Source organism: Pseudophryne corroboree, chromosome 6 (genome assembly GCF_028390025.1).
Source record: "Pseudophryne corroboree isolate aPseCor3 chromosome 6, aPseCor3.hap2, whole genome shotgun sequence".
Classification (NCBI taxonomy): Eukaryota; Metazoa; Chordata; class Amphibia; order Anura; family Myobatrachidae; genus Pseudophryne; species Pseudophryne corroboree.
The window spans coordinates 544,561,464-544,705,642 of NC_086449.1; positions in this window are offsets into that span (position 1 = coordinate 544,561,464).

Sequence of the window (144,179 nt, forward strand, 5' to 3'; positions counted from 1 at the left end):
ACTTGCACAGATAATTTATTACAAGCACACATAATCCACATAGTAATTTATTTAGTATTTTACTTTATGATTGTGTGTAACGTCCTAATGCACAGGTTCTCAAACTCGGCCCTCAGGACCCCACACAGTACATGTTTTGCAGGTAACCCAGTAGAAGCACAGGTGTATGAATTACTCACAGACACATTTTAAAAGGTTCACAGGTGGAGCTAATTATGTCACTTGTGATTTTGTGAGGAGACCTGAAAAACATGCACTGTGTGGGGTCCTGAAGACCGAGTTTGACAACCTGTGTCCTAATTAAACACTCCTCCACATATAATATGTTAGCCTTGAGGAATACATGTGTCCCTATGTGTGATGCTCCATCGTATTTAAGGGACACAAACTTAGTATCATCCAAAATAATTTATTTCGTAATGTTTGCTGCAGTAAACTTGCTGATTTGTAAGTCAATATACAGTTTGCCACATATATCCATTATTATACACATTATTTGTGCTTATTAAAAAAAAAATACAATTTCTTTGTTTCTGCATCATGTGTAAGAAACTGATTACTCATTTTTTAACACACACAAACATGGCCCAACAATAATGACATTCATTTTGGCACTGAATTATCTAAATTCTATCACAACATATTAGGACCTTTTTAGCCAACTCAATTGTGTTATTCTTGTAATGTTGTATAGAGAAGAAAGGTAAAAGAGTTAACAATCACATTGTAATTTGTATTGGTCATGGATGAATCTGAATGGCTGCCAATTAGTCTGCCTGCAGGATATAAGAATGATTGGAATCTAGAAAGAGTAATGATTAGAAAAAAATCAAGTGGTCTTGTTACTGCATGCTAACATCAATGTGCAGATCAAATAACTTTGTCCTCCTCCTAAAAAGTTAAAAGATGTGAAAGAATAAATGTGTTGGCCAAAATCCTGTTGTTGTTTGTAACACTTATAATTAATGATGTTAAAAAAATTGACAAGGTGGTAAGTGTAATAGATATTGTGACAAACTTACACTTACTAAATGTGTTTATTTACTTCTCTATACAGAGATCGGTGTATCTATTTTTAATTTTTTTGTGGTTGGCTGCTTGGACTGGCCTTTGCCTTTACCACTGTCGTGTTGGCGTGCTCTGGTGGAGCGCCTTGGTGGTGAGGACACTGGCAAGAGAATCAGAGTAGTCATACCAGAACTGCTGCTTGGTTGCTGATGGTGCTGGGATCTGAGTGTTTCATTGAGGTTAGTGAGGGTGGCATTAAGTTCACGTGTTGCAGCATTTTGATTCTCTAAAATTCTGGTGATAGATTCATTGATCATTTGATTGTTTTCTAAGATGTTGATGTAGCTTTGCTGTTGTCTGTGCTGTTCTTCCATTATGCATTGTAAGTTGCCCATGACATGTGTAATGTCTGCACGCATGATTTCCATGGTATTGGCAATTCTGGTGGTTGTTTCATTTTGGCGACTGATATTTCTGCTGATTCTTCTGAGGTGAGCTGGTAGGTTTGCAAAAATTTGGGTCTGCCTACGCAGGCAATCTTGATTAGTGGCCTGCTGTGTAGCCCAACTGTCCCAAAACACTTGATCAGGGCCTTGTGCTACTGGTGTTGTTGGGCTGTGTTGTGGTGGTGGAGTGCTTTGCTGTGGTGGTGTACTCACAGGTGCTGGGTGGCTGATTCCTTGGATTAATGGCTGCATTTGTAACATGATTGTCTCATCCATGTCACTGTGTTGCTGCTGTTGCATCTGGATGCTGGTACAAGTACTAGAATCTGGAATTAGAACCATTTTTGCGTAAGTTTGACATATGTTTGTAAAATTTAAGCAAACCAATAAACATGGAACACATGTATTTAAATGGTGCATTCAGATATCCAGCATAGCAACATCATCACTCAGAACTACAAAACAGACATATTCCTGTTTGTGGCAAATGTGTCTGGTTACTTCATTATTAAAACAAGCACATGAGTTGTATGGTAGATCAGACATACTCCACCATAAAAACACACTTAAAATCTTAATTTTTGGCCTTATAGTGTTTAAAACTTAAACTTAGTAATGTTTTGGCATGTTGGTGCCAATGTTACGACAAACACATAAGTTAAATTGCGGAAAAAAATATTACTATTTTGCAAGCTTACACATGTGTTTATTTTGCAGCATCTTCAACTCAATCTGCTGCTGTATGGCTGAAGTGGACATACATATATTTACTGGATGTAGACAAGGCCATTTTGGTCAGAATCCATTTGATGTTTTTTTCCCCCCGGTAACTATAGCAGATTTTGTGGAATTTAGAGTTAATTAGTCTCATTAAATGGATTATTATGAGATGATTAATTTATTTCATCATTACAGTTTCTTACTTACAATCAAGATGAGGGGAGTGTGGTTGGCGTCTTGGAGGTGGGACCAAAATTTGGAGAGGTGGTACCGAAGAAACTGTAGACAATCTTCGTGGCGGAGTAGACTGCTGTGGTTGTGATTGGACATCAGACCTTGCTTTCTTTGTTGCCACATGTACTTTTGTTTGGTGTGCTACAGGAGTCCTCCTTCTGCTGGTCAAAACTTCTTGGGATGGACCTGGGATTTAAAGTGTACTTTTGTTATGGCCATTCCTTTACAAACATAACCTATACTACAATGGACACTTTACCTGCTTCCGCAGCGTCATCATCATCAGATGTAATGGGAGTGACTGTAGGCCGACCAGTACTGCTTTTTTCCAACACTGTAAATAATGAAACAAATAAAAGAACTCATTTATTCATGCTATTGTTGATACATCCACCCATTATGTTTACAAACATTAAATCTTTCTCAAATGGATGCTTATTTATGTGTGCATAATTTCTGTACAAAACCATAAATGTTTTAAATAAATACACACATTGGCCAATAGCCATATGCACTATGGAAAGTGCAACACAGGAAATAATGTACAGGACACAGACATAGGACACAGGGGCAGATTTAATAATCCTGGTGAAATGATAAAGTTGTTGTTAATAAAGCACCAGCCAATCAGCTCCTAAGTGACATTTTGCAAACCCAGCCTGTAACATGGAAGTAATGAGCTGATTGTTTGCACATTTTTCAACTTCAACTTTATCACTTCACCAGGCTTAATAAATCTGCCCCACAATTACTAATACATACACTAACTACCCAAAACACAGACATCTTCATTGAAAAATGTTATGTCATTAATGAAAGATGCAATATAGAAAATGCTCTGTGATGTGGCACTACAAACACACATTAGCACAATATGAGCCAAAAACCAAAACACATTTTAAAAAAACCATCATAATAGTACGGTAACTAAGTCTGCAGTGTTGTGTCAGGGTACAAACAAATACAGACTCTAAATGTACCAAAAAATAGTGGTTTTGTCTTAAACAAGATTACATACAGTCCTAATGAAATAACACATGTAACTGGCTTCAAAGCCACTTTACACTACTCCAGCCTCTAACATGTCAACCACTGATTTTCAAACATTGCACATGGATAACTGAAAACAAAAACATAGACCAACTTGCAAACTGGCAAATGTGCCAAAGGAAAACATTATTGCTTTCCAATTCACTGACACACCAAGTCCAAATTACACACGAAAATGTACAGTAAAAAAAACACATGACATACTATAAAGTACTAATTTATATTGGCTTTGGTAAAAAAACAAACCAAAAACAATGTATTGGCTGACGCACACATGAAGATGGGAGTAATATGCAACATCACATGACACACATTAACAAAAAACATAAAGACAGAAGTAATGTAATGGAATGATAAGACAAATACACATGCTCACCATCCTTCCTGGGCAGATCGGAATCACGGACATGGGTTGCAGACACTACTTTAGGAGGTATTAAACTCCGCATGGGCTCCTCATAGTCCAGATATCTGGCAATATAGGGCTGTCCACCACCGGTTTTGCGAGACGACTTCGCTAGAGATGAGCGGGTTCGGTTTCTCTGAATCCGAACCCGCCCGAACTTCATGGTTTTTTTCACGGGTCCGAGCAGACTCGGATCCTCCCGCCTTGCTCGGTTAACCCGAGCGCGCCCGAACGTCATCATGACGCTGTCGGATTCTCGCGAGACTCGGATTCTATATAAGGAGCCGCGCGTCGCCGCCATTTTCACACGTGCATTGAGATTGATAGGGAGAGGACGTGGCTGGCGTCCTCTCCATTTAGATTAGAAGAGAGAGAGAGAGAGAGAGATTGACCTGATTTACTGGAGCTTAGGAGTACAGTAGAAGTGTAGAGAGTGCAGAGTTTACTAGTGACTGACCACAGTGACCACCAGACAGTGCAGTTTTATTTAATATATCCGTTCTCTGCCTGAAAAAAACGATACACACAGTGACTCAGTCACATACCATATCTGTGTGCACTGCTCAGCCCAGTGTGCTGCATCATCTATGTATATATATCTGACTGTGCTCAGCTCACACAGCTTATAATTGTGGGGGAGACTGGGGAGCACTGCAGTGCCAGTTATAGGTTATAGCAGGAGCCAGGAGTACATATTATATTAAAATTAAACAGTGCACACTTTTGCTGCAGGAGTGCCACTGCCAGTGTGACTGACCAGTGACCTGACCACACTGACCACCAGTATAGTTAGTAGTATACTATATTGTGATTGCCTGAAAAAGTTAAACACTCGTCGTGTGACTTCACTTGTGTGGTGATTTTTTTTTTATTCTATAAAAAACTCATTCTGCTGACAGACAGTGTCCAGCAGGTCCGTCATTATATAATATATACCTGTCCGGCTGCAGTAGTGATATATATATATTTTTTATATCATTATTTATCATCCAGTCGCAGCAGACACAGTACGGTAGTTCACGGCTGTAGCTACCTCTGTGTCGGCACTCGGCAGTCCATCCATAATTGTATACCACCTACCCGTGGTTTTTTTTCTTTCTTCTTTATACATACATACTACTACATCTCTTTATCAACCAGTCTATATTAGCAGCAGACACAGTACAGTACGGTAGTCCACGGCTGTAGCTACCTCTGTGTCGGCACTCGGCAGTCCGTCCATAATTGTATACCACCTACCCGTGGTTTTTTTTTCTTTCTTCTTTATACATACATACTACTACATTTCTTTATCAACCAGTCTATATTAGCAGCAGACACAGTACAGTACGGTAGTTCACGGCTGTAGCTACCTCTGTGTCGGCACTCGGCAGTCCGTCCATAATTGTATACCACCTACCCGTGGTTTTTTTTTCTTTCTTCTTTATACATACATACTACTACATCTCTTTATCAACCAGTCTATATTAGCAGCAGACACAGTACAGTACGGTAGTCCACGGCTGTAGCTACCTCTGTGTCGGCACTCGGCAGTCCGTCCATAATTGTATACCACCTACCCGTGGTTTTTTTTTCTTTCTTCTTTATACATACATACTACTACATCTCTTTATCAACCAGTCTATATTAGCCGCAGACACAGTACAGTACGGTAGTTCACGGCTGTAGCTACCTCTGTGTCGGCACTCGGCAGTCCGTCCATAATTGTATACCACCTACCCGAGGTTTTTTTTTCTTTCTTCTTTATACATACATACTACTACATCTCTTTATCAACCAGTCTATATTAGCAGCAGACACAGTACAGTACGGTAGTCCACGGCTGTAGCTACCTCTGTGTCGGCACTCGGCAGTCCGTCCATAATTGTATACCACCTACCCGTGGTTTTTTTGTCTTTCTTCTTTATACATACATACTACTACATCTCTTTATCAACCAGTCTATATTAGCAGCAGACACAGTACAGTACGGTAGTTCACGGCTGTAGCTACCTCTGTGTCGGCACTCGGCAGTCCGTCCATAATTGTATACCACCTACCCGTGGTTTTTTTTTCTTTCTTCTTTATACATACATACTACTACATCTCTTTATCAACCAGTCTATATTAGCAGCAGACACAGTACAGTACGGTAGTTCACGGCTGTAGCTACCTCTGTGTCTGCACTCGGCAGTCCATCCATAATTGTATACCACCTACCCGTGGTTTTTTTTTCTTTCTTCTTTATACATACATACTACTACATCTCTTTATCAACCAGTCTATATTAGCAGCAGACACAGTACAGTACGGTAGTCCACGGCTGTAGCTACCTCTGTGTCGGCACTCGGCAGTCCGTCCATAATTGTATACCACCTACCCGTGGTTTTTTTTTCTTTCTTCTTTATACATACATACTACTACATCTCTTTATCAACCAGTCTATATTAGCAGCAGACACAGTACAGTACGGTAGTTCACGGCTGTAGCTACCTCTGTGTCGGCACTCGGCAGTCCGTCCATAATTGTATACCACCTACCCGAGGTTTTTTTTTCTTTCTTCTTTATACATACATACTACTACATCTCTTTATCAACCAGTCTATATTAGCAGCAGACACAGTACAGTACGGTAGTCCACGGCTGTAGCTACCTCTGTGTCGGCACTCGGCAGTCCGTCCATAATTGTATACCACCTACCCTAGGTTTTTTTTTCTTTCTTCTTTATACATACATACTACTACATCTCTTTATCAACCAGTCTATATTAGCAGCAGACACAGTACAGTACGGTAGTTCACGGCTGTAGCTACCTCTGTGTTGGCACTCGGCAGTCCGTCCATAATTGTATACCACCTACCCGTGGTTTTTTTTTCTTTCTTCTTTATACATACATACTACTACATCTCTTTATCAACCAGTCTATATTAGCAGCAGACACAGTACAGTACGGTAGTCCACGGCTGTAGCTACCTCTGTGTCGGCACTCGGCAGTCCGTCCATAATTGTATACTAGTATCCATCCATCTCCATTGTTTACCTGAGGTGCCTTTTAGTTGTGCCTATTAAAATATGGAGAACAAAAATGTTGAGGTTCCAAAATTAGGGAAAGATCAAGATCCACTTCCACCTCGTGCTGAAGCTGCTGCCACTAGTCATGGCCGAGACGATGAAATGCCAGCAACGTCGTCTGCCAAGGCCGATGCCCAATGTCATAGTACAGAGCATGTCAAATCCAAAACACCAAATATCAGTAAAAAAAGGACTCCAAAACCTAAAATAAAATTGTCGGAGGAGAAGCGTAAACTTGCCAATATGCCATTTACCACACGGAGTGGCAAGGAACGGCTGAGGCCCTGGCCTATGTTCATGGCTAGTGGTTCAGCTTCACATGAGGATGGAGGCACTCAGCCTCTCGCTAGAAAAATGAAAAGACTCAAGCTGGCAAAAGCAGTAGCACCGCAAAGAACTGTGCGTTCTTCGAAATCCCAAATCCACAAGGAGAGTCCAATTGTGTCGGTTGCGATGCCTGACCTTCCCAACACTGGACGTGAAGAGCATGCGCCTTCCACCATTTGCACGCCCCCTGCAAGTGCTGGAAGGAGCACCCGCAGTCCAGTTTCTGATAGTCAGATTGAAGATGTCAGTGTTGAAGTACACCAGGATGAGGAGGATATGGGTGTTGCTGGCGCTGGGGAGGAAATTGACCAGGAGGATTCTGATGGTGAGGTGGTTTGTTTAAGTCAGGCACCCGGGGAGACACCTGTTGTCCGTGGGAGTAATATGGCCGTTGACATGCCTGGTGAAAATACCAAAAAAATCAGCTCTTCGGTGTGGAGGTATTTCAACAGAAATGCGGACAACAGGTGTCAAGCTGTGTGTTCCCTTTGTCAAGCTGTAATAAGTAGGGGTAAGGACGTTAACCACCTCGGAACATCCTCCCTTATACGTCACCTGCAGCGCATTCATAATAAGTCAGTGACAAGTTCAAAAACTTTGGGTGACAGCGGAAGCAGTCCACTGACCAGTAAATCCCTTCCTCTTGTAACCAAGCTCACGCAAACCACCCCACCAACTCCCTCAGTGTCAATTTCCTCCTTCCCCAGGAATGCCAATAGTCCTGCAGGCCATGTCACTAGCAATTCTGATGATTCCTCTCCTGCCTGGAATTCCTCCGATGCATCCTTGCGTGTAACGCCTACTGCTGCTGGCACTGCTGTTGTTGCTGCTGGGAGTCGATGGTCATCCCAGAGGGGAAGTCGTAAGACCACTTTTACTACTTCCACCAAGCAATTGACTGTCCAACAGTCCTTTGCGAGGAAGATGAAATATCACAGCAGTCATCCTACTGCAAAGCGGATAACTGAGGCCTTGGCATCCTGGGTGGTGAGAAACGTGGTTCCGGTATCCATCATTACTGCAGAGCCAACTAGAGACTTGTTGGAGGTACTGTGTCCCCGGTACCAAATACCATCTAGGTTCCATTTCTCTAGGCAGGCGATACCGAAAATGTACACAGACCTCAGAAAAAGAGTCACCAGTGTCCTAAAAAATGCAGCTGTACCCAATGTCCACTTAACCACGGACATGTGGACAAGTGGAGCAGGGCAGGGTCAGGACTATATGACTGTGACAGCCCACTGGGTAGATGTATGGACTCCCGCCGCAAGAACAGCAGCGGCGGCACCAGTAGCAGCATCTCGCAAACGCCAACTCTTTCCTAGGCAGGCTACGCTTTGTATCACCGCTTTCCAGAATACGCACACAGCTGAAAACCTCTTACGGCAACTGAGGAAGATCATCGCGGAATGGCTTACCCCAATTGGACTCTCCTGTGGATTTGTGGCATCGGACAACGCCAGCAATATTGTGTGTGCATTAAATATGGGCAAATTCCAGCACGTCCCATGTTTTGCACATACCTTGAATTTGGTGGTGCAGAATTATTTAAAAAACGACAGGGGCGTGCAAGAGATGCTGTCGGTGGCAAGAAGAATTGCGGGACACTTTCGGCGTACAGGCACCACGTACAGAAGACTGGAGCACCACCAAAAACTACTGAACCTGCCCTGCCATCATCTGAAGCAAGAAGTGGTAACGAGGTGGAATTCAACCCTCTATATGCTTCAGAGGTTGGAGGAGCAGCAAAAGGCCATTCAAGCCTATACAATTGAGCACGATATAGGAGGTGGAATGCACCTGTCTCAAGCGCAGTGGAGAATGATTTCAACGTTGTGCAAGGTTCTGCTGCCCTTTGAACTTGCCACACGTGAAGTCAGTTCAGACACTGCCAGCCTGAGTCAGGTCATTCCCCTCATCAGGCTTTTGCAGAAGAAGCTGGAGACATTGAAGGAGGAGCTAACACGGAGCGATTCCGCTAGGCATGTGGGACTTGTGGATGGAGCCCTTAATTCGCTTAACAAGGATTCACGGGTGGTCAATCTGTTGAAATCAGAGCACTACATTTTGGCCACCATGCTCGATCCTAGATTTGAAGCCTACCTTGGATCTCTCTTTCCGGCAGACACAAGTCTGCTGGGGTTGAAAGACCTGCTGGTGAGAAAATTGTCAAGTCAAGCGGAACGCGACCTGTCAACATCTCCTCCTTCACATTCTCCCGCAACTGGGGGTGCGAGGAAAAGGCTCAGAATTCCGAGCCCACCCGCTGGCGGTGATGCAGGGCAGTCTGGAGCGACTGCTGATGCTGACATCTGGTCCGGACTGAAGGACCTGACAACGATTACGGACATGTCGTCTACTGTCACTGCATATGATTCTCTCCCCATTGAAAGAATGGTGGAGGATTATATGAGTGACCGCATCCAAGTAGGCACGTCACACAGTCCATACTTATACTGGCAGGAAAAAGAGGCAATTTGGAGGCCCTTGCACAAACTGGCTTTATTCTACCTAAGTTGCCCTCCCACAAGTGTGTACTCCGAAAGAGTGTTTAGTGCCGCCGCTCACCTTGTCAGCAATCGGCGTACGAGGTTACATCCAGAAAATGTGGAGAAGATGATGTTCATTAAAATGAATTATAATCAATTCCTCCGCGGAGACATTGACCAGCAGCAATTGCCTCCACAAAGTACACAGGGAGCTGAGATGGTGGATTCCAGTGGGGACGAATTGATAATCTGTGAGGAGGGGGATGTACACGGTGATATATCGGAGGACGATGATGAGGTGGACATCTTGCCTCTGTAGAGCCAGTTTGTGCAAGGAGAGATTAATTGCTTCTTTTTTCGGGGGGGTCCAAACCAACCCGTCATATCAGTCACAGTCGTGTGGCAGACCCTGTCACTGAAATGATGGGTTGGTTAAAGTGTGCATGTCCTGTTTTGTTTATACAACATAAGGGTGGGTGGGAGGGCCCAAGGACAATTCCATCTTGCACCTCTTTTTTCTTTTATTTTTCTTTGCGTCATGTGCTGTTTGGGGAGGGTTTTTTGGAAGGGACATCCTGCGTGACACTGCAGTGCCACTCCTAAATGGGCCCGGTGTTTGTGTCGGCCACTAGGGTCGCTTATCTTACTCACACAGTCAGCTACCTCATTGCGCCTCTTTTTTTCTTTGCGTCATGTGCTGTTTGGGGAGGGTTTTTTGGAAGGGACATCCTGCGTGACACTGCAGTGCCACTCCTAGATGGGCCCGGTGTTTGTGTCGGCCACTAGGGTCGCTTATCTTACTCACACAGTCAGCTACCTCATTGCGCCTCTTTTTTTCTTTGCGTCATGTGCTGTTTGGGGAGGGTTTTTTGGAAGGGCCACTCCTAGATGGGCCCGGTGTTTGTGTCGGCCACTACGGTCGCTAATATTACTCACACAGCTACCTCATTGCGCCTCTTTTTTTCTTTGCTTCATGTGCTGTTTGGGGAGGGTTTTTTGGAAGGGACATCCTGCGTGACACTGCAGTGCCACTCCTAGATGGGCCCGGTGTTTGTGTCGGCCACTAGGGTCGCTTATCTTACTCACACAGTCAGCTACCTCATTGCGCCTCTTTTTTTCTTTGCGTCATGTGCTGTTTGGGGAGGGTTTTTTGGAAGGGCCATCCTGCGTGACACTGCAGTGCCACTCCTAGATGGGCCCGGTGTTTGTGTCGGCCACTACGGTCGCTAATCTTACTCACACAGCTACCTCATTGCGCCTCTTTTTTTCTTTGCGTCATGTGCTGTTTGGGGAGGGTTTTTTGGAAGGGACATCCTGCGTGACACTGCAGTGCCACTCCTAGATGGGCCCGGTGTTTGTGTCGGCCACTAGGGTCGCTAATCTTACTCACACAGCTACCTCATTGCGCCTCTTTTTTTCTTTGCGTCATGTGCTGTTTGGGGAGGGTTTTTTGGAAGGGACATCCTGCGTGACACTGCAGTGCCACTCCTAAATGGGCCCGGTGTTTGTGTCGGCCACTAGGGTCGCTAATCTTACTCACACAGCTACCTCATTGCGCCTCTTTTTTTATTTGCGTCATGTGCTGTTTGGGGAGGGTTTTTTGGAAGGGACATCCTGCGTGACACTGCAGTGCCACTCCTAGATGGGCCAGGTGTTTGTGTCGGCCACTAGGGTCGCTTAGCTTAGTCATCCAGCGACCTCGGTGCAAATTTTAGGACTAAAAATAATATTGTGAGGTGTGAGGTATTCAGAATAGACTGAAAATTAGTGGAAATTATGGTTTTTGAGGTTAATAATAATATGGGATCAAAATGACCCCCAAATTCTATGATTTAAGCTGTTTTTTAGGGTTTTTTGAAAAAAACACCCGAATCCAAAACACACCCGAATCCGACAAAAAAAATTCGGTGAGGTTTTGCCAAAACGCGGTCGAACCCAAAACACGGCCGCGGAACCGAACCCAAAACCAAAACACAAAACCCGAAAAATTTCAGGCGCTCATCACTAGACTTCGCCTCCTTGGCCATTTTGGACACGTCACTTTATGTCATAGTACCGTTTGCGGCACGTGTCCTCCGTCCGCTTGACCACCCCCTCACTATTTACAGCAGCAACAACTTTCGCACACAACACCGTCTTCTTCCGTGTTGGCACCTTGGCGGACTCAGGCCCAAATATCTGCCACTGATACTTCATCAGCTCCCGCACCAATGCCACATTTTCTGCATAACTAAACTTTACATTCCGCCCAGTCTTAGTTGTGGTGCGTGGCTGCGGAGCTGTCTGACTGTCACTATCACTGTCACTTGAGGCTGCTGCAGCAACCTCACCCACCTCCTCCACCTCACTAACCTCACTCTCACTCACCTCCTCCACCTGACCAACCTCCTCCCCCTCACTCACACCCACCACCTCACTCACCTCTGAGTCAGACATAATTGTCTGGTTAAACAATTAACACAGAAAAAATAAAAACAAACAACACACTCCTCCACTACCACTGCACAATTCACACACACACACACACACACACACACACACACACACACACACACACACACACACACACACACACACACACACACACACACGACAAGGGACTCTAAATCAAAAAAACTTGGACAAAAAATGAGACAAAACCAAAAAAACAAGACTACAAGAATGACAAGACTACTTTCAAACACAATACTACACTCAGAAATCGCCCAAAAAACTCCTAACCAAACCAACTACTCACCAACCACACCTCCCTCCTCACCACTAACTAAACCCACGAGGTGCGGACGGTTTGGGGCGTATTTATATGGTTGCGCACAGACACTCCTACATCTGAAACACAACCAATCACGAACGGGGATGAAAAACGAAACTAAAAGTGAAAATGCAGCCGTGGTTGAAAAAAAACCCTGTCGCTTTTAACATAGAAAATAAACCTGTAAAAACAACAAAAACACGTACGCAAACGACAATGACGGCCGTAAATGTGCCAAAAAAAAATGACTGGCATCGACATCGGAAAACACGAAAACCATAAACTCGACTGCTTAGTAACTTGGCGTATATTGGCCCTCATTCCGAGTTGATCGCTCGCAAGGCGAATTTAGCAGAGTTGCTCACGCTAAGCCTACGCCTACTGGGAGTGTATCTTAGCTTCTTAAAATTGCGACCGATGTATTCGCAATAGCTTCAGACTTACTCGGCATCTGCGTTCAGTTCAGTGCTTGTCGTTCCTGGTTTGACGTCATAAACACACCCAGCGTTCGCCCAGACACTCCCCCGTTTCTCCGGCCACTCCTGCGTTTTTTCCGGAAACGGTAGCGTTTTTATCCACACGCCCAAAAAACGGCATGTTTCCGCCCAGTAACACCCATTTCCTGTCAATCACACTACGTTCGCCAGAGCGAAGAAAAAGCCGTGAGTAAAAATACTATCTTCATTGTAAAATTACTTGGCGCAGTCGCAGTGCGAATATTGCGCATGCGTACTAAGCGGAATTTCACTGTGATGCGAAGAAAATTACAGAGCGAACGACTCGGAATGAGGGCCATTGGCCCTCATTCCGAGTTGATCGGTCGCAAGGCGAATTTAGCAGAGTTACACACGCTTAGTCTACGCCTACTGGGAGTGTATCTTAGCATCTTAAAAGTGCGAACGAAGTTTACGCAATATTGCGAACAAAAAAAACTTAGCAGTTTTAGAGTAGCTCCAGACTTACTCTGCCTGTGCGATCAGTTCAGTGCTTGTCGTTCCTGGTTTGACGTCACAAACACTCCCAGCGTTCGCCCAGACACTCCCCCGTTTCTCCGGCCACTCCTGCGTTTTTTCCGGAAACGGTAGCGTTTTCAGCCACACGCCCATAAAACGCCGTGTTTCCGCCCAGTAACACCCATTTCCTGTCAATCACACTACGTTCGCCGGTGCGAACAAAAAGCCGTGAGTAAAAATACTTTCTTCATAGCAGAATTACTTAGCGCAGTCGCAGTGCGAACATTGCGCATGCGCTCTAAGCTGATTTTCACTGCGATGCGAAAAAAAAGAACGAGCGAACGACTCGGAATGAGGGCCCTAGTTTCAAAAAGTTGCATGAAAATTAGTGATGAGCGGGTTCGGTTTCTCGGAAACCGAACCCCCCCGAACTTCACCCTTTTTACACGGGTCCGAGCCATACTCGGATTCTCCCGTATGGCTCGGGTAACCCGAGCGCGCCCGAACGTCATCATCCCGCTGTCTCGCGAGATTCGGATTCTATATAAGCAGCCGCGCGTCGCCGCCATTTTCACTCGTGCAATGGAAATGTTAGGGGGAGGACGTGGCTGGCGTCCTCTCCGTTATTGTTGAACTTGATTGTGCTGTGCAGTGCACTATTGCTTAATTGTGGGGAGGGCTGGGGAGCAGCTGTATATAGGAGGAGTACAGTGCAGAGTTTTGCTGATCAGTGACCACCAGTTATCCGTTCTCTGCCTGAAAAAAACGCTCCATATCTGTGCTCACAGTGTGCTGCATATATCTGTGCTCACACTGCTTAATTGTGGGGACTGGGGAGCAGCTGTATTATATAGCAGGAGTACAGTGTAGAGTTTTGCTGACAGTGACCACCAGTATACGTTGTCTGCCTGAAAAACACTCCATACAGTATCTGTGCTCAGTGTGCTGCTTTATTGTGGGGATTGGGGACCACCAGTATAATATTATATAGGAGGAGTACAGTGCAGAGTTTTGCTGACCAGTGACCACCAGTATATAATATATAGCATTACGGTACAGTAGGCCACTGCTGTACCTACCCCTGTGTCGTCATTAAGTATACTATCCATCTACATTCTATACCTGTGGTGCATTTTAGTTTTGCAGTTTGCTGACACAGTGACCACCAGTATACTATATATATCAGTACGGAAGGCCACTGCTGTACCTACCTCTGTGTCGTCATTCATTAAGTATACTATCCATCTACATTCTATACCTGTGGTGCATTTTAGTTTTGCAGTTTGCTGACACAGTGACCACCAGTATACTATATATAGCAGTAGGGAAGGCCACTGCTGTACCTACCCCTGTGTCGTCATTCATTAAGTATACTATCCATCTACATTCTATACCTGTGGTGCATTTTAGTTTTGCAGTTTGCTGACACAGTGACCACCAGTATACTATATATAGCAGTACGGAAGGCCACTGCTGTACCTACCTCTGTGTCGTCATTCATTAAGTATACTATCCATCTACATTCTATACCTGTGGTGCATTTTAGTTTTGCAGTTTGCTGATACAGTGACCACCAGTATACTATATATAGCAGTACGGAAGGCCACTGCTGTACCTACCTTTGTGTCGTCATTCATTAAGTATACTATCTATCTACATTCTATACCTGTGGTGCATTTTAGTTTTGCAGTTTGCTGACACAGTGACCACCAGTATACTATATATAGCAGTACGGTACGGAAGGCCACTGCTGTACCTACCTCTGTGTCGTCATTCATTAAGTATACTATCCATCTACATTCTATACCTGTGGTGCATTTTAGTTTTGCAGTTTGCTGATACAGTGACCACCAGTATACTATATATAGCAGTACGGAAGGCCACTGCTGTACCTACCTCTGTGTCTTCATTCATTAAGTATACTATCCATCTACATTCTATACCTGTGGTGCATTTTAGTTTTGCAGTTTGCTGATACAGTGACCACCAGTATACTATATATAGCAGTACGGTACGGAAGGCCACTGCTGTACCTACCTCTCTGTCGTCATTCATTAAGTATACTATCTATCTACATTCTATACCTGTGGTGCATTTTAGTTTTGCAGTTTGCTGACACAGTGACCACCAGTATACTATATATAGCAGTACAGAAGGCCACTGCTGTACCTACCTCTGTGTCGTCATTCATTAAGTATACTATCCATCTACATTCTATACCTGTGGTGCATTTTAGTTTTGCAGTTTGCTGACACAGTGACCACCAGTATACTATATATAGCAGTACGGAAGGCCACTGCTGTACCTACCCCTGTGTCGTCATTCATTAAGTATACTATCCATCTACATTCTATACCTGTGGTGCATTTTAGGTTTGCAGTTTGCTGGCACAGTGACCACCAGTATACTATATATAACAGTACGGAAGGCCACTGCTGTACCTACCTCTGTGTCGTCATTCATTAAGTATACTATCCATCTACATTCTATACCTGTGGTGCATTTTAGTTTTGCAGTTTGCTGACACAGTGACCACCAGTATACTATATATAGCAGTAGGGAAGGCCACTGCTGTACCTACCCCTGTGTCGTCATTCATTAAGTATACTATCCATCTACATTCTATGCCTGTGGTGCATTTTAGTTTTGCAGTTTGCTGACACAGTGACCACCAGTATACTATATATAGCAGTACGGAAGGCCACTGCTGTACCTACCTCTGTGTCTTCATTCATTAAGTATACTATCCATCTACATTCTATACCTGTGGTGCATTTTAGTTTTGCAGTTTGCTGACACAGTGACTACCAGTATACTATATATAGCAGTACGGTACGGAAGGCCACTGCTGTACCTACCTCTCTGTCGTCATTCATTAAGTATACTATCTATCTACATTCTATACCTGTGGTGCATTTTAGTTTTGCAGTTTGCTGACACAGTGACCACCAGTATACTATATATAGCAGTACAGAAGGCCACTGCTGTACCTACCTCTGTGTCGTCATTCATTAAGTATACTATCCATCTACATTCTATACCTGTGGTGCATTTTAGTTTTGCAGTTTGCTGACACAGTGACCACCAGTATACTATATATAGCAGTACGGAAGGCCACTGCTGTACCTACCCCTGTGTCGTCATTCATTAAGTATACTATCCATCTACATTCTATACCTGTGGTGCATTTTAGGTTTGCAGTTTGCTGGCACAGTGACCACCAGTATACTATATATAACAGTACGGAAGGCCACTGCTGTACCTACCTCTATGTCGTCATTCATTAAGTATACTATCTATCTACATTCTATACCTGTGGTGCATTTTAGTTTTGCAGTTTGCTGACACAGTGACCACCTGTATACTATATATAGCAGTACGGAAGGCCACTGCTGTACCTACCTCTGTGTCGTCATTCATTAAGTATACTATCCATCTACATTCTATACCTGTGGTGCATTTTAGTTTTGCAGTTTGCTGATACAGTGACCACCAGTATACTATATATAGCAGTACGGAAGGCCACTGCTGTACCTACCTCTGTGTCATCATTCATTAAGTATACTATCCATCTACATTCTATACCTGTGGTGCATTTTAGTTTTGCAGTTTGCTGACACAGTGACCACCAGTATACTATATATAGCAGTACGGTACGGAAGGCCACTGCTGTACCTACCTCTGTGTCGTCATTCATTAAGTATACTATCCATCTACATTCTATACCTGTGGTGCATTTTAGTTTTGAAGTTTGCTGATACAGTGACCACCAGTATACTATATATTTCGTCAAGTATACTATCCATCCATACCTGTGGTGCATTTCAGTTGTGCGCAGTAAATATAGTAGTAGGCCATTGCTATTGATACTGGCATATAATTCCACACATTAAAAAATGGAGAACAAAAATGTGGAGGTTAAAATAGGGAAAGATCAAGATCCACTTCCACCTCGTGCTGAAGCTGCTGCCACTAGTCATGGCCGAGACGATGAAATGCCATCAACTTCGTCTGCCAAGGCCGATGCCCAATGTCATAGTAGAGAGCATGTAAAATCCAAAAAACAAAAGTTCAGTAAAATGACCCAAAAATCAAAATTGAAAGCGTCTGATGAGAAGCGTAAACTTGCCAATATGCCATTTACCACACGGAGTGGCAAGGAACGGCTGAGGCCCTGGCCTATGTTCATGGCTAGTGGTTCAGATTCACATGAGGATGGAAGCACTCATCCTCTCGCTATAAAAATGAAAAGACTTAAGCTGGCAAAAGCACAGCAAAGAACTGTGCGTTCTTCTAAATCACAAATACCCAAGGAGAGTCCAATTGTGTCAGTTACGATGCCTGACCTTCCCAACACTGGACGGGAAGAGCTTGCGCCTTCCACCATTTGCACGCCCCCTGCAAGTGCTGGAAGGAGCACCCGCAGTCCAGTTCCTGATAGTCAAATTGAAGATGTCACTGTTGAAGTACACCAGGATGAGGATATGGGTGTTGCTGGCGCTGGGGAGGAAATTGACAAGGAGGATTCTGATGGTGAGGTGGTTTGTTTAAGTCAGGCACCCGGGGTGACACCTGTTGTCCGTGGGACGAATATGGCCATTGACATGCCTGGTCAAAATACAAAAAAAATCACCTCATCGGTGTGGAAATATTTCAACACAAATGCGGACAACAGGTGTCAAGCCGTGTGTTGCCTTTGTCAAGCTGTAATAAGTAGGGGTAAGGGCGTTAACCACCTCGGAACATCCTCCCTTATACGTCACCTGCAGCGCATTCATCATAAGTCAGTGACAAGTTCAAAAACTTTGGGTGACAGCAGAAGCAGTCCACTGACCACTAAATCCCTTCCTCTTGTAACCAAGCTCCTGCAAACCACACCACCAACTCCCTCAGTGTCAATTTCCTCCTTACCCAGGAAATCCAATAGTCCTGCAGGCCATGTCACTGGCAAGTCTGACGAGTCCTCTCCTGCCTGGGATTCCTCCGATGCATCCTTGAGTGTAACACCTACTGCTGCTGGTGCTGCTGTTGTAGCTGCTGGGAGTCGATCGTCATCCCAGAGGGGAAGTCGGAAGACCACTTGTACTACTTCCAGTAAGCAATTGACTGTCCGACAGTCCTTTGCGAGGAAGATGAAATATCACAGCAGTCATCCTGCTGCAAAGCAGATAACTCAGGCCTTGGCAGCCTGGGTGGTGAGAAACGTGGTTCCGGTATCCACTGTTAATTCAGAGCCAACTAGAGACTTGATTGAGGTACTGTGTCCCCGGTACCAAATACCATCTAGGTTCCATTTCTCTAGACAGGCGATACCGAAAATGTACACAGACCTCAGAAAAAGACTCACCAGTGTCCTAAAAAATGCAGTTGTACCCAATGTCCACTTAACCACGGACATGTGGACAAGTGGAGCAGGGCAGACTCAGGACTATATGACTGTGACAGCCCACTGGGTAGATGTATTGCCTCCCGCAGCAAGAACAGCAGCGGCGGCACCAGTAGCAGCATCTCGCAAACGCCAACTCGTTCCTAGGCAGGCTACGCTTTGTATCACCGCTTTCCAGAATAGGCACACAGCTGACAACCTCTTACGGAAACTGAGGAAGATCATCGTAGAATTGCTTACCCCAATTGGACTCTCCTGGGGATTTGTGACATCGGACAACGCCAGCAATATTGTGCGTGCATTACATCTGGGCAAATTCCAGCACGTCCCATGTTTTGCACATACATTGAATTTGGTGGTGCAGAATTATTTAAAAAACGACAGGGGCGTGCAAGAGATGCTGTCGGTGGCCCGAAGAATTGCGGGCCACTTTCGGCATTCAGCCACCGCGTACAGAAGACTGGAGCACCACCAAACATTCCTGAACCTGCCCTGCTATCATCTGAGTGGAATTCAACCCTCTATATGCTTCAGAGGATGGAGGAGCAGCAAAAGGCCATTCAAGCCTATACATCTGCCCACGATATAGGCAAAGGAGGGGGAATGCACCTGACTCAAGCGCAGTGGAGAATGATTTCAACGTTGTGCAAGGTTCTGCAACCCTTTGAACTTGCCACACGTGAAGTCAGTTCAGACACTGCCAGCCTGAGTCAGGTCATTCCCCTAATCAGGCTTTTGCAGAAGAAGCTGGAGACACTGAAGGAGGAGTTAAAACAGAGCGATTCCGCTAGGCATGTGGGACTTGTGGATGGAGCCCTTAATTCGCTTAACCAGGATTCATGGGTGGTCAATCTGTTGAAATCAGAGCACTACATTTTGGCCACGGTGCTCGATCCTAGATTTAAAACCTACATTGTATCTCTCTTTCCGGGAGACACAAGTCTGCAGAGGTTCAAAGACCTGCTGGTGAGAAAATTGTCAAGTCAAGCGGAACGTGACCCGTCAACATCTCCTCCTTCACATTCTCCCACAACTGGGGGTGCGAGGAAAAGGTTAAGAATTCCGAGCCCACCCGCTGGCGGTGATGCAGGGCAGTCTGGAGCGAGTGCTGACATCTGGTCCGGACTGAAGGACCTGCCAACGATTACTGACATGTCGTCTACTGTCACTGCATATGATTCTCTCACCATTGAAAGAATGGTGGAGGATTATATGAGTGACCGCATCCAAGTAGGCACGTCAGACAGTCCGTACGTATACTGGCAGGAAAAAGAGGCAATTTGGAGGCCCTTGCACAAACTGGCTTTATTCTACCTAAGTTGCCCTCCCTCCAGTGTGTACTCCGAAAGAGTGTTTAGTGCAGCCGCTCACTTTGTCAGCAATCGGCGTACGAGGTTACTTCCAGAAAATGTGGAAAAGATGATGTTCATCAAAATGAATTATAATCAATTCCTCCGTGGAGACATTGACCAGCAGCAATTGCCTCCACAAAGTACACAGGGACCTGAGATGGTGGATTCCAGTGGGGACGAATTAATAATCTGTGAGGAGGGGGATGTACACAGTGAAAGGGGTGAGGAATCGGAGGATGATGATGAGGTGGACATCTTGCCTCTGTAGAGCCAGTTTGTGCAAGGAGAGATTGATTGCTTCTTTTTTTGGTGGGGGCCCAAACCAACCAGTCATTTCAGTCACAGTCGTGTGGCAGACCCTGTCGCTGAAATGATGGGTTCGTTAAAGTGTGCATGTCCTGTTTATACAACATAAGGGTGGGTGGGAGGGCCCAAGGACAATTCCATCTTGCACCTCTTTTTTCTTTGCATCATGTGCTGTTTGGGGACAATTTTTTTGAAGTGCCATCCTGCCTGACACTGCAGTGCCACTCCTAGATGGGCCAGGTGTTTGTGTCGGCCACTTGTGTCGCTTAGCTTAGTCACACAGCGACCTTGGTGCGCCTCTTTTTTTCTTTGCATCATGTGCTGTTTGGGGACAATTTTTTTGAAGTGCCATCCTGCCTGACACTGCAGTGCCACTCCTAGATGGGCCAGGTGTTTGTGTCGGCCACTTGTGTCGCTTAGCTTAGTCACACAGCGACCTTGGTGCGCCTCTTTTTTTCTTTGCATCATGTGCTGTTTGGGGACAATTTTTTTGAAGTGCCATCCTGCCTGACACTGCAGTGCCACTCCTAGATGGGCCAGGTGTTTGTGTCGGCCACTTGTATCGCTTAGCTTAGTCACACAGCGACCTTGGTGCGCCTCTTTTTTTCTTTGCATCATGTGCTGTTTGGGGATAATTTTTTTGAAGTGCCATCCTGCCTGACACTGCAGTGCCACTCCTAGATGGGCCAGGTGTTTGTGTCGGCCACTTGTGTCGCTTAGCTTAGCCACACAGCGACCTTGGTGCGCCTCTTTTTTTCTTTGCATCATGTGCTGTTTGGGGACAATTTTTTTGAAGTGCCATCCTGCCTGACACTGCAGTGCCACTCCTAGATGGGCCAGGTGTTTGTGTCGGCCACTTGTGTCGCTTAGCTTAGCCATCCAGCGACCTCGGTGCAAATTTTAGGACTAAAAATAATATTGTGAGGTGTGAGGTGTTCAGAATAGACTGGAAATGAGTGGAAATTATGGTTATTGAGGTTAATAAAACTATGGGATCAAAATGACCCCCAAATTCTATGATTTAAGCTGTTTTTTTAGGGTTTTTATGTAAAAAACACCCGAATCCAAAACACACCCGAATCCGACAAAAAAATTTCGGTGAGGTTTTGCCAAAACGCGTCCAAATCCAAAACACGGCCGCCGAACCGAATCCAAAACCAAAACACAAAACCCGAAAAATTTCCGGTGCACATCACTAAAAATGCACCCGATACAAAACGAGTTTAAACACTACATAAACCGACTCAAACATGAATATTAGTAAATATAGGCCATTATCTTAGTTATTCTATTTTGCCTGCAATGCTAGGAGTTAATAATCTTTACCATAAAAGGAGGGATGTTGTGAGACACACTACATCGCTTTTTGCATTGAATGTGCATTGTATCTGCAATACATGGAAGTGACAACCTTATGTATTAAAGGCAAGGGGAACAATTCATTCATTATACTGAATAAAATCCAATGTTGTTTCTCTTTCACTCCTGCTGTCGCTTTCTATATATTCATAATTATAATTCTTTCTTTTCATTCTATTACTTGTGACTTTATACAACTGTAAACAATATTTGTACTTATATCTTGTTTAAACGATTATTCATGGTACTCTGAAACAATAACAAGTATTATGGATTAAGTTCAACACAGTTTTCACATTGCACAAATAAAAAAAAAAGCTACATTAGAGGAGGCATGTGAAGCATAAAGATTGGATTCCCATACTTATTTAATCCTGGAACAGCTGCAACTTAGACACATTGGGGTACATTTACTAACATTCGTAATTTCCGAAAATAGGTCAAAGTTCAATCACGAATGACATCGACAGTGTAAAACTGCAACTTTTTGAATTTATTACGATGGATTTACTAAGCTGTCGTATTCGTGTTTTTCTTTTCTTCCGATGTCGATGTCATTCGTTTTTTTTTACCTAATTTTTCTGCTCAGCGGTGACGTCACTTTAGGTCAACCGCAGGGCAGAAAGTTCCCATCATTGGTTACAATGTAGCGCATAGGCGCTACATTGTAACACTGCCGTGTGCCGCCTGTCAGTGAGGACAGGAGCACACAGCTGATCAGGAGAGTGCTACAACGTGGCACTCCCTGATTGGCTGAAGAAACCCACTTAGCCAGAAGGCAAAGTGGGTTTCTGGCATTCGTGGAAAGGTGACCCATGTGCAAACATGGGTCACCTTTCAGTTCGTGGTCGGGCAACCGTTTTTTTGTTTTATTCAAGTACGTGGATTATCCCTGGATTTGCCGAGGAGCCTGGACCACTGGATCTGGTGAGTAGAATTTCTTCAACAGGTACCCCTTGGATTCTACTGGAGAAGAGGACCGACCTGCGTGGGAACATAAGGTAAGTATGTATGTATGTATGTGTGTATGTATGTAATAAAATTATACTTTCACGGTGTGTGTGTATTGTGTTTTTTTGGGTATTTTTTTAGTGGTAGTACTACAGGTACCAGCGGGCCCGTTTTTCCGCCGCATGCTGGTACTTGTGGTTCTCCAAGTACCAGCATGCGGGGGAGGCTTGCTGGGACTTGTAGTACTGCTACTAAAAACAATATCTTTTATTTTACAACAAAGGCTATCAGCCCTCCCATCCGCAGCCCATTGGATGGGGGGGGACAGCCTCGGGCTTCACCCCTGGCCCTTGGGTGGCTGGGGGGGGGGACCCCTTGATTGAAGGGGTTCCCACTCCCCCAGGGTACCCCGGCCAGGGGTGACTAGTTGGATTTTTGATGCCACGGCCGCAGGGCGCTGTATAAAAGTGACCCCCGGCTGTGGCATTATCTGTCCAGCTAGTGGAGCCCGGTGCTGGTTTTAAAAATACGGGGGACCCCTACTCTTTTTGTCCCCCGTATTTTTGGGACCAGGACCAGGCGCAGAGCCCGATGCTGGTTGCTTAAATATGGGGGAACCCCTGTCATTTTTTTCACCATATTTCTGCAACCAGGATCGGCTCAAAGAGCCCGAGGCTGGTTATGCTTAGGAGGGGGGACCCCACGCAATTTTTTTTGACAAAATAAGCACTTTCCCACCCCTTCCCACTGATATACATGCACGGATCTCATGGATCCGTGCATGCCTATCCAATCACGAATTTAAAAAAAAGGTCTGTTTTTTTTAAGCACTTTTTTACGAGTTGTAATTTTTCACGGCAGTGTTTGTTCTTTTTTTGCTTTGCACTTCTTAGTAAATGACCGAGATTCATACTTAAACAGCCGCGTTTTGACCGATGGTGTATTCATTCGTAATTTTTTACCTGAACTTGCAAAAAATTACGAATGCCCTCATCACTGCCGTGATTAGTGTTTAGTAAATGACCGAGATTAACCGAGATGACACTTTGAAGAAAAAACGGCATCTCGGTCAAAATCGGGAGCTTAGTAAATATACCCCATTCTCTTGCTCTCTACCTATTTCTCAGAGGTTGCATGGGTTTACTCCCTTATGCCTCTGTGGATATTATTGTCCTAATTTCTGTGTGTTGGGTCAAATACGCACCCAGATTTTTCCTTTGCTTGCACCCTCCTCTGATCCACTCTCCTTCCCCTCTTCTATTTTGGCTGTTTTTATAGGTTTACAGATTTTACTTGCTGTATGACTTTCTATACGATTAAAAAAAAAAATAGCCAAATAATATGATAACTAAATAGGTAGTGATAATATATTAAATAAACCTGTGTGATAATACTTGAAAGAATTTATCAAAATAGCAGTAACAACTGAGAAAATCAAATTGGAGTACTGTAATTCTCATTTCTAAATATATACTGTAGTTATGCTGTGATGTGCAGTACTAAAACTACATACCCCCTCATAAAAGTATATATGTTAAAAGAAGCAAAGGGGAGACATTGTACTAAACCAAATATGATGTTGAAGGTACGGAAGCAGTATAACTTTGACAATGAAATCAATGAAATTGTGGCTTAACACTACCTCTTACCTCTTGTTATTTAATAACATAAATATCTATAAATAATTAGATTAATAAATTTGGCCTTCATGAATCTGTACATTAAATTTTCAAACTGTTCACAGCATTATAATTGCAATACAATAAAACCAAATAACCATACATTATGCTAAAACATATCTTAATATAGTAAAAGTAAATTAAATACTGTCAGAATCTACAAATTAGATCTCTGACTAATCTGGTCATGTGACCTTTTCATTCAGCAAATGTCACTGCTGCAATAAAAAATAACAGAGAAATAAAACACCAGCTACTAATCGGTTAGAAGGAGAAATTAATACAATTAATGGGCTGTCAGACAAATGACTCAAAGAAAAGAAATACCAAAACCTGAATTGATCAGGCTAAATGGATTAGAACAATAGCATTGCCATTAGGAGCTCAAGCTATTTAAATATAGCCAAATAGGAAATCAAAGAAATACATAGTTGAAAAGTACTAAAAAGTAAGACTGATCTATATAACAAAAATGAGGCGCCACCATGACAATATGTATATATAGAAACTTAATACTGAAAATTTTTCAAATGCATATGGAGTAAATAATAAAAAAATAAATGCTGGAATGTGTTAATAAATAATTTTTAAATCCTAAAGCTATCTAGCTATAGCTGGAAAGGAATATTGTGATTATGTACCTCATAATTCAAGTTTAATAACTTTACCAACTAAAATGTACATGGGGAGATTGGTTATTATGGGCAACTGTTTGATACATCTCTACTATAATATCTACAGTATTATACAGTATAACATGGTAATGTGTACATCTAACAGTTAAACAGAGGCCCCTTCTGTCAGCACTGTCATGCCTGTAGGTTTGGGCAGGCTTGTGGTGGCATGTGATGCTGGGGTTGGAGCAGCTGGAGTGTAGTGGAAGCGAGAAGGCTTAATCCAGCCTTTACTTATGAAGTGTTGTGCAGTATGGTTTAGCGAACCTGATGAGATACGTTGGTGCTCTAGCAATGGCTTGCCTGAAGGTGAGATGAAGAGAGATAAAACTTTATTAAACAGAAATAGGCAGTAGGCTTGTACTTTTGATAGATGCACAGTAGGCAGCGGTGACTGGATACAGGAACCGGACTGACTAGAAACTCAATGAAACTGCACTAGACCAAAGAGAACAGAACTGTAGGCTGGCAGTGACTGGATTGGAAACAGTGAGTAGACCGGACTGGAACTAATATTTAATGGACTGGAACTGGAATGGTAGCTGGACTGGATCCAGTGGTAACTGGGCTTGAACTGGAGTGGAAGCAGGACTGGAACCAATATTAACTGGGCTGGAACTGTAGTGGAATCTGTACTGGAACCAGTAGTAAGTGGACTGGCATAGGCAAACGCAGGGGGTGTGTGTTCTGGTTGCCCAGAACCCCCCCTCCATTTGGCAAGTGGCTCAAACTATGACAACAACAGCAATGTGAGAGTCACTGCCACAACATGCAGTGTAAGGGGCATAGCAGAGCTTCTGCACATGCCCAGTGGTAGCAGCTTCTTCTACCAAATTTGCTGTGTGTGTGGATCTGAGTCCTCAGTCATTGTCCTGGACCAGAGAGCAGCTTCCAGGTAGAAGAGACAGGAGCCTTACCATGAGGTGGGAGAAAGCGTGCTTAGAAAGTGCAGTACTGGTTCTATTATATTTGTGTATTTATTTATTATGATATGTTTAACCTATTCCTGACCACTTATTTATATTATTTAAATATGTTTGATACATCCTATACTATAGATCATCTATAATGCTAAATATTAATACTGTATTCCATACATCATCCAGTGTATAAAAAGACCAATGTGTACATTAATGTCTAGTGTTGTTACTAGGTTCTTCTAACGCTCTCCCAGACTCCTGCACTGGCGCTAATTTTTCACAAAGTAGATATTGTGGACTGCATTTGGAAACCCCCATCTAGAAATCCTGCGTTTGCCACTGACTGGAAGCGGAATGGAAGCTGGACTGAAATCAGTAGTGACTAGGCTACAACTAGAGTGGAAGCCAGACTGGAACCAGTAGTGACTGGGCTGGAATCGAAATGAAAGATGGACTGGATTCAGTAGTAACCAGGCTGAAACTGTAGCAATGGTAATGATACCTAAGTATCAGGCAGCTCAGCACAGAGCTGCATACACTAAGAATGTGACGTTGTACTGGCAGCTTGGGAGTTGCCACACTGTCCCTTTTATAGGTATCAGTCTCTCATGATTGGCCTCAATAAACAGCTGATGGGTATGCAGTGATCGCAATGTCTGAGAATAATCAGGTGACTTCCTGCAACATGGGCATAGCCACGTCAGTGCTTTGGAGGTGTAACATCATGACATCACTGATTTAGGGGGCAAGGTTGGAACAGCTTAACAACAACAACTTGCAGGGCCAATTGCCCTTCCCACTGGCAATTGATAGGTTTCCAACTCCCCAGTCAATACAGCATTGGAAAGTCCTGTCCAGACAGCAGTTACCACTGACCCCAATCGGGTGAAACAAGTCTAATTAAAATACTGAAGTCAAGTGCATCTAGATAAATTGAACCTCTATAGCCACTGGACTGCTATTCTTTCCTGCAAAAAAGGTTTGACAAACAACAAAGGAAAGACAAAGGGAAATCAAAGCAAAAGAGGCAGTGCCTTGTCTAGTATACAGCTAACAACTCTCTATGCCACATAAACACACACCCTTAAGCTTAAATTATTAGCCGAACTACTCTAACAAATTTAACCCCATAGCTCACTGCACTGTATGTATACCCAATCTGCACTGATTAGGGGTTTAAGCTCCCACCTCTACATAATGTGCACCCGCTCCTCATAATCTCTTTAGTGCTTTTTGAAGGTTATTCCGACCTGATCGCACACTAGCTATTTTTTGCAGCTCTGCGATCAGGTGAAAACTTGGCAAAACTGAGCATGCATATGCACCGCAATGCGCAGGCGCATCGTATGGGTACAAAGCTGATCGGTGCTGGCGATGGATTTAACGAAGAATCCATTCGCACAGCCGATCGCAAGAAGACTGACAGGAAGAAGGTGTTTATGGGTGTCAACTGACCATTTTCAGGGAGTGGTTGGAAAAATGCAGGCGTGTCCAAGCGTTTGCAGGGCGGGTGTCTGACGTCAATTCCGGGACCGAACAGGCTGAAGTGATCGCAGCGGCTGGGTAAGTTCAGACCTACTCAGAAACTGCAGAAAACATTTTTGCACCACTAAGCTGCACATGCGTTCGCACACTTGCAAAGAGAAAATACACTCCCCCATAGGCGGCGACTATCTGATCGCAGCGCTGCAAAAAATAGCTAGTGAACGATAAACTCGGAATGACCCCCATTGTTGCTTGGAAATAATTGCTTTATTAGGTCTGATATTTGATTTTGGCTGTCTATATGCACTGGTTCTTTACGCTCATTTGTGTATTTCTTAGAGATGTGCAGTGTGCACTTTTCGTGTTTTGTATTTTGGTTTTGGATCTGGATCCTTGCTCGTGTTTTGGATCTGGATTGGTTTCGCCAAAACCACCCTTTTGGGTTTTGGTTTTGGATCTGGATGATTATTGAAAGTAAACAACACAAACAGCTAAAATCACAGAATTTGGGGGTAGTTTTGATCCTAAGGTATTATTAACCTCACAATATTGTTTTTAGGCCAAAAGGTTGCACCGAGGTCGCTGGATGACTAAGCTAAGCAACTCAAGTGGGCGGCACAAACACCTGGCCCATCTAGCAGTGGCACGGCAGTGGCAGACAGGATGGCAGATTTAAAAAATAGGCCCCAAACAGCACATCATGCAAAGAAGAAAAAGAGGTGCAATGAAGTAGCTGGATGGCTAAGTTAAGCGACACAAATGTGCGGCACAAACACCTGGCCAATCTAGGAGTGGCACTGCAGTGGCAGTCAGGATGGCAGATATAAAAAATAGGCCCCACACAACACATCATGCAAAGAAGAAAAAGAAGTGCAATGAGGTAGCTGGGTGGCTAAGCTAAATGACACAAGTGTGCGGCACAAACACCTGGCCCATCTAGGAGTGGCACTGCAGTGGCAGACAGTATGGAAGATTTAAAAAATAGGCCCCAAACAGCACATCATGCAAAGAAGAAAGAGAAGTGCAATGAGGTAGCTGGATGGCTAAGCTAAGCAACACAAGTGTGCGGCACAAACACCTGGCCCATCTAGGAGTGGCACTGCAGTGGCAGACAGGATGGCACTTAAAAAAAGTAGTCCCCAAACAGCACATGATGCAAAGAAGAAAAAGAGGCCCACCAAGGTTGCTGGATGGCTAAGCTAAGCGACACAAGTGTACGGCACAAACACTTGGGCCATCTAGGAGTGGCACACAGTAGCTGAATGTCGAAAGTGGCCCACAATTGTTCGGGACACCGACAGCATCTCCTGCATGCCCCTGTCATTTCTCAAAAAATTCTGCACCACCAAATTAATTGTATGTGCAAAAAATAGGATGTGCTGGAATTTTCCCAGATGTAATACATGCACAATATTGGTGGCACAGGAGAGTGTACCCCTAAACCACACACACATGGCAAAGCCTATAAAAATAATTTGGATAATAATAACACTTTTATTTGGACAGAGTTATGTAACAATATGCGGCACAGATGAGTGTACCCCTAAACCACACACACACACACACACACACACACACACACACACACACACACACACACACACACACACACACACACACACACACACACACACCAAAACCTGTAAAAATAATTTGGATAATAATAACCCTTTTATTTGGATGGAGTTATATAACAATATGAGGCACAGAAGAGCGTACACCTAAACTACACACACACGGCAAAGCCTGTAAAAATAATTTGGGTAGTAATAACACTTTTATTTGGACAGAGTTATATAACAATATGCGGCACAGATGAGTGTACCCCTAAACCACCCATCCACACACACACACACACACACACACACACACACACACACACACACACACACACACACACACACACGGCAAAACCTGTAAAAATAATTTGGATAATAATAACCCTTTTATTTGGATGGAGTTATATAACAATATGTGGCACAGAAGAGCGTACCCCTAAACCACAGGTCAAACCCTGTAAAAATTGTTTGTATTAAATATTAATAACCCCTTCATTTGGAGTAAATAATATACAGCACAGGACAGCACCCCTGGACTTATACGGCAATAACACTGGACTTATACAGCAGTACCCCTGGACTTATACGCCAGTACCCCTGGACTTATATGGCTGCACGACTGGACTGGACTTATACGGCAGTACCCCTGAACTTATATGGCTGCACCACTGGACTGGACTTATACAACAGTACTCCTGGAATTACAGTATACAGCTGCACCACTGGACTGGACTTATATGGCAGTACCACTTGACTGGACTTATACGGCAGTACCACTGGACTTATACGGCAGTACCACTGGACTTATATGGCAGCATCACTTGACTTAAACAGCAGTACCACTGGACTTATACGGCAGTACCACCCGACTGAACTTATATGGCAGTACCACTGGACTTATACGGCAGTACCACTGGACATAAACAGCAGTACGACTGGACTGAACTTATACAGCAGTACCCCTGGACTTATATGGTAGCAGCACTGGACTTATGGTAGCACAGGACACCACCACTGGACTTATGGAAGCACAAGACACCACCACTGCACTGGACTTATACAGCAGCAGCACTGGGATTATGGCAGCACAGGACACCACAACTGGATTTATGGCATCACAGGACACCACCACTGGACTGATGCAGCACAACACAGCACCACTGCACTGGACTTATAAAGCAGCAGCACTGGACTTATGGCGGCACAGGCCACACCACTGTGACTGGACTGATGCGGCATACGACACCACCACTGGACTGATGCAGCACAAGACAGCACTGGAATGACACATAAGAGCAGGTCGCCATACCACTATCCCACAAAGACAGACACTGAGGAGAGAGACACGTCATCTCACTACACTCTCCAGGACTGGAGTGAAAATGGCGGTGATGCGTGGCTCCTTATATGAAATCCAAAACCCGCGAGAATCCGACAGCGGGATGATGATGTTTTTCCTCATTCTGGTTTCCGAGTCTGGCGGGAAGTCCTGAGCCAGACTCAGATCCAGGCTCTGGACAGGAAGTTCGGGGGGAGGGGTTTGGTTCTCGGAGAACTGATACCGCTCATCTCTAGTATTTCCTGAAGCAGACTTTGGCCAGTGCCCACTACTAGAGGGAAGCATGGCCAAGCATGGTTGGTTGTGCTTATGAGCATGATTCCACCTCCCTGACAGGCTTAGGTACTAAATACCTCCCCCATCTTGGCACCCCTGCTTCTACTATCTAACTTTATTTGTTAACTCTCTGTCTGTCTCACTGATTTTTGTTTCCCCGACTCTTGTGATTTGGATTTTAATTCTATCTTTAATTTCCATTTTCTGTCTTTTCCTATTCCCAGTCCTTTCCTGTTACAGTATTTACTGTTGTTTCTTATATCCTCACAGTCATGTGGTACTGCTCAACATGACAATATGGTACATTACTGTACCTTCATATTAAAAGGGATGTTAGATCAAACTGTAAAGAACTAATGCAGACAATAGGGTTGTTTCCATTGAAAAGGAAGATTAGATGTGCACTAAATACTCAAGGTTAGTACAATAATACGTCTAAAATCTTTTCATACCCTGACTTGCGATGAGAAAGAAATGCATGTTTTCTTTCACTATAAAAAAGATTTTTCAGGTGAAGGATAACCAGGCTGTAGAGAGGATCAAGAGATTGACTGGCTCTAATTCTTCAAAGAAATAGTATTGACAGTTATAACATGTTAATTACACAATTCAGATTAAAGATACAGAGATTTTATCAATTTATTTTGTAGTTAGGAAGGAGTCCACCAACCCTTTTAAGGTTGCATTTGCGGGTGCCATACAGAGAGTTTTATGTAGCTTTTGTTTATTAAACATGTAAAACATTGGAAATGTATGTATGCCTTTGTATTGGCTATATTGTCTTGATCATAATTTTAAAAAGTTTGTCAAACAGCCACGTCTGTTACCAATAGTGATGCACTCACGAGGCCACATTCTATAGCCAAAGTTTATTATAATGGCTTCATAGTGGAATCATGTTCATGTTGTCTAGTCAGTTGGTCTTCCGCAGACATTGCCTTACCAGGTTTTCCATTCTATTAAGAATTTGGTTCGATCACCAACATTGCATTATGAAACTGAATGACCAAATCTGTAGTTGAGTGACCAACAAAACATTTCCTAATTTAGTATATCCTCATGTTTCATCTCACTCATACCTATATTGTAGCCTCAAATGAATGCCTATTTGCCCATATAATCTTTATTATTATTATTATTTTTAACATCAATAGTTTTTTTATTTAAGATTTAATTCCATGAATCACGGAAGGGGGAGGGATACAGAAAGAAGAAAGGAGAGATCCAGGAGAAAAATGACACAAGAAGAAAAACAGAAAAAGGAAGGGGGAGTCCAAAGCCCAACTTCCATATTGGTTACATATATACAAGATATATACAATACAATCATGCATAAAAAACAGGTATAATATAGAGTGCCAACACAAACAGTAATACGGTTAGGAGCCTTACAGTTCCAGGTCATATGGTCAATCTGGTTCCAAAATCAAATTAGCCCCATCTTGTGATGTCGAATACTCATGCCACCGGAACCATTTTACTAGTGGGGAATTAGCCTTAAGGGAGTAGGGTATACCCAAAGTTTCCATTTGAAAGGTGTGGTGGATCTTCTGGACAATTTTTAGAAGCGGAGGAGAGGGGCTCTTCCAATCCTGCGCTATCGCAGCCCTAGTGTCAATGAAAACGTTGCCTAAAACATAACAATCTGCATTAGACAGATCTTTTGGATAAATATGTAAAAAGGCTAGTGAAGGTGATTCTTGAAGGGGGATATGGAGAACTGCAGAGGCAAAGGTAAAAACATCTCTCCAGAGCTGGCGGAGTATAGGGCAGGCCCAAAAAATATGGGAGATATCGCCTACCTCCACTCAGTTCCTCCAGCATAGTTTGGACACCATAGGCCAAATGTTATATAACTTGGCTGGGGTAAAGTAAAGGTTGTATAATAGTTTAAAGTGCATTTCTATATGATTGGTACATTTGGACATAGTATGTGACGAGATGTAAATCAACTCCCATTGTTGCTGGGTAAATGAGCAGTTAAGATCCGCTTCCCATTTAAGTTGGTGGATGGTTTAGTGTCCATCCCAGAACCGTACGCTATAGCATACCAGAATCTTATAGAACCTCTGGAATTACTAGACGTGATCTTCGCTAAAATGTTGGAGGGTCGCAAGAGCATTGGACCTGAAGACCATAACGCACTAGTTATCCAATGAGCAATACAAGTATAAGAAAACAGTTCCCTAGGGGGAGGTTACATTGATTTTGTAGAGCCCTAAACTAAGTAATTGTTGTACCATCTTCAAACTCAGAAATGGTGTCAATACCACAGGATACCCATTTAGAGAGATGTAAGTCTGGGATTAGGCCTGAGAGAGCAGATAGAGATAGTTTACGAGAAGGTAGAGAGACCGTTTTAGAGGAAACCACTAAGGTATCCCATGCTTTATAGGAATCTAAGATAGCACGGGGAGTAGTGTGCGAGAGTGATCTCTGTTGGATCGGAACCCACAATAAGTCTATCAATGGAACATGTGGACAGAGCTGTTTCTCTAGATCTACCCACTGTTTCCTACCCACGGGCAAAGACCAATCAATTATTTGTGCTACAAGGCAAGCAAGTTGGTATTTCTTTAAGTCGGGGACCTCGAGACTTCCAAATCTCCGTGGTCTAGTTAAAAGACTATACGCTATTTGGGGAGGTTTCTTCTTCCACACATATCTGAGTATAACAGAATGTATTTGACTAATGACCCTCTGAGGGACTAGATAAGGAATCAAGTGGAAAAGGTACATCAGTTTGGGCAAAATTTACATTTTAAATGCTGCTAGTCTACCCAACCATGACACTTCCAAACCTAACCACCTTTGTAATAACGCTTCTATCTAAGCTAGAAGTGGGTCATAATTGATGGCTGCGATCGTGGATAGAGGGATTGGGATGTTAATACCTAAGTATCAAATAAAGTCTTTTTAAATACAGACAACCTATCTGGTGTCAGGTTAAATGGCAGAGCTTCCGTCTTTGACGTGTTAAGTTTATAAAAATATGCTGCACTGTAGTGCTTAATAATCTCATGTAGGGCAGGTAGTGCAGTGTCAGGGTTTGTAATGAACAAAAGTACATCATCTTCAAACAGGCCGAGTTTGTGAAGGGACGACCCAACTTTTATACCCAGGAAGGACAAAGATTGGCATATTGCAATTGCAAGTGGTTCTATTGCCAGGACATACATGATGGGTGACAGAGGACACCCCTGTCTAGTGCCATTTTAAATCTTAAAAGGGGAAGATAAAAAAAATTGCTAAATACTACAGCTGTTGGGGAGCAATATAATGCTGATATAGAAGACAAGATTGCACCATGGAGGCCAATTTTAAACAAAATCTCTTAAAGAAATCCCCAATGCAACCTGTCGAATTCTTTTTCAGCATCTAAAGAAAGGAAGATGGCTTCTTCACCACTGCTTGTAAAATATTCAGCAAGGTCAAAGACCATTCTCGTGTTGTCCGTCGATTGCCTACCCCTAACAAAGCCTACCTGGTCTGGATGGATAATGTGAGGGAAAAGTGGTGATCATCTATTCGCTATAAACTTGAAAAGATTTTAAGGTCCATATTTATTAATGCAATAGGTCTATAGTTCTGGTATAGGGAGGGGTCTTTACACTGTTTAGGGATTGTAATGATACGGGCTTGCAGCATTTCCTCAGGTAGTGATCCACAATCAGTGGAGTAATTATACAGAGAGGCGAGGGACGATTTGAGATTAGGGGTGTATTTCTTGTAAAAGGAATTAATAAATCAATTCAGACCAGGAGCTTTCCCCATTGGCAAGGATTTAATGCTATTTCCTTTTCGGACCACTGTATATTAAGGGAGTTTAAGACATCCATAGGGAGAGGTAGGTCTTTCAGGAAGGAAGCTATTAGAGAGGGAGTGGGCTGCACTCTCCTGGGATCAGATTTCAAGTTGTATAGTTGCGTGTAATATTTGGCAAACGTTTCTGCTATATCAGATGGGTTTAGTAGTTTCTGGCCATCCGATGCCTGAATGTACTTAATTCTGTTTCTAACCTGGCACAATCTCAACTTGTGAGCTAAAAATTTACCAGTTTTATTGCTTAATGTATAAAATTTCTGTTGTAGTTTGGTGTAAGCATGTTTCATTCATAGTAAAAACAGTGTTTGGAGCTTGTTTCGGATGGATACAAGTTCACATTTCGGAAGACGGGAAGGTTGTGATCTATTTAAAGACTCTACCTGGAGTAGACTTTTTCTAAATCCTCCTGTTAGCTTAAATATTGTCTCTTCAATCGGGCCCCTGTTTGAATTGCTACCCCATGGAGTACCACTTTCAAAGCGCACCAATGCGTAGGAATTGACGTGTCAAGAGGAGAGTTCATGGCTAGGTAGGTCATCAAGGCATCAGCTATGATGAAGGATGCCTCAGGGGAAGTTAATAAATATTCTGGGAGCCTCCAGGGTCGAGGAGATAACTGGGAATAATTAAGGTTCCAAGACCAAGTCACTGCTGCATGGTCTGACCACACCACATGACTAATGGTTGATCTGGACGTGTGCTGAAGTGACCACTTATCTAACAAAATCAACTCTATGCGGGAATATGAGTTATGTACATGGGAGAAGAAGGTATAGTGTTTAACCTTTGGAGACCGTATGTGCCAAACATCATATAGATCAAATTCGGTCAGCAAGCGACTCAAGCTAGCTTGAGTACGCAGCCCTCTAGTGGGTCTCTTAAAAGATGAGGATTTGTCTAACATTAAAGTCTCCCATAATCACTATAGTGCCTTTTTGAACTCTCTGCATGGTTCCAAATAATTTCTGCAGGAAGGAAATCTGATTAGTGTTTGGAATATACAAAGAGACAAGGGTCATGACTTTCTCTTCCAATTTCAAAACTAAGATCAAGTACCTTCCATCTTTATCAGATATTTGGGAAGTCAGTTCAAAGTGTACCAATTATGGAATAAAATGGCCACCCCGTGCCTTTTATAAGAGCCGTTTGCATACTAACCAGAGGGATAACGAGAGTTAGAAAAGGCTGGGGTGCCTTGGCCGAAAAGTGTGTTTCCTGAAGACCAACTACACTAGCATTTTCCCTGTGGAAAGACTCTAAAGCTTGTCTTCTTTTATTAAGAAAATTAAGACCATGCACATTCAATGAATAAAACTTAACCATAAGGGAGAAAAAGGCGGAACAGAGTATACATCAGAAGCTGAAATTTGCATTCAGACTCCATGAGGGAGGGAGGGGACCGTACAGGGACAAGAAAAACAGAGAGAAGAAAGAGGGAAAAGGGAAAGAAAAAAAGAGAAAAAACGAAAAATGTTAAATGGCCCTGCAATGAGGGCCACAGTTTTTGTCGCCTACAAAAAATGGTGACAAAGCAAAAAACATTGGGGGAGTGGCCGCTGATGGGACCCACTCACCCAGAAATATGTCTAGAAATCTGAAACATACCTGCATAAAACATACCTACACCACACTGACCAAGCAGGTATAGCTGGGACAAAGTACAGATAGAGGGGTACTACTAGCAGAACAGTATATATCGAACCTAAGTAATATAATGTGCCAACATGTAACACTCATGAACATATAAGGAAGAAACACATAATAGCAACAAGAAAATGAGGTAGCACAAATAACTAAAAGGATTCTAAAATATTAGTTGACATAGATTTTGTGCCGGCTATAATACTAGTGCAAACTACAAAATGGATTACTAGACACAATTAAACGCCCATCTAAAACATCAATATTAGAACCCACAGAGTTATAAAGGATATCAGAGAGGTAGCATTCCCTCAATCCACTGGTACCGAAGATGATGCAGCGGATTTCGGCTGTGAAACCACAATGTCCCAGTCCGCCAGTAATTTAACTCCGGCATCAAAGGAAGGGGTGTAGTATGAGCGGCCGGTGGCTGGGATCGCGGGGCCTGTATACCGGCACCGGGATCCCGACCGCTGGCATAACGGCAGCTGGGCGAGGGCTAATGAGCCCCTTGCGGGTTCGCTACACTTGCCACGCTGCGCACAAGAGGGAGAATATGTGTCGTCATGCCGGCAGTCGGGATCTCGGCATCGTTAAGCTGGTCGCCGGGATCCCAGCTGGCGGCATACTGAAGACCACCAAAAGGACTGAAGACCACCAAAAATTTTTAGGCCTCCCAATAAATCGGATCCCTCTGCCTGTCTAGCGGCCTTGAGGATTTCTTCCTTAATGTGGAAAAAGTGAACCCTTAGCATGGTATCCCTCGAGTAATTAGAAGCAAATCCTCCCCTCGGTTTTGGCAAGCGATAAACCCGATCTACAATCAGATCTTGCATTGTAGCTGACGGGAGAAGCTTTTGGAATAGTTTGAGAACATAGTCCCTTAACTCCGTTGGTGACACCGAGTCAGGAATGCCTCTAATCTTGAGGTTGTTTCTCATTGAACTCTTTATTATTTTTATTTACTGTTCTTGCTGAATTTAGCAGTTTGAAAAAAATAAAACCGTGAATGCACTGATTGTTTTTAACCTAAAACTACAGTATTTTAATACAGTGCTGTAGATCAAGTAAATCAAGTTAAGGCAATTCCAAAAGATGAATACATATTCTGACCCCTCTCCACTGGCGTATTTTTAATGGGTGCAGTGTGTGTGGTGCACACGGGCCCCCAGGATCCAGGGGAGCCCACACTGCAAAACCTGCACCCATTATTTGTTATACTTCTCCGGAGGATAAGTATAACAAATAATGGGTGCAGGTTTTGCAGGCGAAGCAGCAGCACAGCAAGAATCACTGGGAAAATGGTGCAGTGCCATTTTCTAGGTGTTTTGCGCATGTGCAGTAGGAAAATCACTGGGAAAATGGCCACTGTGCCATTTTCCCAGAGATTTGCACATGTGCTGTAGACTCTGGGACAGCTCTAGGGTCCCCTAAGGACCCTAGTGCCTATAGTCACAGTGTTGTCGCCAGCTAGAGAGGAGGGGGCCCCGACTGAGCCTGCACATGGGCCTCCTCCTTTCTAGATACGCTCCCGCCATTCTCAGTATGACTTCCCTATTCCCAGCAACCATGGATCCTTTAAACAGCTTACTAAGTGCTTACAAATAAGGATAATAAAGATAGCTGTATGTTAAAAAGCAGGAAAAGGTTATAAAAATATATCTAAAAATTTTTCCAGTTTGGAATTTTACTGGTTGAGATATTAAGAAGTTCATGTTAACGGGATCTTGAAGACAATGGAGAATCAAGAAGACCCAGAACCACATCTCAAAAAACTGTTCATACAGTATACATAAGTCAGAAATATGCCATGTTTGTGCACTTCTGAAATTCAGTTTACTTTTTTTCACTTACAGATTCAGTGAAACATGCAATTTGATATCATTCTGCCTTCAGCTGTAGATATGTATTTGATGTACTTGTATCATGAATGAATGAAGACAAAATTAGTTTTAGTATTTTTGTTGAGGCCATAATTTCCAAATATTTTATACATGCATCTGATCATTATTCAATTATGAAATGTATTCACCAACCGGAAATTAACAATACAATACTTTGAATATACTGAAGATTCATCCACAAAGTACAACTGTTTTATGATGCTAATCTATTTTTTTTTAAGATGAGCTGATACATCTGCACTAAGAAAATTCACTAATTCATGTTTTGTTATAGATAATGAAAATAACAGTCTTATAAAAGACAGCTTCAATAAATATCACTTTTGCTTAAAATTGTTGCTGAAGCAAGATTTTGTGTGTTACCTACAGTATGCAATATAATTATTATGCTTTCTCTCATTACAACTTTGAATAATGTATTCTATATATTATATTATTAATTTCCCTTCAAGATTATTTATTTTTATTTTTAGATTGTACACAATTTTCAATATTTCTATGTACATATATTTCTAAATGTATAAATTCATACCTTGAATATTTTCCACCAGTCTGCTAAATGCCTATTGTCACATAATTTGATCCCTTTTTCATTTTAAATCCTTAAGATTTTAGAAAGTGCAAAATGGCAAAAAATGCACTTGCTGCTCTATATAATGTGGAAGCCTGAGCTATTGGATCATTTGTTTCTGAGATTGATAGCTTGATAGGTTTAGGAAGTGCCTTAGGCTTGCTGGTTATAAATAGGTGCAGTGAAAAAAAAATGTAATTACTGAGATGTCACAAAATACGATTGCTAAGCATTGAGTTAAAATGAATAAAATGAAATAAGAAGAGACGTAGTATCAAGTAGTAAAAGAGTAAAAATAACAAAGGAATAGTGTAATGTTTTAACACCATCAACTTCAATTTGCAACATTGTTAGCCACAACAAACATTCCTGCAAATTACTGAGGCCTCCTGCTTTGAGAATACATGAAAAGAAGCAAACTTCCTAAGTAACGTATTCAGAAAATAAGACAAAATGACACTTAAGTAATAAGTATTGTTTTTCTTTTTCTTCCATTCATTATCATGTTCTTTAAATTGTGTTCAGACAGGTTAGGGTAAATTTACTAAGATGGGAGTTCTATTTAAGATGGGACCATAGCAACCAGTCCGATTCTACTTCTCGTTTATCTAGCACCTTCTAGAAGATAATGCCTGAAATCTGATTGGTTGCTACGGGCAACATCCCATCTTAAATAGAACTCCCATCTTAGTAAATTTACCCCGTTGTCTACCATATAGCACATTGATTGCATACCACACCTCTAGTCAGCTTGCACTCACATACAGTACAGGTGTGTGCCAGTACAAAGAACAAATGTGGTTATGATTGGAGCATTATTTCAGACTAGCAAGGACTTGTTTGTGTCACTTGTGACTGAACTTGCTTCCTGTGAGGGATTTTACAGGATACCGTAAAGTCCAGATACAGTATGTGCCTTTTGATGTCTTTGGTTGATAGGTTTCCGTTTCCACCCCAACAGTTAAGCACACCTTATCTCTATTTAAGAGATATATAGAACCATATACTTGAAAGTACAGTATCAGTGGTTCTTTTCAATGCTCTTTGGACCATACAAAAATTCTAGTGGTGGTGCTATGTCCAGTCGATAGAAGCAGAATCCAACTCCTGAAGTTTTATATATAACCTTGGCTCTTCATTGTCTATATTGGGTGACATTTCTTAAAACCAATGCAGGAACTTTAACAGACATTTAGGATCTATAATATTAACATCAATAAAATATCAAATATACAATATGTCTCATAGTCTTTCCATTACAAATCTGCAATCACTAAAGTTGCATCCTGGGGGCCAGCCAGAACTGGGCAAGGCCCAGCATGTATAGCGCTGCCCAACAATGCAAAAACCACAAATAGAGGTTGACTTGTGCATATGCAGCATGGCTGCATAGGCAGGTGCACCACCGCTATCACAGGAAACACAGATGACATCATCGGCCGGCCCCGAAAACAGGCATGAGACTCCTGCGTTTCCTGGTCCACTCTACCCAGTGCCATGTCACCAACCCCAGGCGCCCATCACCTGCCAATCATGATGCAAATGCATCCTTTTGGGATGCGACCACATCATGATAGCCCACGCATGTGCACTGCGGCCGCTGCATTTGTGCAGTGTTATGAAAATTGCCCCTATGATTAAGTGCTTTTGTGACCTTTTTTCCTTTAATGCTAAAGTTCTATTCCATTATTTTGTACCACAGTTTTTATTATACTGTGCCCAGACTAAATAGCTGTGTCCCACTTTGATGTTTGTACCCCATGTTGTCAGTTTCACTGTTACATAGTGACTTGGCCAACCAATCACAAACTGCTTCTATCCTCGTATTGGTGGCAGTCAGCTAATGCTATTATCGCTGGTGCTTTTAGTTAATTTACAATTTATTTTATTTTTTTAAATCTGAAAAAATCTGCAATAATCTTATCATCATCATCATCATCATCATCATCATATTAATCTTTGCTACATGTTCTTAAAGATAACTGAATTATCTAAAGACAACAAGTGTATGATTCATTGTGGCAGTGTTCCTGTTTTAGCTGTTATACACAATGCAATTTTTCCAATATTCACAAATCCAGGTCTCCTCTCCTGCTTTGCAGGTTCCCATTGCTGGGTATACCATAGGCAATGCTATCTCAAGGTGGCATTACTTAGTGGTGGAAAGTGAAGCTTTACACTATTTAATAAATTGTGCAGACAGCTATAGCATGCTATGGGAATGATGTAAACTGCAAAAATAGAGAGACTGCAAGGAATTTATTTCCCTGCTATATAACTGTTAAACCCTTTCCCTGGCAAAAAAAGGAAAGGTGTTATCATTGCTTCATAAATAACCCCCCAAAATCATACTATACACTGTATTCTGTAGAGCTTCGGAGAAAAGGGTTATTCATTTGTGCGAGGTATTTAGAAGGTGGGGTATAAGGATGGTCAGCTTGCCGTGTTTGTGTAGGGGTGGGTTTATCAAGGCCATTTAGTGAGTTAGGGTTCTATGGCCATTTGGGGATTCTCCTCAAGTATGCAGTTTCCCACCCTCGTCACTTTTTTTATCTGGTGTATTGGTTTCAGTTTTTTCCATGGTAGAAAAGTATGGTAGCAGTTACTATCTGCCTATTGATCTTGAGGTGCTCTCCCCTCCAATACACAAGTTAGGCTTGTTCTACACTACTGGGGTCATTGTCAAGACTGAATCCGGTGGACCTCATGTTGAGACATTGGTGGGGGAGGAGGATACCTTGACTGTGGTAATGAGTTGGCAGAAATATGTTGAATGTATTAGAGATGTGCACCGGATACTTTTCAGGTTTTGTGTTTTGGATCTGGATCTCCATTTGTGTTTTGGATCTGGATTGGTTTTGCCAAAACCACCCTTTTGGGATTTGTTTTTGTTTTTGGATCTGGATTAAAAAAAAACCCAAAAACTTAAAACAGCTAAAATCACAGAATTTAGGGGTTTTCTTATTCATACAGTATTATTAACTTCAATAACATTAATTTCCACTCATTTCCAGTCTATTCTGAACACCTCATAACTCACAATATTGTTTTTAGGCCAGTAGGTTGCACTGAGGTAGCTTAATGACTAAGCTAAGCAACACAAGTGTGTGGCACAAACACGTGGCCAATCTAGGAGTAGCACTACAGTGGTAGACAGGATGGCAGTTTTAAAAACTAGGCCCTAAAGAGCACATAATGCAAAGAAAAAAAAGAGGTGCAAGATGGAATTGTCCTTGGGCCCTCCCACCCACCATTATGTTGTATAAACAGGACATGCACACTTTAACAAACCAATCATTTCAGAGAGAGGATCTGCCACACGACTGTGGCTGAAATGATTGCTCTATTTGGGCCCCCACCAAAAAAGAAGCAATCAATCTCTCCTTGCACAAACTGATTCCGCACCCCCTTCAGTGTTTACATCCTCATCCTCACAGAGTATTAATTCGTCCCCACTGGAATCCACCATCACAGGTCCCTGTGTACTTTCTGGAGGCAAATGCTGGTAAAGTACTTTCTGGATGAATGTATAATTCCTTTTGATGAACATCATCTTCTTCACATTTAGTGGAAGTAACCTACTACACCGATTGCTGACAAGGTTACTGGGTGCACTAAACACTCTTTCGAAGTACACACTGGAGGGGGGGCAACTTAGGTAAAATAAAGCCAGTTTGTGCAAGGGACTCCAAATTGCCTCTTTTTCCTGCCAGTGTACATACGGACTGTCTGACATGCCTACTTGGATGCTGTCACCAATATAATCCTCCACCATTCTTTCAGTGGTGACAGCATCATATGCAGTGACAGTAGACATGTCAGTAATTGTTGGCAGCTCCTTCATTCAGGACTAGATGTCAAAACTTGCTCCTGACTGCCCTGCGTCGCCACCAGCGGGTCGGCTAGGAAATTTTATCCTTTTCCTCACAGCCCCAGTTGTGGGAGAAAATGAAGGTTAAAGAGGAGCTGTTGATGTGTCACGTTCCGCTTGAGCTGACAATTTTCTCACCAGCAGGTCTTTGCACCTCTGCAGACTTGTGTCCACCGGAAAGAGAGATACAACATATGCTTTAAACCTAGAATCAAGGACGGTGGCCAAAATGTAGGGATCTGATTTCAAGAGATTGACCACCCTTAATCCTGGCAAAGCAAATGAAGGGCTCCATCCACAAGTCCAACATACTTAGTGGAATTGCTCCATCCTAGCTCCTCCATCAATTTCTCCAGTTGCTTCTGTAAAAGCCTGATGGGGGGAATGACCTGACTTCACGTGTGGTAAGTTTGAAGGGTTATAGAATCTTACACAACACGGAAATCATTTTCCACTGTGCTTGATTCAGGTGCATTCCCCCTCCTTTGCCTATATCGTAGGTGGATGTATAGTCTTGAATGGCCTTTTGCTGTTCCTCCATACTCTGAAACATATAGAGGGTTGACTTTCACCTCATTACTACCTCTTGCTTCAGGTGATAGTAGGGCAGGTTCAAGAGTGTTTTTGCTGGTGCTCCAGTCTTCGGTATGCAGTTGCTGAATGTCGAAAAGGCCCTGCAATTTTTCAGGCCACTGACAGCATCTCCTGTATGCCTCTGTCATTTTTCAAAAAATTCTGCACCACCAAATTAATTGTGTGAGAAAAACATGGGACGTGCTGGAATTTGCTGAGATGTAATGCTCGCACAATATCGGTGGCATTGTCAGATATCACAAATCCCTAGGAGAGTCTAAGTGGGGTAAGCCATTGTGCGATGATGTTTTTGTAAGAGGTTCTCAGTGGTGTGCCTCTTACAGAAACTGGCGATACAGAGTGTAGCCTTTCTAGGAACAAGTTGGCATTTGTGAGATGCCACTGTTGTTGCTGCGGAAGGCAATACATCTACCCAGTGGGCTGTCACAGTCATGTAGTTCTTAGTTTTCCCTGATACACCTGTCCACATGTCCATGGTTAAGTGGACAATTGGTACAACTGCATTTTTGAGGACACTGAGGACACATTTCTTAATGTCCTTGTACAGTCTGGGAATTGCTTGCCTAGTGAAGTCGAATCTAGATGGGATTTGGTACTGGGGACACAGTACATCTATCAACTGTCTAAATCCCACTGCACTAATGGCAGATACCGGGCGCACGTCTAACACCAGCATAGTTGTTATGGCCTCAGTAGTTCGCTTTGCAACAGGGTGACTGCTGTCATAGTTCATCTTCCTCGCAAAGGACTGTTGGACAGTCAATTGGTTAGTTAAAGTAGTACAAGTAGCCTACCGACCTCTCTAGGATGACAATCGACTCCCAGCAGCAACAACAGCAGTAGTGGCAGCAGTAGGCATACCACTCAAGGATCCTCTGGAGGAATCCCGGATAGGAGAGGACTCATCAGTCATGCCAGTGACATGACCTATAGGACTACTTCCGATCCTGACTGAGGAGGAAATTGACGTTGAGGGACTTGGTGGTGTGGATTGCAGGAGCTTGGATACAACAGGAAAAAATGGATTTAGGTGTCAGTGGACTGCTTATGCTCTTACCCAAAGTTTCTGAACTTGACAATGACTTATGATGAGTGCGCTGCAGGTGACATAAAAGGGATGATGTTCCTAGGTGGTTATTTTCCTTACCTCTTCTTGTTATGGATTGAAAAAGGCAACACATGGCTTGTCACCTGTTGTCCAGATTTGTGTATTAATAATTCCACACCGAAGAGGTGGCTTTTTTGGTATTTTGCCCAGGCATGGCAATGGGCTTTTTCACCCATGGACAACAACTGACTCCACTGGTGCCTTATGCAAACAAACCACATCACCATCAGAATCATCATCATCAACTTGCTCTTCAGCACCAGCTATACCAATATCCTCCTCATTCTGGTGTACTGTACTTCTACAGTGACATCCTCAATCTTTAAATCAGCAACTGGACTTGCAGTGCTCCTCCAAGCACTTGCAGAGGGCATGCAAATGGTAGTAGATGCCTCCTCTTCCCATAAAGTCTCGGGAAGGTCAGGCCTACACATCGCAACCGCGGACACACTTGTACTCTCCTTGGGGATTTGCGATATCTCTGAGTCTGAATGCACCGTTGTTTTTTCCTGTGCTTTAACAAGCTTTATTTTTTTTTATTTTTTGAGAGGGAGGAGGGCTTTCATCTTCATGAGAATCTGAACCATAAGTCATGAAAATAGGCCAAGGCCTTAGCCTTTCCTTGCCACTTTGTGTCGTGAATGGCATATGCCAATTTTACGTTTCTCATCAGATCATTTTTTTTCTTTTTTGGTTATTAATTTTTGCTTCTTGGATTTTACATGCCCTCTATGACATTGGGTATCAGCCTTAGCAGATGACGTTGATGAATTTTCATCGTCAATGTCATGACTGGTAGCAGCAGCAGCTTCAGCACTAGTACTAGGAACTGGAAGTGATTCTTGATCTTTCACAATTTTTTCATCCAAATTTTTGTTCTCCATTTCACAGGAAAGTGCCCATTTTTATTTTTACAGCAAACAAAACAGTGCCCCTTTATATTTACAGCACCCCTGTATTTTGACAGCATGCAGGGCAGGGTCAGTGTACCTTTATTTTAACAACATCCCTGTATTTTTACAGCATACAAGAAAGGGACACAGCACCCCTGTATTTTTACAGCATACAGGACAGAGCCAGTGTACATTTCTTTTAACAACACTCCTATATTTACAGCATACAGGACAGGACCAGCACCCTGTATTTTCACAGCACCCCTGTATTTTTACAGCATACAGGACAGGACCCGTGCCCCTGCATTTTAACAACACCCCTGTAATTTACAGCATACAAGACAGGGCCAGTGTACCTTTCTTCATACAACACCCCTGTATTTTTTTTACAGGATATGTGACAGTGCCCCTGTAGAGCACAGTGACAGAACAGCAACACCCATGTACAGCACCCCTAACAGCACAGGTCTCCAAAGGACAGCACCGCTAACAGCACACAGGACAACACCCCTAAAGAGTACACACTGACCCCACCTGGTGCCACCACTCACAGCGAGATGGGGTCTGTCTCCCTCACTCTCCAAGCCCGGAGTGAAAATAGCGTTGACACCCAGCTCCTTAAATGGAATCCAAAACCCGTGAGAATCCGACCATGGGATGATGGTGTTTTGCCTCTTCTGGGATCCGAGTCTGGCAGAAAGTCCCGAGACAGACTCGGTTCCCGGCTCAGATCGTGAAATTCAGGGGGTTCGGATCTGAGAGATCTGAACCTGCTCATCTCTAAAGCCCAGTACCCACGGGCCGATGCAGGAGAGATGTGTGCTGAGCGAACCGCTCAGCACACATCTCTCCTGCCGCTCAGCACAGCGCGATCTGTGCTGAGAGTGCGGGGGGAGACGGGGGGGCCGCTCATTTCACCCAGCGGGTGAAGTGAGCGACCCGCTAGATTGGCCTGCATGCAGGCCAATCTAGCAGCAGCGATAGCGATGTGCGGGGCCGCGCATCGCTATCGCCGAGGGGGCTACACACGGAGCGATCATGCCGATATTCTAAGCAATCTAGTCAGATTGCTTAGAATATCGCTCCGTGAGTACCCCCCTTAAGTATGTATGCAGACAGTGATATTGTTTTGTGGGTTCATTCATTCTGCTCAACCCTTCTTTATTTGCCCTTTCTCTCTTGCTCATTTAGGTAGTACCTGTATAGCTAAATAGGTTACATAGTTCAAATTTAATAAAGCTGATCTATAGTACCTTTTTCCGTTATATATAAATCTCTGTGTCATTATTTTATTAGTTATGGTTGAGAGAGAGAGAGAGAGAGAGAGAGAGAGAGAGCGAGAGAGAGAGAGAGAGAGAGAGAGAGAGAGAGAGAGAGAGAGAGATGAAAGTGAGTCCAATCTTGAAACTCCAAAAACTCCAGGGATATTTATTTAGCACATCTGCTATCATACAGAATACTTTTTTTCTGCAATGTTTTATGCATATATACATAAACTGCAATAGAATAGTCTAAATACTGTATAGTACTATACTGTTTCCAATATTGTTACAATTATTTTAACAATAACTAAAGAACTTTATTTATTTATTTATTAACAGTTTCTTATATAGCGCAGCATATTCCGTTGCGCTTTACAATTAGAACAACAGTAATAGAACAAAACTGGGTAAAAACAGACAGACAGAGGTAGGAAGGCCCTGCTCGCAAGCTTACAATCTATACTTTACATTTGTTTTTAATGAACAAAGATAATAAATAAATGAAGATCAAACCAGAATGATGTCCATCTTAAATGTATAAAACTCATGAGTTTTTAATGTTTCTAATTTCCATTTACTGTGTATGATATAATGGCCCTCATTCCGAGTTGTTCGCTCGTTCTTTTTCATCGCATCGCAGTGAAAATCCGCTTAGTACGCATGCGCAAAGTTCGCACTGCGACTGCGCCAAGTAACTTTACTATGAAGAAAGTATTTTTACTCACGGCTTTTTCTTCGCTCCGGCGATCGTAATGTGATTGACAGGAAATGGGTGTTACTGGGCGGAAACACGGCGTTTCAGGGGCGTGTGGCTGAAAACGCTACCGTTTCCGGAAAAAACGCAGGAGTGGCCGGAGAAACGGTGGGAGTGCCTGGGCGAACGCTGGGTGTGTTTGTGACGTCAACCAGGAACGACAAGCACTGAACTGATCGCACAGGCAGAGTAAGTCTGGAGCTACTCTGAAACTGCTAAGTAGTTAGTAATCGCAATTTTGCGAATACATCGGTCGCAATTTTAAGAAGCTAAGATTCACTCCCAGTAGGCGGTGGCTTAGCGTGTGTAACTCTGCTAAATTCGCCTTGCGACCGATCAACTCGGAATGAGGGCCCATGTCATTTCATTATATAGTATGTAGCTTAGAGAGCTGCTTTAGAGATGCAGTTGAGTGATGCTGATAAGGACTATATTAGGCTTAGGCCAGCTGTTTCCAATGAAGGATGAAGCTGTCATTTAGCCCATTAGGATTCAATGTTTCAGTCATCAAATATATCACGTTAACATATTTGAGGGGATTTTTCACTCCATTAGACAGTTTAGTTTTGGCAATGTTTGCAAGTTTTGTGTAATTGGGATGTCCATTATAAGAGTTATAGGCCTGCACAAAGCGATGCGTGATAACCTGTTTTTGGTTTCACTGTTATACAACTTCAACCAACACAAAATAGTTAAAAGAGGATTTATGGATTGTTCACCAGTTCAGGAGCTGTGTGCTAACTTGTGAGCCAAATCCCATGAGATATGTCCGCAGGCAATACTTTTTAGGTGTGAAATTGCTAAAAAAATAATAATACTTTGATATGTTGTTTGTCAATAATAACTCAAATAAAAATGTAAAATACAGTAAATAGAAAAATGTACTTCAATAACCTAAAATACATTCATATTTCAATTAAGTAAAAGTAGTTTCACATACTGATTTGATAAAAATTGCACAAGAAACCCAATAAAACAAATGGCTTGTCAAACCATAGGAGATTCGTTCATGTCTAGTAAAATACACATTGTATGCTATTTTAGCAAAACTTGGTGTAATCCTCATATCTTATCTTTGGCTGACACAAAAAGAGACTTGTGTTAAATTGCTTTGCTTTGACATACTGTATATGATTTGGATATCCTAGGTGCACATGATGTACCTGGCAGGAACAAAACATGTGCAGTTATATTTACAAACTCATATGACATATGGAATAAAGATGGTTCTCTACTTATTTGAGTTATTTAATTATAATGTATTGGCACACAATCAAGATTTTGATTTCTCTAGGAGCAATCCAAATGACTATGTTCGGTGTGTCCACAATATATTTTACTGCTCTACTGGATTTTTTCAAAGACAGTAACTGCAGAGTAACTGACACCTTGGCAGATACAGTAGCTTGTGGATTGATGAATTCAAACACATGGGTGTGTCCAGGGTCTGGCTGGCAACTTTTAGCCTGGGGGACAAATGCAATCAAGTGCCCCGGGCTTCTCTACCAGCACATGGCAATGGCAAAATGGATGTGGCAGAAAAAACTGCAGGCTTGGGTTATATAATAGGGATGCAATTTAAATGCATAGTGAAATACCTGAAAAATCATTATGTCTAAGAACAATAATCAAATCCATCGCCTACCAGCCCTGTCTGACAAACAGAAACTATTCTAATGACTTATATAAAACATAGGAAACAATGGGCCTAATTCAGATATGGATGGAGTGGCCCTCACTTAATTGGAAGAAGCAGTGATAGTGCTGTATGGTGATTCAGCAGGAGGTGTCTATTACAAGTAGACATCTGCTGCCATAGTGATCAGACCTGTGTCTTAGGGTGCAGACATCGGATCCCTGACTCCTCATCGAACAGCTTGCAGAGATTCCTGGCCTCTTTTCTCCCCCTAAACAGCGGCAACATTCCTCCATTATGGGAAACTGAGGGCATTGCCAAACCTCCCTGCTCCAAAATGGCAGCAGACTGTATATTACTGACAATCTGCTGCCATCCAACTTCCTACTTCGCAGGACACACACTCAGCGGGTCCTGCGCATGAGCAAAGTAACGATAATAATAGCAACATCAACTGGACTAGAATGAGGTCCAAAATACTGTACAATAACCACTTTACATCATCTCCCTCAGCTCCTTCAGAGTCCAAATTACATAAAAAAGACAAAAAAAGTAAGAAGGTGCAGAACAAAACAAATACATTCACAACACTGAGGCATGTGAATAAGCAATTCATAAATCACAACACACCATTACCTTAACTTCACTGTACCATGGGGCATACAGATGACACAGTACTGTAACTCATTTCAGCAACTACATGTAAGCATCAGTTTATAGTGTGTAATGCATGTACAGAAATGTGTTTTTTGCCAAAAACTATAGCACCTGTTAAGTTGCTGATGATGTTCAGGTGGTGCTTCATGGTGTCAGTGGGCACAGGTGGCCTGCATAGTACCAGTGTACTCAGTGTAGGGGCACAGGGGGGATGCACAGTGTCTGTGTGCACAGGTGGGGCTGCATACAGTGCCTTGCTAAAGTATTCACCCCCCTTTGCATTTTTCATGTTTTGTTGCCTCAAAACCTGGAATTAAAATGGATTGTTTGAAGGTTTGCATCATTTCATTCACAGAATGCGCCTACAACTTTGAAGATGTTTTTTTTATTATAAAGCAAACAACAAATCAGACAAAATAACATAAAACTTCAGTGTGCATAACTATTCACCCCCCTAAAGCCAGTACTTTGAAGAGCCACCTTTTGTGGCAATTACAGCTGCAAGTCACTTTGGATAAGTCTCTATGAGCTTGCCACATCTTGTCACTGGGATTTTTGCCCATTCCTCAAGGCAAAACTGCTCGAGCTCCTTCATGTTGGATGATTTCCGCTTATGAACAGCAATCTTCAAGTCTGACCACAGATTCTCAATTGGATTGAGATCTGGGCTTTGACAAGACCATTCCAACACATTTAAATGTTTCCCCTTAAACCACTCGACTGTGGCTTTAGCAGTATGCTTTGGGTCATTGTCCTGCTGGAAGGTGAACCTCCGTCCCAGTCTCAAATCACAGGCAGACTGAAACAGGTTTTGCTCAAGAATATCCCTGTATTTAGCACCTTCCATCTTTCCCTCGACTTGAAACAGTTTTCCAGTCCCTGCTGCTGAAAACATCCCCACAGCATAATGCTGCCACCACCATGTTTCCTATGTGGATGGTGTTCTTGGGGTGATGGGATGTGTTGGGTTTGCGCCAGACATAGCATTTTCCTTGGTGGCCGAAAAGTGTAATTTTAGTCTCATTTGACCAGAGCACCATCCTCCATACATTTGGGGAGCCGTCCACATACCTTTTGCCAAACTCAAAATGTGCCTTCTTAATTTTAACACTAAGTAATGGTTTTTGCTGGGCACTCATCCATAAAGCCCAGCTCTTTGGAATGTACTGCTTATTGTGGTCACATGCGCAGATACACCAGTCTCTGCTGTGGAACTCTGCAGCTCCTTCAGGGTTACCTTTGGTCTCTGTGCTGCCTTTCTGATTAATGCCCTCCTTGCACGGTCTGTGAGTTTTGGTGGCCGGCCCTCCCTTGGCAGGTTTGTTGTGGTACCATGTTCTTTACATTTGAAGATGATGGATACTTCTCAACAACTTTGTCCCTGACTTGTTTTGAGAGCTCCTTGGTCTTCATGGTGTGATGCCTCTTGCTTAGTGGTGTTGCAGCATCTGGGGCCTTTCAGAAAAGGTGGGTTTATACTGACAGATAATGTGACACTTAGATTGCCACAGATTGACTTCATTTCACTAATTATGTGACTTCTGAAGGTGATTGGTTGCACCAGAACATTTGAGGGGCTTCACAGCAAAGGGGGTGAATACATATGCACATGCCAATTTTCTAATTTTTATTTAGAAAAAATCTTTTTTATATAAATTTTCTCATTTCACTTCACCAAGTTAGATTATTTTGTGCAGATCCATCACATAAAATTCAGATTAAAAAAATAATTAAATTACAGTGTACACAGGGTTGGCTTCAGGTAAAATTTGCCATCCATCTCAGTGTCAGTGAAGCCAGATGCAGTCCATGACTGAACTGGCCTCACTGTGATTGGCAGTGACTTAGTATTGGAAGTTCTTCCTGTCAGTCACAGACACACAAGTCAGTCCCATTGAGAGGTGTCAACTCATCTGGGACTGCGATAAGTAGAGAGCTGGCTTCTTATAGGAAGCCACTGTTTGCCTTTTCAGCAGCCCTATCTTGATTATCTGGGCTGCATTTGGTGTAGTCCATAGTCCATAGAAGCCAGGGGGTTGCAAATGCGCAGTTGTACTGTAACATCTTTGCATGTGCCTTTCCATTGCACAGGTGCCGGGACCTTCTCTCCTCTTCGGCAGGGCCAGATTAACAATGGGGCGAATGGAGCTACAGTTCCAGGCCTCCACATATAAATAAGCCCATCATCATGGCAGCATAATGATCACTAGCCACCAGCTGGCCACATAATCCGCTATAAATCATAACTATTAAGATTGCTTTTCTATTTTTCTGACAAAATTTTGCAATTTTTTTATATTTTTTACACATTTAGGGAGACATTGGAGCTGATAGCGTAAGGGATGTATACACCCACATGGCTCTGGCCACACCCACACAACATTGATCACACCTCCCCCATTTCTCACAATAGGACCATGAATATTTTCAGCTCCAGGCCCATAAGGCCCTTAATCTGGCCCTGCTCTTTGGGCACAGGGGTAGAAAAAGTAGGAGCCGCCGCTGGTACCAAGGTGTGGCCACAGGTGTGATGTACGGTGTCAGTGGGCACAAGTGGAGCTGTATAGTATCATGTACACACGGTGGGCACAGAGGAGGGTTGCACAGTGAAAGAGTATAAACTGTGAGGAAAGAGTATAAACAGTGAAGGCACAGGGGAGATGCATGGTGTCAGTGGGCACAGGTGAGGCTGCATAGGTGGCCTGCAGCTGCTATATTGAATGTACAGTATATGGGGGTATATTGCATGTACAGTATATGGTGACAAGCTTCTGGGGGATGTAGTTATTATCCCGGCAAATGGGATCTCGGCATACCATTGCCGGGATCCCAGCAGGAGGCCCAGAACTATTCCCACTCCTGGCATAGTGCATGACACCCATAGAGTGGGAATAGAACCTATGGCAAGGGGGCCCAGGACTATTCCCACTCCTGGCATAGTCCATGACATCTATAGAGTGGGAATAGAACCTGTGGCAAGAGCAGCGAGCCACAGAGCCCGCAAGGGGCTTTGTTGTGCTCGCCCCCCTGACGGCATTCTGGCAGCCAGGATCCCAGCATCAGCATGCTGACCGCCAGGCTACTGCCCGCTGGTCACCCGTACCCAACCCGCTGCTGGTGCTATAATGAATGTATAATACTGTGACATGTTGCTGCTGCTATATATATGTATATGTATATATATATATATATATATGTATATGATGACATGTTGCAGCTGCTATAATGTATGTACAGTATATGTATATGGTGACCTGCTGCTGCTATAATGTACATATACGGAGACTAGAGTTGAGCGGGATCAGTTCTCAGAGAACTGGGCCCACCCCGAACTTCTAGGATTTCTTTGTTGTTTGCTAGTTACTACTTTTTTTTCCCCCCAAAATATTTTTATTGAGGTCAAAAAGGCATGTTGAATCATAACAGATGATGACATATAATGACATATAATTCAACTGTACCTGGGGCCACATTAGCCACCCGGAACCGTCGTGTATGAAAAGAAAGAGAAAATAGAATCCGAAGCCCAGAACAGAGAACCTCACATTTTCACTTTTTACATCGATACGTTTAGATATATGTTATATCATAGTATTGTGTAACCAAATAGCAAAATTAGTAAACATAAAATATGATGGAACAGCTAATGTGTTCCTGCTAATTAGCAGATTCTTTGCCTAGCAGTAAAGCATATTAATGCGTCTCCCCCTTTGGGGATCGCTAAATCCTAAAACAATAAAAACACTAACAGTATTAACAACATTATTAACATTATTAATCGTACCTGCCAGGACCCAGGGGCCGCCGACCCATCCACGGAGACATCAACAGTGTGATAAGAAGAGATAGACGATAGATATCCAGTGTTAGGGAGTAGGAGGAGGTAGATGTAAGAACTTAAGGGTCAGGTGCGGGCAATCAGAGTTGAGACGATGAGAGGGAATAGAAAGCAAGAAAACAAGAGAAGAGTAGAAGGTAGGGAAGAGGAGAGGGGGCTAGGGTGTAGTTATGGAAGAGCGATGGGGGGGTCATCTGCTAGAACTTGGTGTCCGTACCAGGTGGTGCAGTGAAAGCTTTGTTTGATGGCTGTTTTTGTCGGAGTGGGTAGTGTGTTGATAAATCGTCTCCAGCAGTGAAACAGGGTGGGGGTTAATATTTCTTTGTTAAGGGAAGTCTCCAGCCAGTCCATCGTGAATAGGAATAGTAGTCTAGAGGTAGCTAGAGGTAGTGTGGGAGGGGTATTGGATATCCATTGTTGTAATATGGCCTTCCTGCCCACCGCTGAGAGGATCATAATTAGTTTCGTGTCTCGAGAGGGAATATCGTTTTGGTCACGGACATACCCGAATAGCGCCCAAGAGGCAGTACATCGGAAGCGCAAGCCCAGCTCGGCAGTTCCGTAGGTGTGTAGTTCTGTCCAAAATTTTTGGATGTGGCTGCAGTGCCAGAAGCAGTGCATAAGATCTGCTATTAATGAAGAGCATTTTAAGCATTTAGCCGAGTCGGACAAGCCCATCAAATGGCTCCTCCTTGGTGATATGTAGGCTCTGTGTAGTATTTTGTATGCCATTTCTTGATAGAGGCTGGCAGGGATAAGTTTGAGGGAGCTCGCAAAGCTATCCACTATGTTCTCCGGGGACATTGACGGGATTTGGGTGGACCATGTTTGTATTTGTGTGAGGTCTGTAGTGGGTATGTGTTCCATGCGTATGCGGGTATATATTGCTGAGATGGAGCAGGTCCCTGAGCGCAGAAGTGCGTCCAGAGAGTTAACCAGGTCTGGGGCAGTAAGATGTGAGAGGGTCGATCGTATGTAGTGTGATATTTGGTAGAAATAAAAGCGATGGCGGAGGCTAATTCCATATTTGGTTGACACCTCCGTGAAGGTGAGTATTCTTTTGTTGGAGTCGAGGAGGTTTCCTATACATGTGATACCTGAGGTGTGCCAATTGGTAAAGGGGATGTGGGCCTGACCATTTTGGAATTGTGTATTTCCGACCAAAGGGAGAAAGAGTGAGTAGGTGTGGTGTAGCTTAAGAGATCTGCGGGAGAGTCTCCACGCTACAATAGTAGAGGTTAATAGAGGGTTATCCAAATGAAGGTTAGATATTTCTGATTTGTTTGCATGGAGGATGTAGCTGAGGGATAGGGGGGCACAGAATTGGGAGTCGACTAGTGAGTCGGTAAAGGTAGACGTTCTGTGGATCCAGTCCACAGCGAATCGGAGGAGACAAGCATGGTTGTACTGCTCCACGCTCGGCAGATTCACCCCTCCGTTTTGTATTGTTTGGGTTAACTTAAAAAGACTTATCCTGGGTCGTTTATTGGCCCAGATAAATTTCGAGATCGAGGAATTGAGATGAGATACATCAGCTTTTGAGAGTATGATGGGCAACATCTGCAGAACGTAGAGCAGTCTGGGGAAACTAACCATCTTGACCAGATTACAGCGCCCCAAGAGATTTAAGGGTAGTGTTTGCCATAGCGTAAATTCTGTCTGGATCTTAATGAGAATTGGGTGGATGTTGTCGGTGTATAGATGGGTGGGGTCAGCGGGTAGTATGATGCCTAGATATGTAATGTGGGTGCTAGCCCATCGGAATGGGAAGGGGGTATCCCAGCCTTTAGTAATCTGGGGAAATATGGCCAATGCTTCCGACTTGTCGAAATTGACGGTGAAGCCTGCAAAAGAGGAAAAGCGGTCAATAGCTTCTTGTAGTGCTGTTATCGACTGTCGTGGGTTGGAGGTAAGTATAAGGATGTCGTCTGCAAATGCCATAAGTTTAATTTCCCTGTTGCCAATTTTTATACCACGAAAGGTGGGTAAGTTGGTGATATATCGTATAAGGGGTTCTAGGGCGATGTTGAAGAGGAGGGGGGAAAGGGGGCAACCCTGTCTAGTTCCTCTCTCTAGGAGAAAGGGTGGGGAGGGGGTATTGTTAACTATCACCTGCGCAGATGGATTAATGTAGAGAGAGTCAACCAGTCCCCGAAACGTCACGCCAAATCGCTGGTAGAGTAGAACTCTTGTTAAGTGAGGCCAGGCGATCTTGTCGAAAGCTTTTTCAGCGTCCAGGTTGATTAGGATGTTGTCTATGATATTATTGGTGTGGGAGTGAGTAATGGCTGCCAGCGCCACTCTGATGCCTCGCACTGATTGTCTGTGTTTAAGAAATCCCATCTGCGCTGGCGATATAATACGGGAAAGGCATAGCTGTAGTCGATTGGCCATCAGTTTGGTGAGGACTTTAAAGTCTTGATTAAGGAGTGAGATCGGTCTGTAGGACCCAGGCAGGGAGGGGTCTTTGCCTGGTTTTGGTATGACAATAATTGTGGCTTCGTTAAATCTAATGGGGATTTGTTTAGAGGTGAGAATATGGTTATAGAGTGATGTGAGGGTAGGGGCGAGTTCGTCTCTTAATATTTTGTAAAATTCCGCTCCGTATCCATCTGGGCCGGGGCTTTTGTTGTTTGGTAGGGTCTTAATGACCTCCACCACCTCCTCCACTGTTATCGGTTTATCTAGGGAGTCCCTCTCCTCTTGGGTCAAAATGGGGAGGTCTGCTTCCTTCAAAAATGAGTGGTTGGCAGCAGGATCATCAGGGCCTTTGGTATATAAAGATTGGTAGAAATTTCTAAATTCTGAACAAATGAGGTCAGGAGTGGTGGTCAGTTTGTCCGCATGCATGATCGCGTTGACCCAGTTACGGGATTTGGGTCCTTTGATTAAATTTGCTAATAATTTGCCTGATTTGTTACCCCATCTGTGGAGTCTATTCCGCTGATAGTCGTAGGAGAGCTGAGCCCGTTCCGTGAGAAATGTATCATATACAAGCTTGGCTGAGAGGTACGCCTCTTTGTGGGCGGGGGTGTCGTGTTGTGTGTAGCTGCGGTATGTTGAGGTGAGAGTGGAGCTCAGGGCGTGTAGTTGGGAGGAATTTTTTTTCCGTTTGGCGTGTGTATAGGACATGATGTGTCCCCTAAGGACGGCCTTTGCCGCCCCACAAAAGATTGGTGAATCTAATTGTTGATCGCTATTGTCTGAGGTGTAGTTGTGCCAGGACTGTTTGAGGTGAAGCATAAAATCAGTAGACTGGCAGAGGTAGGCTGGAAATCGCCATCTCAAGGCGGTGCGTTGTGGTAATCCTAGTTGGAGACGGAGAGATATAGGGGCGTGGTCCGAGATGATAATATTCTCGATAGATGTATAAGTGATTTTGGGTAGGAGATTGGTGCCGGTAAAGATGTAGTCGATTCTGGAGTGGGATGAATGGGGGTGGGAATAAAAGGAATAGTCTTTTTGGGTGGGGTGGAGTATTCTCCACGGGTCTAGGAGGTTTAGTTGGGTACAGAAGGAGGAGAGCAAGTGGGTGTGGGGAGTAGAGGTAGTAGCACTTACCCTGGATCTGTCCATGGATGGGTCGACGACCGTGTTAAAATCTCCGCCAACTATCAAGTTTTGGCCTCCCCAGGTTATAAGGGTCGATAGCAGATCTGCAAAAAAAGAATCTGGTGAAGTATTTGGTGCATATACGTTAAGGAGAGTGTATGTTGTGTTTTGTATGTTTATATCTAATAATAAAAATCTGCCCTCTGGGTCAAGCTGTTTTCTGAGGATTGAGTGTTGTAGGTTGGCATGGATTAAAATAGCCACACCCCTAGATTTCGTGTGATAGGGAGAAGATATGCAACTCCCTATCCACGGGGCACGGAGGGTGTGTCTAGGATCATCCAACCAGTGTGTCTCTTGTAAAAATACAATCTGAGGAGACATACGTTTCAAATGAGCCAGCACTTTTTTCCGTTTGACCGGGTGATTAAGGCCCTCTACGTTCCAAGATACCATGTGGAGTAGTGTGGCCACTGGATCTACGTCTATGGGAGTTTGTGAGTGGGAGTCGGAGGGCATATTATCCCACTCCCATCGGGAAAAATATCATTAGAAAGGTTGGAAGGATAAGATGGGGTCCCACCCCGACCCAGCGAATGGGGGGGGAGTTTCCCAGTGGGGGGAGGGGGCTCCGACTCAGGCAGGCACAACCGACAAAACATAAAAACAATAACATAAGTAGTTTCCAACTATGGAAACCTAAACAGAAAATATACATGAGTGCGGGATATTCGCACTCCTTATATTCTGCATTTGAGACCCGAAAAGAAGGTTCGGATAGTGTTTAGCCATAATCAAAAAGAGTCACATGGTGATCAAGTGGAAGGAAGGGCGAAGTGTAGCCTAGCTTCGTCTGGATCTTCAAAGAACTTCGGACGTCCGTCTTCAAAAACTCTGAGGCGCGCTGGGTATAGTAGTGCAAATTTGATCTTTGCCTCAAAGAGGTGTCTGCATATGGGGGCAAACTCTTTGCGTTTCGCCGCCACCACAGCTGAGAAGTCCTGAAAGATGAGAAGGCGTTCTCCGTTGATCGTCAGATTGCCTGTTTTTCGGTATTGGTCTAGGAGTCTCGTTTTATCTGCATAATTTAAGATCCTCATGATGACCGGACGTGGGCGGCCTGATGGGTTTTTCCGTTCCGGGCCTAATCTGTGTGCTCTTTCAATGATCAGGGGAGATCCCTTGAGGTTCATGGACAGTTGTTCTGGGATGGCTAGCGAGAGGAGATCTAAGAGCTCGTGGCCTTTTACGGATTCGGGGATACCGATGACTCGTAGGTTATTTCTTCTGCTATGATTTTCCAAGTCATCGAGCTTATCCGAGAGATCCGCGACTTCGAGTTGTTTCGCCTGTAAGGATCTTTGAGCTTCAGTCAGGTCATCCTCTAGGGCCGAGATCCTTTGCTCTGCCTCATCCAGGCGAGTGGAGTGTTGGGTTAATAGAGTTGATGATGATTTGATAGCTTCCTTTATGCCCGCTAGTTTTTCGTCGAGAAGAGGGCCTAGTACCGCCAGTAGGTCTTTGTGCTTCATCTTGGGTTGTTTGGCAGGTGGTTTAGATTTTTGGGAGCTTCTGGAAAGTGAGCATGTAGTAGAGTGATCAGAGTCCGATGAGTCTATTTCCGGGGTGTCCTCTCGGGTTTGTTGGTCAGTCCCTGCGGGCATTACGGATAGAGGTATCAAGAATTTTTCCATGCAGGGTCGCCCAGAGGGGGAGGTTAAGGCTAGAAACACTAGGTGCTTAGGTAGTAAATGATGTAGTGGGTCTCATGTGCTAGGTGGTTATTTATTGCTGGTCTTCATTTAGTGCGTTGCAGGTGCTCATCAAATATGGCATCTAGCTCACTAAAGCAGAGATCAGGGTGAGGGGGGTATGGGTATCTCTTGACCGATGTTGAGGAGGTTGTCAGAGGTATGGATAAGAGTTGCAATAGGCTTGATTTTCGCTATCAGCAGCCGCCGCCCCGATTCCGCAGTCCGGGTCTGGTGAGAGCGGGGTGTTGAGGGAGATCTGACCGGGAGGCAGGTGTCGGCTGAGTCCTCAGGCTTCCGGCGCGGGAGCCGCCAAAATTGAGGCCCCGGCTTTTGCTCTGTGACTGGGCCGCAATCTGCGGGAGCGTCCACGTTGCTCCCCGATTCCGCGGTCCGGGTCTGATGAGAGCGGGGTGTTGAGGGGAGGGTTAGTGAGTGGGGGTAATGGATAGGAGCGGGTCTTGACGGTCCTGGAGGGGATTTTTGATGTTTTAAAGCAGGAGCTCTTCCAGGCTGCGACTGCTCTTCTCCTGTGCCAGGCCACGCCCCCCCAGGCCTCACTTCTTATATCTGCAAGGTACACCCGTCGGTTCCACAAACCTCACCAGCTGTTGCAGGGGGTCTCTGTTATACAGGAGAATATACCCCAGGTCGCCAGGGAGCAGTGTGATTAATATAAAATTTGATCCCAAGGCAGGAGCTCCAGCTCAACACATCCGCTCGGGTCTGCTGCCAAGCCACGCCCCTCCACATTGGTTATTTCAAGATGATATACAATGATGATGATGATTCCCCTCCGGTTGTCAGATAGGAGACCTGTGGGCAGGCAGGATTATAGGGATAGATGTGTAGCAGCTGTAAATCCAGAAGCAACCACCAGAGGGAGCTCCTATTACAGCCTATCTCCAGCTATGAAGCAGGATGGGTGCCTCGCCAACCTCAAGATGGCCGCCGCCAGTCGATGAGACCAGGTCCCCCTGGAGCTCTCCTGGTCGCCATCTACCGTCAGCGGGGTGGGGGAGCTGTCAAACGGGGGTATGTGAGGTGGGGGGCGGGTGTCAGACGTCCGCGGTGGCCGGGGGTCAGCGAGGCAGCGCAGATGATGGGGTTTTAGGCGGCGCCAACCACAAGATGGCCGCCGGCCGTCCGTTCTGTGTGTCCCGGCCACTGTCTCCCGCAGGCCGCCCGGTCTCCGGTCCTCTCTGGGGCTTTAGGGGTTTGCTGGGCAGGGTGTCCGACCTCCGGAGAGCTGATTAGGTGGAGGGGAAAGTCTGTGCAACCGCCGCTCCGGGCCCGGCGGTCCCCCGTCCTCACCCCAAAATCGAGGCCCCGGCAGCGCAGGGCCCCCCCGATTCTGCAGCCTCGACCTCTGGATGCAGGGTGGTTCAGCAGGGCTTAGGGGTCTGTGTAATTATACAGAAGCCCTCAGATTTGGGCCAGGGGGTCCCTCTTAAAAAGTTGCTGGCTGGAGCTCTGCACAATCCTGACCTCCCTCGATGCCAGCCAGGCCACGCCCCTAGTTACTGCTTTTAAGCAATGATATTCCACACATGATTCTTTGTAAATTTCTGTATTGTATAGTTTTTTATTAAGACTTTGAAAGCACTTGTGAGTTGGTTGGTTTGGTTATTGTTAATACACTACTAATTTGCAAAACATTTTTAAACAGAAATAACTGCTGGGTGTTTGTGCTGCTGATCTGTTTCTTAGTTTAGCCAGTCAGCCTCGAACCTATGTTGGTAAATACTGTGAGCTGTGAGATAGTCAGAATTGACTGCAAATGAGTGAAAATTAATGTCATTGAGGTTAATAAAACTGTAGGAACACAAAAAGGCACAATTGCAGTATGTGATTTTAGCTGTTTTTTTCAATAAAAAACAAAACAAAAAAACAGATTCAAAACCAAAAGCTGTGAGGGCGGTTTTGGCAAAACCAAATCCCAAAGTAGTGTCAGGATTCTGGTGTCGGTCACATGACTGCCTGCATCCCGACTGCTGGGATACTAACCGCATCCCACTTCAAGCAGTAAGTGACAGACTTATCTTTGTTTTTAATGTTCAGGTTTGCCAAAAATGTAAAAGTAATCATGTGATTATATAGTATGTGAGGAATTCAATAATATTGCTGCAGTGGATCTATTCAGTTAGCAGGGTTTCCCCTGTGTGGCAGTCCCTGCAGTTGGACTGAGCTGCGAGGTAAAGTCTGCGAGAAAACCCACAAAATTGGGTTTGTGTGTGGGAAAAAAAAACATTAATCCCGCAGTTTACACTGAATCAGCGGGTTTCAGCACCTGAATCCTGATATGTTGGCATGGGGAAAAAGGCTAATTAATTGAATAGTTTTTCCCCATGGGGACTTTTACTAGAATTTAGTCATGGGGTAAATCCTGTGGCTTATTGAATACCCCCTATATATACATTTTTATTTCATTTTTTATTTGTATGGTTTTCTCTAACTATTTGGAATACAATAAATAGTTTTCTACTGTATGTCAATATGATGCAAAAAATAAACTTCTATATGTACCTATAAACAATAAAAAAAATTAGCTTGGGCAGAAAGAGTAATGTGAACACTAATTCCTGATGAAATTGATGTCGCATAAAGCTATGAACTTTGGCCATGTCGTTGGGATTGTTTTCTATTTCCTCTTTCATTCCAGAAAATAACTAACAATGCTGATTTCAAGAGCTCTAAATGCCACATTCACTTCCTTAAGCAAGCTCTATTTTTTCCTGCAATGTAATTCATTAATCACAAAAGTGGCAGCTTAATGCTTGAGTTGTAGCATAAAAAGTAATTTATTAAAAAATATGTTCCAGGCTGCTTTAGTAATGCAATAAAATATGAATTACTGTTTTCTCTATTTTGTGAGTTAAAGAAACTGATGCTACATTGCACATAAGGATTCATAAATAACGAATTGTTCTTTAGACCATAAGGAACATTTATCAAAGAACAAGGGGTGGCAGAAACACAAAAACGATACAGATTACAATTGACCCCAATATCATTAAATGACACATCTAATCTATGCATCTAAACACTGTAATGCTATAAACGTATTTCATAGGATTCAATTAAATGCTTCAGTTGTTTAAGAATCTCTGTCCTTAGATTATATTCTCTCAATTAGATGAGTGAAGAATTGTAAAATGTTTATGTTTTGGAATAATTACATTTATGTTTAATCTAGATGTGCTCATTGGATATGGCAGATTTTCACTCAGAGGAAGAAGACTAATATAGTACTATCTAAAAGATCAGGGGGAAATGTAATAGGGTGTGAGAATCAGAAAGTGAGAGATTTTGGTAAAATTCTCCCTTTTTCTTTAAAGTGGCAATCATTTACATGGCAAAAGTAGGTTGATTTTGCCATGTAAATGATTGTCACTTTAAAAAAAAAAGGGAGAATTTTACCAAAATCTCTCACTTTCTGATTCTCACACCCTATTACATTTCCCCCATGGAATGAAATCAGTAAAAAAAAAACAAAGAGGGTCTATATTCTGCCCCTTCTGGCAGCACACACCATTGCATAAAAAAAATTGGAAACCCTCCTACAACATGTAGTATAAATGGAAGATTGGGGCTGCGCAACTTGCGCAGTGGCAGCAAATTTTCCTACCAAGTCTACTTTGTGTATGTGTGTGTTTCTGTGGATCTCAGTGCTCAATCATCGCACCAGAGAGAGAATCTGGTAAGGGGCTTACCATGATCACTGGGCTTGCTTATGTCTGCATAAACTGCACTTTGTTTGGGGCACACTATAGCTTGTTACCTGCTAATTATGCATCCTTCATTGGCTGGCAATAATCACTCTGAAATCAAACATTTGGAAACCCCCCTCCAGAAATCCTTTGTTGGCCACGGAAGCCGCCTATTATCCAAGAAGACTATCCACAAATTGGGATCCGGTCTGAAGATCGACAGTGTCTAGGTCGACAATGTTTAGGTCGACCACTATATGTCGACAGTCACTAGGTCGACATGGATGGAAGGTCGACAGGGTTTCTAGGTCGACATGTGCTAGGTCGACAGGTCTAAAGGTCGACATGAGTTTTTCACATTTTTTTTCTTTTTTTAAATTTTTTCATACTTAACGAACCACGTGGAACGGTAAAGTGTGCCGAGCGAAGCGGTAGCGGAGCGAAGGCACCATGCCCGAAGCATGGCGAGCAAAGCATGGCGAGCGAAGCGAGCCATGCGAGGGGACGTGGTGCACTAATTTGGGATCCCGGTCACTCTACAAAGAAAACGACACACAAAAAAAAAAATCTTCCTCATGTCGACCTTTAGACCTGTCGACCTAGCACATGTCGACCTAGAAACCCTGTCGACCTTCCATCCATGTCGACCTAGTGACTGTCGACCTATAGTGGTCGACCTAAACATTGTCGACCTAGACACTGTCGATTTGATGAACCACACCCCCACAAATTATGCTAGCTTTGGTTCTTACTCCGTGCTTCAGGTCTCCATCAAATAGCATAAAAGTCACATAAACGGCAGTAAATATGTTAATAGCCACATTCATTGAAGGGAATACTAATAGTGGAGAGATAACTCAAACATTTAATCAGAAGTCACATGCTAGTGTTACTGTTTGTCTTTATCATCAGTGTATGTTTTGTATAATATGAAATCTGGGTAATTGTGCAGTTGATTTGTTCAACTAAAATATATTCCTGCTTCAGGATTTATTTACTAATTAAAACAAGCAAATGTTGTCTTGTATAGATATAAAGCAAGGATGTGACTCCAGGGAGTCATTAGAAAAGGACCTGATAATACAGTAAATTTTGTTGCACATACTGTATGTACTGTAATATTATTTATTTTAGTGTACCTGTAGAAGTGTACAATGTTAGCAGTATTAGTTGTAGTTAGTTTATAAAACAATATCTCCTGCAATGATACACTGTATATAATAAGTCATTATAAAAATTACAGATTTTTTTTATTATTTCCTTAACATGAAGACACTTCAAGGCTTAAACTCCTGTGGAAAGCAGAGCAAAGATGTCAGAAAGAAATGTAATGGAATATGTAAGATGATTGCATTTACTTAGTAGGTTTCAAATAAATATGCACAAGTCCCCATTTTTTATGTGCAATCTGGGCAGGCACAATAAATAACACAATTAGTACCCGCACTACATTTTAAATAAATAGAGTACACATAGATAATGAATGTGAAAACGGGATCGGTGTGGGAACCCGGTGGCCGGGATCCCAGTGGTCAGCAGACTGACACAGCGAACCTGACAGCCAGAATCCCGGCAGAGAGCGCAGCGTGTCCCCTCGTGGGCTCACTTTGCTCACCACGCTTTGGGCCCGGTGATGACCTTTGGTCGCCACACTTATATTTCCCTGAGTGCGAATACCGGGCTTGGGTTGGGATTCTGACCATCGGCATTTCCCCGGCTGTCGGGATTCCGGCGTCGTTATCCTGATGCCCGGGATCACGACAGCCAGTAATTTAACCACATACTGGGGGTCATTCCGAGTTGTTCGCTCATTGCCGATTTTCGCAACGGAGCGATTAAGGCAAAAATGTGCATGCACATGGTTCGCAGTGCGCATGCGGTTAGTATTTTACCGCAAAACTTAGTAGATTTACTCACGCCCGAACGAAGATTTTTCATTGTTGAAGTGATCGTAGTGTGATTGACAGGAAGTGGGTGTTTCTGGGCGGAAACTGTCCGTTTTCTGGGACTGTGCGGAAAATCGCAGGCGTGCCAGGGAAAAACGCGGGAGTGTCTGGAGAAACGGGGGAGTGGCTGGCCGGACGCTGGGCATGTGTGTGACGTCAAACCAGGAACGAAACAGCCTGAGCTGATCGCTATTTGTGAGTAGGTCTGGAGATACTCAGAAACTGCTAAGAAATTTCTTTTCGCTATTCTGCGAATCTTTCGTTCGCAATTCTGCAAAGCTAAGATACACTCCCAGAGGGTGGTGGCTTAGCGTGTGCAATGCTGCTAAAAGCAGCTAGCGAGCGAACAACTCGGAATCACCCCCACTGTGAAAACATCAGCTCAAACTATAGCTTGCAATATTCCATTTAAACAACCTCTGTATTACATCAAATTTTCTACTAAAACTAATAGGACATTCATTTCAATGACACGGAGAGGACTCTGATCCTATCTTATTTCAGTTTGTTAGAGAGTTAAAACAAGCACTGATTGTTTCACTGCACCCACAGTAACGTCTTAATAACTGGGCAACTGGTTGCAAACTGCAAAGCAATATGAAAGCAATGTGAGCTTGATGTATTTTCCAGTATATGACCTTGGCGTGCTGTGGCTTCCAGCCCAGCTCTAACCCCCTGGTACCTTCTACTCAATCTTCCTGCTCTTCATCTCTGGCTGCATTCTGACATTTCTACTTCCTGCTCTACAAATGACCTACACCTGGAATCCACCTCTGCCTGCACTAATACTTGATTATACAACCCCAACATGACTCAGGACCTTATAGACTACTGGATATTGGCTTTGCATATACAAGTGTTAACTAACTACTATAGTTTGATTCAGGGCCTTAGAACTGCAAAAAAAAAAAAAAAACCCACTCAAAAATGGCAAATAATATTGTAATGGCTACATGTTATCCTGCAGAAAATTAAGAATGTGTTAGGAAATGGTTCATATGAGGACATATGGCCACTCATTCATAGTAGAAAGCACTGACATACAGACAGGGGAGTCAGGGTGTTTTTTTTTTGCAGTTCTATTTTCCTTCTTGAGAGAAGGTGTAAGGCCTTGAGTGGCCAGGGGTAAGGAGGGCAATGCCAGCAGAAGGAAGAAGCATAAGATGCATAGGAAGGAGGGAAAGGTGAGGACTGTCCACTCAAACCTGCTGTACTAGGAAATGGTGTATTTATAATGAGTGCAGTATGTGAGGGGCACAATGGCCCAAGGGAGCCCACACTTGTCACACTGCACCCATTTCTTCTATACTTCTTCTGTACTTCTATAAATACTGTATTAGCCATCAATTCAAAATATATAAACCATTAATCTCCTACTGAGAGCTTTATATTTTTTGTGTTGTGTTACACTTTGAATAGGTTAAAATGTTCTAATTTATAAATCCTGATATTTTATAATTTTGTGTAAATCTGGCTCAGATAATAGCCAGTGACTCCTCAGCCATTGACCTCACTGCATGGAGGTAATTCCAAGTTGATCGCAGCAGGAACATTTTTAGCAGTTGGGCAAAACCATGTGCACTGCAGGGGGGGGGGGGGGGGGGGCAGATATAACATGCAGAAAGAGTTAGATTTGGGTGGGTTATTTTATTTCTGTGCAGAGTAAATACTGGCTGCTTTATTTTTACACTGCAAATTAGATTCCAGATTGAACACACCACACCCAAATCTAACTCTCTCTGCACATGTTAAATCTGCCTCCCCTGCAGTGCACATGGGGGGTAATTCTGAGTTGATCGCAGCAGGAAATTTTGTAGCAGTTGGGCAAAACCATGGCCCTCATTCCGAGTTGTTCGCTCGGTATTTTTCATCGCATCGCAGTGAAAATCCGCTTAGTACGCATGCGCAATGTTCGCACTGCGACTGCGCCAAGTAACTTTACTATGATGAAAGTATTTTTACTCACGGCTTTTTCTTCGCTCCGGCGATCGTAATGTGATTAACAGGAAATGGGTGTTACTGGGCGGAAACACGGCGTTTCAGGGGCGTGTGGCTGAAAACGCTACCGTTTCCGGAAAAAACGCAGGAGTGGCCGGAGAAACGGTGGGAGTGCCTGGGCGAACGCTGGGTGTGTTTGTGACGTCAAACAGGAACGACAAGCACTAAAATGATCGCACAGGCAGAGTAAGTCTGGAGCTACTCTGAAACTGCTAAGTAGTTAGTAATCGCAATATTGCGAATACATCGGTCGCAATTTTAAGAAGCTAAGATTCACTCCCAGTAGGCGGCGGCTTAGCGTGTGTAACTCTGCTAAAATCGCCTTGCGACCGATCAACTCGGAATGAGGGCCCATGTGCACTACAGGAGAGGCAGATATAACATGTGCAGAGAGAGTTAGATTTGGGTGTGGTGAGTTCAATCTGCAATCTAAATTGCAGTGTAAAAATAAAGCAGCCAGTATTTACCCTGCACAGAAACAAAATAACCCACCCAAATCTAACTCTCTCTGCACATGTTATATCTGCCCCCTGCAGTGCACATGGTTTTGCCCAACTGCTAAAAAATTTCCTGCTGCGATCAACTCAGAATTACCCCCATGGTTTTGCCCAACTGCTAACAAAAATCCAGCTGCGATCAACTTGGAATTACCCCCCATGTCCCTGATAGAAGGTGGTTTATCTTGGGAGGCAGAGCAACAGAAGGCATTTTGTTAGGATATGAGAAACAAAATATGGATTGCAGAATTATTTATCCAAAACCTGCAAAGTGACAGGAAATAATAATGTGTCATTTGATACATTTTCCTTACTAGCAATTATGACACCATAAACATCCCAAGAGATAATGCCAGTATGTGTAACATGGAGAAGAAAACAACCAAATAAAACTAATCATGTCAATCATATTATTGCTAATATAGAAAACACTTCTCAATGACCCGGAACGACAGAGAAAACTGTGTGAAGGTCAAACTGTATCAGACTAGTATACCTCCTTGCAGACTCCCATGTCATGCTTACAAACAATAAATACTGGACCTTAACCTCTTGTAAAGAAATTACTTAGTAACCAAATCCTGTACATAAGACATGACTTATTTAAAGAACTTAAATGAGTACTTTATTTATATTGCAAAATTGAGTACAATATTTAGGCATAGGGGCTGCTTCCACTAACAGCTGATAAAGCACAGACGTTGGAAAAAGAGAACAGTAGTTTTTCTATTAAAAGCAGCAACACAAGAAGATTCCATTCATAAAAATAAAACAATTAGATTAACCAAATTACAGTAGAGCAAGATTGTAAAACAATATGATGCAAATGGAAATTTAAATCAAATACAATCTGAATAGAGAAGCTGAGCATTACAAATGTAAACTAGTTATAAAAGGTCTCTTTCTCTCTCTCTCTATCAGATGTAGCCATGCTCACCCTTCTTGTGAATTGACTGCAACTTAGTGTGCCGCCGGTGTATTCCTATGGGTGAGCATACTTAGACACAGGCGCTCACCCTAGAAGCGGGCAAACTTGACATGCCTGGATTGCTGCGAATACGCCAAGCTGCAGGCTGGATGAGTGGGGTTAAAGTGGTCCGGAAAAGGGTGGAAACTGCATTTCATCAGTTCCCGCCTCCTCCAGCTCACCTTGCCCAGCCATGTGAATTCTGTAGTGCAGTGCGCCTCCTCTCTGTGAGCCACGGCTCCAGCATAAATAGATGGGGCAGGTGGGAAGGCGGCACTAGACTGTGGCTGACACCCTAAGCTTGCCTCCCCCAGTCATTCCCCCTGTATAAGCGGCACTAATACCGTGGGCATTATTATATGTATAATCGGCACTGCTACTGTGGTTATGTGAATAAGCGACACTGATACTGTGGGCATGTGTATAAGGTGCACTGATAACATGGGCATGTACATAAGAGGCACTGATACTGTGGGCATTATTATGTGTATTAGGGGCACTGTTACCATGAGCATTGTGTATAAAGGGCACTACTGTGTGGCATAGTGTGAATACGGGACAGTACTGTGTGTCATAATGTAAGTAAGGGGGCACTACTCTGTTGTGTAATATGCAATAGAGGCACTATGTACAGTGTAATGACAATAAGATTGTGATATAACTTGAACTGAGGTTACTATTGTGTGATCATGCCCCTTCCTTGTGATACCACACCTTTTTTTGCACTGCGCACTGTTCCTTTAGATGGTATGGGGATTAGGGCACAAATTTGTAGTCTACAGGGGATGCCGAACACCCTACCATCGCCCCTAATGGGAGGGGAGTCAGTGGTGGGGGAAAATTATTTTCACCTCCTCCCCAAAACCACTATAAATAAGCCCTGTATATATATATATATATATATATATATATATATACATATATATATATATATATACACACACACACACATAGTAGAGAGCACTCACCAGTCTTCAAGTATAAATTCACCAAACTTCAATTACCACATCACAGATAGAAACATTGCTGTCGATGTTTCAGTCCTCACAGGGACCTTTGTCAAGACCACCAGAACCAGACAGGAGAGATGAAAACCCCACTGAGTGCCCATACTGGTCTATAAGTGCCTAATGCACACCTGAAACTCATTACATGTCTCCAGCCCAAACACTTGATGTCATCAGTGTGAGACACTCATTATGCCTCCACATGCTCCCAAATGTGCCCAATCACAGAAATGATAGAGCATAACAATTACCACTGGCTGTTGCAGCATTCACCAATAACTCCGCGTTCACTAATAATTTCTCATAACAGAGACAACTAACAAACTGCAATCACACACTTTCGGTATGCATTCCAGAAACACTAACGGAAGTGCGTTGCACCATAGCCGCACCCACGTCCCAGCCAGCCGACGCATTACAATAGTGACCGCAGCGGCTGATCACAACAGGCAGTGCTATCCATACTCAAACACACGCCACTTCCAGTTTGCATTCCACACACAACACTATCCAGAAGGAGGGTGACTGGCACTCGCCGTTCATTAATGAATAACATTAACCCTTAATATCCCAATTGGTTATCATACAATGGTGACATAGTCATCAAATAATAGATAAAGGCAGCGGTTAACATGCAGTAGGCCTTCAAGCACTGCATCAGGGTAATAGGTAACAATACATCAGCATAAAACCAACATATATACAAAACAACCTAACCCACCAAAAACAAACATTATTAATTATACTAAAAGCCAGATCATCAGACATAGAAAGGGTTGATCACTCAACCAAATGGAGGTCAGTTAAGCCCATTTCATGCCAGTACAACGATAGACTAACAAGCATACAGTAATTGCCATATACAGCATGCAATTATAATAAACACCTGAATACAGGAATCCAACAGTAATAGAAGATGTCTTGTTAAATAAACATATGTAGAGTTTGTTTCATTTAGGCCCTTGGGGGCCACTGTTTCCAATTGATGGATCCAATGAGCCTCTTTTTTTCAGCAGAGTCAACGCACGATTTCCTCCCCTACGTGGGGATGGGGGGACCCAATCAATGTTCATGTATCGTAGTGTTGACATTTTATGTCTTTCCTTCAAAAAATGCAATGCAACCTGTTTGTCAGATGTACCCATTTCGTAGGCCAAGCGGATGGATGATCGGTGTTGTGCCATGCGGTCTCTAAAGGTATGTATTGTTTTGCCTACATATAGTAAGCCACAAGGGCAAATAAAAAAAAAATAGATGACATGGTACAGTTGGCAAGTCAGTCTAAGTCTATGAAATATTTTCTTGCCAATTTGCGGATGGCAGAAATATTTGCCTGTAATCAGGGATCTGCAGGTCGTGCAGCCCAGGCACTTGAAGCAACCATTACTTGTCGCCAGCCAGTTTGTCTCTCCTGAAGTGGCTGGTCGCATATCGGTCCTTAATAGTAGATCTTTCAAATTAGGACCTCTGCTAACACTCAACAGTAGAGGTTTTCTGAATGTTTTTTTCAAGGTTGGACCAGTTGCTACCAATGGCCAGTGTTTTCTAATAGCTTTTTGCGTGGCTTTCAAATTGGTATCACAGTGTAGGCCAAGGATTGCTCTGTCTGGTTCAATCACACATCTCTTGGGCCTCTGTTCACCATGTACAATTCTTCTCGCTTTCATGAGGCAGCTCTCTACCATATTTTAATTGTATCCCAGTGCTATAAATCACATAGCTGGGATTCCATTGCCACTGGGTCAGAGTTATTCTGCATCACGCGAACAAATTGTGACACCGGTAAACTTCAGATTAAAGCATCATGGTGGTGACTTGTTGCCAAAAACAAGGTGTTCCTGTCTGTAGGCTTCCTGAATAGTGTACAACTAAGTCCAAACTCCATATTCAGTACTGTAACATCCAAAAAAGTAAATTTCATGTTTATCCGTAGAGGCTGTTAAATGGATTGGTGTATTGAGTGCATTTAAATTTTGTACCGTGGCATGAAAAGACTCAATGTTACCCCTCCAAATTACAAACACATTTTCAATAAGTCTCTTAAAGTATACCAGCTTCTCATAATAAGTACCAAAAATGTACTGTTGTTCATGTATGTGCATGTACAGGTTTGCGAAGCTGGCCCCAAATTCAAGCCCATGGCGGTATCTGTCCATGTCACAAAATAGTCACCCTGATAAAGGATATGGTTCAACTCAAACACAAATGTCAACAATGATTTCATAAAGTGTATTGGTGGACCCTCATATGGGCCATAAGTTAATGCTTCTTCCACAGCCTCTACTCCCCTATCATGTGGGATAACCGTGTACAGCGAACATATATCAAGTGTACCTAGTAGGCAATCACGGTGATCAGAGGCCCAAGAGACGTGTTACTGAACCATACAGAGCAATCCTTGACCTACACTGTGATACCAATTTGAAAGCCACGAAAAAAGCTATTAGAAAAGACTGGCCGGTAACAACCGATCCAACCTTGAAAAAAACATTCAAACCTCCACTGTTGAGTGTTAGCAGAGCTAACAACAGAGCAACTGTTGGCTCAGGACTGTGGAGGGTGAGGTGAGTTGCTGCTTGAGTCTTTGAATGGTCCATGGAGGGACAGAGGTTGGCAGACTGGTATAATAAGACCTTTTATTACATTATGAAACTGTGATTGTTGCTCTCAAAGGCATGGACTTGCCTGCTTATATTCTTGAGATGGATATTGGCCATTCTCCAATTGATTTTAAAGTGCCTAACTGGGTGATGATGGAGAAATGAATAATAAAAGGATTTTTTTCTTATGATGAAGATTGAGTGCCCTTACATTGGATTTTGTGTCTTTTTCTGTACCACTGGGTCAGACTATAAGGCAGCACCTTGAAGAAATTAATGAATAGAGTGTGCAGTGTCTACAAGGAATATATATATATATATATATATATATATATATATATAGAAAAATGTTGAGGGGTTCTAAGCGACCAACAGTGTTTAAACAGCTATTTAAAAGAATAGTACCCAGTGTATAAAGAATATATATACAATTTATTATGATCACAGGAGCCAATAAAAAAGAATAAAAAATGTTTCTAAAAATATTCACATCTAACATATACCAAAATAATTGGTTTCATAGGAACACAAAAACAAAAAATAAATAACTAAATAAATAAATTCAAGATATACAAAGTATTAGAATAAAAGCACATAGATATAGATAAAAGATATGTGTATATCTTATCTTGGATAGAGGTCATCAAGGGTTAGGCCAACGCGTTTCGTCTATGATAGACTTTCTATTTTAAACTATCTTCAGGGATTTACCACCCCTGTACTCCTGGGGAATAGCTGACGCCCATAGATTTGTGGAGTGTTATTTTATATATATATATATATATATATATATATATATTGAACTATTATTTTTAATTGCCAGATAAACACATAGGCGATATTATCCTCACAAGTGGCGCAATTTTTTTTCATTCTAAACATATATATATATATATACACACATATACACACTGTATATATCTATATCTATATGTCTGTCTATCTATCTATCTATCTATCTATCTATCTATCTATCTATCTATCTATCTATCTATCTATATATGTGTGAAAGCCCTCACTCACTGACTGACTTACTCTTCACTAATTTTCTTACTGCCCAATATGTTAGGAAGCTGAAATTTAACATAGATATTTTTCAGGTGGGAAATAGGATCAAAATTTGCATTGCTCCTCCAGTGTGTAGAATTTCATAAACTACAGAAATGGTCTTTTTCACTTTTTACTGTATCTCTGACACACTCACTGACTCATCACTAATTCTCTTACTTCCCGATATGTTAGGAAGCTGAAATTTAACATACAGATGGAGCCACGCTCATTGAGCGTGGCTACATCGCAGGCGGGGGTGAGCAGTGTGCCTAGGCGCGCCTGCGCCTCAGTCCACCATTGAGCGTACACAGATGCTCCACATTTACTCTGAATGGGGCACGTGCATGTCTACGATGCACGCGTGCCCCGTTCACTCCCAGTGGTCCGCATCACCGGGGCGTGACCAGGCACAGACGGAGCCATGATTAGCATGGCTCCATCTGTAAGTATTCTTCAGTTGGGAAATAGGAAAACTACAGAATTAGAATATTAATGAACCTCCCCTAAGGAGATGAACAGGAAGTTGACATAATGACATCATTACCGATGCATGGCTCACGTTGCGTGAACGATATCTCCCAATCAGACCAATCAGATAAAATTGGATTGCACCTCCAGTAATTAGAATTGAATAAACTACAAGAATGGGCGTGTCACTTTTTACTGTATCTGCTACGGGTGCTGCTCAGGTAATGTCAAGAACCATGGATTAATATTTACTTACATTAAGATCTTTCAAACTTACATATTTAACGATTTACCAAATTTTTAACACTCATTTATATTTACAACCGTGAAAATCAGAAACACACATGCAAAGAACGGGTAGAACAGCTAGTATATATATATATATATATATATATATATATATATATAAATATATATATATATATATATATATATATAAATCTGAATGTAATATAGACATTCAAGAGGGCCCTACAACAAAAAAGACAATATTGCTTTGTAACGATATGCAACAATGATATGCTGGTGTGATATTATCCTTTAGCATTCACTTTTATCTGTTTTTTTTAGCATTTATTTTTAAAGAAATAGAACAATAAAGTAAATACGTACATAGGGGGTAATTCTGAGTTGATCGCAGCAGGAAATTTTTTAGCAGTTGGGCAAAACCATGTGCACTGCAGGGGAGGCAGATATAACATGTGCAGAAGGAGTTAGATTTGGATGTGGTGTGTTAAATCTGCAATCTAAATTGCAGTGTAATAATAAAGCAGCCAGTATTTACCCTGCACAGAAACAAAATAACCCACCCAAACCTATCTCTCTCTGCACATGTCATATCTGCCTCCCCTGCAGTGCACATGGTTTTGCCCAACTGCTAAAAAAGTTCCTGCTGCGATCAACTCAGAATTACCCCCATAGTGTCTACAACAATCATATAAGAAAGGAAATCAGTCAGGAATAACACAACCAAAACAGTAGCAGTAAAACAAATAATTGAAGGGGACAAAAAGCCTCAAGAGAATAGACACGTACTCATATACAATAAAAAGATACACTGGGGGAAATTTACTAAGCTCCCGATTTTGACCGAGATGCCGTTTTTTCATCAAAGTGTCATCTCGGTAATTTACTAAGCACTAATCACGGCAGTGATGAGGGCATTCGTAATTTTTTGCAAGTTCAGGTAAAAAATTACGAATGAATACACCATCGGTCAAAACGCGGCTGTTTAAGTATGAATCTCGGTCATTTACTAAGAAGTGCAAAGCAAAAAAAGAACAAACACTGCCGTGAAAAATTACAACTCGTAAAAAAGTGCTAAAAAAAAACAGACCTTTTTTTTTTCCCCGTGATTAGATAGGCATGCAGGGATCCATGAGATCCGTGCATGTATATCAATGGGAAGGGGTGGGAAAGTGCTTATTTGGTCAAAAAAAAATGCGTGGGGTCCCCCCTCCTAAGCATAACCGGCCTCGGGCTCTTTGAGCCGATCCTGGTTGCAAAAATATGGGGAAAAAAATGACAGGGGTTCCCCCATATTTAAGCAACCAGCATCGGGCTCTGCGCCTGGTCCTGGTCCCAAAAATACGGGGGACAAAAAGAGTAGGGGTCCCCCGTATTTTTAAAACCAGCACCGGGCTCCACTAGCTGGACAGATAATGCCACAGCCGGGGGTCACTTTTATATAGTGCCCTGCGGCCGTGGCATCAAAAATTCAACTAGTCACCCCTGGCCAGGGTACCCTGGGGGAGTGGGGACCCCTTCAATCAAGGGGTCCCCCCCCCCAGCCACCCAAGGGCCAGGGGTGAAGCCCGAGGCTGTCCCCCCCATCCAATGGGCTGCGGATGGGGAGGCTGATAGCCTTTGTTGTAAAAGAAAAGATATTGTTTTTAGTAGCAGTACTACAAGTCCCAGCAAGCCTCCCCCACATGCTGGTACTTGGAGAACCACAAGTACCAGCATGCGACGGAAAAACGGGCCCGCTGGTACCTGTAGTACTACTACTAAAAAAATACCCAAAAAAAGACAAGACACACACACCGTGAAAGTATAATTTTATTACATACATACACACATACATACATACTTACCTTAAGTTCCCACGCAGGTCGGTCCTCTTCTCCAGTAGAATCCAAGGGGTACCTGTTGAAGAAATTATACTCACGAGATCCAGGGGTCCAGGCTCCTCGGGAAATCCAGGGGTAATCCACGTACTTGCATAAAATAAGAAAACGGAAAGCCGAGCCACGAACTGAAAGGGGCCCCATGTTTTCACATGGGACTCCTTTCCACGAATGCCAGAAACCCACTCTGACTGATGTCTAAGTGGGTTTCTTCAGCCAATCAGGGAGTGCCACGTTGTAGCACTCTCCTGATCGGCTGTGTGCTCCTGTACTGAGTGACAGGCAGCACACGGCAGTGTTACAATGTAGCGCCTATGCGCTACATTGTAACCAATGATGGGAACTTTCTGCCCTGCGGTTGACCTAAAGTGACGTCACCGCTGAGCAGAAAGTTCCCATCATTGGTTACAATGTAGCGCATAGGCGCTACATTGTAACACTGCCGTGTGCTGCCTGTCACTCAGTACAGGAGCACACAGCCGATCAGGAGAGTGCTACAACGTGGCACTCCCTGATTGGCTGAAGAAACCCACTTAGACATCAGTCAGAGTGGGTTTCTGGCATTCGTGGAAAGGAGTCCCATGTGAAAACATGGGGCCCCTTTCAGTTCGTGGCTCGGCTTTCCGTTTTCTTATTTTATGCAAGTACGTGGATTACCGCTGGATTTCCCGAGGAGCCTGGACCCCTGGATCTCGTGAGTATAATTTCTTCAACAGGTACCCCTTGGATTCTACTGGAGAAGAGGACCGACCTGCGTGGGAACTTAAGGTAAGTATGTATGTATGTGTGTATGTATGTAATAAAATTATACTTTCACGGTGTGTGTGTCTTGTCTTTTTTTGGGTATTTTTTTAGTAGTAGTACTACAGGTACCAGCGGGCCCGTTTTTCCGTCGCATGCTGGTACTTGTGGTTCTCCAAGTACCAGCATGCGGGGGAGGCTTGCTGGGACTTGTAGTACTGCTACTAAAAACAATATCTTTTCTTTTACAACAAAGGCTATCAGCCTCCCCATCCGCAGCCCATTGGATGGGGGGGGGGACAGCCTCGGGCTTCACCCCTGGCCCTTGGGTGGCTGGGGAGGGGGACCCCTTGATTGAAGGGGTCCCCACTCCCCCAGGGTACCCCGGCCAGGGGTGACTAGTTGGATTTTTGATGCCACGGCCGCAGGGCACTATATAAAAGTGACCCCCGGCTGTGGCATTATCTGTCCAGCTAGTGGAGCCCGGTGCTGGTTTTAAAAATACGGGGGACCCCTACTCTTTTTGTCCCCCGTATTTTTGGGACCAGGACCAGGCGCAGAGCCCGATGCTGGTTGCTTAAATATGGGGGAACCCCTGTCATTTTCCCCCCCATATTTTTGCAACCAGGATCGGCTCAAAGAGCCCGAGGCTGGTTATGCTTAGGAGGGGGGACCCCACGCATTTTTTTAAATGATTTTACAGTGTTTAATTTAAAAAAAAAAAAACCCCCAGCACGGATCACACAGATCCGGCCGAGATTGATTGTAAAAAAAGTCGGCAGTGTTTTGCTAATCACTGCCGTAAAAATAGGTAAAAAACCACGAATGACATCGACATCGGAACAAAAGAAAAACCCGAATACGACAGCTTAGTAAATCCATCGTAATCAATTCAAAAAGTTGCAATTTTACACTGTCGATGTCATTCGTGATTGAACTTGGACATGATTCTGGAAAATACGAATCTTAGTAAATTTACCCCACTGAGTGAGTGACATTTGATCATCAATTAACAGTTTCACAAAAAGAAAACCTTGAAAGATAAAAGGAACATAAGTCAAAGTGCATTATACATAACCATGTAAACATGGAAATAAAAATAAATTAAAACAAAATACGAAGTAGGAGAAATGATAAATACATTAAAAAGAAAATGTGTTAAGAAACAAAACAGAAGGGTGAGGGTCAAGACAGGGTAAAAGCTGTCCAGCAATACACAAAAAGTAATATGCACAGAAAAGAAAGAATACAGTCACTTATAATATGACAAATTAAGTTTCAGCACAGAAATAAAAAGAGAAGTGAGAGGGCACATGGGATCAGGAATCTCCCATAATTTGATGACCTAGATACCAAGTAGTTGATGCAAACAATTTGATTATACAGTATGTAACTGGAGAGATGCATCTCATACCTCTTTTAGACAAAAATTCCGGGTCCGACCCCTTTTACACTGCAGGATCGACCTGAGTCGTCATCGCCATTCACACTGGACCCATGCCTGCCAATGTGTCATCTACTGAACAGTAGATGATTGGAGATAACATCATCTCCAAGTGATCACGAACTGCTAATCAGTTCAGTTTAGGCATGACCTGGGTCATTCCTGTCATACCACAAGCTACCTGGGTCAGTCCTGGGAATAACCCAAGTTTTGACCAGGTTCAAAATCCTGGGGCACACATCCTGGGTTGAACCTTTCACACTACACCTGACCATGGTTGCCCCAGCAATATCCCGAGTCAAAGGTGTGATGTGAAAGGGTTATAAGTGAAAGATAGAAAAACCCAATTTCTGATTAAAACATTCCATAACTTTTTCAATATCTGGTAAAGCAAATCTCCTGTCAAAATATAAAAGATGAAATGAGGAAAGCTTTATAGAATGTAGAAAAGGAGAGGTAGGAAGGGTCCAATTAATAAAAATTGTTTTTTTTAGATAGCATAAAAATAATGGCTAAAAGTAAGATCTCTTTTTTTTTTTGAAGGCCATGGACCCAGATATCAATATTTTCCCATAGTAAAGCTGAATGGTCTTTAACTAGACAAATATGAAAAACTTGATTTATAAGAACAGTTAATTTGGGGTCCATAGTTACATAGTTGTTGAGGTTGAAAAAAGACAAATGTCCATCGAGTTCAACCTATTGTACATTACATTATTTAATTTAATTTAATTATTTTTTTCTTTAAATATTAATTAAATGCTGTATCCCTGGATATTTTTTTCAGCTAAGAATTTATCTAATCCATTTTTAAACTTATTGATTGTGTCCACCATTACTACCTTCTCTAGAAGAGAATTCCAAATCCTTACTGCTCTTACTGTGAAAAATCCTTTTCTCCATTGGGTATGGAATTTTTTCTCCTCTAACCTCAGTGGGTGTCCTCGTGTCCTATGTAGTGTTTTTTTTGTAAACAAATAGTTTGATAGATCCTTGTATTGTCCCTTAATGCATTTATAAATATTAATAATGTCCCCTCTCAGTCGCCTCTTTTCCAGTGTGAACATATCAAGCCTTTTAAGTCTTTTCTCATAGTCCAATGCCACTAACCCCTTAACCAGTTTGGTGGCTCGCCTCTGAACCCTTTCGAGTTCCAAGATATCTTTTTTATAGTATGGTGCCCAAAACTGTACACAATATTCCAGTTGTGGTCGCACCAATGATTTATACAGTGGCAGGATTACACTCTCATCCCTTGTCTCCATACCCCGTTTTATGCATGATAACACCTTATTAGCCTTTGCTGCTGCATTTTGACATTGCAAACTGCTACCAAGTTTATTATCAATGAGCACACCCAGATCCTTTTCAACTACCATTATCCCTACATTTCCCCCATTTAGTTTATAAGCTGCCTGATTGTTCTTAGTCCCAAGGTGCATAACTTTACATTTGTCTATATTGAACCTCTTTCCACATTTGTCTGCCCAGGCCTCCAGTCCAGTTAAGTCATTCTGTAGAGACTCAACATCCTTGTCTGAATTAATTATTCTACATAATTTATTGTCATCTGCGAAAATTGACACTGTGCTTTCCAGTCCCTCACCTAGGTCATTAATGAGTATATTAAACAGCAATGGCCCGAGTACTGAGCCCTGCGGTATTCCACTGAATACTGAAGCCCATTCAGAGTACATCCCATTAACCCCCACTTGCTGTTCCCTTAAACATCCAGTTACTCACCCAAGTACAGATAGTATTTCCAACCCCAAGCTCTCTTAGTTTGAGGATTAGTCTCCTGTGTGGAACTTTGTCAAAAGCCTTAGAGAAGTCTAAAAAGATCACATCCACTGCTTGACCCTTATCAATACTATTGCTCACTTTCTCGTAGAAGCTTATTAAGTTAGTTTGACATGACCTGTCCTTCACAAATCCATGTTGATTCCAAGTAATAACCTTGGAGGTATCCAAGTACTCTAGAATGCTATCCCTTAATATACCTTCTAGTATTTTCCCTACTATAGATGTCAAGCTAACCGGTCTATTGTTCCCGGGGAGCGTTTTAATACCCTTTTTAAATATTGGGACTACCTATGCTATACGCCAGTCCTTTTGTATCATTCCTGATCTAATTGACTCGAGGAAGATCAAATATAGAGGTTTGGCTATCTCTACGTTGAGTTCCATAAGAACCCTGGGGTTGAGTTCATCCGGCCCAGGATATTTATTTATCTTAATTTTACTCAGTCTCTCCCGGATTACTCCCTCGTTTAAGCAAGTACGAAGCAGTGGGTCATTATTATTATTTATGTTATGCTCTATTCTTTTCAACTTGTCCTCTTTCGTGAATACTGATGAAAATAATTTATTAAATAAATATGCTTTTTCCCTATCATCATTAATCAAGACATCCAGCTTACCCTTTAAGGGCCCAATATTCTCCCTTTTCAACCTTTTACCATTTATATACTTAAAGAACTTTTTCGGATTTGTTTTAGTCTCCTTTGCGATTTGTTTTTCGTTTTCTATTTTAGCTGCTCTAATCGCTTTTTTACATTTATTGTTACATTCCTTGTAGAACTGGAATGATTCCACCTTTCCGTCAGACTTAAATACTTTGAAAGCATGCTTCTTTTTATCCATTTGTTCCTTGACCTTTTAATTAAGCCACATCGGTTTGGATTTCCTACTTCTGTTTTTGTTGACTTTAGGAATAAATAAATTAGTGTACTTATTGAGCGCAGTTGTAAAAATGTCCCACATTTCAGCAGTGTGAAATTTGCTTTCCTAAAGTTAAAAATCTTGGTTAAACCCTTATATTGTTGTTTTTGAAAGCTGATATCGAATGTGTTTCCTAGGGTCTCCCCTACTTTAGTATTTGTTTTAATTTTCTCATTATTTGTTAGTACTAGGTCCAGTATAACCACTTGCCTAGTTGGCTCCTCAATTACCTGTGACAAGTAATGATCTTTTAGCATGTTTAAGAACCTATTACCCCTAGATGTATTTACTGTTTCGGTGTTCCAGTTTATGTCCGGGTAATTGAAGTCCCCAACAATAACGACATCCCCCATACCTGCAGCTTTTTCGATTTGCTGCAAGAGTAGTACTAAGGGGAGATAAGGGGGGGGGGTGAATGGAAAAGACAGAGAGAACCCTTGTACATTACATATCACTTCTCAATATGTACAAAAGGAATTTATCTGCATTCTGCCTGCTATTGTTAACAGCAGGAAAGAATATAAGCACTGCACCTTGGTCACTTTGTGCTGCCAAAGACACCCATGGCAGTGCTAAGTGTCCCAGGTGTTACTAAGAGGACAGGTCACTTACCATCAGATGTCTTCTCCAGCCCTGGTATCGCCATCTGTAGCTGCCAGTAACTGCTTCTTCACACTGTAGAAGCAGAAAGTGGGGTTGTCACTAAAGTTTTAATAAAAAAAAGTCTCACTGCTGCAGCTCAATAGGAGTCGGAGAGAGGGGCAGTTAGTTACTCCACAGTATCTGCTCTGCTGCCTGACACAACTGATTTAACTGTTTTAATTTATATACATTCCCAAAAGTTGTAAAAAAATCAAACAGCTTGGGGTTCTTGCTGTGAAGATACAGTGTTCCAAATCACTCAGGCATGGTGATATACGAAAAACCAATGATGGCTTATTGAACAGAGGGCCTAATTCAGAGTTGATCGCAGCAGCAAATTTGTTAGCAGTTGGGCAAAACCATGTGCACTGCAGGGGGGCAGATATAACATGTGCAGACTGAGAGTTAGATTTGGGTGGGGAGTGTTCAAACTGAAATCTTGCTTGCAGTGTTAAAATAAAGCAGCCAGTATTTACCCTACACAGAACCAATATAACCCACCCATATCTAACTCTCTCTGCACATGTTATATCTGCCCCCCCTGTAATGCACATGGTTTTGCCCAACTTTTTACAAATTTTCTGCTGCGTTCAACTCTAAATTACCCCCTTAATGGGTTATAAACAGTTCAGCACACTTCTGTGATCCAAATCCATACAACAATTCTCACCACGAACTCCTGACAGAACATCACTTCTTAGCCTAGGGGTAGAGAATCTCTTCCAGCAATACCGAGTCACAGATAAATCCAATATAATAGGCTCCACAGCAAATCCCTGAAAGGTCAGAAGAATTCCACCTGTATCAAATACATCTCGAACTCATGCTAAAACAGCACTCCCACTAATGAAGGAAATATTTATTGTCCATCCAAGCCAGGCACAGAAAGAGGATATCTCCATATGGTAAGAAGAATGGAACTATGAAAATCACATTTTATGACCTTATTAATCTTTACCTGGGAAATATATGTATCTTTAAACATAATGAGACAAAATTGAGAAGCTATGTGTGAGATGAGCGGGTTCCTTTCCCTGAGTACTGAACCTCCCCCCCTTCCCCGAACATCACGCTCCGAGCCTGGATCTGAGTCTGGACTTCCCACCAAACTCGGAAATCAGAACAAGGCAAAACATCATCATCCCGCTATCAGATTCTCGTGGGTTTTGGATCCCAGATAAACAGCTGCATGCTGCCACCATTTTCACTCCAGACTTGGAGAGTGAGGGAGACAGACCTCTGTCTCTCTCTGTGGGTGGTGGCATCAGGTGGGGTTAGTGTGTGGTCTGTAGGGGTGCTGCTGCAGTCACTGTGGTGTACCTGTGCTGTGTTAGGGGTGCTGTCCCGGCTATCCTGGCTGTCACTGGTGTTTCAGGTGCTGTTACAGCCAGGTGCTGCAACTGTACATGGGTGTTGCTGTCCTGGCTGTCACTGTGTTGTACGGGGTGCAGGGGCACTGTTCTCCTCCTGTATGCTGCAAAATATAAAGGTGCTGCTGGCCCTATATGTTGTAAAAATTCAGGGGTGCAGTTGTTAAAAATTAAAAACAGACTGCCCCTGTATGCTGTAAAATATAGAGGTGCTGCTGGTCTTGTATGTTGTAAAAAGTAAGAGGTGCAGTTGCTAAAAATTAAAAGCACACAGCTCATGTATGCTGTAAAATATTGGGGTGCTGCTGTTCAAATGACTTTACACTGGCCCTGTATGTTATAAATTTCAGGGGTGCAATTGTTAAAAATTAAAAGCACACTGCTCCTGCATGCTGTAAAATATAGGGGTGCTGCTGGTCGTGTATGTTGTAAAAAGTAAGAAGTGCAGTTGTTAAAAATTAAAGGCACACAGCTCATGTATGCTGTAAAATATTGGAGTGCTGCTGTTCAAATGACATTACACTGGCCCCAGTAGCGGATCTTGCCACGGGCAAGCAGGACTTTTGCCCGGGGCGCCGCCTTCCGGAGGGCGCTGGCGCCGTCCTGAGGGCGCCGCACCATGGCAAGATCCGCCACTGCTGTGCCCTCCGCTGCCCGCTGTGTCCCCCGGCTCTGCGGCTGTGGTCCCCTGTGAAGGGAACTAGACGCGTAGCGTCTAGTTTCCCTTCACGGAGAGGACCTTTGCTGAGCAGTGCGCGATGACGTCATCGCGCACCGCACAGCAAAGGTCCTCTCCGCGAAGGGAAACTAGACGCTACGCGTCTAGTTTCTCTTTGTGGAGAGGACCTTTTGCTGTGCGGTGCACGATGACGTCATCGCACACCGCTCAGCATTTAAGCAGTGCTTCTACTGTACAGGGGGCGTAACTGGTCACGCCCTCTGTATTAAGCCACGCCCCCATTCCCTGCCCGGGGCGCCGAGGGCCCTCGAACCGGCCCTGACTGGCCCTGTATGTTATAAATTTCAGGGGTGCAATTGCTAAAAATTAAAAGCATACTGCTCCTGTATGCTGTAAAATATAGGAGTGCTGCTGGCCCTGTATGTTGTAAAAATTCAGAGGTGCAGTTGTTAAAAATTAAAAGCACACTGCTACTGTATGCTGTAAAATATAGAGGTGCTGCTGGTCCTGTATGTTGTAAAAATTCAGGGGTGCAGTTGTTAAAAATTAAAAGTGCACTGCTGTATACTGTAAAATATTGGGGTGTTGCTTTTCAAATAACATTACACTGTCCCTGTATGCTATAAAAATTCAGGGGTGCACTTGTTAAAAATTAAAAGCACTCTGCAGTATGCTGTAAAATATAGGGGTGCTGCTGTTTAAATAACATTACACTGGCCCTGTATGCTATAAAAATTCTGCGGTACAGTTGTTAAAAATTAAAAGCACACTGCTGTATACTGTAAAATATAGGGGTGCTGCTGTTTAAATAACATTACACTGGCCCTGTATGCTATTCAAATTCAGGGGTGCAGTTGTTAAAAATTAAAAGCACACTGCTTTTTGCTGTAAAATATAGGAATGTTGCTGTTCAAATAACATTACACTGGCCCTGTATGCTATAAAAATTCAGGGGTGTCGTTAAAATCAATGTACACTGGCTCGGTCTTGTATGCTGTAATAATTCTAGGGTGCAGTGAAAATCAATGTACACTGGCCCTGTCTTGTATGATGTAATAATTCTAGGGTGCAAAGAAAATCAATGTACACTGGCCCTGTCTTGTACGCTGTAAAATTACAGGGGTGTTGTGAAAATACAGGGATGCTGGCACTGTCTGCAGTTGCAATGTCTAGGCCTGACCTTCACAACACTGTATGGGAAGAGGAGGCTCCTACCACCATTTGCATGCCCTCTGCAAGTATTGGGAGGAGCACTGCCAGTCCAGTTGCTGATATTGAGATTGAGGATGTCACTGTAGAAGTACACCAGGATGAGGAGGATATGGGTGTAGCTGGCGCTGCGGAGTAAGTTGATGATGAGGATTCTGATGGTGATGTGGTTTGTTTGAATAAGGCACCAGTGGAGACAGTTGTTGGCCATGTGATGAAAAAGCCCATTGTCATGCCTAGGCAAAATACAAAAAAGCTACCTCTTCAGTGTGGAATTATTTCTCCACAAATCCAGACAACAGGTGTCAAGCCATCTGTTGTCTTTGTCAATCCATAATAAGTAGGGGTAAGGATATCACCTGTAGTGCATTCATCATAAGTCATTGTCAAGTCCAGATACTTTAGGTAATAGCATAAGCAGTCCAGTGACACCTAAATGATGTGGTTTGTTTGAATATTATTTCTCTGTGAGGATGAGGATGTAAACACTGAAGGGGGAGGAATCTGAGGATGAGGACGACATCTTGCCACTGTAGAGCCAGTTTGTGCAAGGAGAGATTAATTGCTTCTTTTTTGGTTGGGGCCCAAACAAACCAATCATTTCAGTCACAGTCATGTGGCAGACTCTGTTGCTGAAATGATTGGTTTGTTAAAGTGTGCATGTCCTGTTTATACAACATAAGGGTTGGTGGGATGGCCAAAGGACAATTCCATCTTGCACATCTTTTATTTGCCACATCATTCCAGGAATGCTGCCCTAAATGGGGTGCAGCCCCTCTTCCCAATCAGTCCAGGTGTGCCACCCCACTGCCATTTAAGTCCAGGGGTGATGTTGCCTGTCTGCTGTGCTGTGTAATTCTCCAGGGGTGTTGCCTATACTGTATAAGTCCAGGGATGCTGCTGTACTTGATCCTAGGTTTAAATGAAAGCCTAGAGCAGAAATGAAACAAGCTTCAACATCAAAACAAATTTGTGAAAACTAGCCACAAAGGTGGAAAATAAAGTGGGGAGACACCACATTTGGGGCCAAAGTCAGTGTGACTCAGAAGAGACTGAATTATAGGGGGTAATTCCAAGTTGATCGCAGCAGGACATTTTTTAGCAGTTGGGCAAAACCATGTGCACAGCAGGGGGGGCAGATATAACATGTGCAGAGAGAGTTAGATTTGGGTGGGTTATTTTGTTTCTGTGCAGGGTAAATACTGGCTGCTTTATTTTTACACTGCAAATTAGATTGCAGATTGAACACGCCACACCCAAATCAAACTCTCTCTGCACATGTTAAATCTGCCTCCCCTGCAGTGCACATGGTTTTGCCCAACTGCTAAAAAAATTCCTGCTACGATCAACTTGGAATTACCCCCATAATCCACTGCTGGAGAGGTAAATGTGATGTTTTCTGCTGGAACATTAGAGAGAGGTTCTTCTCAATTATTTCATGTTAGGGACTCACTCAAGTGAATGGCTCAAATTAGTCAACCTTAATTTTGATTTATTATTGATGTTTCACATTTTGGTATTATTTATTTAGAAGATGCGCATTTGTTGTACATGGATCTTCATTTCCTAAGGGCTGTGTTGGGTTATCACAAGACCTTGTGGTGTTAGAAGAACAGAGTTTCAGTGATCTTGCATTGCGTCAACTTTCCATTGCACTGCAGCACTAGATGGGCCAGGAGCTCCTGTGAGGCACAGTTACTGAATAAGGCCCAGTATGGAGTCTCATGTTGGCTTACAGCCAGGAAGAAGTCTGGCATGCCAGGCTGAGGCATGCTGTGTGCACAGAGGTTAGCATTGCTTTCTCCCACAGTGCTACTTATAATATGAAATCTAGAGTGGTAAACTCCACTAGGGCGGGGGCTCAATAACAAAAAAATTTACCGCACAGTCATGCTTAGTACTTAATATGAATAAAATAAACAAAACACACAGGTATGCTTACATGAGTGTAACTGGAACACACAGCTATGCTCACAGGCGTGTAACTGGGAGCTGTGAAAAACAAAAATAAGGCATATGCCACAAAATATGTAAATAAAAATGCAATAAAAAAATGGAAAAAAAGAAACCCATAAGATTTTCACAAAATAAGTCTCCAAACTCCATGGAGGGGGAAAATATCCAATCTTGATCCTGTGGTATAAACCAGTTTATTTGCATCCTATCATTAAATCCGAGATTATCTTAATCCCTGAAAAAAGAGAAGCAGGCTTTAGCCCCTAGTTTTTCAGTTTGTCCAGTAATGTGGTAATTAATAATTAAATATTTGCTTGGTTTAAGTCCCTTCTGTTCCTCTGTTCCACACCAATATAGGAGTGGAGGTGAAATGCTGTGTGTTGTTCCTGATTGCATGTGCCTCTCTAATTTTTAATCACCTTCTTGACACTGTCTTCTTCCTCTTGCCTCTTCTTATAATGTGAAAAGTCATCAAATATAGAGGTAGTATGTTTGTAGTTAGCTATGATTCAGAGAACTTGGCAAGATTTTACGAGGGGGACCACCTGTCGCTCAAATGATGGGTTTTTTAAACTGTGCATGTCCTGTTTAAACACAGTTGCCCAAGACAATTCCATCTTGCACCTCTTTTTTTTCTTTGCATTATGTGCTCTTTGGGGCCTAGTTTTTAAAACTGCCTTCCAGTCTGCCAGTGCACTGCCACTCCTAGATGGGTCAGGTGTTTGTGCCACCCGCTTGTGTTGCTTAGGGTAGTCATCCAGCTACATCGGAGCACCTTTTTTTTCTTTACATTACGTGCTCTTTGGAACATAGTTTGTAAAACTGCCATCCTGTCTGGCACTGCAGCGCCACTCCTAGATGGGCCAGGTGTTTGTGCCGCCCACTTGTGTCACTTAGCTTTGTCATTCAGCTACCTAGGTGCAACCTTTTGGCCTAAAAACAATATTGTGAGGTGTTCAGAATAGACTGGAAATTAGTGGAAGTGAATGTTATTAAGGTTAATAATACCGTAGGCTCAAAATTATCCCCAAATTATGTGATTTTAGCTGTTTTTATGTTTTTCTTAAAATAAAAATCCAGATCCAAAACCAAAACCCGAAAGGATGGTTTTGGCAAAACCAATCCAGATCCAAAAAAAACGAGCGGGGATCCAGATCCAAAACCAAATCACAAAACCCGAAAAAGTGTCCGCCGCACATCTCTAGTAATAAAGCCCACAAAGAATAGGGATAAATAATTTCCTGTACAATATCACAATTCCTTAATCATTGCCTTAACCAGACAGCTAAATAGCTGAAGAAAAACCCAGTAAGTGTAAAGGTATCTAAGTTAGTGAGTCCGGAGCCACCAGATTTTCCAAGTTGCTTTAAATTACCTAAAGCTACTTTAGGTTTTTTGTTTTCCTTAGAAATTTAGAGAAGAAATGATGGTAATGATGAGTAATATCCATGTTGGACATACAACAAGGTAACATCTGTATTAAATACAGTAGGACAATTTAAGTGTAATAAGTACTAAAAGCTTATTTTACACTACTACCTTCTACTTGTGTCAAACCTTACTTCAGCTCCAATTTGTATTATGATTTTAGTAATGTGCAACAATTAGTACTATGGGCCTAATTCAGACCTGATTGTAGCAGCAAATTTGTTCGCAGATAGGCAAAACCATGTGCCTAATTCAGACCTGATCGCTGCTGTGCGTTTTCGCACGCCAGAAAGCTGATGGCTGTCTAAGCCCTGCAATCGCCTCTTCTTGATTGACAGGCAGAGGCGGTCACTGGACGGGAGGGGACGGGAGGGGGCGTGCCAGCAGCATTTGGCTACCTTTTAGGGGCGCAGTCCGGGCAACGCAGGCATGCCCGGACCGTTGGGGGGGCAGGCTGCGGCGGCTGCATGATGTCACACACAGCCGTTGCAACCCTCACAGCAACTAGTAGCTCTTGCCAGCATGCAGGAGCTGCCCTGGGAGGGAGCTACTCTTCCAGTACAAAAGCTTCACCGCTGTGCAATGCTTTTGTACTTGTGCGGGGAGGAAGGGGGGCCCTATGTTGGTGCTTTAAAGATAAAATGTAATGTACTTCTGGTTCTGGAAGCCATGTGAGTGCCCGCAAAGTGGTGGAGCTCTGCTTTATCCTCGACTACAAATCTGACAGCATGGCTAATGATTAGCCTCCATAGTGCCTCATTGCTGCAAGTATTGGGCGCTTGATACAGTAACTGGGGTAATTTTCAACTCTTTTTGCCTAGATAGTGTCCTTTCATCTTCAGGTACAGCATATCAGTCCATCAGGGACGTGCGGTGAGGTAAATGGCTCAGGAGACACTGGCTAAGGGTTACGGTTGTTAGGTCGGCACAACTTAGGTTGACACTCAATAGGTCAACCACTGAAGGTTGACAATGCCATTAGATTGACATGGTCATTAGGTTGACATGTACTAGGTCGACAGGTCAAAAGGTCGACATGAGTTTTTCAAAACATTTTCATGTTTTGGATTTTTTCATACTTAACGATCCACGTGGACTACGATTGGAACTGTAATCTTGCCTGAAGCATGGCGAGCGAAGTGACAAGGTGCACTAATTTGGGTTCCCCGTCACTTTACGGAGAAAACAACACCAAAAACAGTAAAAAAAAACTCATGGCGACCTTTTGACATGTCAACCTAGTACATGTCGACCTACTGGCAATGTTGACCTTCAGTGGTCGACCTAATGAGTGTCAACCTAAGTTGGGTCAACCCAACGACCCATACCGCTGGCTAGTACCAGAGCCAGATTTTCCGAACAATATATGAGCAGGCATTTACACAGGTGCAGCAGTATATACTGCTGGGAATTTGGTGAGTTTTAATCAGAGTTGTGCAAAAATATATGCAATGCCTCACCTTCCATAGACTTTGTCACACCTGAGGGCTGAGGCTGACCTGGGAAAGCCTCAGGCATAGCGGATAACGTGTACTTAAACCTGGGAGGTAGAATAGGGTTCTTGGACATGTAGGGAACCTTAGCACCGATGCCCGAAGGCGTGACCAAGACAACTTGAGTAAAATCAAAGCTTGTTTATTAAGCACACAGTTCATATACACTTCGGCAGTTCAGAGAAATGATATACTCAACGACAAGGATGTGCAGATTACAGGAGACGGTACAGTTCCTAAGGTACAGTGGTAGGATGTTACTGTGGCAATGCTGAGAACACAATATGGAATAGTCCTTGCAAGACCCGGAGATGGTAAGTCCGTTTAGGCCAACAGCTAACCACTGTATAGGTGAATGTAAAGGAACAGGCCAGCAGATGGCACACTGGAAGCTGGTGATGGTAATATTGCACAGAGGTAGAGGTGAGCTCTGAAGAACTGCCGGGGTTGCCGGCTAGAACCGGCCCAGTTGGTAAGGTGCTATGGAACTCACCGATGATGACAGAGTCCGATGGTGAGAGCACCGATGGAGAACTGTGGTTCGATGTTGGAACACTGATGGTGGATGGAAGCAATGCTGGAACACCGCTGAGAGCTGTAAACAATACTGGAACACCGCTGAGAGCTGGAAGTGACACAGGAACACTGCTGGAAGTGATACTGGAACACCGCTGAGAGCTGGAAGCCGGAAGCTATTGAGGAATCACTGCAGATCATGGAGAGCGATGTAGGTATACCGATGAGAGCTGGAAGTGATACTCGAACACCGCTGGAAGCTGGAAGCAATGCTGGAACACCGCTGAGATCTGGAAGCCGGTGAGAATCACTGCAGATCACATAGAGAAATGTAGGAACACTGCTGGAGTAAGGCAGCACTGCAGGGTGGAAACTGATACAGGTTTCTTTAAGTGGAGCAAGGACACCTGAAGACAGCATGTAGGAACAGCCACAGACAGGAGAGCCATCTAACACTGGGATAGACAACCAAAGCACTGACGATTAGGCAGTCTGGATTCAGGATATTTATACCAGCTGGAAAGCAGGTATTGGCTAAGCAATCAGGGAGAATCCAGAGTGCAGCGGATAGGCTATGGAGAACCATGTGATGAGGCCAAACATGGCTGCGCCCATGTTTGGTTCTGGAGGGAAAGTCTGCTTGTATTAGCATGTGGAAACCTGCAGTAATGGCGGCGGAGGCCACGGAGGACAGGAGACGCCATCTACTGAAATAGGAGGAACATGCTGACTAGTCGCCATGACAGCACTGCCGGGATCGCTGAGGGAAGATTGTGGAGATGTCATACAGCATGCTGCACGCAGACAGCACAGGTGGAAGCCAGGCTTGGAGTGCAGGAACAGCCTCAAGAGGCACTTAGAAGGTAAATAAGTGTGTCTAATTACCCAGATCATAACAGACTTTTTATAGTTTTGATTTTAAAATGATTAGAATAATACAAAGAACAAAGATGATATTTTGTAATATATTATTTGTATTTTCTATATACTTTTTATAGTCAAAATATATGTTAGTATGACAGGAAAGTCTCTACCTCACCTGCCTCACCTCACCGCACGTCACTGCAATCCATATATACATTGCCACTGTATTGATATACCCGGGTTCCACCTTCTAGAGTGGATTATGTTAATTCCAACCATATGGTATGAATGCCTATACACATATATTTTATAAATACATTTATATTATTTAATTTTTATCCGATTGCATTATGGCCCCTTTCTGGTTTATTTATATACTTGGATAAAAAATACTGATACAAGTCACTATTCATGTGGACAAGAGGAAGATACAAAGAAACCATTTATGTGCACATGACACATTTCTGCAAGTAAGCATACATGTAAAAGTCTTCACAGAGTTCTGTATCCATCACACTGTATCCATCACACTTCAGGTGCCATAGAACAGGATCCACTTAGGATCCCGATGGTCGGGATCCTGGCTGTCAAAAGACCGACACCGGAATCCCGGCACTGACCAGAATGCCAGTGCTGGAATCCTGACACTGATCAGATAGACAATGCTGGCAATCCCGACAGCTGGGATCCTGAACGAGTCACTGCCGGAATGTCAGACAGGTAAGCCACATTGGTGTGTGTGTGTAAGATAGGGTTAGGCTGCGGGGGGAGTGGGGAGTTAGGCTGCAGGAAGGGGAGGTTAAGTTTTGGCTGAGTGGTGGGGGGTTAATGCTAGGCACCCCCGGGGAGGGTTAGGGTTAGGCTACGGTGGGCGGTGGGGGTAAGTGGGTGAGGGGTAGCTTGCTTCCCAACCCTTGTTGGGATTTTAAACAGCAAGTTGTCATTATTATTATTTATTTATTACCAGTCATTTATATAGCGCACACATATTCCGCAGCGCTTTACAGAGAATATTTGGCCATTCACATCAGTCCCTGCCCCAGTGGAGCTAACAATCTATATTCCCTATCACATATACATGTACACACATTCATACTAGGGTTAATTTTGGGGTTAATTTTGTTGGGTGCCAATTAACCTACCAGTATATTTTTGGATTGTGGGAGGAAACCGGAGAACCCGGAGGAAACCCACGCAAGTACGGGGAGAATATACAAACTCCACACAGTTAGGGCCATGGTAGGAATCGAACCCCTGACCTCAGTGCTGTGAGGCAGTAACGCTAACCATTACACCATCCGTACTGCCCTGTCATGGTTTGTAGTCTGGCCACCAGCATCCCACTCGCCAGCATTTCAGCCCCAACCCCATAGAACAGGAGTTGAGCGATTAAGAATCTGGATGGGACTAACTCACTTTCTCCTGTATCATTTACATGTGGTGTGTAATTGCCCATCAATATTACACCATTGTGTATTATTTATTTTGGATTTTCTTGGACTTTTTCACTGAAAACGACTAAAATTTTAAATTGCCAGAACAATCTATAGTGCAAGTGAGACTATTTTGTTTTACACTGCAAATACTGTTCACCTTCAAGTTCCTATCTAGACTTATACTCCAATGTATCATACACATCTTTCAGATGTGTGGTACTCCAGAACCGGAGAGTACCACTAGAGTTAAAGTGTCCAGGTGTGGGTATGATATATATATATATATATATATATATATATATATATATGAACAATATATAGAACATTGGTAATGTTTGTTATTGTTATCTTCACTAAAATTTACTGTGCATGCTTCCCTGCTGTTTTCTCCCCCTAAGCGGTTTAATGACTTTTTCCAGCAGCACAGTTAACTTTCATTGGGACACAGACTAAGGTATAAAAGAGCCAGCTGCATGTGCAGTCAGTCCAAGGAGGACTGGCATGCACTGGCACAGAAACTGTAGTTGGATAGATGGGCTCAAAATAGGCAGTTTAAGTGTAGTCCTGGGCATGGGCGGATTGGTCCGCTGGGACGCCGGCCCAGATTCTGGTTAGCTGGTCCAGTTGTCCCTTCAGTGGCTGCTGTCACCCCCCATGCAGCGCAGCTGCTGCAATCAGAGCACGTGCACAGAAGCTCAACAAACCCAAAGAATAATGGCTGCTGGGTAGCTGCTGCACATGTGCAGCTGCAGCATCTCCCCTGTAAGCCTTTACCTAGGCCGGTCCCTTATTAGCTCCCTTGGCCGGCCAGCAGCCGCACACTTCCAGATGCCGCTAGCTGGAAGTGGCAGAGGCTATAGCGTTGCTCCAGTGGTGGTTACAGGGAGTCAGGGTCTCAGCAGGGGCGGGGCTACATGGGACTTACAGGGGTGGGGCTACACAGGACTCTGGGTTAGAATGAGCAGTGAAAGCAGAAGCTGGCAGTTGCTGTAGATCTAGGGTCAGCTGGCACAGCCAATAAGACTGCTCTCTAAGTCTGCTTAGTGTTTGTATGGTAAGAGGGAGTGGAGGGAAATAGGTGAGAGTAACCAGTATGTGAGCTTGTGTGCTCATGTGTAAAGAGACTTGCTTGTAAGTGTGTGTGTGTGTGTGTGTGTGTGTGATACATGCATGTGTGTGTGTGTGACTTCATGTTGCTATAATTTTACTTTACAGCCAGTGGCTGGCTACAGTTGCATCACTTGGGTCGGGTGCAAAGGGTGTGCTTGCTATGTGGCTCAGCCACTTAGGAGGACCCACCAGACCTGCGAGCTACCTCACTGCACCATGCATTTTTTCGCCTATATTTGCACTTTGCAAAGGAGGGGGTATTTGGGGTGGACGGGGTGTCAACTCCATATTTGCAAGTGGCAATGGAGGCACGGGCCGGGTATGTTTGCTCATTGGACTGTGATGCATCAGCAGAGGCACAGTCTGTATGGCTACAGCACAGAATGCAATGCCCTTTCCTTCCTCACTATTGGCTCCTCCTCCTCACAGGTTCACAGTGCAGCGGAAGCAGGCTGCTGCGGGTCCCGCTCCTCCTCCATGGCATCCTACATGCTCTGCTAAGACTGGGAGACTTGAGCAAAAGCAGCACCGCAAATCCTTACCTACAAATTAAGTAATCTTACATTGCTGCCTCTCTCTCTCTGTCCCTGCTAACACTCTCTGTGTCCCTGTTGTCTCTCTCTGTCCCTGCTGTCACATACTCTATCTGCGTCCCTGTTGTCTCTCTCTGTCCCTGCTACAACTCTCTCTATCCATGTCCCTGCTGTTACTTCCTCTACCCATGTCTCTGCTGCCACTCTCTCTCTGTCCCTGATTTCTCTCTGTCGCTGCTGCCACTCTCTCTCTATGTCCCTGCTGTCTCTCTCTGACCCTGCTGCCACTCTCTCTCTATGTCACTGCTGCCACTCTCTATGTCCCTGCTGTATCTCTCTGTCCCTGCTGCCACTCTCTCTATGTCACTGCTGCCACTCTCTATGTCCCTGTTGTCTCTCTTTGTCACTGCTGCCACTCTCTATGTCCCTGCTGTCTCTCTCTGTCCCTGCTGCCACTCTCTCTCTATGTCACTGCTGCCACTCTCTATGTCCCTGCTGTCTCTCTGTCCCTGCTGCCACTCTCTTTCTGCCCCTGCTGTCTTTCTCTGTCCCTGCTGCCACTTATGTCCCTGCTGCCACTCTCTCTCTGTCCCTGCTGCCACTCTCTCTATATCCCTGCTGACTCTCCCTGTCCCTGCTGCCACACTCTCTCTCTGTCCCTGCTGCCAATCTCTCTGTCCCTGCTGCCAATCTCTCTTTGCTTCTGCTGCCAAGCTCTCTAAGTCCCTGACGCCAATATCTCTATGTCTCTGCTGCCACTCATGTCCCTGTGGCCACTCTCTCTCTCTCTCTGTCCCTGCTGCCACTCATGTCCCTGCTGCCACTCTCTCTGTCCCTGCTGCCACTCTCTCCATGTCCCTGCTTTCTCTCTCTGTCCCTGCTGCCAATCTCTCCATGTCCCTGTTGTCTCTCTGTGTCCCTGCTGCCATTCATGTCTATGATGCCACTCTCGCTATGTCCCTGCTGTATCTCTCTGTCCCTGCTGCCACTCTCTCTATGTCCCTGCTGCCACTCTCTCTATCTATGTCCCTGCTGTCTCTCTCTGTCCCTGCTGCCTCTCTCTCTCTATGTCCCTGCTGTCTCTCTCTCTCTATATATATATATCCCTGCTGTCTCTCTCTGTCCCTGCTGCCACTCTATCTATATCCCTGCTGTCTATCTCTGTCACTGCTGCCACTCTATCTATGTCTCTGCTGGTTCTCTGTCCCTGCTGCCACTCTCTCTATCTATGTCCCTGCTATCTCTCTCTGTCCCTGCTGCAATAGAGGTTCCCTTAGGTGTAATAGTTTGTGCTATGCACTGACCACCAGTATGGTACCATAAAGTCCAGAAAATATCCACTGTAGTTGGGTATGGGGTACTGCTTACTAGCTCAGTCACTCACCCACCAGTTTTGGCAGATAAAGTATAATGGTGCAGTGCTGTGTGCTAACCTCCTATGTGGTATGTAGTAGGAGGAGAGCAGACTAAGGTACACTCCTAGCATGTATGGTTTTCACAAGTCAGGTGCAAATCGATATCTCACGATTAATCAGGATCAGCACTGCATCATTAGACTTCTGTGTGTGTAGGAGGGGAGTGGGGTTGATGAAGTGGGAAAAATGGATTGGCATACTAGGAGAAGTCAAGTGCATGAGCGGAGCAGTGTGAGGGGACCTTATGAGAAGGGACACTACCCCTCTAGACAGACCCCACCCTCTCAATACCCCCCGTCCCCATTAGGGCTGCCTCCATAAATTTCCCGGGCTGGTTTTCCATCCCAATCCTCCCCTGGTCCTGGGGTAGTTGGGAAGGAGTGAGGTTGGATGCCATTTTTCAGTTCCTTAAGCTAAGCGGCATCTGTGATGTTTGGAAAATCCGAGCAGTGCTGTGTGCAGTGTCTTTCCCTCTGACAGTGAGACCTAGGGTTCCCATAGCTCTGGTAGTAGAGGTGGAGCTAATCGACCATTAGGCTGACCGAGAGGAGGAGTTCCAGTGGCCTCTATGCAGACGGAGCTCTCATAGAAGGAGAAATGGAAGTGGCAGAAGGAGGCAGAGAAGTGGATTATCCTTTCCCTCAGTGTGAGCAGAGATTATTTTATACCCATTTTACACTGCCAGCTTTGAACACAGGTTATCGCACATGAGCGTGCATAACCTGTGTTGCTGTACGTGTAAAAGAGCCCAGTTGGAATAATCCAGGTCGAGTGACACGGCATTCCAACTCGGGTAGCTTGCAGGGTTGAACACGGGTTCAACCTAGCTCGCTGTGCTGTGTAAACAGGAAGCCGGGTTAATGTGACCCGTTTCCCACTCACTCTGTGTCGACCGTTCACTCTGTGTGGACGGGCGGCGCTTGGAGATCATGTGATCTCCAAGTGCCGCCCCCACTGCGTCACCACTGATGTCACCAACCCAACCATATGCCAGGTTGGAAACAGCGCTGGCGAGGGGCCTGGGGTGGGTCGCAGCTGGGAAGCACCCGTGTCAGGCTCCTGGGTGCGACCTGCCTCAGTAGGTATAAAAGGGGTATTAGAGACAGCCAGCACTACAAGACAGTTGGATCGTTACTTGTCTGAGGTCTGTAGTAAAGCTCAGCCCTACACTGCAGGACTACATGTCAGCTGTAACCCCGGTAATACTGTAATTGACAGGGTGTAGTGAACAGCATAGTGTTCTACTGTAGGAGACAGGGACGGATTGGCCATAAGGCTTACCAAGAAGATTCCTGATAGGCCAATGTGTCTGTGGGGCCTGTTTTGTGTGTTGTCATGTGGCCCCACCCACACATAACAGGTAGCCCACCACTGCTTTGTCCCCATTCATACTGTTAGTCCATCTCTCCAGTACCGCAACCCTGCCATCCAGTGATGCTGCCATGGCTACACTGTATGTTATACCTCTTGTGCTGCCCATGTTGGGCCACTTTTTACATGGCCATTTTTAGTTCCCAATCCGCCCCTGGTCTCAGACACAACTGCAGCAAAAGATGCAAGGAAAGCTGCAATTGCGTATAATCAGACCTTATGAAGAGGGATCCCACCCCCCTAATAGACCCCACTCCCTCATTAGACCCCACCCCCATTAAGACTGATTCCAAAAACTTCCCAGACTGTTTTTTTATCCCAATATGCCCCTGGTAGGAGCTCTCCACTTTGGTATAAGTACAATAGGGAGAGCAGGGAACCTGAATGAAAGAAAAGCAGACTGTACACAGTCAGTAGTTACAGATGGACAGTTACAAAGTATCGATTGTGACAAATTATTAAATTTAGCAAATAAAAACACATTTAAAATAAATTACACTCATAGGCTATGCTGGTATCAGCAAAACTGGGGGAAAGAATAGCATGGGATCTCCATGAAAACACTAATACCAGTGCTAAACTATGATAGCAGGAAAGCAACAGTGTGGGAATACCCATGACATAAAGGCAACCAACCCTAATTCATTTAGCATATATTTGAATTCCTTAGAGGACCCTTTGATAAAGGCTCATGCTGCACCACTACTTAGTGGGTGAGGGTAGCATCTTTTGTAAAAATAAAAGTGAATATTGTTGGTTGCTGAGCTATTGGTCCAAGGCTGACAGTAAACAGCTTAGGTATACTGGTACTTGTAGGACAACAAGTGCAAGTATACCCGTGGCTGCCACAGTGTGCTAGCATCCATAGAATTACAATACCTACTGATTTCCATGTAAAAATGCTGTAAGCAAAATAGATAACGTGCTGTATTTACAACACTTTTTATAAGCAAACTCTCCTCCACATATAAGCATTTTTCCTCAATATCACCTAAGTTCTCTAGTGGTTCTATATTCTGCATTTTTTGGCAAAAAAACTGCCATAGGGGTCATTCCAAGTTGATCGCTAGTAAAAAATGTTCGCAGCGCAGCGATTAAGTGAAAAAGCGGCACTTCTACGCATGCGTATGCGGCGCAGTGCGCACTGCGCACTGCGCAGTGCGCACGCACGACGTACTTTCACAACGGGCAATGTACTTTTACACAAGGTCTAGCGACACTTTTCAGTCACAATGGCAGCCGCAGAGTGATTGACAGGAAAGGGGCGTTTCTGGGTGTCAACTTACCGTTTTCAGGGAGTGTTCGAAAAAACCCAGGCATGCAAGGAAAAAAGCAGGCATGGCTGGCCGAACGCAGGGCGTGTTTGTGACGTCAAAACCGGAACTGAAGGGTCTGAAGAGATCACAAGCACTGAGTAGGTCTGGAGCTACTCTGAAACTACACAATTTTTTTTTGTAGTAGCTCTGCGATCCTTTCGTTCGCACTTCTGCTAAGCTAAAATACACTACCAGAGGGCGGCGGCTTAGCATTTGCACGACTGCTAAAAACTGCTAGCGAGCGATCAACTCGGAATGACCCCCTTAGTACGCTGAAGACTTGTTCCTGTAGGAGCTGTGGCAAGCATGACAGAGAAACCGTGCAGTGTGGCTGCTCCACAGTCTAATGTCAGAGCGGGGGAAGGTACTGTATCTTTAGTTGCAAACAAAATTGGAGCATTAAGCAGTAAGTGCCTTTTGTACTGCACTTACAATTTTTAGCATTGCAATTAACCTCTCACATTAAACTCTCAATATCAGTGTGGAAAAAGACCTCAAATAAATTCTATTTTCTGAATTACCAAGATAGCACTCACATAAAGTAGCCTTACTATTATAGCAAGTTTTAGCATATATGAATATTTCTAGAAAAAACTAAAAGTGAGAATTCTGATGTATTTTCCTCTACGAATGGCAAACCATTGAAGTGACTTCTGTATTCCATATTTAAAAGTCATAATGTTTGAAATTTACAATAACACTTTCATTAGCTGATGTGCATAAATACAAATGTCGCTTGTTTGTGAGGTAGCTAATAAGAAATCTGAATGTTTCATGTATATGCATGCTATTCTCACTGCAACTTAATGGGAACAGATGTTTTGTGCCCACAAAGATGTAAAAACAACGCATAACAGTGTTTTGATCTCAAGAGCATACTTTGGAGTGTTCGTAAAATGTATTTCATGTCAGCATCTAAAATTTATGGTAAACAACCATATAAACTGCAACCTTAACCGTACAACGGAACCCAAGCACGCATAATGTAGAAATATATTTAACTAAGATGCTAAATGTACATTGCTTATCATTAATAAATGTCACACCAGTGTAGGGTGTGCACTCTCAGGAATACAACTTTTTACGTTTCTCCCTGTAAATTCATTGCCCCATTTCTGGAAAACACACATCAAACAGACAAATAAAGATCAAGAAACAAGACAACTTATAAACAATCCCCTTATACTTTCCTACAACATTCTCATTCTTCACTTGAACTCCTCAAAAACCCGCAAAGTGAAAATAGCTGTCTGTGTGTTCTATAATGTCAAGTGAATATTGTTTCTATAAAACCACCATTAAATGAATGTGAATATATACGTTATGGTAGGAACTTACCATTGAAAACGGTATTTCTTCTAAGTCCACAGGATCCACAGGATAACATTGGGATATGATGAAGCGACAGCGGATTTACACCAATAGGTCAAAGCTTTTCGGCCTCCCAGCATGCAACGGGCCCGTCCATATATCCCCGCCTCCTGTCTCAGGCAAATCAGTTGTATTCCAAAGCTCAAGGCAGGAGCATCATAGATAGCCCTAATCAGGCGAGAAGAACACACATACACACCCTTCCATACCAGAAGGAAGAGGTTAGTGAGAAGAGGATCCTCAAATCAGGTGCGTCAGGGTGGGATCCCTGTGGATACTGTGGACTTAGGAGAAGTACCATTATCAACGGTAAGTTCTTGCCATAACGTATATTTCTCCGGCAGGGTCCACAGGTTATCCACAGGATAACATTGGGATTTCCCAAAGCAATTTAATGGTGGGGACCCTCCTGATTGGACAGGAGAATCCTTCGCCGGAATTAAGCGTCATGAGAGGCAAAGATATCCATGGCATAATGTCTAAGGAATGTGTTAATGGAAGACCATGTGGCTGCCTTACATATCCGTTCTGCTGAAGCACCACGTTGTGCTGCCCATGATGGAGCTACCTTGCGAGTAGAGTGAGAAGAGACATTAGTCGTAACGGGGAGATCAGCTTGAGAATATGCTACTGAAATCGTCATCCGAAGCCACCTTGTCAGTGTCTGCTTATCAGCAGGCCATTCTCTCTTGAGAAATCCATAGAGAATGAAGAGTGAATCTCTCTTTCTGATGGCACTGGTACGATCCACATAAATCCTTAAGGCACGGACCATGTCCAGCGATGCATCTCCTGCAGAAAGGCCTGGTACCTGAAAAGCCGGGACTACAATTTCTTCATTAAGGTGGAATTTAGACACTGCCTTGGGAAAATACTCAGATCTAGTTCTGAGAACTGCTTTATCTGGATAAAAAATCAGAAATGGAGAATGACATGACAGTGCCGCTAAATCTGATACTCTTCTAGCTGACGCCATGGCCAGTAGAAAAAGAACCTTAGCTGTCAACCATTTAAGATCCACTTTATTAAGTGGTTCAAATGGGGCAACTTGAAGGGCCTTTAGGACTAAATTTCAGTCCCAAGGCACTGTAGGATGAACAATAGGAGGTTGAATGTGCAGAATTCCCTGGAAAAAAGTATGCACATCCTGTAAATGGGCAATTTTCTTTTGGAACTATACAGTCAATGCTGACACTTGCACTCTCAAGGAAGCCACCTTCAAACCTTTATCCATTCCTTCCTGAAGGAATGTTAAGACCCTGGAAACTCTGAAAGACTTAGGGTCCATTTTCTGTTCACTGCACCAATGAATATAGGTTTGCCATATGATAAATGCGAGCTGAGGAAGGTTTCCTTGCTCTGAGCATTGTTTGAATTACCTGTTGTGAAAATCCTCTTGACTTCAGGATAGAGGTTTCAAGAGCCACGCCATCAAAGACAGTTGATCCAGATGTCTGTGCTAACAAGGATCCTGCATCAGTAGATCTGGACGTTGAGGGAGCAGGAGTGGGGCATCCATCAAAATTCTCTGCAGATCTTTGTACCAATGGCTTCTGGGCCAAGCCGGAGCTATTAGTATCACAGCACTCTTTCCTTGCTTTATCTTTCTCACCACCCTGGGTAATAGGGTGATTGGAGGAAACACATAAGCCAGATGAAATTCCCATCTCACTGACAGGGCATCCACAAAGATCGCTCTGGGATCCTTTGTTCTTGACCTGTATGTGAGAACTTTGTTGTTCTGATGGGACGCCATGAGATCTATCTCTGGCAACCCCCACTTGTCTATTAGGGTCTGAAAGACCTCCGGGTGTAGAGCCCATTCGCTTGCCTGAATGGCCTGTCAACTGAGAAAATCCACTTCCCAGTTTAGGACTCCTGGAATGAACACTGTGGACCAGGCTGGATGATGAAGTTTTTCTGACTTTTGTATGTGACTTACCTCCTTCATTGCTTTTCAGCTGCGAGTTCCTCCCTGATGGTTGAGGTACGCTACTGCCATCGCATTGTCTGAGCGAATCTGAACTGGTTTTCCCCGAAGAATGTCCTTTGCCTGAATCAGTGCCATGTATATGGCCCGAAGTTCCAATATATTTATTGGCAGGCAACCTTCTTCCTTGGTCCATTTCCCCTGGAAACACAACCTTCCTGACACTGCTCCCCATCCCCGGAGACTGGCATCTGTTATCAGAATTTCCCAATCTGATATCCAAAAGGGTCTCCCCTTGTCCAGATGGGATGTCTGTAGCCACCAGGCTAATGACCTTCTTACTTCTATTGTAAGAACCATAGTCTGTGTTTTTATCATCTGATGCAACCCATTCCATTTGGCAAGAATCACATGCTGCAGAGGCCTCGAGTGGAACTGTGCATACTCTACCATGTCGAATGTTGACACCATCAATCCCATCACACGCATTGCTGTGTGAATGGATACCTTTTGACTGTGTAGCAAGTCCTGAATCCTTGACTGAACCTTTGATATCTTGCTCAGAGGAAAGATCACTCTCTGAAGACTTGAATCCAGTACAACCCTCAAGTGAGCATCCGCTGTGATGGAACCAGAGATGATTTTACCCAATTTATGAGCCACCCGTGCCTTTGCAAACACGTTATTGTCTGTTGCAGATGACATAGGAGCAATTCCTGTGCCTGTGCCAGGATTAATAGATCGTCGAGGTATGGGAAAATTCTTATCCCCTGCTGGCGGGGATAAGCTGCCATTACCACCATAATCTTGGTAAATACTCTGGAGGCTGTGGCTAACCCAAAAGGTTGGGCCTGGAACTGAAAATGCTGTTGAGAATAGGCAATCTGAGAAAGCACTGATGGGACAGTGCTATAGAAACATGTAACTAAGCATCCTGTATATCCAGGGATACCATATGATCCCCTGGCTCCTTGGCCAAAATGATGGAACGTAAAGTTTCCATATGAAACCGAGGTACCCAAATGTACTTGTTCAGCACTTTGAGATTGAGAATGGGCTGAAATGACCCATTTGGTTTCTGAACTAGAAACAGGTTGAAGTAAAAACCCTGTCCTCGTTGCGCAGAAGGAACTGGAATGACTACTCCTGACTGAAGCAATTTCTGAACTGCCTCTTGCAAAGCCCTGGCCTTCATCTCTACCCAAGATGGGCTGGTACAAAAAAACCTACAAGGAGGGTGCTTCTTGAAGGCAAAAGCATAACCTAGAGATACCGCTTTCTGCACCCAGGCATCTGTTGTAGACTGCTGCCAGATCTGTGCAAACCAAAGAAGTCAGCCCCTCACCCTGGGATACCCCAGGTGGAGGCCTGCACCATCAGGCTGATGGCTTATTATCTGTTTTACCACTCGGCCCTCTGGTAGCCCAATGCTTTTTAGTCTTACCAGACTTGTATTGGGACTGCCTGCCATCACTTTTTCCTTAACTTTTCCTTGAGACCAAAAGGGCCGAAAAGCTGAAACTTTAGGTTTGAAATTGTATGTGGAAGGAAACTTTACCTTCTTGGAGTCTGCTTCTGACTCCAAAGTATCTGTCAATTCTTTACAAAAAAGAATATCTCCAGAAAAAGGCAGAGATTCCAAAACCTTCTTAGATTCTGAATCAGCTTTTTGCGTATGTAGCCAAACTGCTCTGCGAGCAGCGATAGTTGAAGCTGATGCCCTGGAGGCAATAGTACCCATATCCAATGCAGCTTCTTCCAAGAACATTGCAGCCTGTTTTATATGAGCTGTATGGGATTTTTGCTCTCTGGATGTTTTTGAAAAATCCCCCTCCAATGCATCAGCCCAGGTAGCCACTGCCTTTGCCATCCAAGCTTAAGCCATGGCTGGCCAAATGACTGCCCCAGACAGGGAAAAAATGGTTTTTAAAAAAACATCCATTGTCCTATCCATGACATCATTTAATGATGTTGAAGGCAAAGGTAATATAGATTCGTATGCGTATCCACTTTAGGAGCCACCTCCCTTTTTAAACAATTCCCAGCTGGAAGAGGATAATTGGAATTCCATTTCTTAGGAATTCTAAACTTCTTATTGGGCATAGCCCAAGCCTCTTCCATGATTTCCGTCAGCTGATATGACCCTGGAAACTCAGTCTTAACTGTTTTGGGACATTTAAACACAGGTGCCTTGGTTTGTAACACAGGCTCTGCTACATCTTCTAAGGAAAGAATGGCTTTCATTGCTTTAATTATCTCAGCCATATCCACTGAGTTGAGACCTTCCTCTTCCTCTTCGTATGCCGAAGCAGAGTTTATTGAGCTTTCATCCTCCGATGAATCCTCATCTGAAACATGTGTAGCCTGTGAGGATGAAGTAACTCACCACTGGCTTATCAGCCTGTTTCTTTTGAGAGGCTGCTGCTGGAAGTGATAAACCGCAGGTAGGAAGCTGCATGTAAGGGTTAATTGTGTAACCTATCCCTGGTACAGGAGTTGGAGGAATTATCCGTTCAGTTATACTTGATAATGTCTGTGCAAACATAGGCCAAGGTGGATCAACCTGCACCTGAATGTGCCTTGTATTTTTCAAGATACCCTGGTGAAAACTAAAACAATTTGCACACAAACCATCCTGAAGCAGATCCTGAGAGGTTAACACAGCTTTGCAAGACAAACATGATATCAGTGTTGATGTTGCTGTGAGTGTATCTTCCTCACCTTTGCCGCTCTTAGACATGATAAATAATCAACACTTCCACAGTGTACTATACAATTTGTGACTGTAATCACTTTAAGCTTTTTAAAGTGACCTACAATCCGACTACATGCACCAGCACTGAGGATCAGAATAGGAAAAAACTGACAGAATATATAGTAAAGTCAGCAATCACACTAGCAATCAGTCACATGTTATACATTAGTATAATAAGCAATATGAGCACATAATCAACTACAACTTCATTTCAAATATGTAGGAGAACATATTACTGAATCATGTTTAAACAGATCTAATGTATTCAGACACATAGCAAAAGAAACAACAGTAATAGTATACAGACTCATATGCAATAGGCACTTATCTAACTATTCGTACTCAAAAAGGTAGAGAGAGACTTAGAGCTGTATTACCCGTACTCAGTAGAGTGGGATACAGGGAGACTCACATCGCTTCCAGGACCGATCGATACATTAGCGAACGCTGAGTGGATCCAGATGCTACTAGTGTGCACTGCTGCTCCATGAACCTATAGTGAACACAGACGCACCCATCACACAGCCACGTATTCTGCGACTGGGTCCCCTTCATGTACAGCGTCTGAGACAGAAGTGGGAAACAGTTCATAGCGGGAGACTCGGAGGAAACTGGTCATGAACTGGGGGGAGGGGTGACCAGGAGAGTGTCTGACTCCCCACTGCTGACATCAACCCTAGGGGTCGCAGCCCCATACTATTCCTGGAGCCGTTGATCCCTAAGGCCTAGTGCTGGTGCATCCAAGGAGACAGCCGCGTCAGCAACTGTTTGGTAGTCTCCTCCCAAAACAATGCAGCTGTGTCCGTATTCCCCTTCTAAGCAGAACAAATGCCTTACCTTCTCCCCATGCTCTGGCCACAGCCTGGTAACATTTGCTGGACCTACTAGTATATCCGACACAGATGCCTGCCGAAACAGCACTATACTCGTGGGTAAGCGTTGTCGCGACCCGGCGGAGAGTTGTTGGAGTGACTCTTTCTCAGGTACGTATAAGACGCTTTTTAGAAAGATCACTCAAGAAAAAATAGTAGGACTATAAAAATAAAATAAGACAGCTTAGGGATGCTAAAAACCAGCAGCCCTCTGACCATCGTCCGGCTCCTGCCACAATAAACAAAAAACTGATTTGCCTGACCCAGGAGGCATGGATATATGGACAGGCCCGTTGCATGCTGGGAGGCTGAAAAGCTTTTGACCAATTGGTGGAAATCCGCTGTCGCTTCATCATATCCCAATGTTAGCCTGTGGATAACCTGTGGACCCTGCCGGAGAAAGAAAAGCTTCTAATCCACCTTTCTGTGATATCGATTGAATGGTGCTTTCTATAACAAATTGGGGGTGTATTCAATTAGGGGTGATATTTTGGCCAGAAGACAACCTCTCGGACCTCGCACTTAATTTTGGTTTACTGTGGATAAGCACAGGTCTGTCTTACTGTACATATTTCCAAAGGTGGAGCTTCAAATATTAAGGGCTTGTAATTGTATTACAGTTTTTGCAGTGGACTTCAGGGTAGGGCTGTTTGTTTTGTAATACATTTTTATTGGGTCACACATAGCAAGCACACACACACACACACACACACACACACACACACACACACACACACACACACACACACACACACACAACAAAAATAGCTGTTTTATTTTTCAGTTTCTAGGACATTGACTTATAATATACACATAAAAAAATCTTACTTTATGCAGTGGCATTTGTCTATTCTCTTTTGTCTAATCAGTGGTAATTGCTTTATCTCACTAGGGCCCTCATTCCGAGTTGATCGCTCGCTAGCTGCTTTTAGCAGCAGTGCAAGTGCGAACAAAAGGTTAGCAGAATAGTGTTCACATTTTTTCAAGCAGTTTCAGAGTAGCTGCAGACCTACTCCTTCCTTGCGATCACTTCAGTCTGTTTGGTTCCTGGTTTGACGTCACAAACACGCCCTGCGTTCGGCCAGCCACTCCCCTGTTTCTCTAGGCACGCCTGCGTTTTTGCCTGACACGTCTGTGTTTTTTAGAACACTACCGGAAAATGGACAGTTACCACCCAGAAACACCCACTTCCTGTCAGTCATTCAACGATCAACAGTGTGACTGAAAAGCATTGCTAGACCTTGTGTGAAACTGCATAGTTTTGTGCGAAAGTACGTTGTGCATACGCACTGCGGCCCATACGCATACGCAGAAATGCAGATTTTTAGCCTGATCGCTGTGCTGCGAACGAAAGCAGCTAGCGATCAACTCGGAATGACCACCTAGAGTCTTTATGCTCTTACACTATCAGAGGTATCCAATTAGATGAGATAAAACATTAACTGTGAAAAGCGTAATTTCTTCACACTTTTTACTGGTGTTAATATTTTTTACATGCTATCTAATTAGATTACCTGTAAAAAAATAGCTTTCTTCCCAAAAACACTCAGGTTCCGTGAAACCTGTGTACTTTCCGGGGATTTTGTTTTGCCTGCCTGAAGAAGGTGAAACAAAATCTCAAAAAAGCAGCGCCTCACGTCGGCTAATCTGGGCAAATTGGATAGCCCCGGCGCACTAATTGCCCATGGTTAATGACCATTAGTAATTAGATACCCCCGTATATATATTTTTGTTACATTCTCTCACCTTTTCCCTTTTTCCTCTTTCTTCTTTGTCCGTTCTGTCATGCCCTACACTTCTTTACTCTTGTTCCACTTGCTTATTATATATGCTCTCCTTTATTTTATCATATTTATATTATTCACATTCTCTTAATGCTTCATCCTTTACATTCTCCAATTATCTCTTTATTTTTTGTTTTCTCCAATTCCTATGTGTCTTTTCACGCTCTCATGCTATATACTCATACTATAATTCTCCACACACAGGTCCCAGTCCCTCCATATTACACCACACGCAGGTCCCTGTCCCTTTATATTACACCACTCAACTCACACGTCCATATTTTATAATACACCACACACAGGTCCCCATCCCTCTATATTACACTGCACGCAGGTTGCCATCTCTCTACATTACACTGCATGCAGGTACCCATCTCTCTATATTACACTGCACCCACCCATCTCTCTATATTACACCACTCACAGGTCCCCATCCCTCTATATTACACGTCATTCCCCCCCACCGCGGGCTCGCATGTCGAACGTACAGTATCAGCCACAGGGCAGCTCGGTGGCATATCGCCTAATGTGTAGGGCCCATTAGTCATACAGGTCCACATCACACAACTTTACACCACACACAGGAACCCTTCCTTCTATATTACACTACACACAGGTCCCAGTCTTTCTATATTACACTGCGCGTAAGTTCCCATTCCTCTATGTTACACCACATGCAGGTCCCCATACCTCTAAATTACACTGCACACAGGTCCCCATCCCTCTATATTACACAGCATCCAGGTCCCCTTTCCTCTATATTTGTGAATATAACATGATAATGGACACTATGTAGTCTAATGTGAATTGGTGCTATTTTGTGGCCACACACCTTCCCCACAAAGTCACACCTCTTTGCCCCTTTATTTTTGTTGAGCTATTGCTGATTCAAAAATGATGGGGGGGGGGGGATGAATTCTCTTCCTGGCACAAGACATGTCATGTTGGGAGGTATGCTAAAATGTCTAGTTAAGGCACTGGCTGCTAATTAGAGACTCTATATAAGCCACTGTCAATTGATGGCTGTTTTCTGGCAGTTTCTAAATGACACCAATCTTGACTTTTAGTAAATTTAACCTTTCGTATCAGTTGAGGTAGTAGGAAGAATACATCAGGTGCCGTCAATGTGAAATAGATCTCTCTGTCTATGTGGCTGCATGACTACTAAGGTCTGTAAACATCTGTTAAAAATATTAATTGGGGTAATATATATGCTGTTACTACTGAGTTACCTCAGCTAACTCATATAATTGGACCATTGTGTGACTCTTAGGGTGGATCACAATAGAATTATTTCAGTGAAACTTTGATGACTTTTTCAAGCAATCCATGGAGGAAATATTTTAACTTTTTAGCACTGCCGGTGTGCAGCCAATTTCTCCAGCTGGACAGATTATAATATTCTGTCCCAGAGGCGGAACTACCGCCAGTGCAACCAGTGCGTGGCACTGGGGCCCGCCTCTGTCCAGGGGCCCAAAGCATGTAATGAGTCAAACTGACTCATAACATGCCACTGTGCGCTGCGGGCAACCGCTGCCCGCAGCACACAGCCGCCCAGAGAGGAGAGGAGCGCAGCGGCACGGGGTAAGGAGGAGGAGGGAGGTGGAGGAGGGAGCCGCAGCAGCGCTGTGTTATTGGTGGAGGCGCTGCTGCCCCTCTGCTTCACTATAGGCTGTCTTCCGAGAACAGCCTATAGTGAAGCAGAGGGGCAGCAGCAGCAGCGCCTCCACCAATAACACAGCGCTGCTGCGGCTCCCTCCTCCTCCTTCTCTCCTGCCCGGGAATCGTCAGAAGCTGCACCGAGGAGCCTGAGCCAGCGGAGAGGGTAAGTATAATTCATTCTTTCTTTCTTTCTTTCTTTCTTTCTTTCTTTCTTTCTTTCTTTCTTTCTTTCTCCGCAATGTGTAAAAATGGGGAATCTGCCTGCTGCAATGTGTAAAAATGGGGAATCTGCCTGCCGCAATGTGTAAAAATGGGGAATCTGCCTGCCGCAATGTGTAAAAAGGGGGAATCTGCCTGCTGCAATGTGTAAAAATGGGGAATCTGCCTGCCCCAATGTGTAAAAAGGGGGAATCTGCCTGCCCCAATGTGTAAAAAGGGGGAATCTGCCTGTCGCAATGTGTAAAAAGGGGGACGCTGTCTGCCGTAATGTGTAACAAGGGCACGCTGTCTGCCGTAATGTGTAAAAAGGGCATGCTATCTGCTGTTATGTGTAAAAAGTGTACGCTGTCTGCCGCTATGTGTAACAAGGGCACGCTGTCTGCTGCTATGTGTAACAAGGGCACGCTGTCTGCCGTTATGTGTAAAAAGGGGACGCTGTCTGCCGTTATGTGTAAAAAGTGCACGCTGTCTGCCGTAATGTGTAAAAAGGGGGACGTTGTCTGCCGTAATGTGTAAAAAGGGGACGCTGTCTGCCGTAATGTGTAAAAAGAGGAATCTGTCCGCCGTAAGGTGTAAAAGGGTCTCTACCTGGTGTAGTGGTGCTACTGTGCAGCGTAATTTGAATAATGGAGACTACTGTGCACCGTTTTATGAATTGGTATTATTTTGTGGCCACACCCCTTCCCCACTAAGCCACGCCACAATGTATTTTTGCACGCGCCTACGGCGCGCACTGCCCCTGTTTTGCATGCAGGGGTGGGGCTCCGATGCCGTTTCTTGCACACAGTGCTAAAATGTCTAGTTACGGCACTGTTGCTAGGTATCCATTTCTCTGGCCCTGAGCAGGTCCCCCCCACCAGATCCTCTCCAGGGGTGAGGGGGTGGACTTGGATGGGATGGGGGGGTTCAAAGCATTTTGTCGCACCTGGGCCCACCGCTCGCTAGTTCCGCCACTGCTCTGTCCTAAGGATACAGATTATGCATACCTCCCAACATGACCCTCTCCTGGAGGGGCACAATGCTCTGCTTCTGGACTTTCTCTTTCTCTATGATTGCCGGCATCTGTGTTGAACAGGTTAATGGATAAGAAAGGTGTTTCAGCACAGGTGCTCGAAATCATACATTATAAGGGAAGTCGAGAAGCAGAGCATCCTGTCCCTCCTGGAAAGGGTCATGTTGGGGGTATGGATTATGGTAACTACCTTTGTATGTTGTTACTACAATAATTGAGTCTAATGAAAAGCGTATAAAATGCTTTATAGAATATCACATGTGTGATCCAACAAGGCACTGATATATTTGTTCTATTATAACCTAATGGTTTATTTTTACATGGAAGATTTTATTTATAAAGTGATTAATAATAACTATATATTTTTGAGCCGTCTGTTACATTTTGGAGAGTAGTTTACTTTATTGTAGCTCTGAGAAATATTAATCCAATTTATTTAGTAGATTATTGTTATTGGAGTTTTCAGTAGAACTACATTATCCTACCTGATGCATTTCATATTATAATTACTTTATATTTATATATCAATATATTTATGAGCACCTGTAGATGTATGCAGTATGTGAATTGCCCTTTGGTCATACATGAAGTGTTTGTTGTAAAGGAAGTGCTGCTGCAGCTATTTGTGCAATATGACTTGCAGTTAGTAAAGACACACTTTTGCAGCTCAACCTAGCTGGGGCTGAGTCGGTTGACACAGCAGACATACAGTATTTGTCTATTCAGAGGGGTAGGATAAAGAGGATCCAGAGACACTAATAAAACATTTTGATGAGATATGCTTACCTGTGAAAAATGTTATAATGGACAGACATGGGGGGTCATTCCGAGTTGATCGCTATTCGATGCGCATGCAAGCAGCGTTCGTACGGCAGCGTACACTCTGCACGAGTGCAAACAAAAGCCCACCATGTACAACTGCAAATGATTGTGCAGCAATGCACAAAGTAGGTGTTTACTATTTTGCTTCACATGGTAGCGATGCATTCGCATGACTGCCAAACGCATCGCCAGCAACACGGGGAGTGTCGTACATGTGCATTTCATTCGGTAGCTTGTAAATATTCGCATAATGGTTATTTTTCTTTTTCTTTTTTTTCACATTCCATTCCTTTCTAAATTAATAAAACAATTAGCTGAAGCAATTGTAATGTGATTGATCAATTAAGTGATCAAACTCTGTAAACTAATTGCATAGTAACATTCAGCAATTAAGGCAACAAATATATAATTTTAATATATTTGTTGGCCTATTTGCTCAATACCCCAAAGTGTATTAAATTAAATTCCCTGACTGACATGCTATACATTACACAGTTTAGCATATATGCTTCATTGTTTTGAATGTATTAAAATGGGGAGTGATAAAGTAACAAACAATCAGCTCCTAACTGTCATGTCACAACCTTTGATTTTTAAATGTCAGTTAGTAGTTGGTTATCTACTAATTTTTCACTCTTCATTTTAACCCTTTACAAGTGCTGATACATCTGTTGATATATGTAATTTCCCTTTGACACAATACAACACACAAAATGTTGTTTATTTATTATTTATTTATTAACAGCTTCTTATATAGCGCAGCAAATTCCGTTGTGCTTTACAACTGGAAATAACATTGATATAACAAAACTGGGAAATAACAAAGTCATAGAGGTAGGAAGGCCCTGCTCGCAAGCTTACAATCTACAGGGAAATAGGCATGGACACACAAGGATAGGTGCTATCTATTGTATAGTTGTCCGCCAGATTGCAATGGTTCTTGGTGGGCTGTATGATCTGGTCACACAGCAATGATGAACCGGGTTCAAGAGGAAGGGAAAGTGAAGAATGAAAAGACGTGAGGATATGTGTGGACTGTACAGAGTGGATGCAATTTGATAGGAAGGTTTATGAAAGTTATGTGGGCTGTTCTGGAATTTGATATGCTTGCCTAAAGAGTTGAGTTTTTAGGGAACGCTTGAAGGTTTGGAGACTAGAGGAGAGTCTTATTGTGCGTGGTAGGGCATTCCACAGAGTGGGTGAAGCCAGATGAAAGTCCTGCAATCGTGAGCGGGAGCGAGTAATGAGTGTGGATGAGAGATGCAGTTTTTGTGAAGAGCAAAGAAGTCGGGTTGGGAGATATTTTGAGATAAGCGAAGTGATGTACATTGGTGTAATTTGGTTAATGACCTTGTGTGTGAGTAAAAGTATTTTATATTGAATACGGTAGAATACAGGTAGCCAATGGAGGGACTTACAGATTGGATCTGCAGACGATGAACATCTAGCAAGGAAGATTATCCTTGCCGCTGCATTCAGAATGGATTGTAGTGGTAAGAGTCTCGTTTTGGGAAGACCAGTTAGGAGACTATTGCAATAATCAATACAGGAGATAATGAGAGCGTGGATTAGAGTTTTAGCAGTGTCTTGTGTAAGGTATGGTCGTACTTTGGATATGTTTTTTAGATGCATGTAACATGATCTTGAGACAGATTTAATGTGGGGAACAAAGGACAGATCAGAGTCAAGGATGACACCTAGGCAGCGAGCTTGTGGGGTAGGGTAGATAGTCGAGTTTTCAACATTGATAGAGATATCAGGTTGGTACCAACTTTTGGCCGGTGGAAATATAATTAACTCTGTCTTTGAAATATTAAGTTTGAGGTGGCGAGATGTCATCCAGGATGAAATGGCAGAAAGGCATTCCGTGACACGGCCCAGTACAGATAGGGACAAGTTAGGGGAGGATAGGTAGATTTGAGTATCATCTGCGTACAGATGATACTGAAATCCAAAAGAGCTGATTAGTTTACCAAGAGATGAGGTATAGATAGAGAAAAGCAGAGGACCAAAGACTGAGCCTTGCTGTACTCCAACTGAGAGAGGTAGCGGAGAGGAGGTAGATTCAGAGAAGCGAACACTGAAGGATCGATTAGATAGGTAGGATAGGAACCAAGAAAGGGCTGTGTCTTTAAGACCTAGGGATTGTAGTGCTTGTATGAGGAGAGAGTGGTCAACAGAGTCAAATGCAGCAGATAGATCTAGAAGAATAAGTAGTGAGTAATGACCTTTAGACTTCGTAGTGACCAAATCATTAACCACTTTAGTCAGTGCTGTCTCTGTGGAGTGTTGGGAATGGAAGCCTGACTGAAGTGGGTCCAATAAAGTGTGTGAGTTAAGAAAGTGTGTGAGTGGAGTGTAGGCAAGTCTCTCAAGTAGCTTAGAGAGACAAGGGAGCTGAGAGACAGGGCGGTAGTTTGAGAGAGCGTTAGGGTCAGAATTTTTTTTTAAGAGGAGAGGTAGTAGAGAAGCAGGATGAGAAGAGTGATGTTACTTCATCTTCATTTGTGGGATCAAATGAAGAGAGAGCACCAGAGGGTTCAGGTAAAGAACGGAGCAGGTCACTGGCTGCTGAAGAGCATACCATTTCATCTCGGATCTTATCACTCTTCTCCTCGCAATAGGAAGCAAGATCCTGTGCCTTGATAGTGGCTGGTGGGGTAGGTGAGGGAGGATTCAGAAGTGATTTAAATGTATTAAAGAGTTGTTTGGGGTTAGAGGCTTAAGCAGAGATAAGAGTTTGGAAATATGTTTGTTTGGCAGTGTCCAGGGCATTTCTATAAAAGAGTGGTAGACAGTCTTATATGTGAGGAAGTCACTTGAAATGCGAGATTTATTCCGCCGACGTTCAAGTTTTCGTGTGAGTTTCTGAAGTTGTCTTGTTAATTTGGAGTGCCATGGTTGACATCTATGCCTACGTGGAGTGTGATGGGTAGCTGGAACCACTTCATCAAGGGCTAGTTCTAGAGTCTCATTCAGGTGTGATACAGCCATCTCAGGAGAGGTGAATGCAGAAATAGGTGAAAGCAGTTGTTGGAGTGAAGTGGAAAGTTCTTGAAGATTAATTGTGTTAATATTTCTGTGGATTTGAGGAGGATTGGAGGACTTCAGCAACACAGAGTTTGAATTAACGGAGGAGAGCATGTAGGTGATAAGGTTGTGATCTGAGAGGGGGAAAGGAGTGTTAGTGAGTTCAGAGACGGAGCATAGTCTGGTGAATACTAGATCAAGGCAGTGGCCCTCCTGATGAGTAGAGGAGTCAGTCCATTGGGTGAGGCCAAGAGAGGAGGTTAGAGAGAGTAGTTTGGAGGCGTGAGCAGCAGATTTTGGACAATCAATAGCTATATTGAAATCACCCATGATAATGGTGGAGATGTCAGAGGATAGGAAGTGAGGGAGCCAGGCAGAAAAATCTTCCAGAAATTGTTTGGGATGCCCAGGTGGGTGGTAGATAGCTGAAACACACAGAGAGAAAGGAGAGTAAAACCTAATGGAATTTACTTCAAATGATGTAAATGTGAGTGTCGGAACCTGTGGTAGAACAGTGTATGTGAAAGATTGAAAAGTAAAAGTCCATCTCCTCCTCCTTTAAGGTTATCAGGCCTGGAGGTGTGTGTAAAGTTGAGACCACCGTGTGCCAGTGCTGCAGGGGGGGCTGTGTCAGATTGTGTGTGCAAGGTTTCTGTTATAGCCAGCAGATTGAAGTTATTAGATATGAAGAGGTCATGGATGGATGTTAATTTGTTACAGAGCGTGCATTCCATAAGGCACATTTTAGTGATCTGGAGGGTGATGGAAGACATGTGATGTTTATGAGGTTAGCTGGATTTCTATGTTGCTGGGAATCAGGTGAATGTGAGCGAAGCAAGTGGCTGGGTCCTGGATTTGGTGAAATGTCAACAGCTATCAGAAGCAAAAGAGAGAGATAAATGTGAGTGTCAGAGGTTTGTGAAAGTTTTTTGTGGTGAGAGCTTGTAGATGTTATTGTCAATGAGTATAGGGAAGTAAAAAGCTCATGAGTGCTAATAAGAGGGGAGTTTATAATTGAGGGGGCAACATGTTCAGAGGGCTGAGTTGCTGGGAGACCGAATTATGTAATGGTCTTTATGAATACTCCATGAAGAGCAATGTAGAAAATCAATTTGTGGTACATAGTTTGTTTGAGATTAAACCAGAGTTATCTAGGCTGAGAGTGTAAGATTTCACTTGTACGAGTTAAAAGTTCAGGTGCCTATTTACTGGTGTTGTTCCGCTGTATGTTAACTGAGCATGGCAGAGCAAAATGACAAACAGGTATGTACAATCACATGCAAATCACAATGTAATGGGTTTTATACAAATTGGTTGCATTCTGTTCTTAGAGGTCATGAGGATTATAGTTGGAAAGATACATACATATGCTGAAATGCACAGATGATTTTGATTGGGAATGAAAGGCAGGGTGGTTGTTTTGTTGCAATGTTGGTGGGATGTTTCCGTTTGTTTTTGTCCTGGTAAGTCCTGGGTAAGTCTATATTGTTATATTTTCTTAACCCTTTTAAAACAACCCTTCTAAGACAACCCTGTTCAGCCTAGCATCTTTCCTTATGAATGGTAAGTATCCATGTGTTTCTGGTAATTGCAATCAAGCCCTAACACCCCACCCCCAGTTACAGATCATGCCATAAAACTCAACTAAAACAAACACTGAGATAGCAGTTACCAATTATTTCAAAGTTGCAATAAAGTATCAATATAGCTTATAATATACAAATTGACAGTGTAGGTTACCTATTATAATAACAATATCACTGCAGCATGTATATTCTGAGCAGATCCATAATGCAAATGTTTATTACGTTCGTAATTTTTTGGTTAACAAATAATTAAATAAAACTGTATTGCTGAAAAAAAATTATTTTAACATTTTGCCTAAACTAATTATTCCATCCCCGGCAATGCATCTCCATCCTTGAAACCAGTCGCCGCATTTCCGCATTGGGATCTCCAAACCCAGCATCTGTAATGAATGTTTGTAAATAATACAAAATTAATTACACACATTACGCAATATAGAAGCAAGGCACAAAGCACACGTCAACAGCTCGGTCAGGGATGGTGAACGTTTGGCACTCCAGCTGTTGCTGAACTATACATACCAGCATGGGCTGCAATTTATGAAAAAAAATGGACATGCAAAAACTGTAGCAGGGCATGCTGGGATGTGTAGTTCAGCCACATCTGGAGTGCCAAAGGTTCACTATTCCTGGTCTAGGTCCAGGGTCAGCAACCTGTGGATCTACATCTGCTGTGGAACTACATATCCAAGCATGTCCTGCCTCAGTGATAGCATGCCTTAATACCTAAACTTGACAGGAAATGTTGGAATGTGTTTTAGCACAGCAGTTGCAGGGACACAGTTTGAAAACACATGTTGTTTGCTGTAAATGTAAAACTACTTACAAATACATTTGTATTGTAAAAATGACTTACTCTCCACCAAGGCCGGAAAATCACCCTCAACTCCCTCCGGGCCTCAGCTGCCCACTCTCCTTTGTCCACATCAGAAGGGGGTGCAGAACTTTGGATGAGGGAAGGGTCTTGAAAGGGGGTGGTAGTCTGGATGGGGGAAGGGTCTGGAATGGGGGAGGTAGTTTGGATGGGGATAGGGTCTTGTAAGGGTGTTGGAGCTTGGATGGGGGAAGGAGGATCTGATTGTGAGGGTGTGGGAATGTCAAGGGTGTTTTGATTGGGGGAGGGTGGTTGAGAGGAGGAGGATGGGACAGATTGATGTGAAGAGGGTGGTTGAGAGAAGGAGTAGGAGACTGGTGCGGGGGGGCAGATTGATGGGGGCAGGGTGGTTGAGAGTGCAAGGAAGCTTCTTGTGCAGGTCCTGCCAGCTGCCTTTGTGCTCTGCCTAAGGAGAGAGAAACACAGAAATTATGTTTGCTTGTTTGTTTTTTGAATTTTTTTTGTTTAAAATAATAATAAAATGGTAACTTTTTAGTTTCTCATATGGTTCCATTGTGTAATAAATATAATAATTTTGAAAACATGTTTTTTGTTTATTTTTTTTGTGGTTTATATACATCCATTACCTGTTCTTATGTGATATACATTGTTTTATCAAATTTAAACAAAAAAGTTAAATTTCAGTTTAAAAATTGCTCAGACATACAGGAATGTACTGGGCCACAGGAGTACACGGGAGTTCCCCAGTGGCCCACTCTTCCTTGGGCCACCACCTACACCTCTAGGGATCATGCTCCAGGCTGTGCACTTGAGTTATACATAATACATATGTAAACTTACACTACGCAGGACTATGGGCATTTTTCTGCAGTGCATTGTTATGAAAATGCTTGCATTCAGAATGTTTACTGTATATATTTATGAAGGGGCACAGTCCATGCACTGTAAACTTGTCTGGCAAACCAAAGTGGTGTCTGTCTACACCCTCTCGGGAGACTGGCCACACCCCTACACATGGGCCCCTACCACTGCATTCCCCGGTGTATCCTTCATGGGCCACTCCCACACAGTCTATATACATACACTACAGGCCTTTTTAAAAATATGGGTATGATATTTGCAAATATTGCAAACATTTCAATGCTAAAAACACACTCATGCAAACACAAATGGCAGTGTGGATTACTCACTTGCACTTATTTGCTGATGCAGTTGCGCCAGCAATTCGGGCTGATGGTGGCGGAGGTCAGACCACCACCGTTCAGGTTGCACTATGATCCTTCTGGTGCGGAACCTTGCCCGCACTCTTCTGCGGACCTCCGCGTAAGCCGCACACTTCCATGCATTTAGGACATACGGCCCTGCTCGGCCTACGCAGTGGTCCATTACAGCTGTCAGGAGCCTCAGCTCCCTCATGGAGAAAGCGGCAGCTCGCATGGTGCCAATGGTGTTTTATTCACAGGGGCTAATATTTATACTGTGTGCTAACTGTTGATTGGAGGACACCTATGATGGTGTCATCTTTATTGATAAACTTTATTAATCTTACTGTATGTTGACATTATTTTGTCTGGTCCTTTTGCATATGCATATGTGACTATTTGCTACTGTCATTGCTAAAAACCTTACCGTTCCAAAAATTTGGTTAACTCACCACATTTGGCCTCACAATTCAGCTAAATAATCAAGGATTGTTGTATTAGTGTTGATAATGTCGATATTATCTTAAACCATAAAGCTATACCTTTAAACACACTTTTACCATGAAGCCGCTACGGCCGCTAAACTAAATATTCACTCTATGTACCTTTTCCGCTATATGCGTAATGAGTCCCGTACCGTGTACGGACTCTGCGTACAAACGCTGTTCTGGGGGTACAAAGTACACGCAGCGTGTACACACTCAATTAATACACGTTAAAACCTTATACAGTAAGGCAAAGTAATACACTTTAAACCCTAGCAGGGAAAAGAGGACACAACACCGATTTGTAGTTAATCACTGGGTTCCGACACCACAGAGTAATATATCTGAAAGGGGGTTAACAATACAATTTATGCACTACAATACAACAGAGTAAATGGCTACAGTCAATGTACATACGTGAGAATATTCGCATGCGCTTCCTGGTCCAGTCCTCCGCTAATCAGGTAGATAGCGTTAAGAGTCTTCTGACCGGCCAGGCAGCAACAGGCTTTTTATACAATACTTCCAAAAGCAATACAATGGATACTGTAATCCCTTTGTTCATTGGACACAGGGATGCATCTTTACAGTACAGGAGAGGTCATAGGTTGATTTGAAAAGGTGGGCGATGTCTTTCTCAACTGCTCTTGTGGGTGGTCTTCTCTGGATTCCCGCCGCATACATAATATACAGTAAATACAGTTTATATCTATATTCTGCTTCTGCACATAACTATCCACAGGAACATGCGATCTTCCGCAAACCAACACCGGAATGTTACCCTTAAAATACCCTACAGCTGGATACCAGATACCACCTTATAACCTTAGTCTGTCCCCTCCTATCATGCAAAGGTGAATCCCTTTGTTCTGGAATCATTTAAACTATTGATACTTGCTGATGTGGTGCAGGGGGACTATGTGTACAATGTGCACTATTTGGATTAGATATGTAATGTTTTGATAGCCCTCCATGCATTCACAAACTCCGCCGTAAATACCCATACCATGAGCAGGACCGACCATACGCAAATTGCGGATATGTGCACGCACGGCAGAACAAGTGCACGCGCAGTGGGCATGTGTGTGTATTTTATACGTGCTGCGTGTTCTGTAATATTTTTCAACTTTGACAGCCCACCCTTTGGCAGTCAACAATAACTGCCACTATCTAAACACTAAACAGAAAAATATACAATATCTACAGACGATTGGATGGTAGGAGGAGAGGTGTAGGTGGGAAATGTATGACCTAGTGGGATAGTAAAAAGCATGTATGTATGAATCCATGTCTGAGGGGCATGTATCATCGTGCCGTATATGTTCTAGATAAGCTTCGAGGTATTGCGAAGTATACATTAAATCCTTCTTATCCCATATTAAGGGTCTGTAAGTGGGCCAACAAACACTACCGAGCTCTTTTCGGCTTCTTGTTCCAACAAATGGGGTGCACATTTAGTTGATGATACATGGAGGGGGAACATATGTGAGTGCTAGTATATGTGGATATCACCTGTCGACTATGTGTGTCATTAACTGAAGGTTGTAGAGATGAAGATAAGACACATATCTAAAATACATTCACATAACATCTTCATAATCATTCTTGGGTATGGTTGATGTCTTTTCCGGATCGGTGTATCTGGGCAAAGGGGGAGACAAAGGAAAAACGGGTGAAAGAAACAGGCCATGGAATTCATTTGCAATCCTTATCATAACACTGGCCCTCATTCCAAGTTGTTCGCTCGGTAATTTTCTTCGCATCGCAGCGATTTTCCGCTAATTGTGCATGCGCAATGTTCGCACTGCGACTGCGCCAAGTAAATTTGCTAAGAAGTTTGGTATTTTACTCACGGCATTATGAGGTTTTTTCTTCGTTCTGGTGATCGTAGTGTGATTGACAGGAAGTGAGTGTTTCTGGGCGGAAACTGGCTGTTTTATGGGTGTGTGTGAAAAAACGCTGCCTTTTCTGGGAAAAACGCGGGAGTGTCTGAAGAAACGGGGGAGTGTCTGGGCGAACGCTGGGTGTGTTTGTGACATCAATCCAGGAACGAAACTGACTGAACTGATCGCAGTGGCAGAGTAAGTCCCGAGCTACTCAGAAACTGCAAAGAAATTTCTATTCGCAATTTTGAGAATCTTTCATTCGGAATTTTGCTAAGCTAAGATTCACTCCCAGTAGGCGGTGGCTTAGCGTGTGCAATGCTGCTAAAAGCAGCTTGCGAGAGAACAACTCGGAATGAGGGCCACTGTCTCTATGGATGGGTCGTAAATTAAATCTGCTGCTGTAACAATGCCCCCGCTCCTTAAACTCATCAAATTTGTGCCGTGCTTGCGCCGCATTAGAATTCGAACACACCTAAATATCAAGCCAATAATTATGACAACTCCCAGGATACAAAGGAGAAACTTTCCCACACTCATAATAACATTTTGAGCCCACTCTCCTAATCCTGAGAACCAATTTCATGGGTTCAACCATGAGACCCAGCCGGTCAGCTCATTACCCACAGTGGTCAGGGTAAGGTTGTGTCGCCTCCGGAACTCCCACTTCAACTGCAATATATCATCCATCTTTTGATCGATAATCTCTGTGGGGTCGTCAGTGCAGTTTGTAATATACGTGCAGCACTTCACACGATATTGAGTTGCCAAAGTGACACAGTACCCACCCGTCCCGGCTGTGATATAATTGAGGACCATCCTATGCTGGATCAGTTCTGTCTTGTAAGCTTGCAACTCCCTACCCGTATACCTGAAGGTGTCGTCATACATCTCAGTGATATTATCTATCAAGTTTGCTAGCGCATGGATATACCTATAATTTATAATTCCTCTGACAGTACGGGTGATGTCTAATGCGAGTAGGAATTGAATCCCGGTGGACTCGTGGATCAAATCAGAGGCTACGTGCTCTGTCCTATCTATGAGGTGTCTCTTGACGATGTGTTCATAGTGATTATGAGTATAAGGAGCCAGAGCACTGCGGTGAACGTCTTTCATCTTATCATGGGTTATGGTCATGACCTCTGGCAACACTCTTCCAACATAACACAATCCCTCTGAGTTTGGGGCAAGCCACTTATACGCCTTCCTCCCACATATGAAATAGGCATCATCGGGGAGAACATATGGGACAGAATATGACATTACCATATTACAAACTTTCCAAGTGAAAAACCCAATCCCTAGTTCTCCCATCTGCTCAGTACAAGTATCAGGCTGGATGATATGAGCACAGTACCCTGGTGATACTTCTCCAACCCACATGTTCTTGCTTCCTCGAGTATACCTATACCGAAAATACCTTCCACTGTTGGCTATTTGGCGTACAAGTTCAGAGTCTATGGGTATCCTATCAGCTCTGTGTGAAAAGGTCATTGTCTGGTTACTCCACGTCACCTCCCAATCTCCCGGTCTTCGGTAATTGGAAATGTTGAAACACACTAAGGATCTATCTACATGACACTGGTGGAGCTCCAAGCTAGGGGGGCCCAGAAATATTAAATTTCTTGTCCACCGGTCTCCCACCCCGTAACTCGAGTACCCCATCTATTGCCAAAGGGTATGGTACTAATCCTGACTTGCTCTGACCTTGAGGTACTTGTGAGCACACCCAGCATTCTGTCTGGTCTAAGACTCTACCCACTAGTGAGTGGTAATCACTCAATAGATGACGGTCCATGCTGATATTAAGGCTGGACTGACATCTCTGGATGCACCCATCCTCGACTATGTTCTCACAATTCCCACAAAAGCAATTTTCCTCAGCCAATAATCCTTCACAGTGCCTCCGGGCTCCCTGACTACCAGATCGTTTTCTGATACTCGCCTTTGCTCGAGTGATGTGTTGCTCTCAGATCCTTTCTCGACCTCTCTGGGCCCCTCACCGAAACAGACTGTCCTGGTCAACAACAGGATTAACAGGAAAACCCGGAACGCAGTCTCTTGGGGTAAGTCCATCTTGTTAAGGGAAGAGAAAGGAAACAAGAAGGGGGAGAAAGGGAAGGAGAGAAGGAGGGTAGTGGGAGATGAAGAAAATAATAAAAAAAAGAAAAACTGGTTCGACAACCGCCTCTGGTCTTGTTGTTCTCCGCGCTCAGGTGCCGTCTCAACAGTACTGCCTCTCAACCTTCCCGGAACAGACACTCCAGTGATACGATGTTCTCTCCGGGTCAGCGACCTTTCTGTAGGGAACATAAATCTTGCATTTCAATGTGTTTAACTGTTGTATATTATCAGTTGTGTGAGGTAAACCATCTTTGGAAAGTGAAAAGAGAGGGGAAATAATAAAAAGAAAATTTGTCAGATTTGCATTCACCATCAGGCTGTCACACCATCATGTATATCGGTATCTATGCACAGTCTACCTTCACCAGTATTCCCATTCTTCACCCTTTGTGCATGACCAGGCACACTGATACTGGTGTCCCTATGCTGGTGAGATATACTGGGTTTGGGCAGAACTCTGAAAAGACCGAGTAGGCATGTGACGTTTGAACTGTAATCCTGTCAGTGAACGTAAGAAATGAAGAGGAAACTTTGAAGGCAAATCACAGGGTTTAGTAACAGGTAAGTTTGTAAAGGCAAAGAAGATTTTACAAAGTTTGACATCTGGATTGGGCACTACGGGGAATGATTCCCTAATCGGTCTGTTCCCCTTAAAAAAAAATTCTATGTGTGTTATATCTCTACTGGGACTATCCCAGCCATCAATCCAGTGTCTTGTCCATTCTAAGTTCATAGTGAACCCGGTATCCTTGAGATAATTTCCTCTACCTGTGATGGACATGCATCCAAAACAGTGAAATGCAACATTAGTCCTCGTGGGCATCCAACACACCCTGCGCTTCCTGGATGGGAGCACTCCACATGTACACCATCTCCAACAAAACTCCTGCCAAGTTACTTAGAGGTCACTTCTGCTAGAGAGAGAAGCAGAAGTTTAGAGGTCTCCTCCCAATCCCAGCAAGTTCTGTCAAAAGGGCAAAGTTGCATTTATTCCGTTCTTTCCATTAACCGAATCTGTGCTTCTCCATACTGTATCGTGATTCCTTACTACATGTCCCCTGATCCCGTCTATGTGTCCAATAACGTGGCCCGTCTATTCTGTCTAGAGGTCTATATTGGCTATGTGCTGTACTACTCTTACAATCTCTAGCAAAATGTCCTTTATTTTTACAAATGTAACATATTCTCGGTCTTTTGTTACTACTAGGGTTTTGGGGCTTGGGTTGATGAGACTTTGGTGTAAGAGCCTGTATACTTTCTATCCTCAGCCTCTCCTCTTGTAGTTTCCTATGCCTAGCAATATTCCTATGGTGTTCAATTGCGCACTCTCTAAGGCAAGCTACTGTGACCCCTCTCCAATTAGGCAAAGATGTTTGTACCCTGTCCCTTACTGTCTTATTGAGTCCGTCCATTAGCACTGACACAGCTACCTTCCTGTAATTCGTATCGTTCCCTGTATCTGATACCCCCATTATTTGCAGGGCCCAATGGAAATATTCAGATGTCATTTCATTTTCCCTCTGTTTTATGGAGAAAATTCTTCTCCACTCAGTGGGGAAACACAACTCTAGTTGCCTATTAATTCGTTCTTTATTTTCCTGATTGTGTTTGTCAGTCATACGACTATCCGATTCTAATCTACAATCAGTGATGAATTTTTGGGTGTCAATATTAGGGGGTAGGCACGCTTTCAAAAATGTCCGCCAATGTTGGTTTGTCGGTTCATACGCATTACCCAGATCTCTGAAAAATTTCTGACATCTGGCTAAATGCTTCCGAGGGTTGGGGAATTCTGAAATGATTGACCGCAGCTCATCTCTGGGCCACGGGCAATACATTGCATTACTCCTGGTGAGGACTACTTCCTGACTATCGGTTCCCCCATTGGGAGTTACTATTTCCAAGACAGGGTGTAATCCTACCGTTCCGTTCCTAATCTGTTTACTGTGTGGTGTTGTTGTTTCTGTGCAATGAACTGTCTCATACTTACCGGTAGCTGTGACCTCACCAGTTCTTTCATTGGGAAATACTGTTACTGCTCTACCTGGTTGGACAGGTCCCACCTGAGTTTCCTGCAAAATGACTGCTTGGAGAAGAGCTGCGATTTGGCTGGATCCTTCATCTCCCTGTGACCTAAAACCTTGGAGAGACTTCAAAACAGGATACATTTTGCAAAAGTTAGGGTTAATACATTGCTCTTTCATATTACTATCATTTACAGATGTATCATTGACTGTAGCCTTCTGTTCCCCTTCGACCTGTGTCGACAATGGTGTGTTTGTGTTCTCATCCCCGCTAGGTTTGGAACCTGCTGCATATGTTAATTTCCCTTGCATATCGCCCTCTTGCTGCCATAAGTTTAAACAATCTGCATGTCTAATCCTTTGTTTTCTGGATTTTATTAGACATATACTACTCCTTAAATTCTGCAATACCTCTGGTTCAAAACTGCCTACCTTAGGGAATGGTTCCCTATCTTCCGCAGTCATACGTTCCCATTCATTGCACAAAACTTCTGTGTGTGGTCCATACTTCTCACACATTATGAACCTCGCTGACCCCCTGGGTCGCGGTATGTCAACCTGAACCCTGGTTGAACGTCCCTTACCTGAGCAACTGGCCCCCATATTTTGCAGGTATTGTCTTTTCGGCTAATCCCACAAAAATAACCAAAATACTCAATATAAAGCAACGGTGAAAGTTCTCTGAGCGCTCTTCACCCGCTCACCGCCCACGTTGGCCAGTACTACCATACACTGTTGATAGCGAAGGCAATGTACCCAACCTAGGGCCCTATGTAACCTCTATTTACTGGAAGTATCTGGGAATAACTTACCCTTTCCAGTAAATATAAGTTGTTGGAGATTTCCTGGGAGACACCAGCGAAAACTTCCTAAACCTTTATTATACACAAATCACGCTTGCGTATGCTATATATAGCGCTAATGATACCGCGATTTTACGCAAACCTCGTAAAAGGGGTATCACGTTTCGCTAGATATTGCACCCACAAACGCGCGGTCCAATCGCACAGCATATAGGTACTTGTTATTTATCCGCCGTATGACCACTGGAATCGATTTTTCAGGCTGCGAAACCTCAGCCGGAGCGTATCAACAAAAACTAAATGGGTAAACCTTCGCTAACCCCCTGGGCTGCGGTACTCTAAACCTCGCTGACCTCCTGGGCCGTGGTACTCTGCTACCTTGCTCCTTTGTACTTCAATCTATATTAACGTGAGTCAGCTGCCTCACGCCAACAAGTCTCCACTCACTTGATGTACCACTCGACGGGATCCCGAATTCCCTGGGTCCACTAAACCTTTATTACGTTTGCTTACTCACGTTCGTTTACTCAAATACACTTTGGTTTTTCTGTACAGAAAATTATCTTTCATTCAGATAAACAGCTTTAGTACCAGAGGCAATGCAGTAAAAAAGGTTTTATTTAAACTAAATCTTGGAAACCGAGCAATTTGTGCTATTGTAGCGTGGCTACTGTTCCGCCCCTAAACTAAACAATGCTATTGTGTAATTTGTACTTAGCGGTCGTACCCTTACGCACGTTGCGTAAACACGCGACCGTGTGTATGTCTTTACGTCGCGTACGCAGTCCCGTCCTTTGTCCGAGACACGTGTACAAAAACCGTACGTCCGCAATAGTACAAATCCCACACTTCTATAAATGTAAGCGATATTACCTATAATCGCTCACTTAACACAACACAGTTTCTTTCTGTATAAACCTTTTTAACTAGGTCAGACTGTGTTTGTGTTTTACGTTTACTTCCTTAATATTTATTCTATGTTTTAACTAAATAGCAACACATTTTTCTGCACAGGTCTAAATGAATCTAGTAATCAGTACTTATGGCAACAATGTGAGCAGGTATACAGAGTACAGGTGTACGCTTGTGTTGTGTGCGTATTTACTTTACGGGTCCCACCAGCATCCCTACAAACCATGCAGAGCAGACGCCATCTAATCAGCAATAAAGTAGAGTTTCCCAGTGTATCCTGCGGCCAGAAAAAGGTTTACGTAGGATACCTGTCCACCCTTTGCTGATAGATAAAGTCTGCTTTAACCTGCTAGGCTGCGGGTATGTGGAAAAACCAGACGATGTCCCCAATTGATAATGTCGATATTATCTTAAACCAAAAAGCTATACCTTTAAAACACACTTTTACCATGAAGCCGCTACGGCCGCTAAACGAAATATTCACTCTATATACCTTTTATGCTATTTGCGTAATGAGTACCGTACCGTGTACGAACTCTGCGTACAAACGCAGCGCTGGGGGTACAAAGTACACGCAGCGCGTACACACTCAATTAATACACGTTAAAACCTTATACAGTTAGGCAATGTAATACACTTTAAACCCTAGCAGGGAAAAGAGGACACAACACCGATTTGTAGTTAATCACTGGGTTCCGACACCACAGAGTAATATATCTGAAAGGGGGTTAACAATACAATTTATGCACTACAATACAACAGAGTAAATGGCTACAGTCAATGTACATACGTGAGAATATTCGCATGCGCTTCCTGGTCCAGTCCTCCGCTAATCAGATAGATAGCGTTAAGAGTCTTCTGACCGGCCAGGCAGCAACAGGCTTTTTATACAATACTTCCAAAAGCAATACAATGGATACTGTAATCCCTTTGTCCATTGGACACAGGGATGCATATTTACAGTACAGTTGAGGTCATAGGTTGATTTGAAAAGGTGGGCGATGTCTTTCTCAACTGCTCTTGTGAGTGGTCTTCTCTGGATTCCCGCCGCATACATAATATACAGTAAATACAGTTTATATCTATATTCTGCTTCTGCACATAACTATCCACAGGAACATGCGATCTTCCGCAAACCAACACCGGAATGTTACCCTTAAAATACCCTACAGCTGGATACCAGACACCACCTTATAACCTTAGTCTGTCCCCTCCTATCATGCAAAGGTGAATCCCTTTGTTCTGGAATCATTTAAACTATTGATACTTGCTGATGTGGTGCATGGGGACTATGTGTACAATGTGCACTATTTGGATTAAATATGTAATGTTTTGATAGCCCTCCATGCATTCACAAACTCCGCCGTAAATACCCATACCACGAGCAGGACCGCGGGAGCGACCATACGCAAATTGCGGATATGTGCACGCACGGCGGAACAAGTGCACGCACAGTGGGCATGTGTGTATTTTATACGTGCTGCGTGTTCTGTAATATTTTTCGACTTTGACAGTGTGTATATATGTAACATAGTAACATAGAAACATAGTAATTGAGGTTTAATAGAGGCAAATTGCCCATCGTGTCCAACCCGTATTAAGTTGTGATGATTCTAACTTACCTGCTGAAGTAATGTTTTATGACTAGTTAACAACTATAACTCATATTACCCCCGGATTAACCACGTTAATATTTTAAATATTATAACCTTGGATATCATTTTCATTCAGAAATATATCGAATACTTTTTTAAATTTATTTACAGAGTCCGCCATTACCACCTTCCCTGGCAGGGAATTTCAAATCCTTATTGCCCTAACAGTGAAGAACCCTTTCCTCCGTTGTGTTCGGAACTTTCTCTCCTCCAGCCGCAGCGAGTGCCCATGTGTCCTAAACTGTGTTATTTTAATAAATAATTCCTCTGATAACTCTTTTTGATGTCCCTTTACATATTTGAAGATATTACTAATATCTCCTCTTAGGCGCCTCTTTTCTAGTGTATACATATTCAACCTAGTAAGCCTTTCCTCGTAATCCAGTCCCTCTAGGCCTTTAATCAATTTAGTAGCTCGCCTTTGAACCCTTTCGAGTTCACTATATCTTTTTTATACAGTGGTGCCCAAAACTGAACACAATATTCCAGGTGAGGACGTACCAATGATTTATAAAGCGGCAGGATTACATCCGAGTCCCTTGTCTCAATTCACCGTTTTATGCACGGTAGCACCTTACTTGCCTTCTTTACGGCACTTTGACATTGTATATGGTTATTAAGCCTATTATCAATGAGTACCCCCAAATCTTTTTCCAATACTGTTACCCCTAGATGTTCCCCATTTAATATGTAGGATGAAAGTTTGTTTTTAGTCCCAAAATGCATAACCTTGCATTTGTCTGTATTGAACCTCATTTTCTATTTAGACTCCCAGAATTAAAGCTTAGATAAATCATTCTGCAAGGACTCCACATCTAATTCTGAATTAATTACCTCAGTTTAGTATCATCTGCAAAGATTGACACTGTGGTTTCCAGGCCTATTTATAGGTCATTGATAAATAGTAGTGGCCCGAGTACGGACCCTTGTGGTATTGCGCTGACTACTGGGGACCAGGTTGAGGACTTCCCGTTGACCACTACTCGCTGTACCCTGCTATCCAGCCAGTTACGTATCCATGTGCAAATAGTTTTTCCTAGGCCAAGCTCCTTTTAATTTGATGATCAGTCTCCTGTATCGAAGGCTTTTGCAAAATCTAGGTAGACCACATCCACTTCTTTTCCCTGATCAAGATTATTGCTCACTTCCTCGTAGAAGCTAATTAAGTTAGTTTTACATGATCTGTGCCTCACAAACCCATGCTGGTTCTTGCTAATAATCATTGTTAGCAAGATATGTTGAGAGAAAAATAAAGCATAGATTAAAACTTGCATGTAAAATGAACAATAACATACTGTAGCTCAATCTACCATTTACATTGGAAGCATAAAAAACTAGTATAAAAATAAAAAACAAAATACATTATGATATATACAAGATATATATTAACACCACAACAATACTGGCATTAATTACCCATTTACATACATAGAAAATGCACATTAATTTAAGTAGCAACTCAAAATACATACAAATATAATATTTATATGAAAAACTTTTTAATATTATTATTTTTAATATTAAATCTGTAAGGACATATGTTATACCTTACACAAATATCATTATAATTACTACCATAAACACTTGTCTAATGGGGTGGCCTTCAGTATGCCGCCGGCCAGGATCCCGGCCACCAGCATACCGGTGCCGGGATTCCGACACATATTCTCCCTCTTGGCGGTCCACAAACCCCCTGCAGGGAGAATAAATAGCATGGCGCATGTAGCACGCCACAGTGCCCACAGCGTGGTGAGTGCAGCGAGCTCAGAAGGGGCTCATTAGCATTCGCCCAGTTGTCGGTATGCCACCAGTCGAGATCCCGGCACCGGTATTCTGACCCCCGGGATCCCGGCTGCCGGCAATTCATACTACACCCTGTGTTCAGAACATAAGCATAACTGAAATATTGTCTGACTAATTGTGCCCTAAGGGCATGTCCCCACTCACCCTCTGGGGACAATTCCTCACTTTGAGGAAGCTCCACATGCCTCCTTACAGCAATATTGTGCAGGATTTCACACAGGACCACAATTTTACTTACCATTTCCGGCGAATACATAAGGTCAACCACCAGTCCTTTCAGGACGCCAATTATGCACTCCACCTGCTGCCTAGTGGCTGTAAGCATGGAATTAAATGCTGTTTGTGGCTCTGGTGTGGGACTGCTGTAAGGAGTGATGAGCCAGGGGGTGCAAGGATTTCCATGATCTCCTGTAAAAACACAATACATTCATAAGTATAAATTATGTTCAACAGAAAACAAACAAACAACACTTTACTACATGATGCCAATACAACTCACCCAATAGCCACGTGTCTTGGCCTTCCAACAGTCTTAATTTTTGCCATTTCCCTGATTGCCATATCACGTGGGACTCATGTGCACTTCCTGGGTACTTGACATTCAGGGAAAGGATCTGGAGGGATGAGCCACAAACAACCATCACATTCAAAGAGTGGAACATTTTTTGGTTCCTATAGATTTCTTCATTATGTTTTGGTGCCACAAGTGGAACATGTGTCCCATCCACAACCCCAATAACGTGTGGGAAATGACTACCCCATTCCTGGAATTGCCACTTCAACACAGCTTGGGACCCCACATCCAATGGCATTGATATGAACTGCTTAACTCTCTTAAAAAATGCACCAATTATGCGCCTGAGAATTTTTGAGAATGCAGACTGGGATATGCCTACCAGCACCCCAACCACATGCTGGTAGGAACCTTTGGTGCAGAAATGTAACACAGCAAGGAATGGTGTCAGTGCTGGTATTGCTGTAGGATGACTTATTGACCTCTCTAGATCACTCTCTATTATTGAGAGAGTTTCTTGGATGACAAGAGGGGGGCAGCCTATAGCACCACACCACCTCATCCTCTGGCATACCAAAAAGGCTGACATGGGTACAGAATATAGTAGGCCTTGCATGCCTCTGTTGACTTCAAGGATGAGGGGCAGGTTGGGGTTGGCTGGCTTCAGACCCTATATATGATGCTTCCAGCATCTTAAAAAGTAGATAAAATAGTGTCAAAACAACATCCAATGTGTATTAAAAATAAAAAACAAAACAATATATGCAAAATTAAAATAACACTTACTTCTGTACCATAATCCATATCTAAATGTAGAACACCAGGGGGTAAATTTACTAAGATGGGAGTTCTATTTAAGATGGGATGTTGCCAATAGCAACCAATCAGATTCCAGGTATTATCTTCTAGAAGGTGCTAGATAAATAAGAAGTAGAATCTGATTGGTTGCTATGGGCAACATCCCATCTTGAATAGAACTCCCATCTTAGTAAATTTACCCCCAGGAGGAAAGATAAAAAAAGCCCAATCTTTAACACACTTTAGACAACAAATACTGCACCACAAAATCCACCACAACAACACAATGAGCATTAATATACTTACCTTAAAAGTACAAAGAAAAAACAAATATACTTATGTTTAAAAAAACAAAAAAAAAACATTGAGTTGGCAAAACAACAACATTATAACAAAAACACAGTAAGCACACCCAACACCCCCAACATACCACACACACCTAGGAGCATGCATATACTTACCAGCAGATGAATGTGCGTGCAGAAAAAGGCAAAATGCCTTGGAAAGTAAAAAAGGGTAAAATCCCCAAAATATAAACAAAAATGCAATCTTTCTTGAGAAGGGAACAAATAAAAATTAAAACTAAATAAGCACACAAATATATATAGCCACATCCCTACAAACCACACACACCTAAGAGCATACATATACTTATCAGCAGATGAATAGTAAAAATTAAACAGCAAAAGGCCAAGGAAAAATAAAAAAGGAACCTCCTCAAAAAAAAAAAAATATTCTGGAATTTTCCTTGAGAAGGGACCAAAAAAAGAAAAAAAAAGCATACAAATATATACCCACATCCAAACAAACCAACCACAACAAATAACATGCACATACTTACCCGCAAATAGATATACTGTTGGACCAATTACAATAAAAGAAAATATATAATTTAAATCAGAATAAATATTTACATTTTAAAAAACAAAAGAATCACACCCTAAAAAAAATAATATATATATATATATATATATATATATATATAACATAAAAAACACTAAACATACGCACATAATAATACAAAAGACGCCACCCACCACCACATAAGGACGACCTGCATACACATCACATAATACAAAAGATACACACTTCTTATAGAAAACAAGTACACGTGGCTGCATAACATGGACCCAAGTGTTAAAGCACTGCTTAGTTTTACACACATCAAACAAAACATATCTTACCTTCAATACTGGATACCACTCTAACTGCCAAACACTCCTGAACACTCTAACTCCTGAACACCAAATAACTCCTGCATACTCCCACAAACACAGACTGCATAGAACATGCTTAAATAGGACGAGCAATCAAAGCACATGTCACAATTGTGTATGCTGTTTCCTGCATAACCATGCATACGTAGGTATAAAAACGCACCACAGAGTCATACACACATGCTATCAGCATAGTGGAGCATGATTCAGTTGCAGAGGAGATGGCCAGGCTGAATGAAGAGATGAGGGCCACCCTGCAAAGGATCTGACAGCTGGCACAACAAACATCCAGCAACAAATATCTGCCAGTGCAGATGAGGAACAACCAGGACACAGTAGTGACGAACCCCCATCTATTGGCCCACAAACACAAGAGGCTGGTGTGAGGGCCTAGGCTGAGGAACATGTGGCACAAACTGAGGAAGATTCTGGGCCAACTACCCAAACCCAGCAATCACAGCCACAAAGTGAAGAGGAAGGTGGAGATACTTTAAAGGCTGATGCATCGCAGGCAACAGGCAAAAAGAGAAGATGACAACCCCCATTTACAAAGAGGGACTTGGGAATTCTTGTCCCACAGGCCATTGATAAAATCCATTTTGGAGATAAAAACATGGGTGCTGGGACAAAGAACTGGATCTGGAAAGAAATCACAGACTGTGTGAATGCTGTTGGCCCAATTGTCCACCCACCACAGGAAGTAAGAAGACGGTAAGTACATACTTAGCCACAATGACAAACACGATAGTATGCATTAAGCAGCATTTCCCAAGTCATGTTGCCTATAGCAACCAATACTATGACATGTGCTTAAAAAGGGGTTCAGCCGGGATCCCGTCAGTCGGCATACTGAAGACCACCCCTTAAAAAGTATGCATCAGATTTACTTACATTTAATTTCTTCTCCTTTCACCCAAACCCCAAAACATATGTAGTTGGGCTGACTTCAAGTCCCGCCTGAAGCAGAAAAAGGCTGCGCACTGGAATGCTTCGAGGGCAACATGGGGAGGTCCACTCCCCAAGACTGTGGAGTTTACAGACCTGGAGGAGCTAGCGATGGTGTGTGTCCTATGAGGAGGTGGCAGGTGTGTCCGAAATGGACACCGACACACCTGCCATGGTATGTCCACATGCTTTGAAATGTAATGTTTGAAACAAATATTGTCAAGTGTTTACTGTATAAGTTTGAAAATATACACTAATGTTTTGTTTTTTTTACTCTTCTTTTTTTACAAAACACAGCACAGGAGGGGGCAGCTCACTGAGGCTGAGGAGGGGTGAGTTAATTACACTTCCAGTATGGGGCAGGAAATACCACCAGCCCAGCCCCACACTGGCACACACCCCCAAAGCACTCTCCCAGAGATTCTGGCTGAGATAGCCAGTCATGCAGTTAGAAACACCGAATTCCATGACTAGATGATCCGGGAGGTACGTGAGATGTCCTTTCGGCTCACTGACCTGACCACCTGTGTTAGCCAAGGCATGTGCGACATCAACTTCTCTCTCCAACAACTAACCAACACAACTGGACAAGGCATATAGACCTTCGCTGGCCTCCTTGGCCACAGTCTCAGGGAGGATACAACACCTGGCCCATCCCCTACCCCTGCCAAGGAACATGATCCCACTGGGCAGGGCCCTTGAAGGTCAGTGTGCAGACCTACCACTAACCAACATCCCGTTCAGGCGGGCCGGAAAAAGAAGAAAAAATAAATTCTCTCCAGATGCGGCCACATTTCCCAGCACCCATGTTGTTTATGTTCTAAAATGGTTTATCAATGGCTTTTGGGACCAGAATTAAAAACTCCCTCCTGCTGAATGTGGTTTGGCGTCTTCTCTTTTTGTTACCAGCCTGTGATGCATTAGCCTGCAAACTTGTCCCACCTTCCTCTTCAGATTGTGGTCTGGATAGTTGGGTTTGGGCAGAGCCGGATTAACAATGGGGTGGATGGAGCTGCAGCTCCAGGCTCCCCCATTGAAAATAGGCCCACAGCAAATTGAAAGGAAAAAATTCCTGTCATAGACTGTCAGCGGCCTCCTCTCTCCCATGCCCTACCTCCTCCTCCGGCTCTGACTCCGTCCTGCACTCTCACTGGGTTGCCACAGTGCCATGCAGGCAGTGTGGTGTCCCCCCTCCCTCTCCTCCAGCCACTGCTTCACTGGGGTCCTTCTGTCATTCACAGCCTTAAGCTCCACCCCCAGACTAAACGGGGAGCTGCTGCTGCAGGTCTGCAGGAAGCCTGCCAAGTGTAATTGCTCTTGATTAATGTGTGTATACTATTTGTGTGTGTGTGTGTACTGAAGGTGTGTGTAGTGTGTACTGTGTGTGTATATGTGGTGGTGTGTGTGTGTTTGTATAGTGTGTACTGTGTGTGTATATGTGGTGATGGGTGTGTGTGTATTGTGTGTATATGTGGTGGTGTATGTGTATAGTGTGTACTGTGTGTGTGTATATATGTGGTGGTGGGGGTGTTTGTGTGTATTCTTTATGTGTGTGTATATGTGGTAGTAAACATGTGTGTGTACTTTGTGTGTTTGTGTGTACTGTGGCCCTCATTCCGAGTTGAAAGCTCACTATTTTTTGCAGAGCAGCGATCAGATAGTCGCAGGCTCGCAGCCCACGGGGGAGTGTATTTTTGCTTTGCAAGTGTGCGATTGCATGTGCAGCCGAGCGGGACGAAAATGTTTTTTGCAATTTCTGAGTAGGTCTGAACTTACTCAGCCCTTGCGATCACTTCAGCCTGTCCGGTCCCAGAATTGATGTCAGACACCCGCCCTGCAAACACCTGGACAGGCCTGCGTTTTCCCTACCACTCCCAGAAAACGGTCTGTTGACACCCATAAATGCCTTTCTTCCTGTCAATCTCCTTGCGATCTGTTGTGCAAATGCATTCGTCGCTAGAAGCATTGCACCGCAACAATGCTGTTTGTACTCGTACGACGCGAGTGCGCATTGCGGTGCATACACATGCACAGTAGTAACCTGACAGCTGCGCTGCAAAAAACAGCAGCAAATGATCAACTCGGAATGAGGTCCTGTGTGTGCGTGTGTGTGTGTGTGTATGTGTATATACGGGGGGTGCTTGTATGTACTTTATGTGTGTGTAATGTGGGTGTATATGTGGTGGTGGAGATGTGTGTAGTGTGTACTTTGTGTGTATATATGGTGATGGGGGTGTGTGTGTATGTGGTGGTGGTGCCCTAATAGGTAGAGTCTACAAAATCCTCAGAGTATCATACACCTATAACTTTTGACCTCACAGTTAAAGTATTAATGGGTGCTAGGGCCCTCTATTTAACCTTATGTAAATAGGTACAGATACAGTAGATGCTCAAATGATAATTTAAATCTATTTTATCATAACCCGGTCCACCTATAACGGTTGAGGCCTCTCCTGTCCCATAAAATTATTGGCACATAACGGGATTTTTTTCTGTGTGTATTACATCTATTTTTGTACCATTGAGATAAAGGGTAGAGGATAACTCCCAAGTCTCAGGTTAGACTAGTACACTGAGGGAGAAAAGTGTTGAAACAAATAAAAATAAAAAGTATGTACTTCTTATAAATGGAGTTAATTGATTCCAGGGAATATATTATGCAAATTCCCTATTCCATAATCAAATTAAGGAGTCTAGAAAAGTACGAATACTTATATTTCCATTCTAACCAGGTTTTTACCTGTTTGTAGAGGTACAAAAACGCTGAAGGGAGAGTATAATGCGTATCTACCTATATTCATATTTTTCTCCAGTCAAATAGGTCAGCAGAAATATTCCTTCTTGCCACTGCATTATTAAAATGCCATTTTAAATGTTTCTTGTTTTTTTTTCATGTATTATACTGTCTATGTATACTGGTATTAGGACCAATAAGCTTATATAAACCATATAAACTATAAATAATATCAAGTTTTTTATGCTTTATATACTAATAAATACTATACTAATAAATTGGATTATACCAGATTTTAAAAGCAAACTGCGTCTGTGTGTACATGTTGTGGTGGGGGAGTTTGTGTGTATTTTATGTGTGTGTATGTAATGTGTTTGTGTATATGTGGTGTGTGTGTGTGTGTGTTTGTGTGTACTGAGTGTATATGTGGTGGTGGGGGTGTGTGTACTTTATATGTGTATAGTGTGTACTGTGTGTATATGTGGTGGTGGGTGTGTGTACTCTATGTGTCTAGTGTGTACTGTGTGTGTATATGTAGGTGTGTGTTTGTGTGTATGTGGTGGTGTGGGCAGGTGAATGTGTTAGTGGGCACTGGGATATTGAAATTGAACAATGAATGGCTTATGATTGCTAGGTGGGGATAGTTAACGAGTGCTGCTGTGTGTGTGTGTGTGTGTGTGTGTGTGGTAAGGGGTGCTGGTGTGTCTGTGTGTGTGTGTGTGTGTAGTATCAGGTGCTGCGGTGTGAGTGCAGTAAGGGGTTCTGCCATGTGTGTGTGTAGTAAGGGGTGCTGCTGTGTGTGTAGTAAAGGGTGCTGATGTGTGTGTAGTAAGGGGTGCTACTGTGTGCGTAGTAAGGGGTGCTGCTCTATGTTTGTAGTAAGGGGTGCTCCAGTGTGTGTGCAGAAAGGGGTGCTGTTGTGTGAGTGTCATAGCAGGTTCTGCTGAATGAGTGCAGTAACGGGTTCTGTGGTTTCAGTGTAGAATTGGGTGCTGCGATGTGAGTGTAGTAATGGGTGCAGCTGTGTGAGTATAGTAATGGGTGCTCCTGTGAATGTAGTTATGTGTGCTACTGGTCCTGCCCCTCCATATCACTAGTCACACCCTCGGCCCTTTGTAAAAATAGGCCCTTTGTAAATTTCAGCTCCAGGCCCATGTGCACCTTAATCTGGCACTGGGTTTGGGTATTGTGTCCAGATTCTTCCTCAATTTGGCCCACATCACATAATCTTCCTCAGCCAGGGTAATGAGACCAGTCTCTTGTTGTGTTTGATGGCCACTAGATGGGGGTGCTTCACTACTGGGTACTGTCATCCTATATTGGCCACAGGCAGGTGTTTGTTGCTGTGCCATGTTCTGTTATGTTTTTACAAATATTTATATTTCGTTACACAAAATTAGCTAATATTGTTTTGCCTAGTAAAAATACTTTTACCCCATACACTTTGGTCTGAAATTGTGTTTATATTATTGTGGGTGTGTGAAAAGTTTTTCATTGTAGCTAAATATACACAACATTTTTTTAGCCTTGTGTCAATTCCCTAAAATCATGGGATGTTGCATATAGAAAACGAAACAAATATACTTCACATGTATCTTGCTCCTTAGACAATATAAGGCCAGGAATCTGTGTGGTTACTATGGGCAACAAGCCATCTTAAATATAACTCACATCTGCCCTAATTAATCCATAGGAATGTATTAGCTAAAGCAGGAGTTAGTAACATGATAGGTTAGGGGGCATTATGTTGGGAATGTTGTTATACAGTATGAAACATTCAACAAATGTGGAAATTTGGAAAACATGGCATGTATGTGGGATATAAAAGAAAATAATTTGTTTTTATTTTCTAAAAACCCCCACTAATTGATTCACAAACAAGACATGTTTGACATGTGCAATACACATGTATTTGCTAATAATAAACATGTGTGCTGCTTGAGAGATTAACATATTTTGTAACGTTTAACATAATAACATTTCAAGGGAGTGTAAATCTACATACCATTTCTGAGAGTGAAAGAGCTACAATGGCCTGTTGATGTGTTTGCATTGCAAACAGCTGCATTCTATTGGCAATGATTAGCTAAGTGCGCCCTGTCAGGCACCTGTGGTGACCGTTCGCTAGCTGTGCGCAGCCCTAGACTTACTCTGCTGCTGCTGCGAACACCTTGTGTGTACCAGCAACGGGTAGCTTTGCAGCGGGGCAAAAACCACACCTGCAGACCTTATCATACTACCCCACAAGACACCCACCTTCACGCCCCTTTTAGCTAGCCAGCGAAGCCATTCCCCCGCATCACCTCTAACATGCCTCTTTGTCGTTGCGTGGCTGCGAACACAAAAAGCGTGTGTATTTCTGCACATTCGTCGTACGGCGGACTTGGCACATTCAGTGCTTTGCGCGTGCACATTAGGCTAAATCCCATAGCTTGCGTTGCGTTGATTCGCTGCGATCAACTCAGAATGAGGGCGATGATTTTAACACTGCTGTGGAGAGCCCCTCTGAGAGTATCAGTCATATGCTGCCAGATTGAAACTACTAGTAAAGAAATGTGATTATGGTGCATTAGCAAGTGAGCTCATCAAGGACAGGATTGTGTGTGGAACTTACTTTTTATTACGTGAGAAGGAATTAACACTGGTCACTGTTATACACATGTGCATGCTGCATGACCAGTACAATAAAAGTGCAATGGACTTCAAAAGACAGTCTGTTGTATACAACCACTGGCAATACTGCATGTTCCAGCAGCCCACCGCTACACCAGAAAACATCCCAGACACTGGTCTCCATGGTGAGAATATTGACCTCAGGGCTGAAAAGGGTGAAATATTTACAACTATAGTAGCTAAGAAGACAATGTCATCAAAATAAAAATTGCCACTGGCGCAAAGCGTAATATCATGTCATGTGAACGCCTCCAGTACACAAACCCCAAAATACCTATTGGCTGCTCTCACGCTGTAAATCGAATTGCTTACAATGGTCAGTTAATCAAGATCATGTGCATTGCCATGCTGAAATCCACAAATTTCCTGCTGCAGTTCATATAGCGGACAGTAATGTAAAGCTGCTCCTAAATTCACCTGGCAGCATAATCTGGGATTAATACTGGAGCTGACATGCATATAAATCAACAGGATGTTGTAGAGTTATCGTAAAAGACTTTGCTGATCTATTCAATTGTGATACCATTAGGGGACTGCCGGTCACCTATCACATTCTTTTAGATGAGACTGTCTTACAGTATGTGCTCCCAGCCATGTGACTCTGGCCACGAAGAACAAAGTGATAGCAGAGGTAAATCGCATGATAGGATTGGGTGTGATTGCTCCAGTGGTAGAAGCCACCCCATTGGTTTCAGCTATGGTTGTTGTAGTAAAAGAAAGAAGATTCAGTACACATCTCTACTGGCCCTGTGCATCTGAACAAAGCTCTGTTGAACGGTTACTAGGGGTAAGGGTGCACAAGCCAAAATATGGATAAATATATTTATGTTGGGGACCCCCAGAGAAATAATTAATCTGATTACATTCCCAATTTATCAAAAAAGTGGGGGGAGCTACCACGGACACAAAAAATGCAATTACATAATTAAAAAAAAAAGAAGGAAAATGTCCTCAATGTGGTGCACAAAAAATTACACAGTAGCTAAAATTTAACTTTTATTAATATCCTGAATAAAAAAGAATTCATAAAAAGCGAAAATTGAATTAAAAATATAAGAAGTGTGAGAAAGAAGTGAAAAAGTGTATTAAAAAGAAATTGCTATATGTGAAAAGACTCTATGAAATGTTTCTCTGAGTAATTCAAAAAATAGAGGGAGAAGGAGGCCTGTATGTTATGATACAATATCTGGTCTCAGGCACAATATAATCTCCAAAGAATGTTAGTAACTATCGAATCAGTGGGATTTCATGGACTCATCTTTTCACATGTAACTATACACCTTATAATATGCCCTAATAGGTAGAGTCTACAAAATCCTCATAGAGTATCATACACCTATAACTTTTGACCTCACAGTTAAAGTAATCAGCCAAAAAGAGGCAGTTTTGTATCTATGGCAAATTAATGGGTGCTAAGGCCCTCTATTTAATGTTACATAAATAGGTACAGATAGATGCTCAATTGATAATTTAAATCTATTTTATCATAAGTCGGTCCACCTATACCGCTGAGGTCCCTCCTGTCCCATAAAATTATTGGCACAGAATGGAATTTTTCCTGTGTGTGTATCACATCTATTTTTGTACCATTGAGATAAGGGGTAGGGGATAACTCCCAAGTCTCAGGTTAGACTAGTACACTGAGGGAGAAAAGTGTTGAAACAAAAATAAAAAATAAAAAGTATGTACTTCTTATAAATGGAGTTAATTGATTCCAGGGAATATATTATGCAAATTCCCTATTCCATAATCAAATTAAGAAGTCTAGAGAAGTACTGATACTTATATTTCCATTATAACCAGGCTGAGTGAATGCCAAGGATTATGGGAAATGCATATATAATTCCTTGTATGTTCAACACTTTCTATTTCTACCACTGTAGGGCAGATATGCACCAAAATATGCCTAAACTGTGGGTCTAGGGGTATTTACACATGATCCATAGTGAGGTATTTTAGCATCATTATAACAGAGTAATTCATTTTCACATATGCTATGAGAACCTAACGCGGCGTTTCGCTAGTTAGCTTCGTCAGAGTGCATGAGATCCCACTGATTCGATAGTTACTAACATTCTTTGGAGATTAAATTGTGCCTGAGACCTGATATTGTATCATAACATACAGGCCTCCTTCTCCCTCTATTTTTTGAATTACTCAGAGAAACATTTCATAGAGTCTTTTCACATATAGCGATTTCTTTTTAATGCACTTTTTCACTTCTTTCTCACACTTCTTATATTTTTAATGCAATTTTCGCTTTTTATGAATTCTTTTTTATTCAGGATATTAATTAAAGTTACATTTTAGCTACTCTGTAATTTTTTGTGCACCACATTGAGGACATTTTCCTTCTTTTTTTTTAATTATGCAAAGCTCTGTTTAACAAAGCTTTGTCGAATCTTTTCACCTTTATGTGGGAGCCTGACATTTTATGGAAAACAAACACGGCAGCACTTGCTTGTCCCCTTTTATTTCCCCCATAGAATTCATTACTCTAGAGTAGAAATTCCAAGAAAACTTTAGGATTACCAAGGTGCACTTGAGGTGAAACAACAGTATGGATGAAGGTCCTGAAAATTCAAAAAAATCAGAATTCTGGGACACAGGAGTAAATTCACAGGGCCAAAAGTAGTCAAGAACAGAACTAACTGGAAGCCAGGTGTATTTAGAGGGTTGAAAATAATACAAGCATTTACTTTGTATAAACAATAACTCTGTTGCATACCAACTACATTCAGAATTCCATAGTTTTGGCAGGTTGCAAAACAGCTTGATCATACCTCCCAACATGGCCCTCTCCAGGAGGGACAAAATGCTCTGCTTCTGGACTTTTTCTAAATTTATGATTGACGCCACCTGTTTTGAACAGGTTAATGGATAAGAAAGGTGTTTCAGCACAGGTGATGGCAAGCATACAGTAAGAGGGAAGTCCAGGAGCAGAGCATTCTGTCCCTCCTGGAGAGGGTCATGTTGGGAGGTATGCCTTGATCAACAGGAAGCTGTCACTTACTTTGAACATAGTAGCCTGCTGCTGGGATATCTGATTATGTTCCAAATTCTGAAAGAATGGGCTCTGAATGATTACAGCATCACAAAGTCTAATTTATTTTTCCCCTAGTCTCAGTACTATTAGGGTTAAGAGATTACAATACCCTTTTCAAGGTTTGTATAATACCATCCTAATTTATAGGCTTAGCATACTATCCCTTTAAGCTGGGATACACATGAATTACACAGGTTCTGTGGCTGGTTGACTTCAAGCATGAATTTTACCTGGTTTTAATCAGCCAGAGAGCATATGTAATTCATTTGTGTCCCGTTCTAAAGGGATAGTATGGTAAGCAGACTCATTTTAAGTTTTTGTTTATCTTCTTGAGCAGGCATTCACAACCTTGGTCCCCAACACACACTAACAGTGCAGGTTTTAGTGATATCCAAGATTCAGCACAGATGGTTCAATCAAAATAATTGAGGTACTAATTAAGTCACTTGTGCTCAAGCATGTATATCTCCAAAATCTGAACTGTTTGTGTGTGTTGTTAACCCGAGGTTAGGAATGTCTGTTCTATAGGATCAATACAGCTAAAAATACTAAAATATTTAAAATTACTCATTTTCATTCTCATAGAACTATAATTTTACTTGTTTTATAAAATATTGTGTGATGTTACTAAGACATAATTTGATCTAAAGAAAAACTTTTTCCTTTTACTACAATGTTACACTTTGTCCAGCTTCCTATTTACTGTAAACTTCATAAACAAGGCCTGTGATCTATTATCTAAAATGCATCTATGTACACTTATATTATTAGTTATTATTAGTACACTTACAAATGGTCAAGGTCTTTTTATGCAGCTTTCTAAAGAGAACAAACAATGGTACAAATGCTAATGTTTCTACATTTTGAATATGAATGCATTGTGCTTTCTAGGTAAATGTGTATTAAGTGCAGCAATTGTTTACATGTACTGTATATATATGTTGCTTATTTTACTTTTATACTTGTTTGAATCAATCAATTATATTAATTATAGATGTTTACTGTTGGCATATCTCATTTTCTGAACCATAAAGTACTATAATATTTCATATGTTTGATTTTAAGTATAAATTTATGTAAATTCATGCTGTTTCAGCAATGAAGACAATATGTATTGTTTATAAATAATATGTAGCAAATAATTGTAGTGGCTTTTCTAGAAATCTATCATTTCTTTTCATAATTGATCTCTATCTAGAAAATCACATATTCTATTAAGGCAGTACTTCAGAAAAATAATTCAGGCTACACACACAGAGGCAGTCAAATGCAATGCCTAAACAGATTCCATTAATTGCCATCCTCACAGTACTTTAGCGTCCCCTTTTTTCATAAAGCAATTAAATGCATTGGCTACTTTGAAACATTATCTGCTTTTGAGCATTAATGTATTGCAAATAAGCACAGAGGGGGACATTTACTAACCTGTGGTTTGGAGACTGAAAGCTGAAATTGCATCTGTTGCGTGGTAGTTTAAAAAGTCTCAAGCCACATGTGGATTACCAAACTGCTGGTTTTCAGCCCAAAACTCATTTGTGTTTTCATCATGCTATTTGTACACTGAATGGTTTTCAACTTGTTCTCAAAATGTGCAAAATTGTAACTGCACAACATTTATAATAATTAATTTTCTCATTATCCTTGATAGGGCCAGAAGAGATTGGCTATAGGACAGGAGAGTTTAAATTGGAGATATATTAGGAAGTACTTAGTAATTAGTCACACCTTTCAATCATCCCAATTTTTATTAGAGAATTTACAGTACCCACTATCACAATCAGGACTGCATTGAACCATTGGTTGAAAAGAATATTTGTCCCCTGCTGCTTTACATAAAGAAATGGGTGTCATATGCAACTACAATTGGTGCCCATTCCAGATAGTTTTAAAGAAGTGGGATTGGCACTAGAGAAGGGGAGGGAGGAGATTGGGGGTGACTACCACACTACAGTGGAGCAAATATACTCTCTTGTGCATTTCTGTTGGTTTGCTACCTACTTGATTGTTACTAATACTATTAGCTATAGGTTTTACTTTATCTCCTGTCTGTATTACCGGACATATAATTTTGAGGAGACTGCCAGTTCCCCATGGCAGAGAGACACATCAAGATGATTATTATCTTGTGCCCATCACCATCTACAGATGTACCCTGTATTAATACCAGAAATAAGCTGTCTGGTAAGTGAAACCTGATGCATCTTGGTGGCATTCTAGTCTACCAAAAGGTGGTAAGAACATACAGTACACTTCCATGATAGCATCAAGCCAACCGAATAAGAAGCTTTCCAGCAGTGGTATCTATTCAGTGCCACCGGTCATTCACATAGCAATGGCACATAGCAGCGGCATTGAAACACTCACTGACTGACCCAGACATTATTATTATTATTATTATTATTATCCTTTATTTATTTTTGGCACCACAAGGGATCCGCAGCGCCCATTACACAGTACATAATCAAATAAACAAACAAACAAACAAACAAACAAGAAAACAGCACTTACAGATCAAGTCAATATAGGACAGATATGGAAAGCCAGGGGTTAGGTGCCATCAAAGGGAGTATGGAGTATAAGATAGGTTAAGTCAGAAAAGGAATGGCACATGAGGAAAGAAGGCCATGCTCTTGCCAGTTTACAATCTAAAAGGTGAAGGGCTGACAGACCGGGGTGACACAGAAGGGGTAGATAGTGAGCATAGACAAGAGGGTTAGGAGGAGAGTTGGCTGGGGTTGGCGAAGAAGTGGGTTTTGAGAGCCTATTTGAAGTTTTGTAGAGAGGTGGAGAGTCGTACGTGGATAGGAAAAGAATTCCAGAGATAGGGAGCAGCATGTGCAAAATCTTGTAGGTGGGAGTGGGAGGAAGTAATCAGTTGGCAGGAGAGATGGCATGCATTAGCAGAGCAAAGAGAATGGGTGGGAATGTAAAGAGAGATAAGGTCAGAGATGTAAGAGGGAGAAGAGTGGGTGAGTGCTTTGTAAGTGAGTGGGAGAAGCTTGAATTGGATTCTGAAAGGGAAGGGAAGCCAGTGAAGTTCTTGTAAGAGGGGGGAGGTGGATGTAGTATGTTTGGTGAGGAAGATTAGAAAAGCAGCAGCATTGAGGATAGATTGGAGTGGAGAGAGGCGTTTCTCAGGGAGGCCAGATAGGAGGAGTTTACAGTAGTCGAATCTGGAGATCACCAGTAAGTGGATGAGGGTCTTAGTAGCGTCCCAGGTGAGAAAGGGTCTGATCCTGAAGAAGCTTTTGAGATGGAAATGGTAGGTTTGTAAGAGGTACTGAATGTGTGGCTTGAAGGAGAGGGAGGAGTCAAGAATTGCTCCAAGACAGATGGTGTAACGGCCAAAGTCCCTTACCTGCTAGTGTCTGGCTGCTGTGGAACTATGTCCTCATATGCATGATCTACGGAAATCTATTTCTTAGTGGTAATTGCCCAATATCAACCATCCTTTACAGGTTAACGGCTTACATAAGTGTTTCCCAACCTCCGTTCTTAAGGCACACTAACGATCCAGGTTTTAGTGATATCTATGTTGAGCAAAGATGGTTAAATCCTTAAAATCAGGACTGTTATTGTGCCTTCATGACCGTGGTCGGGATCTACGGTTTAGATTGCAAGTAATGGTCTGCTCACTTCCCTAGACATGGCATACAGTACATCGAGTAGTACATAAAGTGGCATGAGACCGGCTCCTATATCTATCTATCTATCTATCTATCTATCTATCTATCTATCTATCTATCTATCTATCTATCTATCTATCTATCTATCTATTCAGTACTCAGGGACCCACTGTGAGAGATCCAGCTACCAGATTGAACAATAAATGAACCACCAGCCTTTAGGTGAAATTATTCCTTTATTTTATCATGTTACTAATGCACACTGACATCAACCCAGGTGATTACCATTTTTTCTCACTCAAACTCTGTAATCTGACAGAGTTAGAGATTTATTCTAGGGATTGAGTGAAAGCTGGAACAGTCCGGACTCCGGAATGCCAGAATAGACCGTCTCCCTGCAGCAACCTATGATGCTGTGGAGTTCTCTGTGCGTGTCGCCATGTATGACACATAGCAAATGGTGCAGAAAGATTTGACAGCCCCCTCCTGACCAGCAGCTGCTGTACTCGGGCATAGAGAATGGAAGCAGTAGTGTCGGAGCCATCCACATTCAGGAATGCCAGACAGGCTCGCTACAGTGACTTTTGCCTACGTGGAGCTCTCTGTGCCCATTCTCGTCATAATTGCCTACTTTTGAAAAAGCATTTAGGTAGATTATTATA